We start from the raw sequence: 144179 nt of genomic DNA on the forward strand, positions 1-144179 counted from the left end.
CACAAAATGTATAGCTTTGAAGGACGGTGTTAATTTCCAATATCACCACATAATTTAACAGAGAGAACAACATTCTGCCACACAGCGTTTACCGAGCCACACGGGAGACATAAGTGTAAAGGGCTCTTTTTTAATTTTTCCAATGGTTTCTCTGTTTCTAAAGTACCTGTTGATTTCTGCATTGGATAGGTAGTAATATTGCAGCCAATTCACTGGGAGATGAAAGAATCTCTTACTAGCTCAGCCTTTATGCATAAAGATAAGGAAATGATGGTCTCTTACCTTCTGTATATTCCTTTTTCAACTGTAGTTTAAAGGGAAACTCCATCTTTGGAGATGTTTTTAAGTAACACTTCGATGCTAACATCAGCAATGGCCATCGAAGTGGCAAGGCCAAGCAGATTTTTTTTGTTATGTGTAGAAATTCTATTTTTATGTATTTTGCTGCAATATATACTGTCTACCAATAAGTATTTGGACGCCTGTGGTCCCAGCGGCACGAGCGGCAATTACAGCCTCAACCCTTTGGGGCTTTCCACAAGTCCTTGTATGATGGCTAGTGGTATTATATTTCATTTGGCTTGGAGAAGACAGATAAGTTCTTTCACCGATTTTGGTCGGCTGCTGCACCCCTTAGTTTGGTGATCCAATTCGTCCCAGAGGTGCTCAGTAGGGTTCAAGTCTGGGTTCGGGGCAGGACAGTCCAGTCGGTTAACCTGATTGACACTGTACCAAGCCATGGTAGACCTCACTACATGGCAGCTGGTGTTGTAATCCTGGAAGTAACATTGGTCCTACCCATAGAACCGCCATAATATAGGAAGCACACTGTTATTTAAAATAGTGCAGTAGGCGTCAGCATTGAGTTTACCGTGCACTGGAACCAAAGGCCCCAGTCCATACCAGGAAAAATACCCCCAGACCATAACTCCCCCTCCACAGAACTCTACTGGGTGTCCAAATACTTATTGGTAGACAGTGTATTATCCATTATTGGTGTGAAATTCACACCAGCCTGATACATATTTGACCATGATTTAAAGGAATAGTCCAGTGATCTCAAATTTTTATAAACAGTTAGATCACAACATTACCCCAAGCTGGGACCCCCCAATGATCAATTTTTTTCAGCTTTTTTGTAGTTCCACCACAGTCTATATTAATGAGTTGTCAAGTAATTGGACCAACCATCTTGGCGGCTGGGCGAGGTGTAAATGCCATGAATTTGAATCCAATCCTCACCTCCCATGCATGCAGTCTCTATATTCTTCCTTTGCCTGCTTCGGTTTTCATCCATTATCCTGCTATTATCTCACCTTCCAGTCACATATGGATATGCTAATTGGCTTGCCATGAAGTTGGCTCTAGTAGGTCTTCTTACATTCCTGTGATAGATCCACTGGGAACAAAGATCAACATTATGAAATAATAGATTCTCTGCAGAGTGCTGTATGTTTATATGGTGGTGCTATATGGGAAGAATTTATTAAGATTGGTGTTTCCTATGCGGTGATCATAAAGGCCCTGACCGGTGGGTGACTTGCCTTAATTATCAAGTAGCTCCGGCCTATTAATAAATCCAGTGCAACCAGCATGCAAGAATGGAAATCTACAGCAGTCAGAAACTGGCATATATTTCCTGAATGATTCAAACCAGCCAGTTTTCTGGCATAAATAAATTGTCAGGCCGATGGCACCCACCCTTCCCCCAACTACTTTGACAATAAGTGGTGAGCAAGATGCGAAAGAGAGATGTGGTGCAGCTTTGGTGCAAGAAATGCTCCGTATAACACCCATCTACCCCAGTCAACTGTTGTAGCTGGGTTCATAAATTCCTGTCTGACTAAGGGTTGGTTCACACTAGCGCTTGTATTCTGTCCGCAAGGAGTCCGCATGGAGACCCCCCTGGACGGAATACCAACGCTAATGCAAGCGCTGTGCAATTAAGCACACGGAGCCCATAGACTATAATGGTCTCCCTGTGCTTGCTGCGCACTACCCGCACAATTCATTTGTGTGGGCAGTGTGCGGCAAGCACATGGAGCCCATTATAGTCTATGGGCTCCATGTGCTTTGCAAGCACATCACTTGCAATTGCGATTGCATTCCGTCCGGGGGGGGGGGTCTCCATGTGGACTCCTTGTGGACGGAATACAAGCGCTAGTGTGAACCAACCCTTAGGCCCGAATTTGCAAAATGCAGCTAAAAGCAGTGCTGAAAAAAATCCAGGGAAAATGCAGTGCAGAATTTTTGCTGGATTTTCTCTGCTGTATGTCCTTCCCTATTAAATCTAAAATGTTCCCAATTCCGCAAATACAATGAACATGTTATGTTTTTCAAAAATGTTTGTGTTTTTGAAAAAGCATCTTTTCTGCAGGTCTTTTTCTGCAATGTGTGGATGAGATTAAAGGGAATCTATCATTGGCTATATCGTTTTTTAAATAAGCATATCTTTACATAGGCTTTAGAAAGGCTATGCTAGGCATACCTTTCATTCATTGATCCTCGCAACTGTTTTTAATTAACCCAGTTTTCTTGATATGCAAGTTACTCTTCAGGGAGCACCATAAGACTTATCACTGTTGACCCAAGCACTGCTGCGTCATTAGCCGCCTCCGTTTCTCACTGCTCCCTTATTTAGAGTTGATTCCTCCTTCTACACCTCTTCACTGCCTCCAGAGCAGCTAGTCACATACAGCGCATGTGTGAGATTGTAATCACACTGTAAGTGACTAGCTGCTCTGATGGAAGGTGTAGAAGGAGGGATCATCCTTAAAGAAGGGAGCGGTGAGAAACAGAAGCGGCTGATGACGTAGCAGTGCTTGGGGAACAGGGATAAGGCGTCTGGGTTAATTAAAAAACAGTTGCGAGGATCAATGAATGAAAGATATGCCTAGAATAGCCCTTCTAAAGCCCATGTAAAGATATACTTATTTAAAAAACGATACAGCCAATGATAGACTCCCTTTAACCAAAACCTCATTCACTTTGCTGGTACTGTAAAATGCTTCATTTTTTTTCAGCTTTATTTCCGCAGCTGCCAACATTGTAGAAAAGCTGCAATTTTTATTTTTGTTTTTGTTTTTTATAAGCAGAAGCTAGGAGTGTATTTAGGAGAAGAGAGAAGTAAAAGCATTCCCTTTATATTTCCCATTCATTTTAAAGGGGTATTCCCACGTCACATACTCACCAGTCTTCACTGCTGTAAAATGTTCTTTCTTCCTGGTTTCTTGCGTCATTTGGTGGGTGGGGTTTCACATGCAACCTGCTGTTTAGCTCCGCCCCCAAATTAGTGTGTAGTTCCGCCCACCGCATAGCGTGATCCTATGGGGCGACTGAAGGGCCTGTGATGTCATCAAAGGTCCTCAAACAACACTGTATTCACAATATTGAACTATGAAGTACAGGCAGGAGCAACTCCATTCTGTGTAACATACAGAGACTGCCTGTCTCTGCCATAATGAACACAATTGAATTAGCTAGCCTGATAACTGGGAGAACAGAAGACAAGTTCAGAAATGAAAGCAGCTCCTCTCCCCTATCTGATAGCAGGAAGCTAGGTCACGTGGTGTAGACACAGGAATAGCTAGAAACACAGGCTGGCTCCCTGCACTTAGCCCCTCCTCCCTCCCCCCTGAGAGCAGCAGATACATCACTTGACTTTTCAGCAGATAAGTCAGGGATGTGTCAACAATGGATTGAATAAAGTAAGATAGTGGACAAACAAAGCAGTTTTGCTGAAGCAGTGTATTTAGGAAAAGTCTTACATCCACATTAACAAGCAGTATAGATAGGATCCTTGTGATGGGACAACCCCTTTAAAGTCACTCTTGGCTATGGTTAAAAAAGGAAGAAAAATCTGGGGCAACATGGTGGCTCAGTGGTTAGCACTGCAGCCTAGCAGTGCTGGAGTCTTGGGTTCGAATACCGCCAAGGACAACATCTGCGTGGATTTCCTCCCATACTCCAAAGACATACTGCTAGGGAAAAATGTCGCTTGTGAGCCCTATACGGGGCTAAAAAAAAATGCAACGAAAAACAGCTTTTCTGCTAAGTGTGTCCTCAGCTTAAGGAACACGTAGTTGCAAACAATTATATGTACGTGGCCTTTACTCTATGAACACTTTACTATGCATTAAAGTGACTCCAACCTATTTCTATTACACCATAACCCCTTCTGGTTTGTAGATTTGCTAAATACATTGCATGGTGTGTTCGCGATTTCTATAAGCTTTTGTTCCTTATAAATGTAAAATGACATCTTAGCACTCAGAGCGATATTCTGCAAAAGATTTGGAAGCCGTGCCTTTGTTGTGATTTACCGCTCTTATATTGATCCATAATATGACCAATAAAAACACGATGTCTTTCTAAATGAATAACAATCCAGCAATAGAAATAAATCGCAGCGTAAAGCAAAGCAATTGATTTTTAATTGTAGCCTTCGTTTCATGATTTTTTTTTTTTATATTGTGGAAAATATTGCACATTTGATTTGCAAGTCATGTCGACAACGCCAGTGGTGAAGGGTTGATTGGCATCTGGTCATTATTTCTTATAAAGTGTATTTTAGTCCTAATACTATCTGACAGCTATTTTTTAAGGCTGACAGCAACAATACAGTCTAATTCCCAGTGAACTGCTCTAAATATGTGGTATTGCAATCAGTTTAACAACCCCTGGAGGCGAAAAAATCTCTCCTTTGAACAAACACTCAAGGGGAAGAAATCTAAGATTTATAAAGGCCAAAAAGTATTCAAGAAAAGGGCCAAAGTTTATAAGTGAGCCGATAATTGATGTTTCCTTTGTTGGAAGAGAAAGCTTGAAGATGCTTTAAGAATTAATCTTTAACATGTTCTAATCTCTTCTAACAAGTACTATCCAAGCAGAATAAAAGGACAAACTGCTGAGAATGTCAGGAGCTCCACGAGAAGGAAAACACAACTTTAAACCAGTATATAGTCCCTGGCATGTTACAGAACCGTATATGTTTGTTAGTTATGTGCGATCTGATTAAACGTTAGGTGATAATGAGAACTGTCAGGTGTTCTAAAACGTAAGGAAGCCGATACACGTTCAGTAGATGCTCATTTGGCCGACAGCTATTCACTCCTCCAGAAACATGCATGCTCAGTCCCCTGGTGCACTGGAGGGAGAAGATTTATGATACACAGCCTTCCACTGTTGGAAAGGAGAAAGTGAACCATTTAAAGGGAGTCTATCATTGGTGTCAGTGGTTTTGAGATAAAGACATTCCTGGATAGCCTTTAAAAAGTAGAGATCAGCGAACACTAAAGTGTCCGAGGTTCGAAATCCGATTCGAACAGCCGCACACTGTACGACTGTTCGAACGGATTTCGAATCCCATTATAGTCTATGGGGGAAATGCTCGTTTCAGGGGTAGGCAACATTCGATAAAATCATACTTACCAAGTCCATGAGTGACGGTCGGGCTGGATTCTGCTTGAAATCTTCTCCCGGCGCAGGGTCCCCGTGTCCTCTTCCGGGTGGAATTCACTCTGCCTAGGCATCCGGCCTAGGCAGAGCTGACTGCGCATGCGCATGTGGCTCTGCCTAGACCCAACGCCTGAGCAGAGCCGACTGCGCATGCGCGTGTATGCGTGTGCATGCCTGCGCATGCGCAGTCGGCTTTGCCTAGGCCGGATGCCTAGGCAGAGTGAATTCCACCCGGAAGAAGACGCGGGGACGCAGACTTTGGAAAGGTAAGAGAAGAACCAGCGTTGATTGGCAGAATGTATAGCAACAACAGGCTATCCAGGCATGTCTTTGTCTCAAAACCACTGACACCAATGATAGAATCCCATTAATGGTAAAAGTAGCAGAAGTTGGTCAGCAGTATATAGTCATGGCGGGATTATATGGGTGAGACTGTGGTGCAAAAAGGGAATGATTAAAGTGGGGGACACCTATAAAGGATGGTAATAAAGGGTAGTATGTTGTGAACAAGTCTTCGTGGTGGTCTGAACCCAGATAGATAAGGAAATGGAAGTTTTAACACTGCTGAAATGTACTTATCGATTGCGGGTAATAGTTATAAGGGGAAGTTGTGCTGGGGGACTCCAGTTCAGCTAATTACGCCAGAGCCTATGAGACGCAATTATGCCCCTACCTGTTGGGTGGGGAATTGTGAAGCCTTCATACACATACTCTACATGATCTACATGACTTTTTTGTTATGTGTTTGGAGGTCTTAGTAAACCCAGTACCAGATTAACCACTGAGCAAAACTGGAATCCAACCAACGATAACATCTACATAGATTTTATTTGTCTAGTGCAGGAATGTTTGGGTTTGTCTATTTTCCACCCATGTAATCAGAAAAGCATACTGATTTATGAAGCCGACAGTACCCATGAGATTAGCTGATGGTTGACAAGAAGGACTTTACAGTATCCAATATTGCATCTGTGATACGCCCAGTAGCTCATTCAGAAGAATTGCCAGTTCCAATCTCACTCAATACCACTGAGGAAGAAAAAGAAGAAGCATGTGGTCATGAACCATCTACCTTGCACGATCAAGATTTTCCTGCATCAATCTCCACCGAACCACACCTTATATCGCAAAGTGAACTGAACGATCTTGTTAGAGATCTTGATCTGCCCAAGAGTTAGGTTAGGTTCGAGACTTCAACAGTGGAATCAGCAGATCATGTTCGGATTTCTTTGTTCCAAGACCGTCAAAAGCTTCTTGTCCAATTCTTCTTCAAGGAGGGTGAGCTAAGTTTCTCTGAATATATGTCAAAAGTTTATGAACAATAAATTTGCACCTATATGATTGCAGAAGTCACAATTATATATTATAATCTATACAATTTACTTGACAGTAAAATGAGAATTCTTCGATATTATAGAAACTAGAGCCAATGGAAAGGTTTCCTTGTGTGGGCTTTCATTAGTGGACTGAATATACAATAAAAGATTACAATAACCCTAATATCAAAGACTGAATATTTCACATCATAATTTGAGACAAAAAATGTTTGGTTCTCCTGATCCATTGCCAATATCGTAACCTGAAGAGGGAAAAGATTGATGGGTGCTTTATGTGACTAGTGCTACTATTTTGGGGGCATTGGGGAACTGAACTATGGGGAACTATTATGATGGCCATATTGTTGCCTGGAAATAATACTAATAATAATACTGGTAGTATTTGAAAATTCTAAACAGATATGTTTATGGTGATAGGCAAATTATATGTTAAAGGCACTCATCATTAGAATCCCATATTTTACTACTAACACGTAGGACTAGCCTTAAGAAAGGCTATTCTTCTCCTACCTTTAGAAGCCTTCTCCGTGCCAACGTTCGGTAGATATTCCCGGTTCTTGTATTTATGCAAATTAATTTGAATGAATGGGATGCACCCAGTGCTGCGAGAACTCTCCAGCGCCACCTAATTTTCTTTTGGCATGCCTTTCCGCCGCATCCTCTGCAATGTCTTCTTCCAGCCTGGTGTCTTCGGGATCTAAATCCCACACATGTGCATTCGGCTCTGCCATTGGGCTTCGGGCAGAGCCTACTGCGCATGTCTTTGCAGCCATTTTCTTGTGGCTGTTTACATGAGCGTACTGCATGCATGGACTTTCTATAAAATTCACTACCCCCACCTCTGCCCCCAGATTCATGTCCCTCCATCTCTGCCCCCAGTGTCATGCCGTCCTCTCCATCTCTGCCCCCAGTTTCATGCCGTCCTCTCCTTCATCTGCCCCCAGTTTCATGTTCCACCTCAATGTGTACACACATTACACTTACCTTCTCCGCGCTCCCCCGCCGCTCTCTCCGCAGTCTTGCTAATACTGTTGTAGGCGCGATGTGACGTCATCACATCATGTCTACACAGCCAGTAGCCGGAGGACGTGGCAAAGCAAGGAGCTGAACAGTGACAGCTCCTTGCTTTAGCTGCGTATGTATTCAACTCAGATCTGCATCCTCCGGACTCAAATCTGTGTTGAAATCGGGACATACCTCCCACCAACCGGGACAGCGGGACACGTCACCGGAATCGTGAATGTCCCGCAGAAATCGGGACGATTGGGTGGTATGCCCAGTACTCCCACTCGCCGACTTCAGTACGGGTAGTACTGCACCTGTGCGAGGAGCTGGAGCTCGGCGCTGCTCACTGGACTCAATGACTGCTGTGAGCGCCAGGGGGCCGGCACACGGTGGCTGGCCAAAACCGGGCCCCCCCCCATTTTTCAATTTGGCCGGGCCCCTGACGCCAGTAGCAGTGATACTGGCCTATTGGTGGCCATGATCACGATGCTCAAGTGTAAAGATTTAAGAATGGACAAATCATGATGGGTAGATGGCTGGGTTAATGTATCTACAAAATGGCAAGTCTTCTAGATTTTCCTGGTATGCAGTGCCTACTAAAAGTTGTCCAATAAAGAGTTGTCCAATAAAGGACAACTTGACTTCAAAACTCATAGAGACAGAGAATGAAGATACACATATTTGGAATGGAAACAAAGTAACAGTGTGCAAGTAGTACTTCACACGTGACATGAAGCCATTGGTTATTTTTTACTCTAACTGTGGATATTCTACTTTGAATATTTACAATTATCAGTTTCACAGATTCGTACGGAGTGCTACAAATGGTTTAATTTGTCACCTCTTCCCAATTGAAACAACGATGGCAATGGATTAATTGCCACCTTTTTTTAATTGAAACAATTGTTCCAATGATAGTAATTGTCACCTTTTCCAATTCAAACAATTAGGTCAAGGGTTCTGCATGTGGACAGTCTTTAAATTAACACTGCATTACTACATGTATTACTTTTCACATATTTGTGTGAGACCTATTTTTTGAAGTGGGGCTTGGGGGGGGGGGGTAGCGTGCTTGCAGGTGGCATGTACTTATGTCATAATAGTGGGTTAAATAATTAAAATCTACTGAAACAGCGATTATCTAAAAGCCCCACTTAATAAAACATAAAGCTGAGCCCTTATTAGTGAATTATCTTTCATATGAATATATCCAATAACAGATTTGTTAAATAGCTAAATAATATATTAATGACTTAAATTTAATGCAAAATCATCAAGACTTTTCTGCAAATTTTCATACACAAGCAAATAGGCTACGCCTTGGGACAAATTGACTAGTCATAGTATTTCTCTAGTGGATGACGAACACCAAAGTCTTATTGGAATGTTTATGACTATAAACCAATTTACGTAAATTTTTCAAACAGGATGCTGCAGGAGATAAAGTAATGCTTTACTGAGAATGAAAAAAAACTGAGTCCTTTGGAATTACCTAGATTTCTGCATCAATCACTAATATAACATCGCTTGATCATTTTCTAAGTCACAATCATAGATAAATACCAGCGAAGAAAGCTCAATCTTTTATTATTGGGGGGAAGTTAGCTCGGTAGAAGCAGTAGTGCGGACCCAAACAGTCAAGACAGGGACACAAAATATGCAGCAAACTGGTTTAGTTAGAAAAAACTGGTAAAATAAATAAACCTTGACTTCAACAAACAAAATACGGCCTTAGCTTCAGGCAAAAACTAAATAAAAACCTGCTTGTCTGAGCAACTAACTAAACAGAACGGATAACCTAACTATACGTGTGGCTTACTACCAGCCGCACGAACAAAACAAGCTCAGTATTGTTTCACCGCACTCAAGGTAACAGGACAGAACCATACACCTTCTTTCACTCCATGGAACTGCACCACAATGCAGGATATGCAGCCTTTTCTGGCCCAGTAATCAGCCTAGGATCTACACCTGGACTGAGGCCTACTCCAGATCAGCCTTGGACCACACATATGTCATAAACCTGGGGCTGATCTATCTGGACTCCAGAACTCTGCCTGTCACCTCTTCACATTGTGTAAATCTCCACAGTATAAGAAGTAGCTTCAGGTAAAAACTAAATAAAAACCTGCTTGTCTGAGCAACTAACTAAACAGAATGGATAACCTAACTATACGTGTGGCTTACAACCAGCCCCACGAACAAAACAATCTCAGTATTGTTTCACCGGACTCAGGGTTACAGGACAGAACCACACACCTTCTTTCACTCCATGGAACTGCACCACAATGCAGCATATGCAGCCTTTTCTGGCCCAGTAATGAACCCAGGATCTACACCTGGGCTGAGGCCTACTCCAGATCAGCCCTGGACCACACATATGTCAGAAACCTGGGGCTGATATACCTGGACTCCAGAACTCTGCCTGTCACCTCTTCACATTGTGTAAATCTCCACAGTATAAGAAGAAAAAGTAAATGAGCCTTCCAGTTAATGGTTTCCTCAAGATCTAATTGGCAAAAGTGTTTCAATTCAGAAGATGAGAATTGTAGTGTGGGTTTCACAGGTGCTATGTACATTAAATAAAGGCACACTAAACCTGGTTACTGACAAATCTGTTCTCAAGAAAGATGGGCTAGAGTAAACCATTTATTGAGGCAATCAGCCAGTTGTATTATAGATCTGCATGGAGTTACAAAAGCATTGCTAAAGCCCAGGGTACAAATCCACAGATAGTCCTGGTAAGGTCACTTCAAATGCACATCTTCTTCCTTTGTGAATTGCAACAGGTGGTGCAAGATCTGGTAAGAGCATCAATTTACCCTTCCCAAACTTACTTTTTCTTACAAGTTATTGTGTGATCTCCATTAGGGCATAGTAAGTACCCCGTTGTCAACAAGTTATCAATGACTAATAAACTTTATTCTTCTTTAGTTTAGTGTTCTAACTGTTTCAGTTAGAGGTATAGCCATCATTTCACAGTTGTGACTTGGATTAGCCAGGGTATTTCATGGATTCTCATCCTCCCACAAGGTTCTGGCATTGGAGAGCAGCTACAAATAATGATCTGATGCACATAAGGGAAGTTTAGAGTAATACTAAAAACACTTAGAAGGGAAGTAGCTGACAGGTAGTGTAATATGGTGCCCGTTTCAATCACAGCAGGAACTGTCCTTTGCAGTAGATGTCTGCATTGCCAAAATAGCATGGTTTCCAAATGGGAGACCCATCTATGAAGTCTATATCCACTAACAGAGTGTATGGAAAGTTGTCTCCCTGATTCCTACTATGGCTAATAAATTGGTACCCTAAATGTTAAAAATGGTACCTAGGGCATTCAGAGGCCTAATTAAAATAAAATAGATATTTATTTATTTTAATATCTAAATTTCCAAAGCATTTTAATTATAGATGCCCTCTTAATATCGTCATAGTAAAATAATACAATGATTGGAAAATTTAAAATTTAAAAAAATTAACTTTTGAACAAGCTTTAGCAACCACGAACAGTGTAGACAATCGAATCAAATCAAAGCAATTTTGCAAATATTTGTTTATAATTTTTTGTTGTTTTATGTATTTATTTTCTAGGTGTCTCCGTGCTTGCAGACGACATGTGGTCAGATTCTGAAGATACTCCTTTTGGCAGCTCCTCCTGCAAACCTACAGACAGCAGAAGAGAGCGCAGAATCAGACTGAGGAAGGTTTGTAGTCTGTAGCCATGGAGTGATTGGAAAATTTAAGGTTTAAAATTTAAAATTTGAACAAGCTTTAACAATCTTTAGTGTTGACAATTGAATCAAACAGAAGCAATTTCGCAAATGTTTGTTTCCAATTAAACCAGGAAACAACAAACAGCCCAAACGATTTTACAGTGCTTTTTGAGAGTCAAAAAATGGAAGGAAACACTTACATGCCCTGTTGATGTTGGTGAAATAGGTGAGTGTCACCAAGGAGTTGATGGTACACGGGATGTTTTTCCCCCGTAGGAAACTTGTTCGTAATGAAAGTTCAGAGCAGATTATCCCAGAACGATGCAGACTCCGATTGTCTTTAGATAAAACTTAACTTTAATTGTATACACATACAGCTGATTAAAAATTCATTGGTGTTGGCGGGGTCGGTGGACCTTAGCCTACACGTTTCGGAGCCTTAAACTCCTTATTCATGGCATAAAAAACGCATGCGCACACCAACAATATATAGGAATAAAACAATGATTACAAGGCCCCTCCCATCTTCACACTGACGGGAACATTCATCAGTATGATGGTATACATACAGGCGTGAGATAGAAATAAACATGAAGTTTATACATTGACAAATGAAAAGATTGTGTCTGAGAGTGATTAATGTGTTCAAGGGAATGATATTCAGTGAATGTATTAACATGAGTCTATATATTGGAAAAAATATATCCTGGATGATAAACTGACTGTCATTTGGTACATGCCCTTGTCAAAAATGGCGTATAGTGGAGTCCACGCATGTCAGTTGATCATTTGCCCAAACTTGGGCATTTTATATTGCACTGCGCATGCGTACTATACGATGGTATCGTTACATTGAAACCGATATGAGGAGAGACATGATATTAGTTAGAATCGCGTTAGGACAGCGAAAAAGAATATCTGAGTGATTTATACGTGTCTTTAATATTCCGATCAGGATTGGAGTATAACTATGAATTAAATGCATCACAATAGGTGCTTGCTTTTGCTTGCCCTTAACAAAGACGGCACATTTTGTAGCATGCGCATGCGCGGTAGTTTCTTGACCACTTTGTAGGATTACATGTTGTATTGCGCATGCGGTGTTAGTAGAGAATATCGATATGGAAACACAGGAAAAGCATGTTTCCAATGTTTTGTTGTTTTATGTATGTATTTTCTAGGTGTCTCTAGGTGTCTATGGCAGCTCCTCCTGCTAACCTACAGGCATCAGAAGAGAGTGCAAAATCAGACTGAAGAAGGTTTGTAGTCTGTATACATGGAGACACATACAAATAAGAAATAACGAAGGCTATTTACATGGGGACTTCATTTCTTATTTTGTACGGAGATTGAACAAAGTGCGTAACATTAAATATTATTCATTTATAGGTCTTTTACACAAAAACGGACTTTTAGACCATTAAGACTGAAATTATTAGAACTCCTTTGCTGGCCAAAAAAACACTCTAATATGATACTTTTCAATATTAGATATGAGCCTTGAATTCTGCTGTTCACATCCTCGTTCCGCTATTGGGATGCAATTTTCCCTCATTACTGTAATTACTTAAAATGTTTGGCTTTTTAAGCATATTCCAAAACTTGTTAGTGAATCCCGTTCTAATTACTAACGCCAGAGGTACATTTTTGGAATAGCTTTACATCCACAAAATGCATTTTCTAATAGACCTGTTAGTGACTGCGCTGCAGCAGATCTCCCTCTAAATTAACAATCTCATGCAAATTAGGTAAGGGGGAACTAATATAAATTGGGTTAATTACTATAGCTCAAGTTTAGCTCAACAGCTCTTAATTCTAACTTTCAAAGGCTACACAAACCAATTTTGTGCTCTTAGAATATAATGAGCAGTCTTTACTCTGTAATCAGTTCTCCCAGTGTTTCCAGTAGCTGTCTAATACGCCGCGCCTTTGAAGTCTGGAAAGATCTAACATAATTGAAGAAATGTCGAACTGCTTGACTTGATGGAGGGGGGGGGGGGGGGGGAAATAAAAGAATGAAACATTAATCAGACGTGTGCATCTCAATTAAGCCAATTAAAATTATCACAGACGGGGCCGCATACAGCAATAGGTAGCTTTAGCTCATGAATACATTAGACACTTTCACCTGGTCTTTCCCAGTTATAAATAGACTATAAAGATCTCAAAGCTGATGCCCCGAGGGTCACATAAGATAGATTCTAAATGAGTGGATACCCTTTTTATGTTTCTTACACCAGGTTGTACAAATACATGGTGATGTAATTTAGTTCACGCCTAGTTATATACCACTAGGGGGCGCATGTTTGGTAGGAAAAAAAAAAAGATTTCTGGTTCTATAGAGGTTTGCCTTTAATCTATTGACTTTTATGAAAGGTGTCTCCGGTTCGGAGTATATTTCAAAGCTGGTATGTTTTAATTCCGTAATATATTGGTATTAAAGCCAAGGGCCGTTTTGCCTCAAGTCTGCTATAAGGTTAATATTAGAAAATGATATACTGTATTCAGTGGCGTAACTAGGAATGGCTTTGTGGCGAACTTTTGACATGGGACCCCCCCCCCCCCTCCCGACTGACGCCGAAGACCCTGACTAACCCCCCCCCCCCCCGCATTCCTGCGCGCACTATTACGCCCCATAGTGGCCCCTGCACACACTATTATGCACCATAGTGGCCCCTGCACACAGTATTATGCCCCACAGTGGTCCCTGCACACAGTATTATGCACCATAGTGGCCCCTGCACACAGTATTATGCCCCATAGTGACCCCTGCACATAGTATTATGCCCCATAGTGGCCCCTGCACACAGTATTATGCCCCATAGTGGCCCGTGCACACAGTATTATGCCCCATAGTGACCCCTGCACATAGTATTATGCCCCATAGTGGCCCCTGCACACAGTATTATGCCCCATAGTGGCCCGTGCACACAGTATTATGCCCCATAGTGTCCCCTGTACACAGTATTATGCCCCATAGTGGCCCCCGCACACAGTATTATGCCCCATAGTGTCCCCTGTACACAGTATTATGCCCCATAGTGGCCCCCGCACACAGTATTATGCCCCATAGTGGCCCCCGCACACAGTATTATGTCCCATAGTGACCCCTGCACACAGTATTATGTCCCATAGTGTCCCCTGCACACAGTATTATGCCCTATAGTGGCCCCCACACACAGTATCATGCCCCTTAGTGGCCCCTGCACACAGTATTATGCCCCATAGTGGCCCCTGCACACAGTATTATGCCCTATAGTGGCCCCCACACACAGTATTATGCCCCTTAGTTGCCCCTGCACACAGTATTATGCCCCATAGTGGCCCCTGCACACAGTATTATGCCCATAGTGGCCCCTGCACGTAGTATTATGCCCCATAGTGTCCCCTGTACACAGTATTATGCCCCATAGTGGCCCCCGCACACAGTATTATGTCCCATAGTGTCCCCTGCACACAGTATTATGTCCCATAGTGTCCCCTGCACACAGTATTATGCCCTATAGTGGCCCCCACACACAGTATCATGCCCCTTAGTGGCCCCTGCACACAGTATTATGCGCCATAGTGGCCCCTGCACACAGTATTATGTCCCATAGTGTCCCCTGCACACAGTATTATGCCCTATAGTGGCCCCCACACACAGTATTATGCCCTTTAGTTGCCCCTGCACACAGTATTATGCCCCATAGTGGCCCCTGCACACAGTATTATGCCCAACTGTGGACACCCATGAACAATTATCATACTCTGGGGTCTTTCAAGACCCCAGAGTATAACAATCAGAGACCGAGGGGGATACCAACATAAAAAACACTGTCTAAAGGCATAATGGTAAATATTGGAGGCTATATGGCGACAATACAGAGTCCTACTGGACTGTATGCACCCAAGTAAAATACTCTATCAGGTGTTAGATATATAAGATGGAATAAACTTTATATGTATTTGAATGAAAACAAGGTCATATAGACGTATAGTAAAGCCTCCATTCACTTTAAAGGATATCTCATTTTTGAACCATACAATAGAACCAGGCCTGTGTCCCAGGTCATATTATGTCCCAGACATCATTGAAGATGGCCGGCACCATCAAGGAGTGCAGCAGAGCCCGGGATAGGTGTTACCATGCACTGGGACCAAGAGTCCCATACCAGGAGAAACACCCCCAGACCATAACTCCACCTCCACAGAACTTTACTGCGTATCCAAATATTGGTAGACAGTGTAATAGGTATTTGCAGAATTGCTTTTGGTTCTAGCAGAGTGCTGTAGCAATTTTGTGTTTTTTCAATTAATAATAAGACTAATACTACTACTACTAATAATGAATTTGTCAGCATTCTTATTTCCAGTTATGGACATTTCCTTCATTATGAACCCTACCGATTGTAAAAAAACAAGCCATATCTATACTTTATCCTTGTGTCTGACATATACACGCCATGTCCTTATAATTACTAATAATTTGTAACAAGTGTTAATTGATAAACAGTTCCCTATGGTAGCTTAATTAAAGCTGTACAATTGCCGGGCGATTTACAGCTGGGATTGATCTCAATTAGTCAACAAAATCTGTGTAGTCTGTTCAAAGAGGAATAAGGAAATTTAGTCTACGGAGGCTTTGGGGATTTTGTCTTGCAGGCTGTACAGCTCACTTTTTAAACAAGTGAAATAAAATTACAAGTATCCCAGTTTTGTTTGCTCTGTACCATGCCTCCTTTAACAGTGTTTACATTAGATCCTTTCATTTGCAATTTTTTTTTCTTTATTGTCAACCTGCCGAACAATGGACTGGATTTTTTTTAATTTAATTTTTTTATTTTTTTGATTTTTACTTTTGCTTATTACGGTAAGGATGAAGAGATGTAATTTCGGGAGGCTGTGTACGTTTTTAAGATAACATTTCGAAAGTCTTAAAAGCACGAAAATGCAAAACAGTCGGTAAATGACACTTTTGATCTCGGAATGATCTGTTTAAAACCCGTCAGTAGGCATCGCTAATTATAAAACGCCACAAGAGAGATGACAGGAGCGGGGGGCTCGGAAACTAGGAGGCATGCTGATCAAGAGGACCGTCATCGACGCTAAAGAACAATTCGCCAGTCTTTTATCAATTAGACAGATAGTAAGAAGGAAAAGTAAGGATTCCCCCAATTGCCCGAGAGGAACAGAAAGTGTCATTTGTGTTAAAATGAGATCACAGACTGGATACAAACAGCTGCCAAAGCAGTCATTAAGTTGTTTGCAAATAAATAATGGATTTTTGTAGCAACTGAAAGTACTGTTATAAACAAGCGAAGGAGGCCATTTTTTCTCTAAGTATGAATTTAAGATTTGCACTGAATCTGTAAGATGTCAATGCACGGGGAACTTCATGAAAGCCCACCGTCATAGTTCTGTTGTCCCTTTGAATGCCTATCATGTCTATAGACATGATGTGATGATAGGAAGTTTAAGATTTCAACTAAGTTTAAAGGAACTTTCCATTGCTTCACGTAATATATCATTTACAAAGTTAAGGTGTATATATAGTTTCAATAGCTATTGGCTAAATACTTGTTTGGATGACAGCCATTCTACCCGCCCATCATACTCACTCTTGCTCAGTCGTGCATTGGAGTAAGTTGCTGTCATACACCTGGTGGGGGTTATCTCCCATGAGAAAAAGAGGATCAGGTGTTGAACTTTAGCACGCTCAATGCTTCTTAGTCAAGTGACCCCTCACACATAGCAGACCCAGTCAGAATGGGGGGTTAAGCCAACTTTGGGCTAATGTGTAGGGGTCTTAAAAATGTAAACAAAAGACCAATGCGTAAGTCCTGGCATAGCAGACATAGTGGCTGCCACAGGGCCCATGAACTTTGGGGACCCCCGAGTATCATAGTTTATTGGGGGTGTACCCCCCAAAAACAAAACCATTTCCCCAAAAAACCTTGCAAATTTTTGAAATGATGGGACATAATATTGTCTGGAGGGCCCACTATGGGACATAATACTGTGTGGTGGGGGCATTATGGGACGTAATACTGTGTGGCGGGGCCAATGTGGGACATTATACTGTATCAAGGCTGTTATGGAAAATTATACAGTAAAGAGGGGCCACTACGGGACATAATATTGTGTGGAGGGGCCACTATGGGACATATTACTGTGTAGTGGGGCCAATATGGGACATATTACTGTGTGGAGGGGCCACTATGGGACATAATACTGTGTGTAGGGGCCACTATGGGACATAATGCTGTGTGGAAGGGCCACTATGGGTCATAATACTGTGTGGAGGGGCAACTATGGGACATAATACTGTGTGGAGGGGCCACTATGGGAGATAATACTGTGTGCAGGGGCTACTATGGGACATAATGCTGTGTACAGGAGCCACTATGGGACATAATACTGTATGGAGGGGCCACTATGGGAGATAATACTGTGTGCAGGGGCTACTATGGGACATAATACTGTGTGCAGGGGCCACTATGGGATATTATACTGTGTGGAGAGGCCACTATGGGATATTATACTGTGTGGAGGGGCCACTATAGGACATATTACTTTGTAGTGGGGCCATTATGGGACATATTACTGTGTGGTGGGACCACTATGGGACATATTACTGTGTGGTGGGGCCACTGTGGTACTTTAAACTGTATCAAGGCTGTTATGGAGCATTATACTGTGTGGAGGGGCCACTATGGGATATATTACTGTGTAGTGGGGCCACTATGGGACATATTACTGTGTAGTGGGGCCATTATGGGACATATTACTGAGTGGTGGGACCAGTATGGGACATTTTACTGTGTGGTGGGGCCACTGTGGTACATTAAACTGTATCAAGGCTGCTATGGAGCATTATACTGTGTGGAGGGGCCACAGTGGGGCATAATACTGTATGGAGGTAACTTTGAAACATTATAGTGTATGTAAATGAGGCATAATACAGTATGGGGGCCAGAAAAGGGGGGCACAAGTCAAAAGCTTGCTATGGGGCCCTGTCTTTGCTAGTTGAGAAAGAATTCTTGGTAGAAGTATCTTTCATCATTATGTTGCTTAGTATTTTTCAGCAGTTTACATGGAAAGTATGCTCATGAGTGTCCAAAGAATTCTTGAAAAAATGTACAATGTTTTATGTACTGAAGCAAAAACTAAATTATTAAATACATACATTATTAAATGAATGTATATAATTGAGAATATGTAACCAGGAAAACAGTAGCATCCATTTGAGAATTCCAAGAGGTCTTCAGAAATGCTCTTTGTAGCCTAAAGTGAATATCCACCTTTCTGTACAGATTCATTTCTTCTTATATCAGCATTTGGAGATCTGTTTTTTCTCTTCCCACTGAACAATTCTGTTTGCCTGCCTGAAGTACTGACAGGCTCCCTATTACAAAGAGCCGTGTTTTACTCTGTCGTGTTTCAGAGAAAACATAGTTTGAAGAAGGGATAAGCATGGGGAGAATTGTTCCCTGGGTGGTTCCTATAGACTAATAGGGAGAAACCTGTCAATTAGGTCAAGCTGTGGGTAGAGAAGTCAGTGGAGGGACCATCCAACGAACACTTGTCTCTGAGCTTCACTCTTTTACAGACGTTAAAGAAAATTCATCAAGATATGTAATGCCAGACTTGATACATTTCCTTTAATGTCTATAAAAGAACTGTTTGTGTGCATCTCAATGAGTTTGATGCATCTCTAGCTCTCCATGCACCTGAAACTCAGTTTCTAACACAAATGATAATGAATTTGGTGAGCAGCGTACCCCCTGTTGCTTGCGCTAGGCCCTTCACATGCTTTATTCACTTTTGAGCAAAGTGGTAAAGCCTTGGAAAAAGTTGAAAAAGTTGTCAGAAGAGAATTGGCACGGGGAAGGCTGAATTCCCACTCCTGTCTCGTCTAAGACATCCCAATCCTACAGCGTAATACATAAGTGTAACATCATCTGTATCACTGAAATTTCCCCATTGTGGGACTATTAAAGGATTATCTTATCTTATCCTTACCCGTTCAGAGTTGGGTGCCATGCTCTGGCCACATGCTACATTGCGGCAGGAATGTCTGGCTATGATTCTTTGCTTTAGGTTATTTTTGTACTGTCTGAACACTGACCTATTTCCTCACCTCTGTAATTGATTCTCCACCACACCCATCTCTTACAGCTTTGTTTCCCTCTGCTCCTCAAATAGTTAATCTCAGCTTTACTTGTGTGATTGGCAGCTTTCCTTCCAATCAAGTCTGGGACGGGTTTTTTCTTCCTATATATTGTTTTTCCACCCTCACCGTTGTGCCTGCTATTGCCATGTGTATGTTTATGATGGCTCTATACTATTACTTTAACTTTTCTTGTGACTATTCTTTTGGATTTTGATTCTGTACTGCGCTGCTCAACTGCTTCCGATCCCTTGGCTAGCTGACCTCCCATTTGTTGTTGTTTGCCTTGACTTTGTTCTGTGTTATCACCTATATCATAAGAAGGGACTGCTGCCCAGTTGTCCTCTGTCGCCTAGAGCAGTGAGACAAGTAGGCAAGGACAAGGCACGGATTCAGCTTAGGCCTCACTGTCTTGTCATTCCCTCTCTCCCAGGGTTCACCAGCACCTACTCGGGAATTGCTCTTTTACCAATTGCCTTAAAATAAGTCTTTGTACATTGCTGGGCTGACAGTATAGTATTTTATTATACTCATGGTTTAGACAGCATGAATCTCATTGAAATTACCAGGGAGTACTTGACCTAGAAAATTTATTGTGCCCTGCTATCTTAATCATTGACTTTGCACTTACAATTAAGAGTAATTGCATAATTGTGGAGTATAAAAAAAAAAATGTCCTGCTGCCACCAGCAGAATTTAGGTACCATATATGGGTAACCTCTAATAGGAAACAGTTCAGGGGCTAATGTGATGGCTTTGAAGAATTTTTTCTACCTCAGACAATTTTGCTGTAATTACGATCAAACAGTCTATAAATATTCTATAAATGTCACCTCTCCTGACATCAGGCATCTTCTTGTAGATCTCTGTGTTGTGTCGTTCCTCTATTATTCTTACTAGAAATGTAAAATTAATTGATTACTGGATGTTATTGGTTGGAGTGGTGGTCCGGGTGCGGGGGAAGTCGGTACATTGTCTAATATTGTCCAATCAGTGCTGACAGTGGCAGACTCTGGACATACAAGAAAAGTAAAGATGTACCAGGCAGCGGTGTAACTACCGCCATAGCAGCAGAGGCAGCTGCCACAGGGCCCGGGACATTAGGGGCCCGGCGACAGCCGCTACTGCTGCTATCATTATACTCAGGGGTCTTTCCGGACCCCTGAGTATAATGATTGGCGGACCAGGAGAGGTAAGAAACATAAAAAACACTGTTACTTACCTCTCCACGATCCTGGCCAGGCCTCCTTCCTAGTTGTCTGACGTCTCTGACGTCACATGAACCCGGCCTGCGTCCTGGGTCATGTGATGTCTGACGTCATTGAAGAAGGACGGTAGCGGAGGCCAAGAGCATAGGAGCCAGGGGACAGGTAAGAAACAGTAGTTTTTTATGTTTTTATTCCCCCGGGTCTCCGATTATTATACTCTGGGGTCTGAAAAGACCCCAGAGTATAATAATTGTTTATGGGTGTCCACAGTGGGGCATAATACTATGTGCAGGGGACACTAAGGGGAATAATACTGTGTGCAGGGGCCACTATTTGGGATAATACTTTGTGCAGGAGCCACTAAGGGACATAATACTGTGTGCAGGGGCCACTATGGGGGATAATACTATGTGCAGGGGCCACTATGGGGGATAATACTGTGTGAAGGGGCCACTATGGGGCATAATAAAGCGCGCAGGAATGCGTAGGAGGGGTCAGTCGAGGGCGTCGGTGTCGGTCAGGGGGGCCCCATGTCAAAAGTTCACCACGGGGCCCCGCCATTCCTAGTTATGCCACTGGTACCAGGACTGTTAGGGTCTGTTCACACAGAGTTTTTTGGAGCGGATTTGGAGGCGGAATTTGCCTCAAAATCCAGCTCCAAAAATGGCTCCCATTGACTTCAATGAGAGCTCCTCGCTTCTTTTTTTTTGCTAGCTAGTAGACTTGCAGCCTTGTATTGGCTAATGCAGGTTGTTTTGGGAATATTGTATCTCAGGAATGGTATGTGCTAGAGAGCTGAGACCCGGTCTTCCCGGACACTTGTGTGCCACATTTGGTGAGGATTGGTCTAGTTTATGATATAGTCTAAGAAGAAAATTTTAAAGGCAGGGTGAGCAGCCTAGTTTACTCATTTTCAAGGATGGGATGAAGAGTAACCGCCCAGGATTGCAACTCCTGCCATGAAGTGAGCCCTGCATTTCTGCACAGCCCTGGCCTGCATACCCCTGTGTATGTGGAGAGATTGTAGTCCTAAGTATCTGGTCTGTCCATGCTACAATCATTATGATTGACAGAAAAAAATGATGGATGGCAAATCTATTTTCTGGCAGGTGAGATGGATGACAGGTCAATTGACCTTTAGATACACCATTTTATGTTAATATTGGTTTGATGACCAAATGGACAGCTATGTATGGACACTGTGTCTCATACCCTGACTATATGGATACTGCAAAGTACCTTTTCTCTTGCGCTGTATATATAGACACTGCACTGTATGCATGGATGCTGCGCCGTATCAATTGACCTGCTTTGTATATATGGACTCTGATCAGTCTTGCCCTTGATATAGAGGTACCATACAGTACCAGTTTTCATGTCTTGGTTGTATCGTCAATGCACAGTACCACTTCTCTTGCCCTATAGTATATGATGGGTATGTACAGTAAAAACATTTTTAGCATCTGGTGCATGATGATGATACCATATCTCTTGTTCTTCATTCAATAACATGGCTCTACCCAAATTTTCTGATGTTTCTTCTGTATGCTTGATGTCTTCTGTCTTTTTGTCATCATCTTTTTTTAAGTATTTTACTTCCATGGATGTGATTTTTGCATCTAAGTTATTCCTTATCCAACCTGCATCGAATGCAAATTGTGCAACAAAATGGCCCTTGTGCAGGGCGCTGACAGGGGACCTACTTTAGCGCTTTGCGCTTATTATATTGCGGTTTCCATAATGAAAAAAAAAATCTTTTAGCAGCTGAAAACAAATGAAGTGGACAGTGTGAAAATGATACAGCAGGCGGTTACACTTGTATCGTCTATTCATCTGTCTCGTAGCCCCTAACCTCTGGCATCATTCTGCATAAATCATAAGCGACAATAGGCATTATACAAACACCATGATAATGAAGCAAACATCTCTAATACATTGTGATCTCACAATAAACAAACCTCTTTGTCAATGATGATTTAGTAACCATTAGTAATACAGCCCAATAAGCCTGAATGACTGACCTCAAAGGGCACGCCATTATGAAAAACCTGCGCTGATGAATGTGCGGCGGATCATCAGACAAGGATAGATGTACGTGGGAGTAATGAGAGGAGTGTGTCAGTATCTCAGGCCTTACAGAGAATTCCCAGGATTTTATCACTATGAGTAGAACTGAATATAGTATATACTAAGTGTGCTATAACACATAAGTCTTTTCATTTGCACTAAAAAATGCACCATATTGCATGCAATTTGTGTGTTCAGTCAAATCGCATGATTTTTTTCTATTCTTGCAAACAAAATTGCATTTGTGTAATAGCATGTATTGTATAGCTGACATATAGAGCAGTCATGTAAATAGGAATGGCGGGGCCCCAAGGTGAACATTTGTCCCCCCTCCGCATTCCTGAATGCACTGTTATGCCCCACAGTGGCCCCTTCACACTATTATGCCCCATAGTGGACCACCCATGAACAATTATTATACTCCGGGGTCTTTTCAGACCCCATAGTATAATAATTGGAGAACCAGGGAATACAAACATAAAAAATAACTTACTTACCTCTCCTGAGCTCCGTCGCACTCCCCGCTGATGTCGGCCTTCTTCAATGATGGAAGAGACTTCACTTGAGCCAGGCTTGTGTTGTGAGGCATAATAACACAAGCTCAGCCCTCATGATGTCTGGGACATCACCAACAAAGTCCAAAACCTTCCGGAGCCCAGGAGAGGTAAGTAACAATGTTCTTTATGTTCCCTCAACTCTCCTGCACCTCTGATCATTATACTCGAGGGTCCAAAAAGAACCCCGGGTATAATGATAGTGGCCTTATTTACTGATCCTGGCTCCTGCTCACAGCCACCTCCATAGAAGAGGAAGCACAGGTCGCCATGAGCAGGAGCCACCATCGGTAAATAGGGCCCGTTACCTGCTGGGGTTACTTTAGAAGGTAATGGCCTATTAAAAAAAAGAATAATCAGTGGTAGCGGCTTCTGCCAGGCCCCCTAATATCCCAGGACCTGTGGTAGCCGCTACCGCTACTACCTCAGTAGTCATGCCCCTGAAATAGTCAGACAGAGGGCCCGCTATACTGCTAAATGCAAAAATCACCCAACGGTAGTTTGAAAATTCTTGAAATGTTTCTCACATACATTTATTTTTTTCAGTTGTAGATGCCTGCCTAGCCTTTGCATGGTGGTTTCTGTCTTGGGATCCTGTCAGTAGTGCTGCCTGACTCTTGCCTTGAACTAGGGCCCTCTTAACCAGCCATAGGTGCTCATACAGCAGCAGGCCTCAGGATGATTGTTTATTGGGGCCCCTGTAGTGTGATTTAGGGGTCCTACAGGGAAGAAGCACACTGGTTGTCTTGACTCCTCCTTAATTAGTCTATTATACCAATGCATAGCCTGGTGGAGATGTTGTACAATCAGTATCTTTACTAAGTACAGTGTACTGTGCCATTGCAGAGTGATCTAGGGGCTCACGTGGCTCATGGGCCCACCAGGGAATTTATCTTTGGGCAGGGCCAAGCCTGAATATAGGATCAGTAAAATACTTTTGCACATATAGATTATTAAAAAATTGCTTTTTCATCATGTACATCCCCAAAATTGAATTTCAATGCCAAGAAGGAAGTCTTGGAATCATGGAAATCACAGTTATGAAGAAGCTGTAGGATACATTCACATGTTTAGGCCACACAGAGTAAATCCTGACCGGACTCCTAGGAGCGACTGTGAGAGTCCTGCTTATGTCATTCACACCAGACGATTGAAAGCTCTCACAGATAAGGACGAATAGTTCTGGCAGGATTTACTCTCCTTCTCCGAGAAGTCTTCTCCGTGCAGCGTCCCCGCGGCATCTCTGAATTCAGTCTGCATGCCCGCACTACAAGAAAATGGCCGCTTACAATCAAAGCGGCCATTTTCTTGTTACGTGGGCATGCGCAGTCTGCTCTGCCCAGGCCCGATGCCTGGCAGAGTGAATTCAGAGCCGGAAGACGCCGCGGGGACACTGCACGGAGAAGACTTCTAAAGGTAGGAGAAGAACCAGCATTGATTGGCCGACTGTATAGCATTCGGCCAATCAACGCTGGTTCTGCATCTAATTTTTCCATTTGAATAGCAAGTGGTACTTGATCGAGTACAAGTATTTCGAATACCGTAGTATTTGATCGAATACCTACTCGATCGAATACTACTCGCTCATCTCTAATGTTAACCAATGCTGTCAGTAATGTTGATGTGCACCCCCATATGTTCCATTTGCCTTTTGTCGGGTGTATATGCGGTATACATGATTTTGTCCCACCATAACAAATCCAAAGTAATTGCCGCAAATTGATGGTCACAATCAGAAAACAATTTAAAAAAATTGTAAAATTGAACCAATATTTCCCCCATAGACGTACTGTATGTTGCACCTATGAATACTCTTGAACTCACACATACTAAAATTATATCTAACTAAATGTCTATTCGCTACTATCATTTAACATGTATCAAATATACAACAATATCACAACTCTTTAATTTTTAAGTAATTTTATTTTTCCAGATCGAATCCATTCTGATCACTGTATAGGTGTCACTGAAGCACATACCCTGCAGGGATTATTTATGCAGATGTACTAGTTGCTAGCTGTGAAAATGTAGCCTGTAGACTTTACACCTTCACATTAGTGTTGATGTCTAAAAATACAATGTGATCTTTCAGATGTTAATATTATAAATTAGCAGCTTTTTATGTGATAAGAGACTTATGTACAATTGAGCAGTGACTATTGCTATTGTTAACAAGGCTGCGGAGTAGGGGAGGATCATTCTCTTATTGTGACAGATGATTTTCTAACGTAAACCATTAAGTGTGCAATTGTAGAAACAGATGTTATTATTCTGGTAAACTCGCAGTCGAGTCATTAGATAAAGATTAGCTTTTTCATTAATGTAGTTGAAATGTATAAATTTCATTATACAATGGATTAACATCCATGACTTGTCGATATCACTCACATTGATCTAATTTAATTTATCTAGAATAGGTATATAGAAGCTCAGTTTTGGGATCCTACTTGTCAGTTTTGCTATTTGGTGATCCTGTCCATCTAGAAGAGGCTTCACCTCTGCAAGTGTCGAAGGAAGTCATCTGCTCGGCTAAGTCTATAACTCCCGCAGATTTCAGTGAAGAAAGCTACATGTACTTGTGGACACTTCTACTACACATGGCCACATGGTCCAATTTTCAGGGGTTTTGCCCATAGTCCTACATTCTTAGAGAAATTTTCCATCCTTATCAAAATGTGTATTAATGGGCTTTAAAAATAGAAGAGATTATTTATTTATTATGCTTACTTATATAGCCCCATCATATTCCGCAGTGCTTTACAGACATTGACAGTCACTGTCCCATATAGGGCTCACAGTCTACATTCCCTATCAGTATGTCTTTGGTGTGTGGGAGGAAACGGGAGTACCCAGAGGAAACCCACGCAAACATGGGGAGAACATACTCCTTTCAGATGTTGTCCTTGGCAGGATTTGAACCTAGGACTCCAGTGCTGCAAGGTCCATATTCTATAAATGTTGCTAGGATGTTAGGTGAAGGGACAATTCTGTATAGAAGGCTTGCTAAGCCCTGCTGAATTACCACCCGGATAGATGTGATGCTACAAAATCGAAACTAGAAGATGTCGAGCATATCTTCCACATGCAGATACAGAAAGATGAAATATACAAATAGTGCCAAAGACATATCGTAGTATTTACATGGGAAACATGAGAGTGCTCACAGGTCAGTACGGACATTATGTAGGTCAATCCCTTTATTCCAAAGGGACGCTAGTCTTTACCAACAGTGGACAGCCATACAAAAGACATATAGCTCAGAGAGTCTCATGTACCCAATCCTTCCCTCTGATAAGTTTTAAGTTGATGCACTATGTGTCACCTGTGTGTCCATCACGTGACCATGGACCATAAATCACATGACCATGGTCAGACTTTTATCCATGAGAAGTAACAGAATGAATGATAGTATAGAAAACCATGAAGAATTGATACAGAAAGTATATTGGAAAATTCTGCAACTTTTTATTATACTAACAATAGCATTTGTCTCTCAATATTGGTCTGAAGTTGCCCATCCCCTTTAATTATGAAAAGTTGTTTGACAGCAGATTTCCTAATAGAAGTGAACTGATGCTATTGCTCATGGTGATGGTGGTGGTGGGATTGTAAGAGAGCCACTATAAAAGGGATTTAAAGTGATAAATACCTTATGTCTTATTCTAGGAGTCCAGCAGTCATGGGTAGAAGCAACTCATTCATGTGTCAAGGTGAAAACGTTCTTTAATAACTCTTTTAACACATAGCGGTATTATTTATTGACACAATTCCACCCATTTTCTGTACAGAATCTTCTAAGCTCACACCAACTAAATGAGAAACATTTATATCTCCAGGGCGAGAAAAAGAGAATTCCTAAAAAGCAGACGCACCATGTGAATACATGTGTGATACGTACATAACACGCACTATGCCTGCATTATTGTTAGAATGATAAATCTTTAAGATTGTTTTTAGTGTTTGGTTTATTTTGTATATGTTGGGCAATTGGGATTTTTCCTGTGCAGTATTTTATGGTATTCCAACAAGCTCTTTCCATATTTCTCATAGACATAAATGGAGAGTTTACAATGATGAGTGGCGTAACTACCGAGGTAACGGCTGCCACAGGGCACGGGACATTAGGGGCCCGGCAACAGCTGCTACTGCTGCATTTTTTTCTTTTCGTAATAGGCAGTTACTGGCTGGAGTAACGGGCCCTATTTACTTATCGATCCTGGCAGGGGCCGGGATTGGTAAGTGACGCCAAGGACCACACAAACATCATTATTATACTCAGGGATCTTTTCAGACCCCTGAGTATAATGATCGGAGGTCCAGGGGAGGTAAGGTAACATAAAAAACTGTGTTACTTATCTCTCCGGGAAGGTTCAGGCCTACTTCCTTGACTCTCTCTGACTTCCCGGGACTTCATTGAAGATGGCTGACACCATCGAGGACTGCAGCAGAGCCGGGGATAGGTAAGTAACATTGTTTTTATGTTGGTACCCCCCTTCGGTCTCCGATTATTATACTCTGGGCTCTGAAAAGACCCAAGAGTATAATAATTGTTCATGGGTGTCCACAGTGGGGCATAATAGTGTATGTAGGGGCCACTACAGGACATAATACTGTGTGTATGGGCCACTATGGGACATAATACTGTGTGCAGGGGCCACTATGGGGCGTAATACTGTGTGCAGAGGCCACCATGGGGCATAATACTGTGTACAGGGGCCACTATGGGGCATAACAGTGTGTACAGGGGCCACTATGGGACATAATAGAGAGTGCAGGAATGTGTGTGTGGGGGGGGATTCGGTTGGGGTCTTCGCCATGGGGCCCCCCGTGGTGAACACCACTGACACTGATGGCTTCATCTCTTCAAGGAACATAAGCTGGGCACTCCCATTCTTGCCAGGAAAAGGGCCCCCAAACATTGACCCCAGAGGTGATATCCCCTAAAAGTCTATAATGGAAAACTTTCAATATCACTAAAGACAGAAAGGCAGAGACACCCATTGGTGCGATCCATTTGGTCTATATTTTAGTTTGTGTGGCATGCATAATAAAATACAGTTGGTGTAACCTCTCAATGTCTATGAAATGTTGGGCTGTTGTTCCTTTGGTATAGGTAGTTTTTTGTCCTTAAAGGAGACAATTTGCCATCAGAAGAATTTGGAGTTGTCTTCCTCCCCTCTACCAATTAGAAACATGAGGCATGCTTGGTTCAACTGATGGGGAGTTCTGTAGGAATAGTTGTCAGATTTCTAGATTTCGAAATTAAAGGTCTATGACTGCCTTTACCATATTAAACCTATGAGTGCTAGTTATCCTAAGTCTCCTGATAAAGCATACCTCCAATTGTAAAACCACTTTTCATAAGTAAATAGTACATATAAATATAATAACCTTTGTAATATATCTTATTAAAACAGGAAGACTCTTTCCTTCTTCCCTATTTAGGCCGCTCTCCTCCTCTATTATCTGTATTTAACCTGTTTATTGAATCAGATCAGCTAGATACCCAAGAGCTACCTTAATAACCAATGTATCAGAATTTAGCAACTCCTTTTAATTGTGTGTGTTTCCAGCAGCCTCCTTCTCCCCTTCCCCTCTCCATAGACTAATATGTAAAAATTAACTCAGCTTGATAATGGAGTAGGAAACATATTTTGCAATTAAGATATATTACAAAGTATCATATATTCACCAGTACTATTCATTTATTGTTTTATAATTGAAGGTAAGCTTTAAAGCGATTCTATCTTCTGAATCCCGTTTTAAGCAGTGGCTGAATGGGAGAGCCTACAGGAAACTGGCTGACAGACATGCACAGTGAGTGCAGTCGGCCATTTTCCTGTGGCCGAACAGGAAAGAAGAGGTAGAGGCGGCGAACAAAAAGGCGGCGCTGGATAGTTTTCTCACAGCACAGGGGACGCCCCCAGCATATGGACGAAAACTGGGATATTTAAGGAACGGCGGTGTGGAGAAGACATCTAAAGGCAGGGGAAGAATATCCTTTCTTTAGGCTATTCTGATGTGGGTTTAGCTAAAAACGGGATTCTAATGATAGAATCCCTTTAAGCAGCACAACACAAATGTAAAATTTGTGGAAAAAACGTTGCCCTCTCACAATCTATGTAAGCTGGATAACAGTCTCTATCAGTGGCGTAACTACCGCAGAGGCAGCTGCCACAGGGCCCGGGCCATTAGGGGGCCCAGTGACAGCCGCTACCGCTGCGTTTTTTTTTTTAATAGGCCATTACGGGCCCTATTTACTTGCCGATCCTAGCTGGGCCGAGATCGGTAAGTGACACCGCGGGCCCCACAAATACTATCATTATACTCGGGGGTCTTTGCAGACCCCTGAGTATAATGATTGGCGGACTGGGAGAGGTAAGGGAACGTAACAAACTGTTACTTACCTCTCCATGATCCTGCCAGGCCTCAGGCATTTTCTGACGTCTCTGACATCACATGAACCCGGCCTGCTTCCTGGGTCATGTGACGTCTAACGTCATAGAAGAAGGACGGCAGCGGAGGCGGACAGCATAGGAGCCGGGGGACAGGTAAGAAACAGTGATTTTTTATGTTTTTATTCCCCCGGGTCTCCGATTATTATACTCTGGGGTCTAAAAAGACCCCAGAGTATAATGATTGTTTATGGGTGTCCACTATGGGGGATAATACTGTGTGCAGGGGCCACTATGGGGTATAATGCTGTGTGCAGGGGCCACTATGGGACATAATACTGTGTGCAGGGGCCACTATGGGGGATAATACTGTGTGCAGGGGCCACTATGGGGTATAATACTTTGTGCAGGGGCCACTAAGGGACATAATACTGTGTGCAGGGGCCACTAAGGGACATAATACTGTGTGCAGGGGCCACTAAGGGACATAATACTGTGTGCAAAGGCCGCTATGGGGTATAATACTGTGTGCAGGGGCCACTATTGGGGATAATACTGTGTGCAGGGGCCACTAAGGAACATAATACTGTGTGTAGAGCCACTAAGGGACATAATACTGTGTGCAGGGCTTACTAAGGGACATAATAGAGTGCGGAGGAGGGGGTCGGTCGAGGTCTTCGGTGTCGGTTGGGGGGGGGGGGGGCATGTCAAAAGTTCGCCACGGGGCCCCACCATTCCTAGTTACGCCACTGGTCTCTAGGATATATTATAATGGCTGTCACTAGTATTTACCCAGTATAAGTTGCTTGTAAAGGAAACCCAAATAAGTCAGAAATTGCTTCTAAAAAATCAATATGGGGCTATTATTTATACAATTTTTTTTTTATCTCAAGGTGAAAAGATCTTTTAAATAACAAACACATAAAAAAACTGTATGTTTTGCAAGTTAAAAGCCAAGGAAACTAGAAATGCTCAAAACTATCTGTGACCCGGGCTATAAATCTATAAAGTGTGTTGATGTATGAATCCTGTATACATATTTATGCATCTTTTTCATAGGAATAGAAGGATGCATTGTTTTCCCGGGTCTATAAGGATATTTACATGCGATACCGCGATAATTTAAGCCTTAGTGCTATGAGCACTTTGCACTTAATAAGTAGGATAGGGAAGGATGAAGTCCAACCAGCCCAAGGAAGCCTGAAAAAGAATAACATTAACAGATTTCCCTGCTGGTATGTTTAACATGCAGGTCAAAAAATAATATGGGAATAAAATCCACTATCGCAGTTTAAATTTATTTTTATCCTTAAAGAAAATTACTTCCGAGCAAGGAATGACTTAAGAACTCCGGCACTGCCTTCATTCATTTAGAATTTGTGCTAAACAAATCCTTTCCCTCAAATCATATTTGTACAACACACAATGATTATTAAATAAATTGACATTTAAACCTATTACAGCCTAAACCCGTCTTTTATAGAGTTATTCAAAGCATTAAGTTAACATTTACCAGGGCGTTTGTTCACACATGATGGAGAGATCAAAACTAAATCCTTTATTTCATATTCAGATCTTGTTGGGTCAAGGCTGAAAAAACGGCAGACTAGAAAAATTCTCCTGGAAATCCACAATATAATAATTAAATGATGGTGTTTTTTTTTTCCTATTCGATGTTGACTTTGACATACCAAGTCTGTGATCTTTTATTTAAAACATGTACCCTTGCCCTACAGGTCAGGTCTGTGTATGATGAGGAGGGGTCTCAGTTCATATCAAAGTACCAACATCTAATTCCCTGCCATATAAAATCCAGCAAAGCCCCCTGGATTTCTTCTTGTCCTTTGTTGTTTTATGCAGGTATGCTATTATGTGTACTGTTTGCGGGGAGTTTGTATACAGTCTTGAGGGGAGTACCAGATAAGTCAAGAATACGATAGTAGCTAGGAGAAAACACAAGTCACTCGTCAGTGGCGCGATACAATGAGGCATGTCATCTAAAACCGGTCTAATAAAATATATACAAACTTATGTTTCTGGATTTCAAACCTAGTGAAGTGTCTTCATCAAGAAATGTAAAGTTGAGGTTGACTTGGTGAAACTTCCATTGGTTCTGTAGAGTATTCCAAGGATGACTTCATTGTCTGTTGTTTTTCAAGTTTCTGACAACTTTGCCCATTAATATCCCAAGAGTCAGAAAGACAACCTTGGATTCTGGGCACAATTTTGCAAATTTCCAACTACTATTCTAATTGCACTGATTCTATATGGCAAACCCAATAGTATGGGCAATATGTTGGCGTTATTGCTGTTTCATACATCATAAGCCCTTGCAGGCAGGGCCCTCTATCTCACTGTTCCAGTTGGTCACAGTTATGTACCATGTAGCAGCCCTTATTCCTCTTCTTCATATGATCACAGAACCCTTGAATATCATCTTATTATGATAGAACATGACCAAATACATACTTTCTCCCTTATGGCAGACCTACAACTCTCTGTCCGACTCAAAACCTATAGTGCTGGATTTATTTCACCAGTGACACCAGTGGCCTGAAATTCCAATCCCCAGTTATTGGTCAGAAGGTGTATTTTGTCTCACTGTATGGAAAGGACCAATGGGTTCCAGAAGGCATCTGTCTAAGTTGGGTATTGATTTACAAGAAGCTACCTTTCAACTGGTGGCACTAGAGACATGATTTACTTTTTTTTTCCCAACTATGAAAACTAATTTGCATTCCTTTCCCAAAACTTCCTAGAGGAGCCTGCATGGCTTCTAATTATCTTTATGCTGATACGATGGTCTCCTCAATCAGATGAAGTTCCACCCCAGACCCATATCAGTATCTACTCACCTAGTCAACCAATACCCTGCTCTGCTCTCGCTAGAAACAAGTCCCAACTATCTCAAGTTAAAGTATATCACAAGGATTTTTTGAAAGTCATGCCTTGACTGTTAAGGAACTAACTTCCAATAGGTTGTGCTAGAGTCACAGTTTTACATTTTCCAACTAAGAAAATACATTTGCATATCTTTTCCAAGATGCCAATAGCTTCATAGCTCTCTACTTTAATACTTAAGATTGTTTCAACCAGACTAAGTACCACTAGCCTCTCACATAGCCAACTGGTACCCTGCTCTGTAGTCACAAGGAACAGGAACCCCGAAACAGCTGTCCGCCGAAATGTGTCTTTTCCTGTTGGGAAGAGAACTTCTCATCTGGCTTATATCCCATTTCCAAGTCATGTCACATGGCATCTTTGGGCTTCTATTCCTAAAGTCCAGTGATGCCACTCATTCTTGGGACCTCATTGCTCAGGAAAACAAAACAAGGTTACAAAGCTAGATCAAATTGCCACTTTGATTCAAAATTCTTCCCACTGGCTGTATGCCATTCCATGGAGGAGGTCTACTTATACGAGTACTACCTGCTTTGTCTTGCCAGAGTTCTCTAAAAGAAGGAACTTATAAGCATAATACTTTTGTGAAGGACTGATAAACCTTAAATAGTTTTCACCTTATATTCTTGTAGACATCGATTACTATGGTTATATGTGTTGTATGGTTAAGTCCTTCCAAAATTATTATACATATAAAGGGCATCATTCATCTTATGTGTTAATAAAATATCCTGTTTTAGGATTTTATAACCTTAACCTCTCATGCCTTGGCTCCTGTGTGCCAATAATCAGCTACCATGAGTAGTATCTAGATCCCATGTAGTCAAATGGTTCTCTGTTGAACGTGATACCAATGATATAATTATAGAAGATACATAGGAATCAAACCTTGACACTTAAGAAGTCCTTGGGTGCTCTTCCACACAAGAAAATGCCAGTATTATAAAAGAGTGCCCTGTTAAATATTTTGCATAGGGATGCATAAGCATAAAGGGGTTGTCCAGTTTCAGACCAATATTGAGAGACAAATTTGATTGTTTGCATAATGTTAAGGTATACGATTTTCCAAAAATCTTTCTGCATGAATTCCTTGGAGTTTTCTGGACTTCTGCTTGTTGTCATTCATTCTGCTTACTTTCAGTAGATAAAAATCAGTCCATGGTCATGTGATATACAGGCCACGGTCATGTGATGAACACATCACATTATAGTCACAGCACAGTAATTGGATATGTGCCTGGTAATGAGCTGTGGACGTTTTTGTCATCACATGACCATGGACCGTATATAATGTGGACATTGACTGATTTTTATCCACTGATGGCCAAGCCAAACGAAGGCCACTTCAGAACAGTCCAATGTTTTCCTCTTAGCCATTCTTGGGTGTTTTTAGCTGTGTGTTTTGGGTCATTATCCTGTTGCAAGACCCATGACCTGTGACTGAGACCAAGCTTTATGACACTGGACCGCACATTTCTCTCTAGAATCCCTTGATAGTTTTATGATTTCATTGTACCCTGCACAGATTCAAGACACTCTGTACCAGATACAGCAAAGCAGCCCCAGAACATAACAGAGCCTCCTCCATGTTTCACAATAGTGACAGTGTTCTTTCCAAGATATGCTTCATTTCTCCGTCTGTGAACATAGAGCTGATGTGCCTTACCAAAAAGTTCGATTTTTGTCTCATCTGTCCATAGGATATTCTCCCAGAAGTGTTTGTCAACAATTTTTATAATTCTATTATCACTTTTGTCAGATTCAAGTTATTTCTGTGACCATTGTGGGTTTTTCTTGCATTAAACGAGGGGTACCAACAATTTTGTCCATGTGTGTATAAACATCCATCTCATGGTTATAACTTTTTGGAAGGTGTGCCTTCATGCAACTACTAAGTAAATCTACTTGTCATGGATCTGCTATACCGTGGCATATAATATATTTTGACTTCCCACCAAGTTAGATGAACGTACGATGGGATTTCAGAATGAAAGCCAATTACAATGTCTTGTTTCATCTCAAATCCCTAAATTTATGATCACCTCTAGGAACATTTATTTTGCCAACGTCAATTTTTTAAGACATCCTTCCCCAATCCAATGATATTATGTGACATGGTATGTGTTTATGGTTGATATGTTCTCGATCCCATTAGTTCTCGTATCTGACAATACTTTGTCAAAGTTGGGCCTGAAATGGCCTTCCCACAGCTGCAAAACTCCTGGTCTCCTGGGCTTGCTCTTATTGCATTCCTTGTTCATTTCTCACCGCATTGCACCTGGTTACTATATGTCCTTTTCACTTAAGGGAAAAGAGAAAAAATTGGAAGATATATGTGTTTAAATGTGGACCTTCCCTTGAGAGGTCAGAGTCATAAGAATACAACTATAAATAGCCGACCCAGAGGAAGCCATTTGAAGCCTACTTTCCTTACATGAAATTTCCATTCATGGTTTTGATAATGGCAGGGCCATTGTCCTGGACAGTGAACGGATCTAGGCCTAGACAAGGATACATAATCTGCTAGACAGCTCATCATTCTTGAAAGGGTCGGTTATTAGCATATGACGGATACATTAATTTTAGGAAGTATACACCAGGCACCAGCCAAGGACATAGAAAAATGGAGTTACCCTGACGTGATTGTTCCGTGCGTGACATCTGGCCCCGAATATGCAAAGAAGAACCTGCTCGGAGAAATCATCATCTCTGCATAAAGTTCACAGGAGGATTATATTAAACATATTGTAAGGTATATATAAAAGTCGACAAGCGTCTGATAAGGGGGGGGGGAAGAAACATTTGTTTAATTATTCACAAGACTTCTAAAGGAACAAGCCATAGGCTGAGTTTAAACTAAGTGTCACACAATAACTAACATTGACAATATTGTAGAATGGGTCCCACGCTGGTGATTTAATGAAGCGGTGCAGTTAAATGGTTTTCTGAATTGTTAAGCATCTTGCTGTCCCATTGTACAAGTTCTGCCTCTCAGCAAGACCTGTCCCCGACTTCACCCTGTCTTTCATCTAACTTCCCTTAAAGTCTACATTGAAGCTGAGATTTTTTCCACCTGTCCCTGTCTTACTGTGACTGTGAAAGATGATTGCCTTCTGGTGAAGCCCTTTTCCCCTTTCTCTACACCCAAGATCCATGTTCATTGCACATCAAACAACCGTACCATACCCTGATGGTTTAAATCTTTAAACAGAGAATAAGAGCCTAAGTACATCCAGCGAGACCCCTCACATCCCATACTCTTGTCACTGTATGTTCATGGCACAATTACCAGGAGAGGGGGGCTGTTGAGCGAATCAAGTAGTGTGTGTTGTCTCTGTGGACTGCATGCTGATGCTCTGATCAGAACTTCAGCAAAATTCTGTTTGAAATGAGAATAGACTAATTTTCATCACACTCGTTCCGCAGCTATCCCAAGTGGGTGAACATGCCAAGGGTCATCATTAAAAAAAAAAAAAATCGCTGCCTTCAAAAGAGCCCAGGTCTATTTTTTTTTTCCAGCCTCTCCATTGTTGGTACGGTTTAAGCAGGAAAAATAGGATTTACTTTTAATTGCCATAAAACATTATATTGTATAGAAGAAAAATAAAAAACGTATGATGAAAACGTAAGAATAAAAAAGTAAGGATGAAATAAAATATATAGGATTAGGATAGTCATAGTTTTTTTGTTGTCGTTGCTTAGAATCTTTGAAAGAATCAGAGATTTGATTAAAGGGATTTTTAGTAAAAAAAAAACAAAACATTCGATAGAAATTGTTTGTTTTATTGGATTTTGATCAGTATGTACAGATCAGGTTAGGATAACATTTTGGAAGGGGGAGGGTTCTAGTTTAGTTCTTTAACCCCCCCCCCCCAAAAAAAAAAATGGCTACATTTATGAGAAAATAATCATAACTTATTATATCTTCAATTCAAATTTATAAAAAGTTTTTTTCAGGGTTAGGTTACTTGTAAATAACATATATATACACACACACATATATATATATATATATATATATATATATATATACATATATATATATACTAGCTGGTACCCGCGACTTCGTCTGCGGTGATTGTAGCAGTGGGTATATACAGGTGCGGGTAAGGTTTTCGTACTGTGTATAAGGTATGGGATATGAAATGTAACTTTGTATCTTGTTGTTTCTGTAATTCAGAGAATACGTGAGACTTTTGTGTTGAAGTTACTTTGTATTAGAGCTGCTATATATACGGTGTTGTGAGAAACTTTACATAGTGACTTTGGGACAGAAGTATTTGAAGTTAACCCTTTCCCGCCGATGGTATTTTTTGATTTTCGTTTTTGACTCCCCTCCTTCTAAACCCCATAACTTTTTTATTTCTCCGCTCCCAGAGCCATATGAGGTCTTAATTTTTCCTGGGACAAATTTTTCTTCATGATGCCGCCATTAATTATTCTATATAATGTACTGGGAAGCAGGGAAAAAATTCAGAATGGGGTGGATTTGAAGAAAAAATGCATTTCTGCGACTTTCTTACGGGCTTTGGTTTTACGGCGTTCACTGTGCAACCAAAATGACATGTGTTTCGTTACGATTCCGGGGATACCAAATTTATATGGTTTTATTTACATTTTGACCCCTTAAAAAAATCCAAAACTATGTTAAAAATTTTTATTTTGAAAAGTCGCCATATTCCAACACCCGTAACTTTTTTATACGTCCGTGTACGGGGATGCATAGGGCGTCTTTTTTTGCGGGGTCGGGTGTACTTTGTAGTTCTACCATTTTTGGAAAATGTTATTGCTTTGATCACTTTTTATTCAAATTTTTATCAGAATCAAAACAGTGAAAAAACGGCAGTTTGGCACTTTTGACTATTTTTCCCGCTACGGCGTTTACCGAACAGGAAAAATATTTTTATAGCTTTGTAGAGCGGGCGATTTCGGACGCGGGGATACCTAACATGTATGTGTTTCACAGTTTTTAACTACTTTTATATGTGTTCTAGGGAAAGGGGGGTGATTTGAATTTTTAATCCTTTTTATTTGTTTTTATATTTTTTTTACTTTTTTTAAAACTTTTTTTTTTGCATTTATTAGACCGCCTAGGGGTATTGACATGGGTGGGCGGTGTCGCGGATTGTCAGAGCGGTGGGGGTCGGCAAACATGGCTGCTCCGGAGCGTTATAGAGCGCCTCCTGGAGTATCGTTAAGGGGAGGGGCAAAGTGGTAAAGTATATGTATATGTGATTGTGTGGGGTTAGGGGCGAGGCTGTAGAGGGCAATAGGAATTTTTTGGCTTGCTATGGTCCAAAGTGTGTTAGATTGCAGAGATGGTGGTGTGAGTTTGGGTTTTGTGGGGGTCCTGGCACAAACGTATGTGCGCTATTGCGACGAAAAGTAGCCTATTGCGCAATCGGGTGTATTAAGTATGTTTGTGGAAAATTTCAGCCAAATCGGTGGAGCGGGTTTTGCGTGATTGAGGAACAAACATCCGAACATCCAAACTCACAAACCCACAAACTTTCACATTTATAATATTAATAGGATATATATATATATATAATATTTTGCAGCACTTTTAATAATATTTTTGCAGAGTTTTCCTCTCTCGACTTTCTGCCCTTATTATTATTATAATATGGAGAACACTAGTATTTCCGCAGATATAATTGACATGCGTTGAGGGGTGTTTTTGAAAACCCATCTTTCCCACTGCATATTTTTTTCTGCAATGTGTGGAAGGGATTAGCCAGAATCCCATTCATTTTGCAGGTACTGTAAAACACAATGTTTTTGCAGCATGTCCGCACCATGGTTTTTACTGCAAAGTGGGCATGGGATTTGCTGGAATCACATCCACTTTGCCTTTACTATAAAATGCCACGAGGCTCCGGCCTAAAGGAGTTTTTCAGTCACTAAAATTATTTGTCAAATGCTTTAGAAAGCTTTAACGTATCAAACTAAGTAAAATTCCGGACCCGCACTGCTACCTCCAAATAGACAGGTGGGAACTAGGGTTGAGCGATCGGGATCGGAAAAGATCGGATTCAGATTCCGATCTTTTCCCGCGGAATCGAGGTCGGAGGTTATTTCCCACAATGCTTGGCTACTGGCTAATCATTGTGGGAAAAGCTAACAATGATTGGCCAATAGCCAAGCATTGTGGGAAATAACCTCCGACCTCGAACCCGTGGGAAAAGATCGGAATCGGAATCCGATCTTTTCCGATCGCTCAACCCTAGTGGGAACCCAAAAAGCAACAGCACAGCAGTGACAAGGGCACTTAAAGTGAAAATTACTTTGCATTCTAAACATTTGTTTAGTGACAGGACAACCCCTTTAACAGAAAAAAATAACTAAATAAAACACTTTTTCCTTTAATGGATAATGTGCTGATAAATCATTTTGTTAAAACTTTCAGTTTTATTTTTTATTCGTTCTTTATTAGTTTAAAAACAAAACAGAAAAGTCAAAAATTATTATTTGTTGATCACCTTTAATAAAACCCTTAAGGGCGGGTTTACATCTGCACCCGGTCTCCGCTTTAGCGAATATGGCTGCCCCGAGAAACTGGACAGTGGACGGAAACCTGGCGGTCAGTTTTCAAACCCATTCACTTGAATGATGTGACCGCCTGTGTGCGTCTTCTGCCTGTCCGTGGCGAAACTGGACACAAAGTTGGACATGCAGGACTTTGTTGTTTATTTGAGAGGCAAATATGTGGCTGTGAGATAGTTGAAAAGCAATAAAGAATTGGCTTTTCAAAAAAAACTAAAAAGAAAAGAGCCACCAAAAATTAACACTATTGATTGCAATTTGTAAGCTTTTGAGAACTCAGGTCTCTGTATGATGCAGTGAGATGTTTCACATATCTACCTGTATAGCCACCATTACTGCAATGCCTGGTGATCATGCTTTTAGCACCTTATCTAGTGTTCTAGCAGATGGACACGGCTTCGCACAGGTATATTTCATTTTTTGTTTGTGTAGTGGCCCCATAACAATTGCCCAGTTTTGCACTGGTGTATTTTGTATGTCCTTTGTGTGTGTGTGTCCAAGCATCATGTGATCATACGTATCTCAGTTTGGAGTAAAGCTGTGTGTATGTGACATTATGTAACAGTGTCATCCACAACGTCCTGCCCCTTTAAAGCTGACCTATAGCAGTGAAGAAAATGGCTGGTTTGTTATGGAAACCTCGAGTAAAGCTGTGTGCATGTGGAGGCTTAGTGCCTGCGAGCTTCAATTGACTGATAAGGGACATGTGACTGTGTGTATTGTGTATGGCAGTTGGAATATGAATGAAAGACTTGCAGGCTTGTATTGGCTAATACAGGTCATTGTTTTAGGGATACTGTATGTCAGAAATGGTATGTCCTAGAAAGCTGAGGCCCAATTTAAAACCCTCCCGGACACCAGAAGATCAGTCCAGTCATTTGGTCGTGCATAAAGAACAGACAGACAGACAGACAGAAATTCATATATATATATATATATATATATATATATATATAGATAGATAGATATGACATCAGCACTGTAAGGTATCCACCTGGCTATTATCAGGTGGAACCAGAACATCATAGAGAGTTACAAGACATGACTTGTCTGTATTTTTCCTGCACAATACATGTTGCAATGGCCATTTTATTTAATCAAAGACAAATTACCATTAGTAAGAATTTGTTAAAAACTGGACATTTTAGAATATTGGGGTTAAACCTGGCTCATAAGGAATCGGTTTGCCCATCTCTGGGCAGTATGTATTCGTGTTCTCCATGTCTGGGATTCCATATGTGGATGCTCTAACTGTAGCACAGGGTATCAAGGCACTGAATATGGGAGCAGGTTCAGCGGTAGCACTGTATATGGGGACACATTCAGCTGGAAAACTGTACATGAGCCTCTCTCTGGGTAAGGTACTGTATATAAAGCTCTATCTTACTCTAGCACTGAAAATAGGACACTCTTTGGCTGGGGCTGTACATGGGTGCATTCAGTAACTGTGTAATAGTATGATTCAAAGACTGGGTAGTAGTTTTATCAGTCATGATGTGGTGGTACAAATCACTGTATGGCAGTAATACAAAAGTTAAAGTGTTTTTTTCAGAATCACTACCAAACTGAAGAGGGGATGGGAATGGGTCAAAAACCCCCACAAAAGAATGATATTCACCTACCTCGAGTCACGTCCTAAAGCCCAAAGACACAGGTGACTCCTCACCACCAATAGTCAGCTGTTACCAATCATTGATCCTGTAAGACTCCTTCAGCGTATGGTGGTACTATTTGGTCATTATATTACCTGTAAATACAGATATACAAAAATGCTGCAAAGTAAGAAAGTTTTAAGAGTTTATTTTTTGTCAATGCAAAGTGAAATTAACAGAATAGAAATCTAAATACAATCAATATTTGGTGTGATCGCCCTTTGCATTCCATCAATTCTAAGAATACTTGCAGACAGTTCTTGAAGGGACTCGGCAAGGAGGTTGCTCCAAACATCTTGGAGAACTAAGCACAGAACCTGGATGTAGGCTTGCTCAAATCCATCTGCCTCTTCATGTAATCCCAGACAGACTGGATAACGTTGAGGCTCTGCGGGGGCGGTATCGTCACATCCTGGACTCCTCCTCCTTTGGTCACACCTAAAATTTATAGGATTTGCAGTTCTCTTTTGTTAATTCACTTTGCCTTTCATTAGTACAAAAAAAATTAACTATTAAATTTTTTATTTCTGAAAACATTCTTGCATTGCAGCATTCTTTCCACACCTTCCTAAAAGTTTTGCAGAATATTATTATATATTATTATATTATTATAATATTATTTACTAATAATATTAAGTAAATGCTCTAGAAAAATAAGAAAAAACAAAATCAAACCTTTAGACAATAAAAAAGTTCACAATGTTCCCTATTAAAATTGATGTCCTTATACGAATTTGGACAACTGCGCCGATAGGAATACGGTCCTTTGATGGGCTTGTTCTATTATTTTTTAATTATATGTAATATAAAATGCCTAAATTGTATTTGTTAAATATGGCTTGGAAAAGATCATAGAGATTATCAGCCGTAATATGCATAATTAGATGAAATATAATTGTGGGTTTCTTGCTGGTGGATTAATTGAGCTCCCCTTTTAGCGATATTACCGCTTCGGTTTTCAGTTTATGCAGATAAAGCAATATTAAGAGCTCAAATTTATGGCGGTGCTTCCAGCACATTGTTACACGTTTCTTCCATTACATTTGTGGTTAATTGCATCACCACACGCCATTAGATTTGTGTCTGATTCCAGACTGCAGTGACCTTGCTCTGCTCAGCTGCATAATGACAATGGCAGCACAATGCTTGCATGTAGTTATCAGGGTGTTAGCCGCTATAATGAATATCTCATAATCTGGCGTGTCAGATGCACTCATCTGATTCTGCACCATTTCTACAGGCTACCGGGAGACTAAGCCGTACTACTCAGGCCTCATACACTATATTAGCAATAACCTAATACCATGATAGGGAATAGATTATATTCTTCAACACAACACAGCTCATTATTTGCGGATGTGTGCGCATTTGTTGGCCAAGCACACTTCAATGGGTTATATGCCTAAAACTAAATTTTATGAACTAGCTGAAATTGGAATTTTGGTACTTGTCATTATAGTCCTGTTTTACTATATGCTAATGGTAAAACAGTTTTTAATTTATTCTGTATTGATTTTTTTCGTGTATCCAACTTCAGTGATAGAAGGTACCCTGGGTTAAAAAACTAACTGGTAAATTCAGTTTTGCACTATCATTAAAACACCGCTGTCCCCAGATAGACACTTAGGGGGCGTTCACACTTGCACTCAGTCTCCAGTTTGTGCATTCCAACAGGTTTACGACTTCAGCCCCGGTGAAACTGGACAGGAGATGGAAACCTGGCGGTCAGTTTTAAAACCCTTTCACTTGAGTGGGTTTGTAAAGGTGAACGCCAGTGTCCACCTTCTGCCTGTCCGCGGGGAAACCACCGTTTTTTTTTAACTGGACACAAAGTCCTGCATGTCTGAATTTGTGTCCAGCTAAAAAAAACGGACAGGCAGAAGGCGGACACGGGTGGTTACCTTTACAAACCCATTCAAGTGAATGGCTGAAGACGGAAACCTGGTGGAATGCACAAACCAGACACCGGGTGCAAGCGTGAACCCCCCTTACTCGAGCTAACATCCAGTGTCATACTGATTTTTTCTTGGGCCCACCAGATAAAATAATTCTTTGGGCTCACCATTCAACAACATAGCAAACAGACTATAGAACTCTTCAAATTTGGGTGTCTACCATTGACTATTAATAGGTTAAAGCCTAGGCGCACAGGAGGATCCAGGAGTTTGGTGCCAGTCTAACATTGATAACATCATATTTTCTGTATTGGTCAGGTTCAGGTTTCATTTAAACACTTGCTCTGAGATATCCACAGTCATGATGAGATGGACATTCATCATCATATCTGTGGAGCTGTCTTCTGGAGGGCATGGGGGACTGCTGAGCAAAAAAAAGATTCTGGTGCCTGAAAAATAAGACCTACCCTGAAAATAAGCCCTAGCCCTTTTTTTCAGAGAAAAAAATAATATAAGACCCTGTCTTATTTTTGGAGAAACATGGTCGTATGAGCACAGTGAACCCAAAAGTACAGTTGGAAGCCACCCGATCTATAGTTGTATCTTTATGGAGGACATATGTGAGGTCGGGAATGGGAATTCACACTCTCGACTCACTTAGTATACTGATGGTTGCCTAATGCTGATGACTCGCATGTTGTGCACTGTAATACTGTGTGATTGAATTATGTTACTGTCACTTTAATTGCCACTGTTCGTGTTCTAGCATGCTCTGGAGTAGAAGCGGTGCAATGATTACCTGTGAGTGCCTTTAGGTTGTGTTGCTGTGATTCCCAAAGTACAGCCTAGGCACACTGCAGTGTGAGGTTTCCTGACATGCCTCAATGTAAAAGGAGTTCTCCTTTACCTTTTGGGTCTCCTCTGGTGCAACGAGTGCATGTTGTCCAGGATTCAGGCTAGAACCCATCCTGAAAGCTAGCGGAGAAAACTGTAGTGAGTAGCAGGATCTGATGAGCATGCATCCCGTGTGTGTATAGAAATGTCGCAGTGTTTTTCCAGGCTTGTGACTAACACTGTCAGTGAAGACCATTACCTGTGTTGGCCGGTGAGATTTAGGCTAAGGTCTCACAGGGCGTCTCACAGGGCAAAATTACGGCCGCAAAATAACGCGGCGTTTACGATTCACGCTCCCATTGAAATAAATGGGAGCGTATACGGCCCGCAAAATCTCACACGGCGTATACGTGCCAGGTCACGCAGCACCTTAATCTGTGTGAATGGGCCCTAAGGATAAAGCCCCACGCTGCGGAAACACAGCTTTTTTTGTTGCAGATTTTGTTGCGGCTTTTTGAACCAAAGTCAAGAGAGGATTGAGCAAAAGGTAGAAGTATAAGAACTTCTTATATATTTTCCATTCCTTTTGCAGCCATTCTTGGGTTTGGCTAAAAAAACTGCAACAAAATCTTCAGAAAAAAAGCTGCATTTCTGCAACGTGGGGCCTCAGCCTAAGAGGCTCTGGCATGGTTTCTAAGGTGCAACAAGTAGTAAGTGAAAGGGAAATCTGCACGTATTGCTCTCTCCTTATAAAGTAGGGCAGTGTTGGACTGAAGCGCCTAGAGCCCACCAGTGAAACTTGTTCTAGGGTCCACCCAACAGCTTCCTGCTAATAGTCTACACCACAGCTGTTTCATGAAAATCTTGCATATGTGCTGACTATCTGGCATTACTGTGTATGTTCCCTGTATGGTCATCCCCTATAGTACTGTGCACTCCATAATAGCATCATGGCCAGTTTATGCATAGTACTATATGGTGAATGATATGCCCATGGAGCACTACACATACGTGCAAGATTATAATGAAGGAGCTGTGATTCAGAAATAGCACACAGGGCTGCCAGCAGGCATTTTGAGTGGCCCCCCATCCACAGTATAATGATCTACATGGTAGCTCCACAGTCCCCTCCACAGTATAAAATGCTCCCCCACAGTGGCCCCACATGGTATATAATGCTCCACACAGTATAATATGTTCCCCAAAGCATCTCCCAAGTATAATGGTCCACAGACGTCCCACACAATATAATATGCTCCCTAGAGGCCTTCCCCCAGTATAATGTTTTACAGTGCCCTCATACAATATAATATGCTCCCCAGAGCATTCCCCCAGTATAATGGTACACAGTGGCCCCACATAATATAATATGCTTTCGAGAGGGCCCCATCCAGTATAATGCTCCACAGTGGCCCCGCACAGTACCATATAAAGCTTTTTATATAAGCTACTGTAGTCAAACCCCTTGAAATTCGTTTTGACAAATATTTGTTAGGTTTTCCCTTTCGTTTCAGTGCTATTATTATACTCTGGGGACTCTTCAGACACCAGAGTAGCATAATCAGAGACCCAAGGGAGGTGAATTAAAATAAGCTATACTCACCTTGATTTACCTCTCCTTGGCATCCACGCATTGCTCCACTGCCTCCGCTGGCATTTTTTGCAGGTCTGCCGCTGATGTCATGTGTTCCAGACGTCACCACTGAGGCCTATGATTGGCTGTCAGTGGTCACACTGACGCTATGATGCCGGATCACCGGATGCACAGGAGAGGTGAGTAAAAATATTTGTTATTTTTATAGACCTCCCCTGGACAGGCTTCTATTGGAAAGAGGTCCTGCGGCACATTTCCATTATCGATGTGGCCGGACCTGACTCCAAGATCTGGAGTCATCAGGCTCCATATCCAAGGGGGCCATTTGAGGACGGGTCTCTGGGCAGTTGACAATCTGCACGGTGCCCACTAGGGGATTCACTGGTACCTGTGGCCAACCCCTTTAACTTATAAAGCATATAAAGCGTATTCTTAATGAGGCTATCATGTTAGTGTATATAGTGTGAAGAATAAATACTATTTGAGGCAATTATTGGGACAATGCAGGAAATAGAAGATCCACAAGTAGAGTAAGGTAGGGGGCTGACCCTAAGCACGACATGTTTCTGTATTTTAATTGTATAAGATTTCCTCTGCTTATTTATCAGCTGGATACATCTGCTATCGTGAATGTGCCAAACATTGATTGATGCATGTAACAACTTGGATAGAGTAAGAAATCTTTCAAGAATGATCCTGAACACCCCATGCATCTGGTATCTTTCATTTTTCTGGCAGCACATGTGAAAGCTAAGAGATAGAAGACAATCTGCTTTGATTTTAATCTTTTGAAGAGTCAACTGGATTATGGTACGTTAGCGTATTTTGCTTGCCAAACTAGTCAAATTTGAAAAACATGGCACCCCTGGATATATTACCTACAATTATATTTTAAGGAGCAGTAGTTTCTTCTTGTGTATTTAGTGTAGTCTGTAACTTGTTATCCAACTTAACATTTTACCTAAATTCTTCTATTCCCAATGTAGTGGCTGGTGGAATATTAAATTGCGAATTACAATTTGTCTCACAAACACTAAACCCCCATATGGCTCTACAAATAGAGAAATAAAAAAAGTTATGGGGTTTGGAAGGCGAGAAGTCAAAAATGAAAATCAAAAACTGAGAATCAAAAAAATTCTGTGGCGGGAAGAGGTTAAGTGTCTTGTGAGAAAAGGTTCTATACAAAGGTTCACTTTTTTTTGCTCCTTTAGTATGCTCTCAAAAATTAAGCAGAGATTTCTCTTGGCTGGTGAATCCGACCCCTGATGGCTTAAATGAACCCTTTTGACATTTTTTCCTGTTGAAAAAGGTTAGCATTTCACAGACAGAAATTCTGTTTTAAGGGTAATAAGGTCAAAATATTTTTAGCCAGAAAAATTTGCCAGAAGAATTATCTTCAGGTCACTTGTCATCAGACCATTGCCCTTTAGACTCTCAGGTACAGGCACCATTGTTTTAGTTAAAAAAAGTGAAATTTTCCATTTACATATCATCCGTCAATGATATGTCACAGTCACACCTGTGGCATGGTGTAAGCTCGGACGCCTATAGTTCAGTGAAATTATATTTTCTGATTGGAGATGTGCCTTGAAGGTTTTGGGCCCCCATGCAAAAGGGCCCCCACTTACCATGTGTTGCCTATAGTACTGGTGTCTTTTTAGTGTTTAGAAAGCCCTTTGGGCACTCTTAATCTCAAGGGTCTGATGTGTCTCAGCGACACTCAAAATACACTTTCCTTTAGCATTTTCATGCACAGGGTTAGGCAGGGAGGTATGGATGATTTGAAATAACAGTTGCACACTCAAAATTTATTTTTTCAATGTGTAGCTTGGATGTTGCCATTACAAAAATCAAAGAAAAGCAAAAGAAAAAAGAAATTAAAACATTGATTGCGGCCAAACGTCGAGGGCTGGCTTTAACTGCTTGACGCACCCTTTCAATGTTTTCTGGGGTCCGTACCATTCGGTCACCTCCTCGTGCAGTTCCGGGTCTCAAATAACCTGTTCGTTAAAAGTTATTCACCCACTTCATTATTGTGTCAAACTTCGGAATACGACCATGACGGCCAACGGTGAAATTATTCCGGATGTGTCTCTGTGTTTGAATGACAGAACGGCCCGTTTCGATAAAGGTGATTACATGAACACATGATGCTCTATCTACCACGTCTCCATTGCTACTGAAATAGCGGCTCCTGATGAGCAGATACCCCCACTCCTTATCCACCAAGGTTATCCCCACCTTATGTGGTGCCCGTTCAAATCATCCATACCTCCCTGTCTAACCCTGTATATTTGGACTACAATTTCTTAGAATTTGATCTATAATATCTACAAGTCCTTTCTTGTCAGTTGCCGATAAGAAAAACTCTCAAGATACCCAGACCCATAAGACAAATTTCCCGAAATAGCTAATTTTGAACTGAAGACTGCTTAGAAATTGTTTGCGATGGCCGAAAGACCAAACTTCTCAAGCAGTTCTATTTTTTTAAAATGAACTCCTGATTGTCTAATTTAATCCACCATGTTGTTGGTGGGATCATTAGTACAAAACACCCAGTTGGCATTTCATTACCCAGATTCTACAGGCTAATTCTACACCAACTCATAGTTTGTGTACATTTGATCTATTTATTCCATTGCTTGGGCATGATTTACACATTTACATCACAGTGGATGCTGATGCTCCTCGGGGGAGGAGCTTAAATGTTGCATGAATACATTTCATAAATCAATGTACACATTAGACTGTAGCCTTGACTGCTTTATTTCACTTTTAGCATAGATGCACACATCACTACATACAGTAACGTTTGATCTATGTGAAGTATTATCGTATATGTGCTTGAGAAAATCTGCAAGCATTCAGCGAATACTGATCATAAATACAATGATGAATACGACCAGATGAAATGAGATTTTTCAGGGCCATTGAATCTTTATATAAAATTCAATGTAAAATATGAAAGAGCCATGCTGGTCTTTAAAGTCACTGCAGGTTCCCCTGAAGCTTACATGAGTCTCCAACATGTTTAATGCAAAGAGAAATGGGCTTTACTGAATTCTGATATCTTTGAAACTTCCAGGCATAGGAAAGTAATTGGCAATTTCCAATGTATTGTATAAGTATAGAATAACAGGGATTATATGTTATTTAATGGAGTTTATGATTGAATTCATTATTGATCAATTTATGTCCCAGTCACTACTAGCTCTTGTGCAATAGAATTAAAATAGACAAAATCCAGTAAGAATAAAATCTTAAAGGGGTTGCCCAGGATTTTTTATGGCCTATCCTATATATGTGTTTAGTAGAGGGGCCAATAGACAGTCCCCACATGGGTCAGCTGATCAGGGTTGATTCCAATCCTTGTACTATATGGTTTATAATCAGCTCCTTTGCCTGCATAGTGGCCAGGCTCGGTTACTGGAGCTCTGCTCTTATAGACATCAGTGGAAACAGAGATGTAGTAAGGACACCTAGCCATTATACAGAGTACGTAGCTGTCGGCTTCCGCGTCTGTGCTCTGGAATCAAATGCAACACCAGACAGTTGATCTATGCCGGAGATAAGGATAGGTTCTAAAAAAAAAAAAAAAAATCCTGGACAACCCCTTTAATAATTTCCCCATTATTAATAGCGTAACTAAAGTCTTGTGGGCCCTGGTGCAATCTTTTGTCCGAGGCCCCTTTCCTCATCCCTACAGTGAGTTCTTGATAGTGACAGTTACAGTTGCTAAAGCATTTAATCAACCTTAGTGGGGCCCATAAGCACTGGCATCAGTATTGAAATTTCAGCTTCCAACTGGTCCAAAAGCCAAGGGGATTACCCTAACCACACTAAGGTTGATTAAACTCCTTAGTACCCGTAACTATCAACTTTAAAGAATTCACTGTAGAGATGAGGTAGGGGGCCCCGGAGAAAAGATTGGATTGGGGCCCACAAGACTTTATGCCACTGAGCTGTTCTCAGACATATATGGTGACCACGTACCTTCTCTGAGAAGAGATGTCGGGGAAGAGTCCACTCATATCCATACAAATAAGACAGTTGGTCATGCAGAAAACTATTGATTTAGCCAACTTTGCTCTCACCCGTAGGAACACCTTTAGGCACTACCTTCACATAATTGTGGAGCCCAGATGAGACAAAAATGGAACATTTTGGCAAGCCACATCAGCTCCATGTTCACAGATGGAAAAATGAAGCATATCTTGAAAAGAACACTGCCCTTACTGTGAAAAATGGAGGAGGCTCTGTTATGTTCTGGGGCTGCTTTGCTGCATCTGGCAGAGGGTGTCTTCAATCTGTGTGGGGTACAATGAAATCTCAAGACAATCATGGGATTCTAGAGAGAAATGTGCTGCCCAGTGTCAGAAAGCTTGGTCTCAGTCACAGGTCATGAGCCTTGCAACAAGATAATGACCCAAAACACACAGCTAAAACCCACCAAGAATGGCTAAAGAGGAAAACATTGGACTATTCTGAAGTGGCCTTCTACGAGCCCTGACCTAAATCCAATCAAGCATCTTTGGAAACATGTCGTGTGGAAAAGGCACCCTTCAAACCCGAGACAACTTGAGCAGTTTGCTCATGAGGAGTGGCCCAAAATACCTGCTGAGAGGTGCAGAAGTCTCATTGGCAGTTACAGGAATCTTTTGATTGCAGTGATTGCCTCAAAAGGTTGTGCAACCAAATATTAAGTTATAGGAACCATCATTTAATTTATTATTACTTTGGCCAGACTCAAGTTATTTTTGTGACCATTGTGGGTTTTTCTTTCATTAAATGAGGGGAACCAACAATTTTGTCCATGTGTGTCAGGTCTGACTACTAAACAGAAAACAGAGCTGGCATTGCTAAAATCAGATGATCATGAGGGTGTTGGGTGTTGAACCCTCTGATCTAATATTGATGCCCCATCCTTAGCCCAGAAACCCCCCTATAACCAACAAACCTATTTTTTTTATTCTTTGGTACTGTTAGGGAAATGCCAGACAGCAGTTTCCCAGTGCTGTAGAAGAACCCTGGAGGAAGGGGCACAAGAGACAGTGAGCCCTGGTCTGAAATCCCCCACTGTCCCTTCCTGCTTGCCGGTCCTATTCTAGGTAATAGGCGACAACTGGACAACAAAACCCTTCCTAAATATGTGAAACACAAAATGTGGATAAGACAAACAACAACAAGGGAGGTCAGCTAGCCAGGGGTCAGTAACAGTCGAGCAATGCAGTGTCAAAGTCGATATACAAAAGAGTAGTCAAAAGGGAAAGCCAGAGGTCAAGAATCAGAATACAAGAACAAACAGCAAGAGAAAAGCCAGCACGCACAAGGCAATAGCAAGCACCAACATGAATGTGAGCCAAGAATAAATAGGGAGGAAGAAACCGCCCTGGAGTTGATAGGTGGATAGTCAATTGCACGGCAAGGCTAAACTTATCCACTTAATGAACAGAGGCAAACAAGGGCAGTAGACGGATGTGGTGGAAATTCAATTACAGAACTAGAACTCTAAGCAAGGAATTAAACTGCACACACCTCCTACACCGCAGCATGCGCTGCAGAGAGTGGTGCAGTGACCCGAACAGGCAGAGACGTTACAGGTACCAAATACTTGTGATGAATTAAGTGTAATATAAATGTGGATTTTATGGGTCTTGTAAATGTTAGGGAAAAAGTCTTAAAAAAAAGAATTTCTTTCACCTCGTCCTATATGAAACGCCAAACGTACATCTTTTGGTTGCGATCCTTTGACCAATGCCTTATTTTCCAGTCTCAGTAGATGCCACTTGTGTTTTTTTAATGTCCGCCTCCCGCTGTGCCACCTACCAATCATTAAAAGTCTAGCCATAAACTACCTGTCTTCAGAAACAAAATATGCACAGAAGTCACCCAACCAGGGAGAAATGAAGACATTATTTTGCTGCTTGTTTCATGCACACCACAAAAAGAATTATTGAAAATAGTTGTCATGCATCAATCTCCTCTAGAGTAAAGTTGACAGTTCTAGTGAGTGAGAATAAAGCAAAGCAAAATATATGAAGGAACCCAGGCATGAGATAAAACACAAGACACAACAGCATTACTTTTTTTTCCCCTCCATCTTCTTGTCTTTTGAGACTTGCCGTACCAATCTGTGACACTGAAGGGTAAGAATGTGATTTCTGTCATACGTGTAATTGTCAAAGTACATGTTTGTAAAGCCAAAAAAAAACCAAACTCAAAATGTCATTAAATTGTTTTAAACCTACTTATTTTCCCTAGGCAAAAAGAAAAAAATCTTCGCCGGATCTTGAATCTGACCTTCACTGTGCTGCTCTCTCTAAAGTAGTAGCCAGCTCCTTATTCTTAAGTGCTGGTAGATTCATGAAAAATTCAGGCACCAGGTTTCCTTGAGACCAATCTGGTGACTTGTCTTTGTGCTAACCGCTTCTCTATATGCATCATTCAAAAGGTACATTCTGTTGTCAGCCCAAGAACTGCTACCTTGGTGTTAAACATGAATATTTGTAGCTTGGCAAGGGACTATATTTAAAAATATTAATATTTCACAACCTTTGAGAAGATTTCTTGCATTTAGCCAAGAGTGAAGAGGTCTGATTAATCTGGAGACTGGAAGAAAATAACCGAGGAGCGAGAATGTTTGCCGAGCTTCATTTTCATAACAGAAGGTCACATGTGAAATGGCTTTGATTGTTTCCACTCGTCATAGAGACAAAAAAAAAAAGACCAACAATTGAATAAAAATAGTGATTATGGTTTCATTATTTCACCTCGGGGGAAATGCATTCAAGTGTCTGAGCTTCTAATCTCATCAGCTCACAATGACCGAGGAACAGTATATGACACGGCTCGGAAAGATACACAAATGATATATCCTTAGACCCACGTGTATATGTCTTGTGGCAAAATTACCTTTTCTTCCCGCACTTAATTAGAATTGGAATCAGTGTCGAGCTAATAGAATATCTTATTAGTAACAAAAGCAATAGATGGTTCTTCAGTTGGAGTGGTAGAACTGCATAAATTAGAGCTCGGAGAGCTTATGGAGTCACTCACTTCTGGCAGAATGCCTTTTACTCTGTCATATTAATGAGTTGTTCTAAATTTAGTCGACTGTGACAAACTAATATTAATACAGTATTTTATGGCCCTGAGCTCTGTTAATGCATAGAAATGAAACCTTGTATCTGGGGGAGGGAAAAAGGATTACTTTGCCTGATTGTCAAGATGGGGAATAATCCACGCATGTAGATATTAAGACTGAAACATAATACACTTCTTATAGATTTGTATGATGTGAAACATTTTCCATTATTTTAAATCCTCGCTGTATTGCTTTGCTCCTGCAGTGGTTGGGTATCTTAGGAGTCTATAAAAATTGTAATTCTTAAATTCCCTTAGTGTCACGGAAATACTGTTTGTAATTATTTAATGTAAAATGCAACTTACTGCAGGAGATAAAACATGGCGCATTCGATTTGGCTGGGGATTGCCTGGATAAATGTCAAGTTTAATGTTTTCATAATATCAAGCGCTACCTGCTTTGTATCGCATGGGCAATAAAGTCAGTTAAGTCTGCGGAATGAATGCATGGGTTGCGGTATAAAAGCTATCACCTGCTAAAGTTTTTCAAACGCCAATGTGGCGCCGTGAAGGCAATAGTTAATTGGATATTTTGAATCGGGAATCCATAGGCCTTTTTTTTATTTTATTTTTTTTTGTCTTCATGACTTCTTTGTAGGAACATATTTCAAGGACATTAGTTATTCGCAAAGAAGTGCATAGCGTACCTCCGTAGCCTCGAAATAGGACAGTGACATTAAAATACACAGAGCAATTACAATTTCAAGAACGCCACAAAAGAAAGGAGTAATTTTCTTCATTTTTGATGTATTCCTTTTGTAGATGATTGGATTTCTGATTCCTGATCCTCTCAACAAACATTTCTTGATATAGTCGATGGAGTATTTTGGTCTGTGAGACGAGCATGAGCCTTTTGTGTTGTAAAAAGTGGGGGAAAAGCAACCAAGGAATATGTCATGATCATTAGGTTAGTTTTTTTTAGCTTAAATTTGAGCATTTAATATCGGGATTTTGAGCTTTGTTAGAGGTAAAACCTTTGAATCTTTGTGGTTCCTATCTTAACCTTCTCATTACATCATAAATGATAAGTTGCCCAATTTTGGAATAGAAATCTTGGTGACCTGGAACGACAAATAGCACAGATGTATTTAGCACTCATGTTCCGAGTTCCATGCATACCCTATCCAAAATGTAGTCCTGGCCACACCTCAGAAACAAACCTCTGTTCTAACCTCCAGACATCTCATGTTCTTAGTCTTCCTGCCCAGAGATGTTGATACAAATGACACCTGCAGTATCAAACTGGGGTGACTTAGGTTTATTACTGAAACTTGTTCTGTTCTCTCCCTCTATGTAAGTAGAGCTTTTACAGATCCAGGTAAATGTATATATCAGTCATCATTGTTCATAAAATACATAATATGAATTGTGAATCATCCTATAAGAGTTAGACCCAAGAGCCAAGTGCCTGGATCCAAAGTCAACTCCAAATGTGATCGTCTTCCTATGGACCTGTGGGTTAAAGAGGTTGTCAAAGCAAATCTTTATTTTTCTAGTAAGTAGAGGAGGTGAAAAAAATAAAGAAAATCATAGCAACCCATTCCCGGTGCTCCTGCTGGTCTGTCTTCTGGTGAAAGTCTCCAGTACACGTGAGCACCATGGCTAATCAGCGGACTTGGCAAAGGACACAGGACATCACTACCTGTGACGTCCTGTGTTCCTTCCTGAGGCCACTGAAGATGCTGATTGGTCTCAGCACTCAATTGACCACAGGTCAATCTGCGGCTTCAGCGAAAGGGACCCTGTCACAATAGACAGTGATTCCTAAGCTGAACCCCCTGCTTTCCCTTCCTGCTTGCCAGTCCTATCCTAAGCAATAGGCGGCAACTGGTCGACGGGCCCTTCCTATATAAGTGACAAAACAGAATGAAGACAAGACAAACAACAACAAAGGGAGGTCAGCTAACCAAGGATTCAGTAACAGTCAAGCAACACAGTACAGAATCAAAACCCAAGAGAGTAGTCAAATAGTAAGTCAAGGTCAGAGGTCAGCAATACAATAGTAGTAGAAGAGGAGCTTAGCAGGGATAAAATCACAGGACAGAGTCACAATAGCCAGCAAGGCTGTGTGGGCTAGTGGCCTGTATATAGGAAGTCAAAGACCTGCCTTAGACTTGATTGGTAGACAGTTGGTCAATCACACAGGCAAGGCTAGAATTAACCATTTAATGAACAGATGGAAACAAGGTGCAGGAGATGGGTGTGGTGGAAATTCAACCACAAAGGACAGACAATAGAGCAGTGTTTACACAGTGCAACAAAAAACATCACGCAAAAAAATCAAACTTAACTCACCTCCTGCGCCGCAGCGTGCGAGTGGAGGGTGGCACAGAGACCCAAAGAGGCAAAGACGTTACACCCGGGATGAGGAATTTCACTTCAAGGAAACAGCTGAGCATCAGGACTGGACTATGCTGGGAAGACATCGGAGCCAGGTAACTGGTGAATATGATTCTTTTCCCCAGACAACCTCTTTAATTTTTGTTTCAGAGTTTGAACCCACTGTAGGCCCCCCTTTGTTAGATCTCTCCTACCAGTCCCCTAAATTGATCAATTACTAAAGCTTAAAGAAAACTGTATTCACACTAGAGTCGCATAGTTGACCTACAGGGTGATCAAAAATAATATTAGCACAATACCAATACCAATACCTTACCAAAGAGAATTGCCCCAAATACTGGACCAGCCAGAAAGCAGAATTCATAAAATAGCTCCAATCATATCTGTACCCGCCGAGTATTTGCTGGTATGACAGTGCCCGAGTGTTTTCACAGTGGACTTGTGTAAAGTGGCTAACGATTAACCAAATTGATTGATCTTGCCATATACACATGAGGTATAGCTGACCATGGATTATATTTTTCAAGCCGGCCAATAACTACTTTAGCAGACAAAAGTCCACAATTAGATACCATAAATAATCAGTCGTGTTAGTTTTCATATTATAGCAAATATATATATATATATATATATATATATATATATATATATATATATACATACTGTATTTGTATGAGCAGATTAACAGGTACAGAGCCAAGGTGCAGTGAAAGATCCTCTGGAACTCTAGTGGGCCAGTCTGATTTTCCTTAAATATGAGCTACCTTTTAGCTCATAGTAACAAGTGTGGTGAAGGACCAACACTCAGGCCAAAAATTCTCCAACGTCAAAGAGATCCAATCATGGAACAGCTGGGTGCTGTATGGGGCCATCCATGGTTTGAATGATGGTTTAGTGTGGCTAAAACCATGGATGGTCCCAGTGCATCTCTGTGAGGAGCGCCATAGAGCCCCTTGCTTTCCTAGGATTGGATCTCTTTGACGCTAATGAATTTTTAGCCCATTGATCCTTTCCAACCTGTGTTACTGTGCTTGAAATGGCATCATCTCATGTGATGTTGCTTCTGATTACCGGAATGGGTCAGCGAACCTCCATTTACTGCTATATTTGGCTGCTGTGTGCTTCCTCTTGCATAACACCACTAAGTGACATGCATCATTTACATTAATTTTTGTAACACCAGATGATCCACCATGTCTGTACGCCCTTCTTGTTCCCTTTTGATGTTACATTGGCCTTTTAGCTCATGGGTTACTCAGGCAAGACGCACATAAGATATACATGGCTCCAAAGATAGGCTATTGTCACCTTAGCCATATAAGAGGGAAATGTTCAAGCCTTGCATACCAGAATACTGAGTGAGTAGCATGTAAACATTACTGAAAACCCCTGAAGAAGCAGGGGCGAAACGGTCCTTCGGGGCTCAGAGTGGAGGTCGCAGCTGGTGAGCAGTGATTTATGTATATGCTCCACATTTTGTCCTATGTATGTTGGCTTATGTAATACTGGCATGTGTGTGTAACTTTACATTGGTTCTGTTACCTTATATGCTCTTACTATATAGTGGTGATGTGGGTATGATCTTTGCAATGCTACAGATATATTTTTTCAATTAAGTGCCCTGATCTTGTGATATTGTGGGCAATAGGAGCCTATTTACATTTATATATACAAAATACTGGGCTTCTCTATACACACATTTATTGTGGCTGTTCTCATCCCCTACACCACTAGCAGATTATACACCTGCTGGAGCTGCTCAGTCCAGTGCGACCTCCACTCTTATTGTGTGTTTTTAAATGTTTTTATGTGTTTGTGTTTTCCTGATACCAATATTTTTTACAATTAAAAACATTTTTGTAACAATAAATTTAGATTTAAAATCAAAAGAATTTTTTGTGTTATTTATTAGAGATGAGCGAACACTAAAATGTTCGAGGTTCGAAATTCGATTCGAACAGCCGCTCACTGTTCGAGTGTTCGAATGGGTTTCGAACCCCATTATAGTCTATGGGGAACATAAACTCGTTAAGGGGGAAACCCAAATTCGTGTCTGGAGGGTCACCAAGTCCACTATGACACCCCAGGAAATGATACCAACACCCTGGAATGACACTGGGACAGCAGCGGAAGCATGTCTGGGGGCATAAAAGTCACTTTATTTCATGGAAATCCCTGTCAGTTTGCGATTTTCGCAAGCTAACTTTTCCCCATAGAAATGCATTGGCCAGTGCTGATTGGCCAGAGTACGGAACTCGACCAATCAGCGCTGGCTCTGCTGGAGGAGGCGGAGTCTAAGATAGCTCCACACCAGTCTCCATTCAGGTCCGACCTTAGACTCCACCTCCTCCGGCAGAGCCAGCGCTGATTGGCCGAAGGCTGGCCAATGCATTCCTATGCGAATGCAGACTTAGCAGTGCTGAGTCAGTTTTGCTCAACTACACATCTGATGCACACTCGGCACTGCTACATCAGATGTAGCAATCTGATGTAGCAGAGCCGAGGGTGCACTAGAACCCCTGTGCAAACTCAGTTCACGCTAATAGAATGCATTGGCCAGCGCTGATTGGCCAATGCATTCTATTAGCCCGATGAAGTAGAGCTGAATGTGTGTGCTAAGCACACACATTCAGCACTGCTTCATCAAGCCAATACAATGCATTAGCCAGTGCTGATTGGCCAGAGTACGGAATTCGGCCAATCAGCGCTGGCCAATGCATTCTATTAGCCCGATGAAGTAGAGCTGAATGTGTGTGCTAAGCACACACATTCAGCACTGCTTCATCAAGCCAATACAATGCATTAGCCAGTGCTGATTGGCCAGAGTACGGAATTCGGCCAATCAGCGCTGGCTCTGCCGGAGGAGGCGGAGTCTAAGGTCGGACCTGAATGGAGACTGGTGTGGAGCGATCTTAGACTCCGCCTCCTCCAGCAGAGCCAGCGCTGATTGGTCGAGTTCCGTACTCTGGCCAATCAGCGCTGGCCAATGCATTCTATTAGCCCGATGAAGTAGAGCTGAATGTGTGTGCTTAGCACACACATTCAGCTCTACTTCATCAGGCTAATAGAATACATTGGCCAATCAGCGCTGGCCAATGCATTCTATTAGCTTGATGAAGCAGAGTGTGCACAAGGGTTCAAGCGCACCCTCGGCTCTGATGTAGCAGAGCTGAGGGTGCACAAGGGTTCAAGTGCACCCTCGGCTCTCCTACATCAGAGCCGAGGGTGCGCTTGAACCCTTGTGCAGCCTCGGCTCTGCTACATCAGAGCCGAGGGTGCGCTTGAACCCTTGTGCACACTCTGCTTCATCAAGCTAATAGAATGCATTGGCCAGCACTGATTGGCCAGAGTACGGAATTCGGCCAATCAGCGCTGGCCAATGCATCCCTATGGGAAAAAGTTTATCTCACAAAAATCACAATTACACACCCGATAGAGCCCCAAAAAGTTATTTTTAATAACATTCCCCCCTAAATAAAGGTTATCCCTAGCTATCCCTGCCTGTACAGCTATCCCTGTCTCATAGTCACAAAGTTCACATTCTCATATGACCCGGATTTGAAATCCACTATTCGTCTAAAATGGAGGTCACCTGATTTCGGCAGCCAATGACTTTTTCCAATTTTTTTCAATGCCCCCAGTGTCGTAGTTCCTGTCCCACCTCCCCTGCGCTGTTATTGGTGCAAAAAAGGCGCCAGGGAAGGTGGGAGGGGAATCGAATTTTGGCGCACTTTACCACGTGGTGTTCGATTCGATTCGAACATGGCGAACACCCTGATATCCGATCGAACATGTGTTCGATAGAACACTGTTCGCTCATCTCTATTATTTATACATTGATACTTAGTTGGTGCTTTGAGTTTTTGCGGGTATCTTTGTTTTTTATCTAGTATTGAGATTGCTTTGGGTTTGTTATTACTGAAAACCATGCTGTTTTGGTACAGCTGATCTGTGGGGTTCCCGGATGTCAGACCCCAGCAGATCGTCAATAGTAAAAAAAAATGCATGACTCCTTTAAGAATAATACATTTTTTCAACTAGTACATTTACATGTAGTCCTTTCACTAGAATGACCGTGGTATTCTTCTTAGAATTGTTGTAAACCCAGCCGCGTACTTCAGATAACTGTTGGCTGAATGTCACATTGCGCAACTCCACCATAAACATGCAGATTTGAATTGGACGAGTAGTGCATGAGTCCTGGAATGGGAGAATTGTGAAAGCTGCTGCCAGACACCTCCTTGAGAATAAAAGGATTGGACAGCTGATTCTCAGCTCTCCTGACATCTACTGCTGTGGGAGAGTTGGATGGCTCCATACACATTAGGTGGTCTTCTGGTCCTGTTAGAATTTTTGGGTTCAGTAGATACTGTCAGGGTCTGGGGTTGCTAGGTGGGGTGGCATAGACACACAAGTCCAGTTTCTTTAGTCTAAAACAAAGGTATTATTAGGTATAAAGGTACAAAGGTATAAGAGTTTATTTTAACTCAAAAAGGTAGTGCAGCAACAAAATACAAAAATAAATCCCTGCCCAGCTAGGCTCTAACTAAACATAGAATAGGTTACTTCAACTAGAATAACAGAAATCCAAAAGCCAGTAGAATCACTCAGGACACAGCTCCAAAATATGACCTCTCTGTTTGCTCTCCAGCCAAGCTCTGCCCAAAATGTTGCTGCTGGAGCAACTTCTTAAGCTCCCTTGACGAGGAGACTCTAAACAACTGAGTTGCTGCAAGAACAAACACAAAGTGTGGACTAGAGGGGGGTGGAATGACAGGTCCCACTACCAACCTACCTGCCATTCCTAAAAAATCCAGCCCAATAAACAGAACTTTGAAATAACACTCAGCAGACTGAGTTATCTGCTGAGAACCATTCTTTCTGGAGTTACCTGAGTAGTCTGGGTGAGATGTACACCCCCTCCATGATCTGACCAGCCATCGGCTTACAATACACATTGGATTATTATCTCAGCTTAAGTTTGTGTTTGCATAAAAAGTTTTTCCAGGCATTAAAAAAGAATAGTGTAATGGCAGCACGGTGGCTCAGTGGTTAGCACTGCAGCCTTGGAGTCCAGGGTTCGAATCTGGCCTAGAGCAACATCTGCAAGGAGTTTGTATGTTCTCCTCGTGTTTGTGTGGTTTTTTTTCCATACTCCAAAAGACATACTGATAGGGGAAAAAAAGACCCCTAGGGGATCGGAAAAAAAAAATAGTATCAAAAACCACACATGTGAGCAAAGCTTTTTTGTTTTCTCATAGCCACATCTGCTTATACAAAAAATAAAATCCACACGAGACAGCTATATCTGAGAACCAACTTCTTGTCGTGATGGTAAGCGTTAATACACCTGAAAGCTGCGGTGTAGAGAAATCTATACAGACTCTACAATCTAGTCTTTAGTATGCTTAAAAAGGGGGTCTGACTGCTGGGATCCTCACGATCCTGAGCATGAAGGTGCTAGTTTAGCATTGCATCCCGTTCACAGTTTTACCCTGCACAGCGGCACTTCTGACTGGCGTCTGTGCAGCAGGTAACCGAAGAACAGCCCGATTCTCTTGAACAGAGCTTTGTTGTAAGTCCTTGCACAGCGGGTGGCCCAATAGATTTATACTTTACATTTTATGGAAAGTTTTTTTTTTATCTGTTAGCTCTTAGTATAAGGTGTGCTGATAGCATTCTCTTATGACTGTCAAATTTTCAAAAATACTGAAAAATACACTTTCAGACATCTACCGTTTTGATCATTTTCGCATATACAATCAGAGAGATGTCCTTGCTTTATTGAGAAATCCAATTTTTTTGAAGATTATACAGGGAAGGGTTATGGTTTGTGCAATGTTTTTAGGGTTTGTAGCATTCTTTATGTTACTATTTTCTTTCCACTATGTGATAGGTGTTGCTGTGTGACCTTAAAATACTACAGTAGCCCATTGTTTAAATACAACGATAGATTAGAAAGGTTATGTAGATTTACATTTAGAATATAGTATTATTTCGGTATAATTTTATGAATGGTTCTTCCATTTCAATTTTTTCTTGTAGCGGTATGGTTCACCTTCCAAACCAGTGACAATAAGGCTACATTCACATTACCAATGTTCATTTTTCACGGCCGCCATGCACCGATTTTTACTGGTCTGCTACACACATTTATTTTCTTTTATTGGACTTGCATAATACAGAGGGAGGCTACTATTTCCTAAATTACAGGTGTGGCATCTTTGTTTCTCACCATCCTTTGAACCTTTTGTAAAACAGAATAACCCCTTGTTCACATCTGCGTTTGGTAATCCGTTTGGGGAGACCGCATGGGGACCCCTCCCGAATGAACTACCAAATGCATTTGTAAGCGCTGTGCAGTGAAAGCACACGGACCCACTAGACTATAATGGGGTTCGTGTGCTTGCCACATGCTGCCCGCACGAATCTTGTGGACAGGAAAGTAGATTGTGAAGTACTTTCCTATCCGCATGTTCCCTGCGGAGATCTGGCGGCAAGCACATGGACGTCATTAGAGTCTACCGTCATGTGTTGCCTCCATGGCCTTTCTTACAGTACTCTTTTGCTGTGGCCCGCTACATGTGGCCTTAGCCTTACATAGCTAAACTGGAAACTGAAGTTTGGCTGATGTTAGACGAGAAATATATTGTAAAATTCTATTGCAGAATTGTATCATGTTCGGTATGTTTTATATGTAGTATTTCATGGTTCTTTACAGAATTAAACACTAAGATATCTTTTGTATCCTTTTTCACTTATTTTTTCCAGCTCACATAAGCTCAAATACACATAGTGCCTAAGCTGTGGCGTACCTTAAGGGTAAGATGAGACTGGGTTTTTTGGACTGGAACATGAATGCCGGTGCACTGCACCGGTCGCACGCTCCGCTCCGGATTAGGCCCAATGAATGGGCCTAGTCGGGAGGAGGGAGTGTCTTCAGGCCGAATTGCAGGGAGAAACAGCCTAAAAAATGAGCATCTCGCTTCTTTTTCTGGGTGCCGGAACATGCTGGCTCCTGGAAAAAACACCTGAATGGTTCTTATTGATTGCCTTCTTTTTGGTCAGGATTTGGAGGTGAATACGGCTTCAAAATCCTGACCAAAAAACCCTGTGTGAACTTACTCTAAAGGGGATTTCTGGCCCCAAATTAACTTTTGATATTGATGACCTATCCTCAGGGTAAGCCATCCATATCTGATCTGTGAGGGTGTGGCACGGCAGACAAATTAGTGGATCTGTGTGTGGTCTGTATTTTGTTCCCTAATATAATATAGTCCTAACTTAATAAAGACCATTACATTACATAATTTATATTTCAATACTACACAAATATTCAAAATCTAAAAAAACTAAAGAATGGAGGAGAAGATGAAAGAGATCTGATCTTTCTTTAAGTGACATTTCAGACACCTGAGCCACCATTCCTGAAAAAAGAGCATAAGTATGAGTGGCCAGTAGTCCTGGCAACTACATGACCTATATGCAAAGAACAAAGCGAGACATAATGCCCTTTTCATTTGCACTTATACTAGAACGCCTGACCAAATGTCCTTGTAGTGTCATAATAACGCCATAATGGCACTTTGCCAGACCCGAGACCAAAGAGCAGACTCACAAGGTAGAGCTCTCAAGTAGTCAGGAGACTTCTTTAGTGACTTTCTGCTAACAGAATGGCCAGTGATGTTGGTAAGGAATTAATCCACACTTGGCGTTAGTGGTTTTAGTACATAAATCCTGCGTATTGATGTACTTCTGAAGACAAGGACATGAGGGTCAACCTCCTGGGCAGTTTGGGAATATAGTCTTAGAAATAAAAACATAGTTGATGTCGTAAACCTCCTATAGGAAGAAGTATTATTTATATATGGAAAGTTGTAAGTAATATATGGGAGCATTTATCTTCTGATTACATTCCTGGGCCTAATGCAGTTTTTTTTTTAACAAGATCCCCCAGCTATCAGGCAATAGTACTGGTCTTCTTGTCTTCTCAGAGTGGTCTTTTGGGCTACTTCATTGTTAAGAACCTAGTGCAATGATAATGGACAGTTAGTCCTGGGCTCTCCAAACTGGAGCGGAATCAGGCCCTTGAGGTCTTCACCAGAGCTCCTGATGGTAGAGTTGGACTTAGTAAATTCTGGGACCCAGAAGCGCAGCTGCCCCGAGAGCGTCACATACACAGAGCAAGCAAAGTTGTAATGGAACCGGAAAACCAAAAACTACTCACCTCAGTCAGTGAAGAAACAGAAGAAGCTGGTCAGCAGGGTTGAGTGCAGTATGGATGATTGCCAGGGGATGGCGGAAGCACCACTGGGAGGTTGTACAGGCTGAGTTGGTACACAGGAGGTCACGCAGAATCCAGGGGTAGTCAGAAAGTAGTCAAACAAGCCGGGTTGGTACACAGAGGTCACAAGGTAAAAGAGGGTGAAGCAGAAAAAGTAGTTAGAAGAGCCGGGTCACTGGAGTTCATGTGGTATTTGAATCATGGGGTCAAGAAGAGGTGGTCTAAGAAGCAAGCAGGGTCATACTCGGAGGCCAAAAACAAAGGTACACAGGATGCAGGAGAAGCAGGACAAAGGTGCAGGGGTGAGCTGATCCCAGAGAAAACTGAATAACCAGTGACAGGCCGAAGGCAGAATGAGGCCTAAATAGCCTCTAACCCACTGCTAACCCACCGGACCCCGGAAATATTGTTCCGGTCCTAGGAAACTATTGCGGAGGTTCCAGCCCACCTCCTCCAGGGAATGAAAGCGCTGGACCTGGCACAGAAGACAGAGTGGGCTGGCAGCCTCCATGCAGCACAGCGGAGGCCAGGGCTGGTGTTAGGGGGAGCAAACTGTGCAATTGCCCAGGGTCCTAGCCCTTGCAGGGGGCCCTCTGTCGGTGGAAAACTTTCCCTATTAATATAGGGAAAGTATATGTCAGAAGGATGTGTAACTGCAGCATCGGCTAATATATTGCAGCCAGCGCTGGAGCTGAGGCTCTGGCTCGCAACCTAACATGCTCCAAGGGCCATAATAAGGCTGTTTCCTGAAAGAAGAATAAATTCGGATGTTTGAAGCCACAAGCAATAAGTGACTTACTCTCGAATTTCTCACGATACATTATTTTATCACATGGGTTTTTAAAGTGTTAGCAAACTTTTTTATTTTTCCATAAATCAATATGGAAGGTGAAGGTAACAAACTTTGCAATGGTGCCTGCGTCTTTAGTTATTACTCCTGTCTTTACGTCTTATCAGAGTGATCTTGGTTCATACTCCATACACAAGCATTGTCAGTTTACAACGAAGTCTATGTACAGTAGAGGAAGGTGAGAAGCACTGTGTCTTATAGTATCAGTAAAGTGAATGACAGTTTTCAATAAGGGTAAGTTTACATGGGTTTTTTTTGACCGGATTTTGACGCAGACTCTGCCTTAGAATCCGGCTCCAAAAAACGCCTCCCATTGACTTCAATGGGAGCCGTTTGCTTCTTTTTTCCGCTAGCAGTTTTATGCCGCTCGTGGAAAAAAGAAGCGAGCTCCCTTTCTCCCTGTGGATTCCGCGGTGCGACACTCCCTCCCGACTAGGCCCATTCATTTGGGCCTATTCCGGAGCAGCTAGCCATTTTTTAGACTGGATTCTGAGGAGGCCTCCACGTCAAAATCTGGTACAAAAAACGCAGTGTGAACTTACCCTAACACATGCATTTTAGAAAAACGCAGCCTGACAATTGAAGCTGCAGAAACACAATAGCTTTCCCTATAGATTTAATCAAGGAAGACAATCCCTATATATATATATATATATATATATATATATATATATATATATATATATATATAGGGGAGTGACATGGTAGGGCAGGGCAGTCTTCCCACTCAGTATGTGCCTTGTATGTGGTGCAAAGGGAAGTTTTAGCTGCTTTCAACCAAATAACCTGCCATAATGACAATGGAATAGGTTGCCCTAGAACATTGCCACAGCCCCAGCCTGCCAGTGTCCAGAGATAACTCTCAGCCTGTGCTGTGAATGAGCAGACACCGGGGATCCCTGGGGCGGCCACAGAACACCGCTGTTTCTTGCTCTCACGCTACGCCCGGCCCCACCCACATGCCCCGCCCTGCCCACAGATACACTCGCCCCGCCCACATGCCCGCCCCGGCCCCGCCAACAGCTCAACCCCTACAAAAAGTGGGTAGTAGATCTTTTAGCTTGGTCAGTTTATAAAGTAGCTCACATGCTGAAAAATTGTGAGCACCCCTGCCCTAGAATAGTTTCCCACTTTGCCATGTACTTGTAGGTAGGGCGGAGAGCACTGGGTTTTGGAGAATGCAATAGATGGCCAATATGAGGTCCTTAGTACAAGTGTCAGCTCAGTAAAGCCTAAAAGCAGTTCGGTTGGATGCCTGAGTGGAGTGAAAAGTATGTGACAGGTAGTGATGGATATGAATGTAGTGATACAACAACTGTGGAGGATGGGAATTGGACTGGTGGGGTTGGGAAAATGAGTGAAGGGTCTGTTCCATAGGGTCAACAATATCAGCTACATGGAAAACCTCTGCATTCATCTAAAATGATGTGACAATTGAGTGTAAACCCTCTGGGAGCAAGGGATTAAAGAGAATGGGTGTTATAGATGAGCAGGGTAAGGTCAAACCCCTCTCTGGAAGTGTATGGGATCCAATAAGGAATGTGGTGTAAGAGGAGAAGGAGAGCCCCATAGTGGAGAGTTAGGATGCACCACCATCTATTATATTTCCTAAGCGATGCCCAGGATTTCTGGTGATGTTCCGTTTCAGTGTTCCGGATACGAGAGGCCATCAGTACTCCTCTCTCTCCCCCCCATCCCGGTCATACTCACCAACTTTTGCAGCATTCCAGAGTTATATGTTATGCTATATGTTTTCTGTTTGTTACATGCACCCCGGGGTTCTCTTGTTTGTCTTGTCTGTGTATGCATTTATTATGAAGCACAATATGTCCACCATTTTACTGTACATACACACTTATCTTTGCACCTTTTGCTGTTTGTATGATGCATACTACCTCTTGACCAAACACAGGCCACAGAGCGGGGTTTAAGGAAAGGGTGTATAGTCTCTAGCAGCCATAGCAAAGTTAGTCCAGCGGTTAGTAGTCAAGTCCAGCGGGTAGTAGTCAAGTCCAGCGGGTAGTAGATGAGTCCAGCCATTAAAAGTCGAGTCCAGTGGTTGAAAGTTCAGAAGTATAGAAGTTCAGATCTAGTTGCACCGTTCCAGCACCAGACACCTTGCTGAATGAGACAGCAGGAGAACTGTCAAAGCCATCTTATTTCAAGGTACAACCGGAGGCTGCCCCGAGTTAGTGAGAAAGAACTTTGGGGATTCTCGAGAGACATTGGTGTCCGTGCCATTAGGAGCTACAGAGGTATCTTGCAGGAGTGTTTCATATCAGGACCCAAAGCCCCTTACAGTCCCCTATCTGCTGAGCTAGGGAGTGGTACAAGAGGAGGAGAGGAGAACAGTACATCAAGTACTGCAGTGTCTATCTTACCATGACCAAACTCTTAAAGGGGTTGTCCCATCACAAGGATCCTATCTATACTGCTTGTTAAGATAATCCTTTAATAGTCCCACCTTGGGGAAATTTCAGCGTGTTACAGCAGCATAGTAATACAGATACAGGATAATACAGAGTAATATGTTACAGACGTAGACACAGATAAGCTGAGAAGAGAAGATATACTAGGAGTCCATGGCAGCTAAGGAAAAACAGAAGAGAAAGAGGAAGACCTCATGGTCATCCTCATAATCATTAGTTCTCTGTGCGGAGAGCTCTTCGTTTGGTCTGATGTAGATTATACAGCCTGGTCGCGGTTGGAAGGAAAGGACCTGCGATAGCGCTCCTTCTCACACTTGGGGTGAAGCAGACGGTCGCTTACAGTGCTGCCAAGTCCCATCAGGGTCCCATACATGGGGTGGGATTTGTTCTCCCGCATGGAGGTCACCACAGACAGTATCCTTCTGTCACCCACCACCTGTACTGGGTCCAAGGGGCTCCCCAGGACAGAGCTGGCCCTCCTGATCAGCCTGTCAAGTCTATTTCTGTCCCTGGTTGATATACTGCTTCCCCAGAAGGCCACACCGAAAAAGATGGCTGAGGCAACCACAGAGTTGAAGAAGGCCCTAAGAAGTGTCCCCTGGACTCCGAAGGCCCTCAGCCTCCTGAGCAGGTAGAGTCTGCTGTGGCCCTTTCTGTGCAGCGCCTCCAGGTGATCAGCCCAGTCTAGTTTATTATTGAGGAGCACGCCCAGGTACTTATAGGTCCTGACTATCTCAATACATGTTCCTTGGATCTCCACCGGGGTCGGAGCACCTCTCCGTTTACTAAAGTCCACCACCATCTCCTTGGTCTTCCCAGCATTAATCCTGAGCTGGTTCTGCTGGCACCATTTCAACAAAATCCCGGTTTAAGTCTCTGTATTCCCTATCATCGCCATCAGTGATAAGGCCGACTATAGCAGAGTCATCGGAGTACTTCTGTAAGTAACAGCTGGATGAGTTGTGCCTGAAGTCAGCAGTGTACAGTGTGAAGAGGAATGGGGCAAGAACTGTACCTTGAGGTGCCCCCGTACTACAGATCACAGTGTCAGACACACAGTCCTGGGCTCTCACATACTGAGGGCGGTTTGTCAGGTAGTCTAGGATCCAGTTGGACAGGTGATGGTCCACACCTGGATGTAAGGCTGTATTCACACAGAGTATACGCCGCGTTAACGCCGGGCAACGCCACCGCTAAATAGCGCGGCGTTAACGCGGCGTATACGCGGCGTTAACGCGGCGCTACGCGGCGTTAACGCGGCGCTATGTGCAAAAAACACACAAAAAACGCCTGGCGTTACTCTGTGTGAATACAGCCTAAGACTTTTCCTAAATACATTGCTTCAGCAAAACAGCTTTGTTTGTCCACTATCTTACTTTATTCAATTCATTGTGGACACAGCCCTTGACTTATCTGCTCAAAAGTCAAGTGATGTATCTGCCTGCTCTCAGGGGGGAGGGAGGAGGGGATAAGTGCACACGAGCCTGTGTTTCTAGCTATTCCTGTGTCTATACCACGTGACCTCCCTGCTCTCAAATAGAGGAGAGGAGCTGCTTTCATTTCTGAACTCGTCTTCTGTTCTCCCAGTTATCAGGCTAGCTAATTCAATTGTGTTCATTATGGCAGAGACAGGCAGTCTCTGTATGTAACACAGAATGGAGTTGCTCCTGCCTGTACTTCATAGTCCAATATTGTGCATATAGTGTTGTTTGAGGACCTTTGATGACATCACAGGCCCTTCAGCCACCCCATAGGATCATGCTATGTGGTGGGCGGAGCTACATGCTAATTTAGGGCAGAGCTAAATGGCAGGTTGAATGTGAAACCCCGCCCACCAAATGATGCAAGAAACCAGGAAGAAAGAAGATTTTACAGCAGTGAAGATTGGTGAGTATGCGACGTGGGAATACCCCTTTATGTTTTAGACATTGTGTGTGGAATTGTATGCTGAGTGTCATCTTGCAAAGCTGCTGGAGAATCTGTTGGTGTTGTTCAATAAAAGTTATTTTGGTTTACATCACCAACAGGGCACCTCCTGGACAACATCTACATGGCTCAGTATAGAGAGGTCCCCTCTCCTACAAGAAGTGAGCCGGGGAAAGACAAGAACTGTAGGTATCCCCGTTTAATACACAGACTCGTGGAGAATTCGGAGGTCTATCAGGCGGCGCCTGTCATCGTATTCCGCACTCTCTGATCCCCCTCCGCCAGGTTGCTGCACATTCACTTCCTCTTCTTGTACTGCCCATCACTTCCTTCACAAGGGAGCCAGCGCCTGCGCAATAGAATGCCGGCAAAAGCAAAAAGAAGCAGCGTTCTATTGTGCATGTGTGGCTTCTGCCACCAGTTCAGGATCCTAGGTGAAGAAGCAGAGGAGAGGACAGATGACATGAAAGATTTTCAGGATGAGAAGACAGGTAAGTATGATGGGTTGGGAGACTCATTTAGGGAGCTAGGTAGGTAGATAGGCCTTGTAGTCAGCGGGCTAGCTAGGGCAACGGGGGGGGGGGGGGTGAGGGAGGAAGTGAGAGAGTTATCTGAGTGAACTACAATGCATCATGGTAGTTGTAGGCTAAGACAGCAGGAAGTTACGGATATTATGTCTGTATGGCCCTTGTATCTTGTTCTCCATAAATATGCAATGTTTTGGGATCTTTCTTTGCATAACAATGTAGATCGCTGTGCCATACAGGGGTTGTTGAAATCTGAGTAACAACCCCTGTGGGTTATGGTAACGCTTATGTTTGGTAGCTATCTCCAGCCTCTATTACCTGTGTAGTGAACCAACATGATTCAAAAACAGATAAATAGAATATTCAAAGACTTCGCCTAAGAAGACACATTTACAAGTAAATTTTTGATTTTAGATGGAAATGCCCTTTAACAATCACAAATTTGTGGACAGAATAACGATTGTACCGATGATATGTGACCAGAATAACCCAAGTCAAATAAATACAGTGCGATAGCGAAGATTTAAATTACACAAATGAATGTGCAATGTTTGATCTCAAAGTTCTGCACAGAAGAAAATTGCTCTGTAGGCTCCAACTGTGTTTCTTATTATCAGTCTGAATGTTTGGAAATAGCTTTGCATTGTATTTGTGCCGCAATAACGAAATGTACCATAATATTAATATTCGCGACTGTAACAATTACAGGCAATTTATGAAACTTCTACACTTACTTATCATATTTGCAGAAGAATTGCGATGATGTTCCGCATGAAGATGTAGACCCATATCTCACATACTACATGAATATGCAAAGCAAAAAGATATTATAGAATTATTTAAATTAGATGCCATGCTGATAATGAGATTTGATGCCCTTTTTACAGATTTTACATTAATCTCTATAGGTGAATATGGATTTGTATTAAAACTTTATATATCTTACAGAATGAACAACGAGAATTAAAGAACCCTGTGGAGAATTTTTTTTTCTTGATAAAGACTTTATATTTTTGTATAGTCTTTAACAGAGCAAATGAATGTTTATCATGCCTATATATTTTTATATAAAAGTGACCAAATGGAGAAGCTTTGTCTATTTGTCTTTGTCGGGATCGGAAAAGATTGGATCCCAATCGGCGATCAAGGAAAGTTCACGATCGTGATCGGGTTCCGATCCCGATCGCTCAACTTACCTGCACTTACCTGCCACTCTCCGTTCTTCTTGCTCCTCTTTTTTCTCCTTCACATGCTTTCAGAGAGCCCTGCATGCCCCCGCCTCCCTAGACTAGTGTTAGAGATGCTGGGAGAAGGCGGGGCTTGTGGCTTAGGAGAGTGTGGGCGGATACTGGGAGGGGAGACATGAGTGATGCACTCACGTCTCCCTGCCCATACTCTCCTAAGCCACAACAAGCCCCGCCTATTCCCATCATCTCTAACACTAGCCTAAGGAGGTGGGGGTGCACATGGCGCTCTGAAAGCATGTCAATGAGAGAGGAACGGACCGGCAAGAACAGGGAGCAGCGGCAGCGGATCTGTGCAGGTAAGCGGACACCAAGGGGGCTAAATAGCCGGGGGATTTTTTTAAAATCACTACACTGTGTAGAGTCGCTCATCTCTAATTATTACATTTCTTGATGCTTTTCAAAACCGTCTGCATAACACCTCCGGTGAACAACATGCGTTCCAGTTTTTTGGTACAATTTGTTATTGCCTTGATAAATCTGATGGCTGTATTTACTAGAATGTAGACAATCCTTATTCTCAGTGACTCTATCTTTATTTTTTGTTACAATATTTACTAAAATGTTGCAAGGCTAATAATAACATATAAATAATATAATACTTGTACATTTAGTTCTTCTATCACAATTGTGCTCAAGTTTAAAACAACAGGATTTTACCTATCTAAACTGATAGATGTGTCACACAACACAAATGACCAGAATGGGAAGGATCACTTAAAGAGGATCTGTCACCAATCCTGACAAGTCTGTTATAGGAAATAAAAATTATGTTTCCAATAATATAAGAATTCTGGATCATCTTTTATTATTACTCTATGTTGTATTATTTCTCTGTTCTCTCTCTATTATAAAAATGAATTCTTGTCTGTTTGTCTGTTCTCTATGCGCGATCAAACAACTGGACCGATCTTCACCAAATTTGGTACAGAGATACTTCAGGTATCCGGGAAGGTTTAAGATGAGACTGCAACTCGCTCGGACATACCGTTGCTGAGATACAGCATTCCCAACACAATGCCCCCCCCTTAGCCAATACAAACCTGCAATTCTTTCACTCATATTCCAACTGCAATACACATGGTCACTCCACATGCACAATCCAACACTGATATCCAAACTGAGATACATGCATCAGAGGATTAGATACACAGATCAGCACACAGTATCACACGCAAGAGGATTAGGTACATGTGTCTGCACACAGTCCCACACACCAGAGGACTAAATACGTGCTTCTACACACAGTTCCACACACTGAAGGATTAGACACGTGCGTCTGCACAAAGTTCCACATGCCGAAGGACATGCGTCTGTACACAGTACCACACGCCGGGGGATTGGATACATGCATCTGCACACAGTTTTACACACCAGAGGATTAGATACGCACATCTATATACAGTACCACATCCCATAGGATTAGATACGCATGTCTGCACACAGTTCCACACGTCAGAAGATTAGATACACGCGACTGCACACAGTTGTACATGCCATAGGATTAGATACACATGTCTGCACACAGTACCACATGCCAGAGGATTAGATACGCGGCTCTCCACACAATACCACATGCCGGAGGATTAGATATGCACCACTGCACACAGTACCACACACCAGAGGATTAGATACGTGCGTCTGCACACAGTTTCACTTGCTGGAGGATTAGATACACCTTCACACAATACCATACGGGGGAGGATTAGATACGCACATCTTGACACAGTACCACACGCCGGAGGATTAGATACATGCATCTGCACACACTATAACACTTTGGAGGATTAGATACATGCCTCTGCACACAGTACCACATGCCAGAGGATTAGATACGGGCCTCTCCACACAATACCACATGCCGGAGGATTAGATATGCACCACTGCACACAGTACCACACACCAGAGGATTAGATACGTGCGTCTGCATACAGTTTCACTTGCTGGAGGATTAGATACACACCTTCACACAATACCATACAGGGGAGGATTAGATACGCGCATCTTCACACAGTACCACACGCCGGAGGATTAGATATGTGCATCTGCACACAGTACCACACCAACAAGGATTAGATACTTGCATATACACACAATACTACACGCCGGAGGATTAGATACGTGTATCTTCACACAGTACCACACACCGGAGGATTAGATACGCACGTCTTCAGACAGTTCCACACACCAGAAGATTAGATATTTGCATTTACACGCAATACCACACAGGGGGGATTAGATACGTGCCTCTGCGCACACTACCACAAGCCATAGGATTAGATACATGCCTCAGCACACAGTACCATACGCTGGAGGATTAGATAGACGGCTCTGCACAGAGTACCACACATTAGAGTTTTACTCCAGGTTTCCATAGCAACCCAGCCATTTTTCTTCACTGCTGTATGTCAGATTTAAAGAAGCAGGGAAGTGTGGATGACACTTTTACACAAGGTCACATTCACACAGCTTTACTCCAGGTATCCATGACAACTGATCACAGGTTTTTCACTGATATCCAAAATGAGATACACATAATCACATGACGCTTATGGACATACACAAACAACATACAAAATACACCAGTGCAAAATTGGACAATTCTTATGGGACCACCACACAAACAAAAAATGTAGTTCCAAATATAAATGTATGAATGAATAGACAATAAGGTGTTAACTCTTGAGGCTTGCCATGTGCTTGCCGTGAGATCTCCGCAGGGAACATGCGGACAGGGAAGTACTTCACAATCTACTTTTCTGTCTGGGGCAACACAGTGGCTCAATGGTTAGCAGCCTTGCAGCGCTGGGGTCCTGGGTTTGAATCCTGCCAGGAACAACATCTGCAAGGAGTTTGTATGTTCTCCCCGTGTTTGCGTGGATTTCCTCCCATTCTACAAAAGACATACTTAAATGAAGAAAAAAATGTACATTGTGATCCCTATATGGGGCTCACAATCCACATAAAAAAAAAAATACTTTCCTGTCCACATGACTTCTGCGGCAATGCACCCACATGCAGCCCATTATAGTCTATAGAGTCCTCTGTACTTTCACTGCTGCCAATCTATTCAGAGGTCCCCATACGGACTTCCTGAATTTATTACCAAATGCAGATGTGAACCAAGACCCCATGCAGTGGAAAAAAAAATACTGTAGAAAAAAAACACATCGTATTTAATTGAATTTTGCTGCATGTTTCTCTTCGGATTTTCTACCATAATTAAACCTATAGGGGAAAAACAGGAATAATTGCCATGCTTTGTTTTTCAAAAACGTGGGCATCTTTGAGAACACAGCATTTCCAAAGCAGTCTTGTTTTTGCAAGGTATACATGGGACTGGTCAGAATCTCATTCACTTTGCAGGTACTGTAAACTGCATTATATTTTGGAACAGCATTTCTGCAGCGGCATAAACAGAGCTTGGGGCTTTAGCATAACAGTAATGCTAGCCCTAGTAACAATTTTCAGTGGATCTTCATAAAATATTTCTTGGTATAGCCCATTATTCTTATTATTTAATTTAACATAAAAAAAATCCCGTCCCAACTCCAACTATGGCAATCAGAATAATTCTCTGGATCAACATCCCAAAATCTTGTTTCCAGAACTTGAGATATTTTTGCTGTCAAGAAAGTATATGGTACGTCACACGTCAAAGAGTGAATATTGCTCGTAGTTGAAAGACACATATACATTGACTTTAGAGATGTAACTATATGATATTAGGTAATTTATCATATGCTAGATATATTCAATTCTTTGTAGGGACACCGATATACCTAATTCATGATGAATTAATGGATAGTGACCTATCCTATCTTATCCTGACTTATAACATTCTGCTTAAGCATTCTCGCTTTCCCATTGTTCATAATGTTGTGAGCAAACTGATTGTTCATTGTGTTGAAGGTCACAGGGACCCGCGCTATCACATAAGGTCAGGCTGTCCCTTCATAAGCCGGGTTAACAATGAAAAGTTATCTATTGTGACCAAATGGGACCAAGTTACGTTTTAAGAAAATATAATTTTACAGATTTTACAAAATGTTATATATTTTTGTGATTGTCTTATGATTTTAGTATAATTCATAGGCATTTTAGCAAAATGACATGACTACAGTATATTCTATTTGCTTGATGTTTTAAGACTTCTCAGTAGTTTTAAGCCATTAGATGAACGATTACCAACCGGGGTGCCAAGACAATCTGTGGAGAAATGGCCGCACGTCCCCTTTTAATTCTTAAGGATGGCAATGTGGTTGAAAATTATGGTGCAGCAGGAGGACTTTAGCTTCCTGCTCTATTACTCTGGTATCGGCTAGTGATGTCTGCTGAAGACCTGCTGCTGCATCGATGGGCACATAAGGAAGCAGGAAGATCTCAGAGCTCCAGGGGACAGAGGATGGGCAAGTGGTGTTTTTTATTTGTATAGCACAACTACAGCGTAGGACCACTTGGGGAGTATTATTAGTTGTCAGGGGACCACTAGAGGACATTATTACTTTTTTGGGGTCTACTGGGGGACATTATTAGTTGTCTAGGGGCCAATTGGGGACATTATTACTTGTCAGAGGTCACTGGGGGGTTACTTGTTTTGTGGGCTATTGGCAACATTATTACTTGCAAGGAGGCAACTGGAACATTATTATGTGTCGGGGCCACTGGAGGACATTGTTACCGAGGGACATTATTAGATGCCTTGGGGCCTCTGGGGGAAGTTACGTGCCTCGAGGCCACTGGGGGACATTATTACTTGACAGGGGGGCCACTTGGGGATATTATTAGTTCTCAAGGAGCCACTGGTTGGATAATATTAGTTGTCTGGAAGATACTGGAGGACATTATTAGTTGTCTAGGGGCCACTGGATGATATTATCACTTGTCTGGGGGCCAATGTGGGAAGTTACTTGCCTGGGTGCACTCTAGGACATTATTAGTTGTCAGTGGGCAACTGGGGGACATTATTACTTGTCTGGGGATACTGGGGGACTTTATTAGTTGTCATGGGGCCACTAGGAAAATTATTACTTGTCTTGAGGCCATTGGGGGATATTATTACTTGTCAGAAGTCACTGGGGGGACATTGTTAGTTGTCAGGTGGCTACTGAGAAACATTTTCTTATTTGGGGGCCACTGGCAGAAGTTATTATTCGGCGGTCCACTGGAGGACATTATTAGTTGTTTGGGGGCTACTGGGAGGCATTTACTTCTCTGGGGGACACTGGGGAAAATTTACTTATCTTGAGGCCGCTACCACTTATCTGAGGGTCACTGGAGGATATTATTTCTTACTTGAGGGCTACTGGAGAAAATTATTACTTGTCTGGGGGCTACTGGGGACATTATTACTTGTTTGAGGGTAACAGGGGACATTATTACTTGCCTGGGGGCTACTAGAGAAAATTACTACTTGCCTAGGATCCACTGAGGAGTATTATTAGGCATTTGGGGGCCACTAGGGATGATTATTATATATCTGAGGACCACTAGGGAGTATGTACTGCGTGTTGGGTCACTGGGGAGCATGATACTATGTGGGGCCAATAAGGGAGCATTGGTGATGGTAAAAGGTACATTTTTGCTTGAATTGGGTGAAAAGCATAGGATCGTGTAGCTTTGAGGGTGCGGTTGTAAAGCAGTTACAATTGCATCAAAACTGCAATGGAAAAATGCAAGCTACTAAAATATAATGTAATTTACAACACCATAATACAAAAAATACACAATGTAAGAATTTTTGTCTTTTTGGTCACTTCACCTTACCCAAAAAACTAATCAAGAGTGATAAAAAGATAAAAATAAAAAGGTAAAAAAATATATGTATTAGAAAATGGCACCTATAAAGGCTAACTCAGCAAAAAATAGCCCCCAGACAGTTCCATTAGTGATAAAATTCCAATTTTTTTAGGAATCAGACTAAAAAAAATTTTCTCCCCAAAATGGCTTTTTAGTTAGTAAAACATAACAAAATCTGTAAAAATATTGTTTTGCTGTAGTTATAATAATCTCCTCAATAAGTTACCATGTCATTCATAATAAGCTTCATAGCTTAAGTTTTGTTGTCAGTTTTTTCACGCAGTAAAAGCTAAATGATACATTTTACACTATGTGATCAAAAGTATCCAGACACCCCCAAAAGCATACGGTTTTCATATTAGGTGCATTGTGCTGGCACCTACTGCCAGGTACTCCATATCAGCGACCTCAGTAGACATTAGACATCGTGAGAGAGCAGAATGGGGCGCTCCGCCGAACTCACAGACTTCGGACGTGGTCAGGTCATTGGGTGTCACACATCACACAGGTCAATGCCATTACGCTTGGTGTAAAGAGTGTAAACATCGGATGATTGAACAGTGGAAAAACGTTGTGTGGAGTGACGAATCACAGTACACAATGTGGCGATCTGATGGCAGGGTGTGGGTATGGCGAATGCCCGGTGAACGTCATCTGCCAGCGTGTGTAGTGCCAACAATAAAATTCGGAGGCGGTGGTGTTATGGTGTGGTGGTGTTTTTCATGGAGGGGGCTTGCACCCCTTGTTGTTTTGCGTGGCACTATCACAGCACAGGCCTACATTGATGTTTTAAACACCTTCTTGCTTCCCACTGTTGAAGAGCAATTCGGGGATGGCGATTGCATCTTACAACATGATCGAGCACCTGTTCATACTGCACGGCCTGTGGCGGAGTGGTTACACCACAATAACATCTCTGTAATGGACTGGCCTGCACACAGTACTGACTTGAATCCTATAGAACACCTTTGGGATGTTTTGGAACGCCGACTTCGTGCCAGGCCTCACCGACCTACAGCGATACCTCTCCTCAGTGCAGCACTCCGTGAAGAATGGGCCGCCATTCCCCAAGAAACCTTCCAGCACCTGATTGAACGTATGCCTGCGAGAGTGGAAGCGTCATCAAGGCTAAGGGTGGGCCAACACCATATTGTATCCAGCATTACCGATGGAGGGCGCCACCAACTTGTAAGTCATTTTCAGCCAGGCGTCCGGATACTTTTGATCACATAGTGTATGTTCCCCAAAGCAGTGTTGACTAAAAATAGAAATTGTCACACAAAAACTAAGCTGCCATATGGCTACGTTAATGGGTGAAATATGATACAGATCTTGAAATGCTGAGATGGAAACTTGAGGAGTCACTGGAGTCTTAATGCCCAACCTTGGCAGAGTTCTTAATACGGAGGCCCTACATTGCCAACGTTTTTCTGATGATGCACCTTGGAGGCTACGCCATCTACGAATACTAAATACTGGATTTGTTACACGACTTTTTATAATGTGGCGAAGCTGATTTTTTTTATTAGAATTTTTTAGAATATGATATTTTGTCAAATATTTTGACATAATATATTACAAAAAGTCTAGACAGTCTAAAGATGTGGCAAATTTTTAATGCAACATCAGTCACTATAATAAATCTGGCGCAATTTAAAAATGTCTAGTCTAACGTTACATTGTCTACTAGACAGTATTAGTAAATCTGCTCCTAATGTGCAATAGGGAGGTCTGAACAAAGCCTCTAGTACATATGTGAACAGAGTCTTAATAGATCACTTGTTAAGGTATTGTAAATCAGATGCATATTTGCATACATATAAAGCAGGCTTTCAATATCTTATGTAAATTGTTTTCATCTGTGGAATGAGAGATAATTGGTGTCACTTCCTAAATATACTAACACGCTACTGGCATGTTAAATAGCACAATGCATTGGTTTGTTTGCACTGACATACAATAGATCTATAGACTAAGTAATCTGATGGATCCATCTCAAATCAGTTCAATTCATCAGAATTTATCATATACTAGCTTCATCAAGCGACTTCGTCTGCGGGTTGTTGGCATTGATGATCTGCCTATATTCAGAAAATTGCTGCCGTCAATGGTTTGCCTGATCCAGCATTTTGGCAGCTCGCAAACTGTCCTGCTGCTGACCTTGTTCCTGTGATTGTTCCGGCATCTCAGCAGCTCGATGGGATGCCATATAATGAACATGCTGTTGGTGTTGATGATCCGCCTGCTGTGTTGTTTTGACAGCTGTCAAGCTGGCCTGCCGCTGAACTCATTCCTCACACCATGCCTGTGATTGATTCCAGTATCTCAGCAACTTGCTGGTGTGTTGTAGGCATTGATGATCGTCATGCTGCGGCATTTTGGCAGCTCTCAAGCTGGCCTGCCACTGAATTTGTTCCTTGCACTGTGCCTGTGATTGTTCCCGCATCTCAGCAGCTCGCTGGGATGGTATGTAATGAGCATGTTGTTGGCGTTGATGATCCTCCTCAGCTGTGCTTAAGGAGAACTCTGTTGACTTCTGGCTCCTTCATAGGTGTCGTTTGCGACAAATTAGATTTTCTTTTTCCAGGCATGTTGAAAATTGGCAAACTGCCAATTTGGATTAAAGGTGTTTGTCCATGTGACTTTGTCTGCACTGCAGCAGATCAGATAATATGCAAATGTGTGTACACACTGAGGGTTAGTGTGTGTTTACACAGAGAGATAACAGCCCTGGCTTTCTCAGAAGGTGAGATAAGAGCAGTGTAATATAGTATGTGAACAAAAATTCATTACAGTCGTGAAGCCATGTCATTTACCGGGATAAAAAGTAGCCTATATTTTAATCAAGGTTACAATCTATCTGTGTGCTGAATTTCATTCAAATCCGTTTAGCCGTTTTTGCGTGATTGAGGAACAAACATCCAAACATTCAAACTTTCACATTTACAATGGATCAACTTAAAACTGTTTTACCTGTTAAAAACCTTACATATACACAGGGTCAAGTAAATGGGTACATATGTAAGTACTGCTTAACCCCGACCCATTACTGGGCTTATCGGGGTATCATATAAAGTAAAAGTAAGAATGAATTAAAACATGAAAACAAATGAGGCAGTTTTTTTTTACTTAATGGCTAGTTTTCATGTATACAAGACATAAAAAGTTGCAATGTTTTTGCACAAATCAGTATTTTCCACAAAAAAATTTGACTTGAAATTTGACTCCCCCGTTTGGGGAGTCCGCTTGGGGACCCCCCGAACGGAATACTGAACACATTAAAAAGCGATTAGCTAATAGACCACACAGACCCCATAGACTGTAATGGGGTTCATGTGTTTTCCGTGCCATGTCTGCACCATTCTATAGTATCCTGGTTCTATATTATTTTTCACTAGCATAGTCCATCATTCTATAGTATCCTGGTTCTGTATTATTTATCTCCAGCATAGTCCACCATTCTATAGTATCCTGGTTCTTTATAATTTATCACTATCACAGTCCACCATTCTATAGTATCCTGGTTCTGTATTATTTATCACTAGTATAGTCCACCATTCTATAGTATCCTGGTTCTGTATTACTTATCACTAGCACAGTCCACCATTCTATAGTATCCTGGTTCTTTATTATTTATCACTAGCACAGTCCACCATTCTATAGTATCCTGGTTATTTATTATTTATCACTAGTATAGTCCACCATTCTATAGTATCCTGGTTATTTATTATTTATCACTAGTATAGTCCACCATTCTATAGTATCCTGGTTCTGTATTACTTATCATTAGCATAGTCCACCATTCTATAGTATCCTGGTTATTTATTATTTATCACTAGTATAGTCCACCATTCTATAGTATCCTGGTTCTGTATTACTTATCACTAGCACAGTCCACCATTCTATAGTATCCTGGTTCTTTATTATTTATCACTAGCACAGTCCACCATTCTATAGTATCCTGGTTCTTTATTATTTATCTCCAGCATAGTCCACCATTCTATAGTATCCTGGTTCTGTATTACTTATCACTAGCACAGTCCACCATTCTATAGTATCCTGGTTCTGTATTACTTATCACTAGCACAGTCCACCATTCTATAGTACCCTGGTTCTGTATTATTTATCACTAGCATAGTCCACCATTCTATAGTATCCTGGTTCTGTATTACTTATCACTAGCATAGTCCACCATTCTATAGTATCCTGGTTCTTTATTATTTATCACTAGCATAGTCCACCATTCTATAGTATCCTGGTTCTTTATTATTTATCACTAGTATAGTCCACCATTCTATAGTACCCTGGTTCTGTATTATTTATCACTAGTATAGTCCACCATTCTATAGTATCCTGGTTCTGTATTACTTATCACTAGCATAGTCCACCATTCTATAGTATCCTGGTTCTGTATTATTTATCACTAGCATAGTTCACCATTCTATAGTATCCTGGTTCTTTATTATTTATCTCCAGCATAGTCCACCATTCTATAGTATCCTGATTCTTTATTATTTATCACTTGCATAGTCCACCATTCTATAGTATCCTGGTTCTGTATTATTTATCACTAGCATAGTCCACCATTCTATAGTATCCTGGTTCTTTATTATTTATCTCCAGCATAGTCCACCATTCTATAGTATCCTGGTTCTTTATTATTTATCACTAGCACAGTCCACCATTCTATAGTATCCTGGTTCTGTATTACTTATCACTAGCATAGTCCACCATTCTATAGTATCCTGGTTCTGTATTACTTATCACTAGCATAGTCCACCATTCTATAGTATCCTGGTTCTGTATTATTTATCACTAGCATAGTCCACCATTCTATAGTATCCTGGTTCTTTATTATTTATCTCCAGCATAGTCCACCATTCTATAGTATCCTGGTTCTTTATTATTTATCACTAGCACAGTCCACCATTCTATAGTATCCTGGTTATTTATTATTTATCACTAGTATAGTCCACCATTCTATAGTGTCCTGGTTCTGTATTACTTATCACTAGCATAGTCCACCATTCTATAGTATCCTGGTTCTGTATTACTTATCACTAGCATAGTCCACCATTCTATAGTATCCTGGTTTTGTATTATTTATCACTAGCATAGTCCACCATTCTATAGTATCCTGGTTCTTTATTATTTATCTCCAGCATAGTCCACCATTCTATAGTATCCTGATTCTTTATTATTTATCACTTGCATAGTCCACCGTTCTATAGTATCCTGGTTCTATATTATTTATCACTAGCATAGTCCACCATTCTATAGTATCCTGGTTCTATATTATTTATCACTAGCATAGTCCACCATTCTATAGTATCCTGGTTCTTTATTATTTATCTCCAGCATAGTCCACCATTCTATAGTATCCTGGTTCTGTATTATTTATCACTAGTATAGTCCACCATTCTATAGTATCTTGGTTCTATATTATTTATCACTAGCATAGTCCACCATTCTATAGTATCCTGGTTCTTTATTATTTATCACTAGTATAGTCCACCATTCTATAGTATCTTGGTTCTATATTATTTATCACTAGCATAGTCCACCATTCTATAGTATCCTGGTTCTTTATTATTTATCTCCAGCACAGTCCACCATTCTATAATATCCTGGTTCTGTATTATTTATCACTAGCATAGTCCACCATTCTATAGTATCCTGGTTCTTTATTATTTATCTCCAGCATAGTCCACCATTCTATAGTATCCTGGTTCTTTATTATTTATCACTAGCACAGTCCACCATTCTATAGTATCCTGGTTCTGTATTACTTATCACTAGCATAGTCCACCATTCTATAGTATACTGGTTCTGTATTACTTATCACTAGCATAGTCCACCATTCTATAGTATCCTGGTTCTTTATTATTTATCTCCAGCATAGTCCACCATTCTATAGTATCCTGGTTCTTTATTATTTATCACTAGCACAGTCCACCATTCTATAGTATCCTGGTTATTTATTATTTATCACTAGTATAGTCCACCATTCTATAGTATCCTGGTTCTGTATTACTTATCACTAGCATAGTCCACCATTCTATAGTATCCTGGTTCTGTATTACTTATCACTAGCATAGTCCACCATTCTATAGTATCCTGGTTCTGTATTATTTATCACTAGCATAGTCCACCATTCTATAGTATCCTGGTTCTTTATTATTTATCTCCAGCATAGTCCACCATTCTATAGTATCCTGATTCTTTATTATTTATCACTTGCATAGTCCACCGTTCTATAGTATCCTGGTTCTATATTATTTATCACTAGCATAGTCCACCATTCTATAGTATCCTGGTTCTATATTATTTATCACTAGCATAGTCCACCATTCTATAGTATCCTGGTTCTTTATTATTTATCTCCAGCATAGTCCACCATTCTATAGTATCCTGGTTCTGTATTATTTATCACTAGTATAGTCCACCATTCTATAGTATCTTGGTTCTATATTATTTATCACTAGCATAGTCCACCATTCTATAGTATCCTGGTTCTTTATTATTTATCACTAGTATAGTCCACCATTCTATAGTATCTTGGTTCTATATTATTTATCACTAGCATAGTCCACCATTCTATAGTATCCTGGTTCTGTATTATTTATCACTAGCATAGTCCACCATTCTATAGTATCCTGGTTCTTTATTATTTATCTCCAGCATAGTCCACCATTCTATAGTATCCTGGTTCTTTATTATTTATCACTAGCACAGTCCACCATTCTATAGTATCCTGGTTCTGTATTATTTATCACTAGCATAGTCCACCATTCTATAGTATCCTGGTTCTTTATTATTTATCACTAGCATAGTCCACCATTCTATAGTATCTTGTTCTGTATTATTTATCACTAGCATAGTCCACCATTCTATAGTATCCTGATTCTTTATTATTTATCACTTGCATAGTCCACCATTCTATAGTATCCTGGTTCTGTATTATTTATCACTAGTATAGTCCACCATTTTATAGTATCCTGGTTCTTTATTCATTATCACTACCATAGTCCACCATTCTATAGTATTCTGGTTCATTAAATAATAATTGTGTTTAACCACAATCTCAAAGATGTAACATATAAATGTCTCATTATAAACCCACCACAATTGCACAATTAAATAATATTCAGGACGGCTAGTCGATCCATTTCTTGGACCTCTTGTCCTCGATTATGCAGATTGGCATGTGAATATTAAATCTCTGACTTCACTAGAGGGCAGCATTTGATCAGATGTCTCTCCGTGTAATATATTTTAGACGCAACATAAAACAAATTGCACATCCCTTTACAACAAATTTAGCCGCCTTGAAGGACTAGATTTTCTAAAGCTAATTTCAACATATCTATTAGTCGGGCTGACCACACAATTTGCTCTCACAAGTCATTTCTAATACTTTAAATGACGGAGCTTACTAATAAATAAGATTTGTTTAAAATAGATAAAAATTTCCCGGGTTTTTATAAATCCGTCTGTGTTCCTGAGCCGCAGCTTTTTAAATGCACCGGTATTAATATTTTAAGGTCTTTTATTATTGTAACAGAATAAAACATGAATAGGTTCTCTGGTCTATTAGCCCCTCTCTTCTCCTTTCTTCTACTTAGCAGTCATTTATGACAGGACCTAATGAGAGATGAAATAAGGCTGCCATTTGCAGCATACGTTTGTATTTTTTTCGGGATAATAAGCACCAGCGAAATACCCAGGAATAAAATATATACATTTTATGTATTCATCATTAAAATAATAATCCTGCTTTGTTGTAGCACAGATGTTAAAAAACGCAGAGGGACATGGTGTACAACAAATGTAATAACATGCCTTTTATTTTCATTTTTAATATGAAAACCGAATATAAAAAAACTCTCAAAATAAATACAGTGATTTTCCATTTTTATAAATATTTTTTATCTCGTTCCCCATATTTCTAAAATTCTAATTAATTTTTTTGTTACATTTAAAGTTTCATTAAATAGAAATAAAATATTATATTTAAAGTTTCACTAAATTGAAATAAAATATTATATTTCAAATTTCATTAAATAGAAATGAAATATTTTTTTAAATTATTTTTCTAATAAATTTTATATTTTTTTGGATAATTATTATATCTAAAAATTAATATATTTTTTAATTTTTCCAACATTTTTATTTTTGTTCTTTTGTATGGTTGGTATAAATCCGCAGTACAGAGGGATAAATCACTTCTTTAATGGCAATATTCATGTAATAAAGGTAAAGGTAACGTGACCGTCTTCGTAGGCTATAGAAGAGCTAGACATATAGAGATTAGTAGTGTGAAGATTTACATGCAAAATCCCTATCCCTTGAGAAATCCACATAATTAAATAAGGGGAAAAAATTAATTTTGTCATGACTGCTAAATGGATTTAGACAAAAACAGATATGCATACCTGACAGTAATGACTTAATGCATAACAGACGGTAATAATATAGCTGTGGATGTCTGTATAAGATGTGTATTGCCGGCTGGATGTGCAAGGAATAATGTAAGGTGCGTACATGAGTAGTTTTGGAATCACCGAGAAATGGGGTCAGGTCAAAGGTTTAGGACTGCCTTCTCACTTGTAAATGTTGACCCCTGTGTCAATGTTAACAATACAAAAGAAACATAAAAGCGTTGGGGTGGAATATTGGTATTTTTAATAATACACTTGTCAGACAGGCTTACGGGTAGTTGTGTAAGCAGTCACAGAACTTGTGCTACAATATAACACTCTATGCTTAGACAATGCAATGTAAGCCAGAACCCAATATCCATCAGCCACTATAATATAACTCATTCTTTTATAATCCTGAGTTGTTCTATCTTATGCTCTGCAAGACCCAATAAGTAGTGCACTTTAGACTTGGCATTGACCAGTGCTCTTTGGGCATACAATGCACTGATGTTCTGCAATGTTTTTGATTGGTCATGTCGGATACTTTGTGTAGTTCTCTTACGCCATCTTTATCATTATCAGGTTATGTTACAATATATAAAATACATTTTATTAATCAAATATCATTATAACTAAAGACATAGAACATAAAATAGTCCAGTTATCTCTACTGCATGCCCTTCTTATCTCCCTGCGATGCTTGATATTCCTTATTCTCTTTTTGTATTTTGTTCTCATTCTTCATATATACTTCAGCTTTCTTTTTCTTCTCCCTCTTCTGCTTCTTTTCCCATCTCCTCTCCATATCTTCCATCTGTATCTTCTTTTCCATCTCCTTGTTCATCATCTATTTCTTCATCTCCTTGTCCACTTTTGTTTCCTCCTTGTCTACCTTCTTCTTCTTCTTCTTCTTCTTCTTCTTCTTCTTGTCTTCTTGTCCATTTTTGTTTCCTCCTTGTCTACCTTCTTCTTCTCCTTGTCCACTTTTGTTTCCTCCTTGTCTACCTTCTTCTTCTCCTTGTCCACATTTGTTTCCTCCTTGTCTACCTTCTTCTTCTTGTCCACTTTTGTTTCCTCCTTGTCTACCTTCTTCTTCTCCTTGTCCACTTTTGTTTTCTCCTTGTCTACCTTCTTCTTCTCCTTGACCACTTTTCTTTCCTCCTTGTCTACCTTCATTTTCTCCTTGTCCACTTTTCTTTCCTCCTTGTCTACTTTCTTCTTGTCCACTTTTCTTTCCTCCTTGTCTACCTTCTTCTTGTCCACATTTGTTTCCTCGTCTACCTTCTTCTCCTTGTCCACATTTATTTCCTCCTTGTCTACCTTCATTTTCTCCTTGTCCACTTTTCTTTCTTCCTTGTCTACCTTCTTCTTCTCCTTGTCCACTTTTCTTTCCTCCTTGTCTACCTTCTTCTCCTTGTCCACATTTGTTTCCTCCTTGTCTACCTTCTTCTTCTTGTCCTTCTGCATCTTCTTCACCGATGGTGGCTATTAGGTCTATGGTTTGTACCCAAGATCCCATCAAATTATCTTTGCTTGGCTTGCTCCTTGTTCACACATTTCTAGAACAATTTCAGATATAACCCAATAACTGGTCGGTACAGGGTGCATTGTATAACCTAGACAAATAAACTCAGTTTATATTTTTTGATTCTTTCCTAATCCTGGTCACTTAACACTTTTTGTTTCACCACTGACCAATTTTACTGTGAATGTCCTCCATATTGTAGTGATATAATAAATATACACTATATCTCCACGGCTCTACATGAATTTATAACTTAACTATTTATAACTTTATTGTTCTGCATCTATAATGCATTCGATTAACCCTTTGAGCTTAACTGGAACCTCAGGTATCTATGATATCACAAAAAGTGACAAGCTAATACATCTGCAAGAGATCCCTGTAATATGTTGACTGTGTCAGAAAAATTAAGGTAAGAATTTATAAAAGCTAGAAAAACAGGTATAAAATGGTATATAAGATATATGCACCGTTATTGTGCAAAACAAATCACCATACTAAGCTATCTAAAGAAGTTGATATTCTGTTATATATCTACACAATTGAGCAGTCAATATCGGAGTAATCATAGCCAGTCCTCTATAATATACTGTGCCTATACCTTACAATGTTACAATACACTAATATAACAATACAAATATAGTAAATGAAGTCATATTTTATTAAAAATGTAAAATGTGGAAATTGGGCTCATAGCGATTAAAATCAGGTTGCGTCAAGATTCAAATCCGTATTCTATGTTCTCCTATTTTCCTTTCTCTAACGGGGAAAAAGTCTTGAGGAGTTACATGTGGGCAGGAGAGAGCACATTTACTTATATGAGGCATATTCTGTCACTTTGCCGATGGGAACGCCAACTCTTAATCCGACCCTGCTTGTAGCCCCGTAATTTTAAACTGCGGTAAAATCTCACCTCTCCACCGTAGCTGTGATTTTATAGGTATCAATGTGAACATGCACGTAAGGTGTCACAACAACAGATTGCATGATTTTCTGTATCTTTATTGTGTTACATGAGGCTGATCTCACTGCTCTGACAGCATTTTGTAACTTTAGTGATACTTAAAAAAAAATAAAACCATAGTCATTGTTCCTAAACTTCAAGTCTAAGATAAAGGAAGAAGTGATCGAACTGATAGGTTTGGCACATGGTGTGAACATAGAGAAATATTTTTATTGCATAATAAGAAGCCATTCTGAATAAACCTAACACATAGGATTTTAATCGCAAAATACATGGCCATATTTGCATTTGTGCATATTCTAGAAGTTTGGTCAACCTTATTGGTCTGTCATTTGTCAGACATATTTTTAACTATTACTGTTTTCTAAATTTCACACATTCACACTTTTTTTTTGTCTTAAATTTTCATCGTCTTATGATTTTGTCTGTCCATTTGCCATGCGGTGTATTTGGTTCCTATAAAACGTAATGGTGACAGTCACACATACGCAACCTCTTCTGCAATCACAGCGCTGGGGCGACATTCCAAACAAGGAATTGGGAGATTCTCATATTTGGAGAAAGGTGCAAACTCCAGAGGTGGATCCCACAACAATCAGAAGTATCTGGAATGTCCCATGGATGATGGGAATAACCCTTTAACAGACAATCTGTAAAAGAAAGGATCTGCCATGTCGGAATTTTTGACTAATTTTCAGTTCTTAGCTATAGATTTAGGTTACAAGTAGAGATGAGCGAGTAGTTAAATGTTCGAGATTCGATATTCGTTTCGAGCAGCCCCTCAATATTCGACTACTCAAATATTGAATCCTATTATAGTCTATGGGGGAAAAATGCTCGTTTCAGGGGTAGGCAACATTCGATCAAATTGAACTTACCAAGTCCACGAGTGAGGGTCGGGCTGGATTCTCCAAGAAGTCTTCTCAGTGTCCCCGCGGCGTCTTCCGGCTCTGAATTCACTGTGCCAGGCATCGGGCCTGGGCAGAGCCAACTGCGCATGCCCGCACTACAAGAAAATGGCTGCTTACAGTCAAAGCGGCCATTTTCTTGTAGCATGGGCATGCGCAGTCAGCTCTGCCCAGGCCCAATGCCTGGCAGAGTGAATGAAGAGCCGGAAGACGCCGCGGGGACGCTGCACGGAGAAGATTTTTAAAGGTAGGAGAAGAACCAGCATTGATTGGCCGACTGTATAGCATTCGGCCAATCAACGCTGGTTCTGCATCGAATTTTCCCATTCGAATAGCGAGTGGTACTCGATCGAGTACGAGTATTTCGAATACCGTAGTATTCGATCGAATACCTACTCGATCGAATACTACTCGCTCATCTCTAGTTACAAGTTAACTATTTGCATACAAATGGTCACCAGAATCCAGAATATCAACCCAGCCACACAGGTAGATTGGGGTAGGGTCACCTGAAACATATAGTATTTTCCACTTGTGAATCGGTGCCTTTGTTGCAAATGAGTTATTTGATACTGATAAAAAGGCAATAGCTCAACAACTAGAGCACCAATGTGCGGTATAATATGCTTGGTTCTGGTGATAAACTCCCATTAAAGAAGGCATGTCAATATGGACACTTACTACGGACCCTTATCCTATCTCTTTTAATTTCTGTTAGTGATTTTTGTACGACTTATTGTAATACTATTGGACAAATGTACTATTGGGTACAATGGGTTAAAGTGACCTCAAATTACAAAATTATAACAGACTTTCATAGACAATTGTAACTTGAAACCACAATCTATACCCAATGTCATAGACCCCGACAATCGGCACGTGAAAGTACCAAACTGCATGGGAATTTCACGGGAAAACTCATGTTACTGAAGGTTATAGACTTACTTTATCTCTATAGGTTTTCTGCTATTACTATTTAATCTTTTCTTTGGGGGCTTCAGAGCCAATTACTAATTTCCTATAGAGTTATAAAGGCAGATAAACCAATAAATATGCACCAGAATTCTGGAGTAATTTGCACCAAAAACCTGTTGTACATGCTTTATACCTAATTTTCCTCAAATGAATAGGAGCCATGGAAGCATGACCGCAAAATAGGACAGGAATAGGGCCTGCTCTATATTTTGCGGCCTGGACTGTCGGCCCACACACAGGACCGTGTAATTCATGGTTATGTATACGGCCCATAGAAATGAATGGGTAAGTGTTCTATTTGGTAAAACCATGGATAACCACTGATCTAGGCCATGGTGGTCTGCAAGAGGCCTTAGGCTGCTTCTAACAGTTTCTGTGCCTTGTGCGCGGGGGCGGGGCTTGGTGAAATGAGGGTGTGGTTTGATACGCAAAACTGTGAGCCGTAAACTGAAGCAAAATTCTTAAAAATGGGACAAAGTTATAAAGATTGGCGTTATTAATGCCAATCTTCATAACCTTGAGTCAGGAGAGGGTGCACGTGGAGGGAAATGTACACCAGCTTATAGCAAGTGTACATTTCCGGCAATAATTATGGCAGATTTCTGGTGTAAATGATGATAAATCTAGAGGGGCTGATGGCCCCTTTTCCTACGCACCCTCACCATACCCCCAAATGGAAACCTATATGCATAAAAAAGCAATTATCTGTGAAACCCATAGACCTCACAGGTGAAAAAGTACTAAATCTTGCAATTTTTACTCTGGCCACCAAGCCTAACAACAGACACTACACTCACTAATTCTGTAGGGGTTTTCTTTGTAGCAAGTAAATCACAAACAAGGCAGACAGGATTACGAAAGAACATAACACCTGTATAGATAACACCAGTGACCCATCAGTGCATCCTTCATGGACAAGAGATGATGTCACGGTTACTCTTCTCCTTGCAAAGTGAATGCCTTAAAACTCTCCCATAAACCTCAATGAGTCAGCTGCAGACTATCGCTGCCTGTGACCTGATTATACTGTATGGTATATATCACCAAGTGCTGTTAACGGAGCGGGGGAGAGGTTCATGGTTCACATGCAGAAAATACAGTAGAATAAAAAAAATCTACAATCGGGAAATAAAAAACAGATTCCAAAAAATGGGATATATTTCCCTGTATGGTTTTAGTAACTAAATTAAAACCTGGCAATCCTATTAAGGGCCCATTAGTTAATAAGACATCTGATGCATGGATCTCTAATTACTCTAGTTACCTCTAGTTATCTCTAATTACCCCAGGCGCCGTCACCCTGAATGTACAGACTATATATAGAGCTCGGCATATATATATATATATATATATATATATATATATATATATATATATAGGTAATTAGCAGGAAGAAAGTGATAGCTTCTGAGCAAACTATGTAAGAACATTTTTGAAACTTCTTCAGATTCTCTGCTGCCCATGATCATTAACCAGCCCTGCATACGTGAACATTTACGAATTGGTCTATAGCTGAATCTACCGCTCCACTGAAATGTCTTCCTTAGAAGGAAGTGGAGAAATCTAGAACTTCTTTACATTTATACTTAAGCTAATGTTTAAGAACTATTCTTTGCAAAGGCCCCACGTAGCAAAATTACGGGCGCAAAATTACACGCGTTATACGATCGTAACCCACATTGAAATCAATGGGATCTTTTTTGCGTGCGCAAAATCTGACACGTGTATACGTACCAGATTGCGTGCCAGTTTACTCCGTGTGAACTGGCCCTAAAAGGGTTTTCTCACCTTAGGATTTCTACTATATTTCTGTCTCCTCTCCTTGGTTATAAGCTCATTCTTTCATTCATTGAGCTCCTGCTTGTTCTAAACAGCACAGTTATCTCTGGATGTACATACATAGATAGTAATAGCATGTCACTATATACCATCACTCTATCATCTGTTGAGTCCGATCACCCCCACTGATCTTGAGAATGAATGGGCTAATGCAAAGTCAAGAGACCAAGGTACCTTAGTGAACGATAAAACAATGAATGCAGCGTCTTTCCATTGCTGTGTACCCTTTAGTCTTAGGACTATGGGATTCTCAGAGGTCAGACCACATGGATCATAATATGATGGTATATACTATTAATATTCCACCCCATTAAAACATACCTCTAACGTTTTGGGAATGTGTGATGAATATAAGAATCTTTGAGTGTTCATGTGTATTCAGCTCTTGGCCAAGCAAGCTTTGGGCCGGCATGTATTTAGTGAGATCTCTCTTTCTCAGTTAGACCAGGAGTCTTATATAAAATATGCAAATCTATTCTCCAGGATGTAATTAGGAGAACAGTGCACTCTGTACGCCACCCTATAGAGGGCAGCATCCTTAACATCATGCATGACTGCGTTAAAAAGTCTATTATCATGATGCGGATTTAATTGCCAAATTAGTATTTCTATTCCAAAAGGAACAGGTTCCCAGATATGGACAGCGCTGTTTCGGCCTTTTGGACCTCCTCAGCATAGCGCAGGGATACTGATTTGGCAGAGTAAGAGACTAGAGGGCGGCATACAGAGTGTGGCATGCAGAGGGCGGCATACAGAGGCACTGTTCTCCTAATTACATCCTGGAGAATAAATTTGCATATTTTTTACCCAGCATCCCTAGCGGAGCAGGAATGACTTGTAAGTCTCCATACTGCCTATGTAGGCACACACTCTCCCTAATGTGTATGATTATCCCCTGACCCAGGAGTCCTATAGACATTAGATTACTAGAAGATCCTGGAACAATCATCATTATCGAAGGTCTGTCACTAACGTTTAAGGGCGCCTTCACACAAATGATTCCCATCCGGAAAACAGTCCATGTGCAGGCCTGAACTTGGCTGTACAAATGGAACTGTCTGCATCATAGTGAGTTAGGGTATGTTCACATATAGTTTTTTGCAGGCAGATTTTGACGTGGAATCCACCTCAAAATCCGCCTGCAAAAATGGCTCCCATTGGCTTCAATGGGAGCCGCTCACTTTTTTTTCTTGCTAACTAGTAGCGGAAATAAGAAGCGACATGCCCTATCTTGCCGCAGACTCTGAGACTCTTGTTTAGGCCCATTCATTCATGCCTAATCAGGAGCCGGATGCCACGACGGAATGCTGATGCTGAATCAGCTAGCCGCGTGGAAAGTTCGCAAGACAGAAAAGGTTTCCGCCACTTTTTCCACCATGTGAACATACCCTTATGATGCCAGGTACTCCTGAGGGGCAGAAGCTCTACTATACCAAAGTCACAGCTTTGTTATTGAGTTCAATTCCTACAGTGGAGTTCCGTCCAGTAAATACACATGGACCATGTTCCCATATGGATTTCCAATAATCCTATGTCCTAGGGCAGCTATATCGTTATTTTGCATGCTATTTTCTTTCCAAACATATTGCATGAAATTGAGAACCCTAGTTAACTATATATTATTGTGTACCCATTCAGGCGGGTATTGGGCCATTGCCATCCTTGTATCTTGTTTATGAAATTAACGGCTCAATTTCTATTCCTCCTGACTATATTTAAGATATTTTTTATTTTCTAAAAACGGCTCCAATGATATATTTGACTTGCATGACTCCTAGCATATCCTCTTTCTTCATTCCTTTTCTTTATATTGCTACTTCATACCTGTCACTTATAGCATAAGCTAGGATTTTAATGGAGATATGCTCTTCTTTCTGGAGGGAGCTTGCCTCGCAATCATATCAGGCACATCATTCTAAAAACGACTTAACCCCAGGAGCTGAACTCGTCCTCCGGTAGGCAGCTCAATTAATAAAACAGAACTATCACAATCTTCCAAGGCCTTTCCAACCTTTTAAGTGTAATTAGTGATTCTGACTAAATGCAAAATTGTCTGACAATGAGACCTTCAGTCTTTAATTAAGACAGTTACCTGCTTGTTGAATACTTTTATTGTGGCGTCTCATCAATAATGCAGGGAAATTGTTAGCGATTTCAATGTTAATGCTTGAAATTCAGAAGACCAATATTTCCAGAAAGTAAAAGCTTGTTACTGCGAAAACTTGCTTAGTCTTATCCGAAAAATGTTCTGAAGTGCGTATTTGTGGGTTGAGGTGCAAGAAAATGAAGCTAATATGGCCTCCTTTTCCAAGTGATGGTCAACTTGTACACACATAATATATAGAGATGAGCGAATATACTCGATCAAATACCTCCGACGCATATCTCCCGGCGCCAGGGAAGGTGGGAAGGGCTGTAAAAATTCGAGCCCCCGGAAGTGTTCATGCACCGGAGGTATTTGAACGAGTATATTCGCTCATATCTAGTAATATATTTTAATATACAATATCCATATATACCATGTCTATAGTGTTCCACTTTTACCCCCAAGGGATTATTCACACGTTATTTTCTTGGTTGTTTTTTGTCTCAATTTTATTTACAAAAGTTTGGAGTTTTGCCTTGATTCGGGAGATGTGTGAAAAAAAAACTTTAGTGTAGTAGTTGTGTTGTCATTTTATGATATTGTGTACTATTGCTATGGGATAATGTCTAATATCCAGCCGGATCATTAAGAAATCCAGATTATAATTAAGTTACCCCCTCCAAAAAACAAAGCAAAATGAGGTACCGACTATGTACAATATATAGGCAGGTGTGGAAAAAAACTTGAAAGACATAGAAGTGTTAATAGTTTATTTTTATCAAATAGTAAAATGAATAGAATGTACAAAAGAGAAATTTAAATGGAATTAATATCTGTGCTTAAAGGGGTTGTCCCATCTCACGGATCCTATCTATACTGTTAGATTATGTGGATTTAAGACTTTTCCTAAATACATTGCTTCATCAAAACTGCTTTGTTTGGCTGCTATCTTAATGTATTCACTTTATTGTTTACACTGAATTTCCATAACCATGAGCCTGGTGATGAGCTTATCTCCTCGATGGACAAGTGACGTAGCTCTCTGCTCTCAGGGAGGGAAGGGCAGCTGAGTGCTCGGAGAAGCTTGTATTTCTGAGCTGTGTATCTCTCTGCACCACACAAGTGACATAGCTCCCTGCTCTCAGATAGGGGAGAAGGGAGCTGAGTGGGGGAGCAGCTTGTATTTCTGAGCCATTTATTTTCTGATCTTCCAGTTATCAGTCAGTTTAATTGAATTTGACTGATAAGGGCTGAGATAGGGAGTCCGTTACCTCTGTATGTAAACACAGACCTAAAACAGAGTTTATTGGAATCAAATCCAGCTCTGCTACATCAGCTTCATATTGTGCATCTTTCAGTGATGCTGTGGTAATTTATGTGCAACCATCCCTCATTACTGACTGCAAACATACTGCTATGAAGAGAGATAGCAGAGCTTTGCCTGGGAGACAGCAAGTGAAACCCCGCCCACCAATGTACCGAGAAAACCAGGAAATGAAGAGAGCACACAGCATGCAGGTTGGTGAACAAGCCAGTCTTCCTGATGTTTGCAACAACCTCCCTGCCGAGTTTCTTCTTGAACTGCGTGCCAGTGTACCTAGAAGAAATGATGGAAGACGCAATGTTGAAAATAAATTGATACTGATAAAATTCAACTTTTATTGACTATTTTTTAAAAACCTCACACCTAAAATATTTAAGATATACGAGTCACTTCACACTATATACTCTTTTTCTAGAGTCTGGAAAAATGTGTATGGTGAGGACACTAACAATACATAGACACCGACACACCAAGTGCCACACTTGGAACAACATATTCTCCATCCATCCAACCTGTCTTTCAGGGAAGTCCTTGGATATTTCAGCAAGACAATGCTAAACTTCTACTGTATCCATCAAAATAGCAAGACTGTAGAAGAATATTTTCATCAAACTTATCGAAATTGAACATCCTCTAGCTTCTTATAAATATACCCATGTGGATATTTTATGGTACCACTGGCCTTTTTTGTGGCCTCTGGATATGTTCACTAGTACTTTTATGATCTGGCCATTTATTTGATTGAACCATACAAATGTGTGACATCCAGGTTATGAGGCCAGTGGTTATAAGTTTTAAGGATGGAGCTAAGGAAAGATATGTAAATTATGTAACAGATTGTAATTAAAATATGAAATGATGGTAAGCTTGGATTAGTTATCCTAACTCATAGTGACAGTAGGTATAACTTTTAGAGTAAAATATAGTTTAGTACATGTCATACACAGATTTGTCATGCCTTGGAAGCTAGTATTTTGGTGTCAAAGGCATGAAAAGTTGCAATTTTTGTTGAATGTATACTCTTTCCAATTTGTGTCCCAATCACCACTTTTTTGGCATATCTTGCATCACTCACAAATGGATTAAGACTGGTAGACAAAGCGCAAGTCTTATTAATTTGCCTCCATTGACTGCCAAAGTATGCACCTAATTCATGAGGGGAACAATGTAAGCGCCAGTATAAGATTACATGAATAAACAAAATCATAGAGTTCCAGTGTGTATATAGTGAATGAAGTCAACAAGAGTACACCTTACATCACTGAGCATGTGCCATTCTGATGATCTTCCAGAACATGCAGAAGGCAGCTATGAGGGCAGAACATGGCCTGGATGATATCAATCAAGTCTGGAGTCCATAAATGTTATTGTTTGTGTAATAAAAAGTTGTTCAATTTTCTAATATACTTTCTGTATCAAGTCCTCACAGTTTTCTAGATCTCTGCTTGCTGTTATTCAGTTTGTTTACTTCGATTGGATAAAAATCAGTCCATGGTCATGTGATGTACAGTCCATGGTCATGTGATGTACAGTCCATGGTCATGTGATATACAGTCCATGGTCATGTGACATACAGTCCATGGTCATGTGATATACAGTCCATGGTCATGTGATGAACACACAGGTGCACAGTTCTTTATAGTCACAGCATAGTAATTAGACAGTTGCCTGTAATGAACTGTGCACCTGTGTGTCCATCACATGACTGAGGACTGATTTTCATCCAATGGAAGTAAGCAAAATAATAGAAACAGAGACCTAGAAAACTGAGGAATTGATTCAGAAAATATATTGGAAAATTGTATACCTTTATATAACACGAACAATAACTTTTGGCTCTGAATATTTGTCTGAAACTGATCAATTCCTTTAAAGGGGTTGTCCAGGTAAAAATGGAAAACCCTTTTAACTCTTAAATCAGCTGGGGACAGTGAAAAACTTTTTATAAAATGCATACTCACCTGTTCCCTGATGCTCTAGTGTCCTCCTGGTGTGTCCTGGTTCTTCTTCTCTGGTGGCTTCTCCTGGGTTCCTTCCTGGGTCCCGCTGAAGCTGATAAAGCTGTGGATCTCTTCTTGAGGCCTCCTCAGATGGCCTCAAGAAGAGATCTGTGATGTCACAGGTAGTGACATCACATGCCCTGTGTTGACTGGCCTCAGCGGTCACGTAACCGCTGAGGCCAATCAGTGGCTTCAGCAGAATTCCGGAAGAGACCCGTTAGGCAGAAGGACTGAAATGCAGTTGACCTGAACCTAACAGTATTTTTCCCCTGTGATTTGATGCTTCCACTGCCGAGATTTTTCTATTCTTGTTAATATGTAAATGAGTTGTTTGGAGCAACAAGGGCATTGCCACTTACCTCTTTGGAGCAATAGCAACACCCTTGTTGGTTCAAAATATTCATTTACATCTTGACAACATAGCAATATCTTGGCAATGGAAGCAGTGATTCATAAGGGGAAAATACAGTGTGATTCAGTTGACCCTAACCTATCTATCTGTATGGTTGGGTTGAAATGTTGGGTTCTGGTGGCATATTCCCTTTAAAAATTTGAGACCCTAGGAACAGTTTTCTTGGTACACATAATTGCCACCGAATACAGCAATATGTTCTTATATTACCAATTCCATAATCCCATTGTCATTATCCCCATTTACATACCCATACCATCTTCATTACAATTGAATGCAGCAAGCATTACCGCCGGCGGTGTAATCTGAAACCTCCTTATCGGACAATCTCCGCAGCACTAACTACACTTTGGATATACATGTCTCTCCACATCTATATATTATCATGCATGGCGATGTAGCAGTCAAATAATCAAACCATGAATCCCATTATATTCACAATTCCAGGAGAAGATCTCTAAGTAATTAGATGCAATGAAAATTGAGGAAAAGATAAAGACAGCCTGTTGAACTTTGGGGATATTGACCTTTTTTTTTTTTTTTTCTTAACTCATCCTGAATGCAGCGTACTTTGCAATAAAGGTTTAATGTAACTTAGCAGATCTGAGTTGCTTCGGGAAGGCTTTAATGCTTGGCAGGTCTGTACATTTTATTTATGAAATCAAAGCTACAACCTAGAGTTTTACTCACTTGAAGACATAAAAGAGATTCAGAAGTCAACCAAATCATCTTGTAATTAATGTTACCATGCACGCCCAAGACATTAGAATGTTAACAGTGTTAGAATCGTGTGCTTTGGAATACAGAGTGAGGGCTTTATTAGAGGGAAATTCACTGCAGATGTCATACACCCTAATTGAAGACATCAGGGTGCCTGCTGCTTTTTTCTATCGGTGGTTGAGTTTTTTTTTTCCTGTTTTTTAATTTATGCATTTTCCTTACTGCTAGAATCTGCTCTCATTATTAGTCTATCTTGTCAGTCATTTGCATTTCAAGTGCTGGGACTGTGGGGTACCAGCTAGCAGCCTTAGAAGAATACTTCAAGGGGTTACACTATCAAATAGCAGCACAGTATCACAGCGAATTTGACATCTGGGTTATCCTATTCCCAGATGCTCTGCAGTGTCATTAGCGGGATTAATCTTAGCTTTAATTTCATAATGATTTTTATTCTAATGTATGTGAATGAACACAAAGTCTCTTGACTCATTATCACCAATTTACCCAAGATATGTAATCAGGCTCTTATATTCACCAACATTTATTTTTGCTAATACATCTAAAATTGTAGATTAAGCAAATATAGTTAGTTCCAGCTGAGTGCACGCCTGGTGAGGTGGCTCCGCACCATTTAGGTTTTAATTAAGCCCCATTAATGCTTATTGTCATTTAAATATGTATTGACCAAAATATTTTCACAGGGAACAGCAATGTCATCTTTCACTTTGGCTCCTGCTGTACTGGAATTAGGACTATTGCAATAAACATAAGGTTTTGTTAAAGTAACATTTTTATTCGCGCTGAAAAGGTGGAAAATTAGAAAAAAATTTTTTTTCTCAATTAGTCGCTTCCACTTTGCCGTTTCCAACTGTGTTCAGCACCTGCATAAATTCACAGCTAATAGTCGAAATATTAACATTTGCTTTACATTTGTAAAATATCTTTTGCCTGTTTCTCTGCATAAATTAGATGGACGTGGAAATATACGGTAAGATCAAGGAAGGATGAGATCATTAAAATGGGTGCACAGGTACGTGGCAAAGGTAAAGCATGTGGCATAGGAACCATGGAGGCAAAGTGGATGATTACCAGATACCTCTGCACGTCTTGCCCATTAAATCTCAGCATTGTAATTTGGAGGAATTGACTTTCTTTTTTATTCTGATATATTCTGTTATTTTTGGGGCAAGTCCATTTCTGGACAAAAAGTTGAGGTTTTAGGTCCTTTAAAAAGGGGGACATGATGGGTGAAGCCTAGAACATTACTATAATTTATAGTGTATTTATAGCTTGAGTCTATGCCAGCTCTGGCACATGGAGAACCAGAGATAAAGCCAAGGCTACATTCAGATATCTAAGGTGCAAAATGGCCATGAAAACGTCCATTTTTCATGGCCGCCTTCCACCAAAAGGGCACCTATAAGGGCACAATGTATAGAGGGATCCATGAAAACGGCCATAAATAGGGCATGACCTAGTTATTACTAGAGATGAGCAAACAGTAAAATGTTCGAGGTTGGATATTCGTTTCGAGTAGCCCCTCAATATTCGACTACTCGAATCAAATATCAAATCCTATTATAGTCTATGGGGGGAAAATGCTCGTTTCAGAGGTAGGCAACATTCGATCAAATTATACTTACCAAGTCCACAAGTGAGGGTCAGGCTGGATCCTCCGAGAAGTCTTCTCCTTGCAGTGTCCCCGTGGCATCTTCCGGCTCTGAATTCACTCTGCCAGGCATCGGGCCTGGGCAGAGCTGACTGCACATGCCCGTACTACAAGCGGACATGCGCAGTCGGCTCTGCCCAGGCCCGATGCCTGGCAGAGTGAATTCAGAGCCGGAAGACGCTGCGGGGAAGCTGCACGGAGAAGACTTCTAAAGGTAGGAGAAGAACCAGCATTGACTGGCTGACTGTATAGCATTCGGCCAATCAATGCTGGTTCTGCATCGAACTTTTACATTCGAATAGCAGGTGGTACTCGATCGAGTACGAGTATTTCGAATACCATAGTATTCGATCGAATACCTGCTCGATCGAGTACTACTCGATCATCTCTAGTTATTACATGACCTAAGTGTGTTATAATGGACTGTCAAAATAACGGTCATGTAAATACCCCCATTTACCAATATTAAAGGTAACGCTGCTGTGTGACGTCCTTTAAAAAAGCGGACATCATACAGCCATTAATCATTGTCGTGTGAATATAGCCTGACAGTGCACATAACGGTGACATTTTAATGTCTGTTTTTGATCGCCATTTTATATCCATTTTGCATCTGTTCCGTTTTTTTAAATTTCTGATGGCCGAGTTCAATCTGTACATGACTCTGCATATTATCTGATCTTTATGTGTTGTGAGACTTCTCTGGCCCATTGAGCAAGAGGGAGGGGAGAGAGGAGAAATACAGGAAGTGAGATGAAGAGAATTACAGGCAGAGCTGAAACAGTGAGAAGGGGAAAAACCCTTTAATTTGCGAAATTTGATAGTGAACGTCCTTTGCAGCTTTCTATGTATTGGAATGCATAAAAGTGCATTAGTCAAAACTTTTACATCAATTAATGCTCAAAAATAACAATAAATATGTATTATTAAAATGATTCTACCACAATATACTGTAGGTTAAATCAAATACAAATTTGATCTATAGGTTTCCATTGCCTTTATGAGTCAGTTTAAACTAGTCATGTACGCCTACCATATACACAGGTGGACAAAATTCTTGTCACTCGTCTAATGAAAGAAAAACTCACAATGGTCACAGAAATAACTTGAAAAGTAATAATAAACAAACTACATGTTGGCAAGCTACAAAGCTTCTGGGAGAATGTCCTATGAACAGTTGAGACAAAAATTGAACTTTTTGGTAAGGCACATCAGCTCTATGTTCACAGATGGAAAAATGAAGCATATCTTGAAAATAACACTGTCCTACTGTGAAACATGGAGGAGGCTCTGTTATGTTATGGGGCTGCTTTGCTGCATCTGACACAAGGTGTCTTGAATCTGTGCAGGGTACAATGAAATCTCAAGACTATTAGGGATTCTAGAGAGAAATGTGCTGCCCAGTGTCAGAAAGCTTGGTCTCAGTCGCAGGTCCTGGGTCTAGCAACAGGATAATGACCCAAAACACACAGCTAAAAACACCCAAGAATGGCTAAGAGGAAAACATTGGACTATTCCGAATTGGCCTTCTATGAGCCCTGACCTAAATCCTATTGAGCATCTTTGGAAGCAGCTGAAATATGCCATCTGGATAAGACACCCTTCAAAACCGAGACAACTGGAGCAGTTTGCTCAGTTTGCTCAGGGGAGATCCAGAGGAAACCAACACAAGCATGGGGAGAAATTAGAAATATCATGGGGACGTTTCCCTGGGTTGGAATTGATTCTTGGATCTCAGCACCGCAAGGCAATCTTTGTAACCAATGAGCTACTGTAAGAAGATGAGAAGTCAACACAAAGTTGATTCTCTAAGGTATAGTTTACAGGTATACAGGTTTATTAAATCCTGTAAATTATAGATTCACTTTAAGTGCAATATTTTGCATGCTCAGGAACCACCAGTCTAGCGGTTTTGGCTTAAAACCACAAGTGCTATCAATGTGAAATTTTTGGCTGATGTAGCTGTTCTAGCGGCTTCAAAGCATATAAATACACCGTAGCTTAGTTTTGATAGCAGGCCAGGAGATTCGGAATCTCTGTGATGCCATAGTGAACATTTCTAAACCATTACCCACACACACTGGATTTCAGATTAATATTTTACCATGTTCCAACATTTCCAGCATGTGAAATGAGTAACTCTGGGCTATCTGCCATGGAATTCAGGAGTTTTTAATTTTTACACTGTCTGAATCATGACTGTTTGCTGTATTTTGCTAGTCTGAGTAATATTTTGTAACCGAGCGAGCCGAGGTGCCCCCAGCCCGAGCCGGTGCCATGCACAATGTCCATGCCGTTTTTATTGTGTTGTGTAAAAGTTGTCGGTGCCAGCTGCTCAGCCGGCTCAGTACGAAGTAGTTTATTATTGATGGATAAAATGTTCAAACATTTAAGGAAATGAAAGTCAGCCTTGCATTCTTAATTAATTAATTAATGGGACTATAAATGCCAACATGCTTATTTCCTAGCACCTGCAAGCCAACGCAGGTTCCGCGCCTTTCTCGGAATATTAATTTTTTTTAACATCTTGCTAATTCTCGGGAAGCCTCTCCTGCAAACATATTAGTAAAGAGTAAATATTGAATTTAAGACAAAACTACCAGCTTCATCGTTCACTGTACACAGAGTAGGATTTGAAGCGGGATTTAGATTTCCATGGCTTCTAATTAAGTAGCGATAATCAGGCTTTCTGCTTAGGGTCACTTCCTGGGAGTGATTTCAGTTATTAAAATGCATGTTTGTGTTTGTTCTGCTTTATGCGCTCGAACGGATCTCTTTTAATATAGCGGTAAATATGCAAATGGCTGTTTCATTTTAGTGTGCAATTTATGGCAATCTTCTCTCATTTTCCGAAAGGGCAAGAGTGAGACCTTGTCATTCATTTTTTTTAGTTAAGCTAAACTAATTATGAGGCTCTTTCTCATGGAACACTAAAAAGTGTGCGGCAAGCGACATAACAGGGAATGTGACAGATTTGGCTTGAATGTGAGAGCCTTGCATTTAGCTTCTCCCGTACACGAGGATGGCCTTCAGCGTTATTTGAATGTCAGCGCCGGTTGATAGATAATTTAAAAATTACATCAGTTAGATCTACATCTGAGGAAGTGACTGCTGGAAACCTTTTCAAATGGCTTTATCAAAAAATAAACAGCGCTGATATATACCACATGTCTAATTCATTTGTCAGAAGGATCATTTTTTAGGAAAAGTAATATTTAAAGGAGCATTCCCGCTCTTTAGAAATTATCCTAGATGAATGCGCTATGCGTATGATCATAGTTTTTATGTACAGCGCCATACACACATTCATAGGTTTACGGATCTGTGTCCGGGCCTTAGAATGGAGACACAAAATATGGATTATATCCTCTACTTGTCCGTCTTCAAATGTATTGGCCAGTGTATATCACGTTTGACATGTGTCTTCCTTTCCACTTTACCGATACAGATCAGTAGAACGGAACGGATGACGCATATCAAATATGTCGTGGGCATAGAGCGTTATAGTGTTTGGACCCATTCCAAACCAACACAATTCTAAAGTATTCAAATATAATAAAATATAGAATTATCCGCCTTTATTTTATATAGCTACTCCCCAAATGGCAAAAGGTTTTTCTATATTCCATAACTTTATGATCAGAGGGTTCCGATCACTTTGAGCCCCGCCGATCCTGAGCTTGAGCTTTGGTGCTCTCATCAACACAGGTTCCTTCCTTCATCTTTCCTTGCACAGTGGGCTTCCTTGTCTACCAGTTGTTGAGTAGAACTATGACATAGTCCTATTAAAAGAAATACATTTCAAAGGACTGCAGCAAACTACCAGTCAAGAAGTGATGGTGTAACAGTGTCAAGTGCAGGCCCAGCGTTGTGCCTCCCATTACATTGGCTTACCCAGCTGGATGCTACACTCATGCTTCTAGAAGTTATGGCCAAAAAAGTACACCAATACTGGCAAATCATGGTTTCACCCGGCACTTTCCATGAGGTAGTTTTTAGATACAAAGGAAAAAGTTGTATATATAAATCAGGCCCACAGAGCACCCAGGGTGTTCCCCAGGGCCTCCAGGCACCCTACTCGTCATACCTATGAAAACGCCCCTCCATTGCTTGTGCTCGGTGTGCCTTCCTCCTCCAGACATCCTGTAACAGCCTGTGTTCTCCTTTCTCGACTCCAGCTGTTGAAATGCATTCGCAGCACCGTTCCGTTATAGAACTGAGCATACAGCCCAGTATAAATAAGTAATATATACTCCTTGTACCCAAAAAATGCTTCGTCTGATCTAGTGGAGGCAGTTTAAGTCCAGAGATGCTTGGCAAAGTTTGTCTCTGGTCAATCATCACATAACAGTGAACTGTCTAGTTAATCGGGCATTACATTCTTAGATATTTATGACATATGTACAAGTTATACTTATATGTCTGACAGACCAAGGTCTCACCAGGAAACCTACACCCATCTCTAGAACAGGGGCTCTCTGACATCCATCTCGCTGGGTGAGGAGGTCACTGGATCCTGCATTAAGACAGAGAATTGGTGGAGATGCGGCTCTGCCTTTCAAATCTATGGGAGTCACAGAAACAGTCAAAGGCACTTGTATGGCTAATTCCAGGAGAAGTGAATAGAAAAATCCTGAAGATAAGCTGATTAGAAGGGCCAGCTCTGTCCTGGGGAGCCCTCTGGACCCAGTACAGGTGGTGGGTGACAGAAGGATATTGTCCGTGGTGAGCTCCATGCTGGAGAACAACTCCCATCCCATGGATGAGATTGTGATAGCATTGGACAGTACTGTCAGTGACCGACTGCTTCACCCCACGTGTGAGAAGGAGCGCTACCAGAGATCCTTCCTCCCAACCGCGGTCAGGTTGTATAATCAACATCAAACTAAGCGGAAATCACTCTGCACAGAGAACTAAATGATCCTGAAGTCTTTCTTCTCTTCCTAGTTGCTCTGACTCCTAGTATCTTTTCTATCTGCTATTCTGAGCTTGTATGTGTTTTTTCTTGTAATATATTACTGTATTATCCATGCTGTTGTAACACACTGAATTTCCCCATGGTGGGACTATTAAAGGATTATCTTATCTTACCTTACCTTAGCTAATTCTTGTGTAATTGGAGATATGGTTTAAAGAGACAGACTCAAACTTAGCTACAAATGAGGCTGTCTTCTGTTGCAGCTTTTGGACCCAGTTCTGTCTACCAACACTGAGACCCTCTCTCAGGAATACTAGTTGCTTGTAAAAGTAATTACATAAAGGTCTATGCTAATAGGTGATGAAGATGATAGCCTATAAAAACTAAACATCGAGCCAATATCTACCCACACTTATATGAGTATCCCTCACCTGATCAGCGGGGAACCTTGGAAGCATCAGAATAGGAGTGGCAGAGGACTGGTGAAGTCACAATATAACTTTTTAAGAAGAAAAACATGAGAAAGAGGAAGATATGTAAAATATTAAACCAAGGATAATTTAGCAGAATGAATTAAGTGTTGCACTATTTGGTGACCTTAACTTTCATTAGCAACAAATATCTAATTAAAGGCAATCTCTCACCAGGAAACTTTATATCAAATTATTCACAGTGCACTGCAGGGGACATTATGCAGAGCACCTTCATCTCTTTAGAGAGTCCCATAGATATATTATTTCCTTATAAAGTTTTTAGACGTATGCAAATTAGACTCAATTACATTGAAGTGCGCCAGAGCCTTAGGTTTTCATTTACCTGCTTGTCTAATATCTGTAGGTTAGAAAACGACTTCAATATCAGACTACAAACTACTGTCTCTGTAGTCTGTTACTATGGCAATTCATTCCGCTTACATCCAGTGGATAGAAATCGGTCCGAAAACTGGTCAACCCCTTTAATGTTAAAGCTATGTACATCTAAATGATGCTATTTAACGTTTCCATGAGAAATTCCCTAACATGATGTTTTCTATGTGACAATGTAAATACTTTACCCGATTCCGTTCCCATGTATGAATGTTCAGGACTGGAGAAGTGATGGGATGACCATGACACATGACTTATGTATTGCTGACAAAATTATCAAATCATCTCAGTGAAAACTGTGTTCTCTGGATGTGGGATCGCTCCTTAGGATGATCACTCAGAAAAGCTTAGAACGTATTGGTATTTATCACAATAATTGAGATGTCAAAAGGCGGGATTGTATACCCTGTGTATGTCAATGTTTATGTCATGGGCAGAATGGAGATAATGATCACATGGTTGTCCAAAGTCTTTGCACAGTCTTTATTTTTCAGATTTGCTGGTGCCTTTTATGGGTCTGAAGACTCTGACATTAAAGAGTATTTCACATAAAGTATGATAAATATTGATTCAAAAAATGGAAAAGTCTGTACAATGTCATCTTATATGATTGATATGTCTAGGAAATCGGAATCTATTAAAAGAAATGATCATGCTGAGTAACTAATGACAGCCATTGCGGTACTTTGTGGTTATCACTCACCTATCTATATGTCCTCAATACTATGCACATCTGCACTGATATGAAGAATGACGCCCCCATTTCACATAAACCTACTGATATGCTTGTAGCACGGTTTGTTTATTCACGAGGCTAGTAATAAACAGAGTAGAGATTAGTAAAACATCCAGAATTCATTTACATTGAGGTTGTTCCAAACTAGAAGTTGTGGGGAAGATAGCTCAGTAGAAGCAGTGGTGCGGACTCAGACAGTCAAGGCAGGGACACAAAATGCAGAAAACTGGTTTATTTATAACATCCCCCCCCTCCCCCCCGCGCAGGAACATAAATAAACCTTGACTTCAGGCACAAAATGAGCAAAACAAAATACAGCCTTAACTTCAGGCAAAAACAAAATAAAAAGAAACCTGCTCGTCTGAGCAACTAACAAACAGAACTGATAACCTAACTATACGTGTGGCTTATTTCCAGCCACATGAACAAAACAAGCACAATATTGTCTCACCGGACTCAGGGTTACAGGACAGAACCACACACCTCCTTTCACTTCATGGAACTGTACACAATACAGGATCTGAAGCCTTTTCTGGCCCAGAAATGAGCCCAGGCTACTCCAGATCCGTCCTGGACCACACATAGGTCAGAAACCTGGGACTGATATATCTGGACTCCAGCACTCTGCTTGTCACCTTCTCACACTATGTAAATTGTCACTTCACACAATGGGACTGAGGACCCTGCTCGCAAGAGCTTACAATCTATGAGGTAGAGGGGGTGACACAAGAGGTAACATGGATGGCATTGCTTATACAATGGTCAGACAATTTTGTAATAGATCTGTATGAGTCGTGTCCTTTAACGTGCAGATTGTGCCTGGACATATAAAGTTAGCCTGAAACGGCATCATATCATGTGGGGTAATGTGGGAGCGGGAACAGAGGAGGGTTCAATTTACGCATTCTAATTATGGTACAGAAGGGTTCACATTAGGAATTGTGATGGGCCTGTCTGATAAGATGTGTCTTTAGTTTGCGCTTGAAACAGTAGAAATTGGGAGTTAATCTGATTTTCCAGGATAGAGCATTCCAGAGAAGTGGTGCAGCTCGGGAGAAGTCTTGTATAATAAAGGAAAAAAAAAAAGGGATCAAACTAGGAATTGTGCTTAATTGGAAAAATATGAATATACCATTCTTAGAACAAAATTAGGAAATGCTATGTTAATATTGCTTTGACATTGAGTCTGGTACCAAGCTTACATCGGATGCCATATTTATTTATAGGTTTGTGTGTGTTTGCCTTAGACAACAGATAATCTATATACATGCCTGAGGTTTCTTCCCAGGTAAATACTATGAGCTATAGGTTTCTTCCAGATAAATTCTATACGCTATAGGTTTCTCCCAGATAAGTGCTGTCATGCGGAGGACATATAAAAACAATCCTTGACTGCAATCTATGGGGGGCTTCTGGAATAGCTCTTTAAATTTCCGCACCGGAGACAAGGGATTTTAAGATTTGTTACTTGTCGTCACTATATTTGTTCCCAAATAGTTATTGACGGGGACTGTCTGGCGCTTAGACGACACAAGGCTCTCGAGTTTTAAATTTTATAAATTTATGATAACCTGAAGGTCACAAAAGTATAAAAAAAACGGAATGATAAACCACTGGAATATTGAAATGTAACTCTATCTGATCATATCCATCCCTTGTATTTCCGAACCTTTAATAGTGGATTAAGTAGGTTCCAGGGTTACGCGGATAGGAGTCAGAGCAGAAATCAGAAATCTTAAATTAGCAGGTTAAATTTATATTTATAGACCGGAGACACACTGGGATTCGGGAATCTCAGGTGATATCTGTTACTTTGATGTAAGGTTGTGGCATGTGTCAGACTCAATGCTAATAAGGATTGCCAGTGTCTAAATATTTAGAAAACAGCGAGTCATTAATGGCTCCTCATTTACATCTTTATGTGTGTTAATTCAGCATCTAACAGACAACTTAGTGCTGTAATGTTGCGGTCTGTGCTTGCATGCTGTTTTCATTACTCTTATTGATTTATTGGAAAGTACAACAGTTTCTTTGAAATGTTCAAAGCAGATTCGCTTGCCTTGGGGATATATGGAAATACTCTAATTCTCCATATATATGCATATGCGACTGTAGACGTCCAGGATGGCATTGTCTCCGCTATTCTATCTTTTTAAAATGACAAGGAAATATAAGGCGCAGGATAGATCCATCACTAAACAAACGAAAGATGAAAACCTTTCTCAATCTACATTTTTTTTCTGAGAAGCAGTTGGAACACGTCCCTGTAAACAACAATTTTGAACTATGCATATATCCACACAGACAAATGGTTGACAGGAGGTGTTGTTAGGAATAGAATGGCATACACATCATTAGCTGGGTTATGAGACAAGATGCCTGGCAATTTTTTATTCCTCTTCTCTTTGTGCCGGGTTTGTGCTAACTCTGGGAATGATCTGTCAATTTGTAAACTTTAAATAAATATTTAAATAGTGACAATTAAACAGGGCTGTCTGGGGTACTGAGGCGTTACATGTCATTCACTAAACATGGTGTTCCGAGCTCTGCAATGTATATGTGTGGCATAAGGCAGACTTATATTATCTATTGTTCCATCGCTAAAATATAGGGTGCGATTCAGAAGGCACGGCAATTTAACACTTAACAAAAATAATCTACCGTATATACTCGAGTATAAGCCGACCCAAATATAAGCCAAGGCCCCTAATTTTACCACTAAAAACTGGGAAAACTTATTGACTCGAGTATAAGCCGTGGGGGGGGGGGGGGGATGCAGCAGCTGCTGGAAAATGTCAAAAATTAAAATGGTTTTTGGGTGCAGTAGATGCTGGGGAAGGGGAGGGGGTGTTTTGATTGTCTGTCTGCCCCTTCCCTGAGCTTGAGGACTGTTGTTTTTTTTCCCCCACTTGGAATTCAGCTGGCTGAATATAGGGTATCTGCAGTGCTCCTATTAACTCCTTCCTGATGGAACAGGAGCAGGTACACTATATTCAGGAGACCGGGCAATGTCTGACACAGGGATACCTAATGTGTTTGTGTTTCACAATCATTTTCTACTTTTATATGTATTCGAGGGAAAGGAGGGATTTACAACTTTTATTTTTTTTATTTTTTTATTATATTTTTTAAGTCTTTTTTTTCCACTATTCTATGGGAGATTCTATACATTACTATTGCGGCTGGTCATAGACCCTTCTCCCCCCCCCCCAAAAAAAAATAAAATATTTTTTTTTTGCTTGACTCGAGTATAAGCCGAGGGAGGCTTTTTCAGCACAAACACTGTGCTTAAAAATTCTGCTTATACTCGAGTATATACAGTAATTGTCGGATTACTGGAAAAATGGTGGCGGAAGAACCAGGGCAATGCCCAACTTGTTCATTAGCTTGTTCTAAATATTATTTAGTTTATTTCTTTTTAATATGTTTTTGCTTTTTTAAAATAATTTACTATATACCCAGGTCCTTTCTATACTTTTTTTAGGACCTCGAAATTTTCTCCTGATATTGGGGAATGTTGAATTTGAACCCTTTCCTTTTGTTCTAAAAGAAGAACAAGCCATCAAAAAGGGTCTACTCCCATTTGCCATCTTCTTACTTGTTTTTTTTACATGTACATTTTTCCCTATCAGTATGTCTTTTGAATATGGGAGGAAATTCACACAAACATGGGGAGAATAGGGTTGAGCGATTACGATCGGAAAAGATCAAATTCCGATTGGCGATTGAGTAAATTTCACAATCCTGATCTTTACCAGTGGGATCGAGGTCAGAAGTTATCTCAAGATCGGCTCAACCCCAAAAGTGACTTTTCCCATAGAGAAGCATTGACTAGGGTTGAGCGATAGGGATCAGAAAAGATCGGATTCCGATCGCCGATCAAGCAAATTTCATGATTGGGATCGGCTGGAAAATGATCGGAAATCAGATTTTAAAATCGATCCTGAAATCTCAAGATTGGCTCGACCCTAGAGGAGAACATACATACTCCTTTCATATGTTGTCCTTGGCAGAATTTGAGCCCAGGACTCCAGTGATGCAAGACTGCAGTATTAACCACCGAGGCACCGTATTGTCCCCAATTTTGATACTTGTTTGAGCATCTAGATACAAGAAGGGGATGAGGATGGAATAGTTGTCGACCAAACAAGCTCAATGAAGGACTTTGGGTGCAATAACTGGCCTAAATTAGTAGGACTAGCTGGCTATCTGATGTGTATGTAGGATTCCCAACTTTCCACTGACATGGACTGAGACGCGGAAAGCTTTGTTTCCAGCTCTAGCATCAGACTTTGCCTCTCTTTCTTTTTTAATCTCAATCCAGTTCATTCCTTCCCTTCTCCATAGACTTCTAGCATTTCTCTCTGATAAGATATATCACAACGTTTCTTACCGTTGCCCATATTACTCAATTATGCGAGGTTGAAACAACATTATTTATTTAAGGTGTATTTATAGGAATAAATCTTGTTGATTTATTTTTAAATCAGTTCATATCCCTTCAAAATTTAGACTTTCTCTCCACATCTGTTCTCCTCCTAGCGATACCAAATCACCGTTTTGCATTTGTTAGCATAAGAGTAAAACGATTATTAATTATTTATTCCGGTGAGGAAGAGGATGGCTTCTCAGTGACAGCAGGCAAGTAGTCAGCAGCTGTCACTAATAATGTGCTGCGGCAGGACTGACAGCCTTTGTACACAACCATAGATTTATCTTACTAAGGTCTTATAGGTATTGTGGTCAATACAGGAACATGGGAAACATAACTCATCGTATTAGAGGCATTCATGTTTGTTAGTATTATTAATAATAATAGTCATATTTGGAGAGTTCTGTTCATGAATGTTGATAATGTATGTAATCTATAATAAATGGGAATTCAAGTGTTAGAAGTTATGTTGATGTTGAGTGGACTCTATTGACTTCTATGAGTTATCTAGCCCTGCTCTGTGACCAGAGAGGAGTAGATAAGCTATAAAATCTATTGTGAGTCTTATCTACATGTATAATTAGTGATAAGTAAGGTGAATGCTGCAAAGAAAGGATGCTACAGAAAACAGGGAGTCTCAGCATATTATTTGGCTTAGTGGTCAGAATTTCAGGACTTAATATATATATATATATATATATATATATATATATATATATATATATATATATATATTAACATGGAGATTTTTTTAACACGAAAGCATTTTCTTTATCTGCTACGGGATCATGGCCAGAATACATAACACTATATAATGGAAATGTCACTAGAACATAGCTGACTTTTTGTATTCTCATACAACCCCTTATATTATTTAGAGCACTATTCCATAGTATTTGCTGGTCTCCATCCTGAACCATTTTTTTTCCAACTAGAAATAGGAAAAAAATAAACTCGTGCAAATAGAATTATTGGTATTCTTAAAAATGTTAAATAATAGACTGACGTAAAATATTGCAATAGATAAACTAAAGTGTCCCAAAGCACCAAAAACAGCAAACAAATGGAACCACACAAAACTAGATAACGCTAGGTTCACACCTGCGTTTGGGGTCTCCGTTCTATGGTTTCCGTCTTCTGCATGCCAGAAGACGGAAACCATAGACCGGGTCCGGCCGTGCGCGTCGGTGAGCGTTTTAGGCTCTCCGCCGCGAAACCGGATTTTTTTATCCAGACACAGAGTACTGCATGTCCGACTCTGTGTCCGGATTATAAAACCCGGTTTTGCGGCGGAGAGCCTAAAACGCTCACCGCCGCGCACGGCCGGACATCTCTCTCACCCATTCAAATGAATGGGTGAGAGAGACTCCTGCAGGTTTCCGTATCCTGCCTGTGTTTTAGGCAGGAAACGGAAACCTAAGTACGGAGTGCCGGGCGCAGATGTGAACGAGCCCTTAGGCAGTACCTAGAGACTTCCAAGCAATGGCCTATTAGACACATTAGATCCAAGTATAGAAAGCCTGTAATAATAATAATAATAATAATAATAATAATAATAATAATCCTACTAATATTATAAATGTCAAAGTTTGTGTGTTTGGATGTTTGTGGGTTTGTGTGTTTGGATGTTTGTTCCACTATCACAGCCAAATGCCTGTACGGATTTGGCTGAGATTTCGCACATACCTAGATATTTTGCTGGAAGGAACGATAAGCCACCTCCCGAGGCACGTACTGCAGATGAAGAGCAGGAGGGAGAACAGCATGACACTGGGGCACATGAAGGGGCAGGAGAACGGCTTGACACTGGGCCAGATGAGGTGGGGGGACTGCATGACACTGGGGCAGATGAAAGAGGGAACGGCATGACACTGGGGCAGATGAAGGGGAGGAGAACAGTATGACACTGGGGCAGATGAAGGGGGGGCGGCATGACACAGGAGCAGATGAGGGGGGCGAGAACGGCATGAAACTGTGGTCAGAAGTGGGGGGGCATGAAGCTGGGGGAAGAGATGGGGGGACATGAAACTTGGAGCAGAGATAGGGGGACATGAAACTGGGGGCAGAGATGGAGGACATGAAATTGTGCTCAGAGATGGGGGAACATGAAACTGTTGGTAGAGATGGGGGACATGAAACTGCCGGCAGAGATGGGGGGACATGAAACTGTGCTCAGAGATGGGGGAACATGAAACTGTTGGTAGAGATGGGGGGACATGAAACTGGAGGCAGAGATGGGGGGGGAAGAAACTGGAGACAGAGATGGGGGGACATGAGACTGGAGGAAGAGATGGAGGACAAGAAACTGGGGCAGATGAAGGGGTTGTATAAACTGGAGGAGAGATGGAGGGGGAATATAAGTTACAGGTGACCATAGCACCATAGCATAAAAAAAAGCACGAGAATGGGCGGAATCAACATAAAAGTGGGCGGCGTTAAGTTTCCCGCGGCGCATATTTTGTCCCTCTTTCAGCTCTTTGAAAGTTGGGATGTATAGGTAGGTACAGAGTCTGCTCTGCCCAGTGAGGGCCAATGGGAGGTGGGGGCGCGCAGGGGTTCGCACGTGTGCGCACCGCCAATCAGAAGCGACAGTGATTGCGTGCATATAAGCGGTTCAGCGAAGACACGGGCAGATGCTAGTAATAATAATAATAATAATAATAATAATATTTCCTACTATTCAGCATTTGTTCTCCTAATTTTATTGCAACTAAATTAATTAAAGTGTATCAAACCTTTTAACAAACGTTGCATAAATTAATATTGGATAGAGTGACACTATTTCTATCCATTACACGACTTGTATTTTTTTTAGCAGTTTTCTCCTCCACAGGCTCCTGTCACAGAGCAGGTAGGTGTAGACTAGCTGCAGTATTGTCTCCCATACACTGCACACAGAAAGTAGAGGAGAATCTGCACCATCTCTTTCAGACTCTCTCTCTCACTCACATTTAAAAGTATCAACATGATCATATATGGCATTAAAGAGAAAATACTCCCCTGTATTTGTGAGAATAAATTACTTAAAGGGGTTGTCCGAGATAACTGGAAATCCCTACACTAACCTTCCACCCTCCTACTTTCTAAATAACATTATTAATCAAAAATGTATATTTACCCCCATCCCATGTGACCGCCCCAGGGACATTTTCTGATTATCCGGTGACGATCCATTTACTCATTTCCGGAAATGGATCATCACTACTACTCCACCCCCCACATCCAACCCATTATACTTACCATCCATGGTTTCTTCCAATGCACAGTTATGTATATTACATATGGAGTACCTATATAATGATCTGACCCATCTATTGAGCACCGGTTGGGGTACTGAACATATGTGGTTAAATATTCCTATTTTCCTCCCTTTTAATAATTGATAATTTTATGTTTTTGTAATTTGTAGTATTGTGTGTTTTTTATGTAGTTTATGTACTGAATTTTGAACACTGTTTTACTCAAACAATACTTCTAGCCTCTCTTAGCCCCTTCCTGCCAGCTTTTGATTTTTGTTTTTGACTCCCCATCTTCTGTTCATAGAACCATCTCTTTTTGTAGGACAAATTGTACTATGTAATGGGGCCATGTAATATTATGTATAATTTACTGGGAATCTGGAAAAAAAAATTCAGATTGAAGTGGAATTAGAGAAAAACTGCATTTGCATGACTTTCTAACAGGCTTCATTTTTATGCCCTTCACTAGGGTTGAGTGATCGGGATCGGAAAAGATCGGATTCCGATCGGTGATCGAGCAAATTTTACGATCGCGATCAGAATTCCGATCCCGATCTTTTTAGGTGGGATTGAGGTAGGAGGTTGTAGCGCACAATGCTTTGCTACTGGCAAGCATTGTGGGAAAAGCTAACAATGTTAGCTAGGTCCCATAGGAATGAATGGATGCAGCTGGCACACAGTCTGTGCCGGTGTCCGGCCGCTTAACCCCCTGCGCGCCGGCTGCGTCCATTCATTCTAATGGGAGACTAACTAACATCTCTAGTAGCTAACAATTACCTACACAGAAGCGCTGCTGTTGGTCCGGTCCCCGCTGTTCTCGGTCCTCTTCTCACCTCGCTGCCCTCGCCTTCCAGGTTAGTATTATAGACCTAGGAAGAAGGCGGGGCTTGTGGCTTAGGAGAGAGTGGGTGGGTACTGGGAGGGGAGACGTCACGCCACTCTCCTAAGCCACAAGCCCCGCCTTCTTCCTAGGTCTGTAACACTAACCTGGGACGTGGGGGCAGCGAGGCGAGAAGAGGACCAAGAACAGTGGGGACCGGACCAGCGATCTGTGCAGGTAAGTGTACAGCAGGGGGGACTAAGTAGCCAGAGGATTTTTTAAAATCACTACACAGCGTGGATTCTAACAATTAAAACATTCAATTTTTAGACTCCATGCTGTGTAGTGTATAGGATCATTTTTAAAATACCATCTCCGATTATTTAAAAAAATCCCATTGACTTGCATTGGGATCGGAATTGGGATTGAGATCAGGTTCGAATGGAAAATGATTGGAAATCGGATTTTAAAAACGATCCTGAAATCTCAAGATCGGCTCAACCCTACCCTTCACTTCACAGACAGAATGACATCTGTATTATTTGAGTTGGTTTGATGGTGATACCATATTTATATAGTTTTAAAAATATATATTTTAACCTTTTAAAACAAAAATTCTAAACTTTGCAAAAACAACAACAAATCTTGGATTCGCCATAATCTGATACCCATAACTTTCTATATCTCTATGTACAGGAATGCATAAGATATATAAGATATATACTATTTTGGGGAATGTTTGATGTTTTGATTGCTCTTTATCAAAATTTTTAGGCAATGAAATAGCAAATATATGGCAGTTCACCTTTTTTTGATCTTTTTTCCTCCTACAGAATTCATTATATGGGTGAAAAATATTTTTAGACGTTTGCAGACCAGACCTTTTTCAATGACCTGTCCATGTAATGAGTGGACATACGGAAAGTTGTCTTTTATCTCCACTCTCTCCCTGGGACGGCCTCATTTCAATAAACGGGTTACTAAAACCAGAATTTAACTACCAAAACCCTTTGGGTATGTTCAATCAGAAGAAATGGAAAAGGAATTTGAGGCAGAATTTAACCTCAAATTCCTCTTCCATTTCCACTTATCCAACTTATCCCAGTGGGAAGCTGTAGTAGAACTTTGGCATTCCACAATGACTGAAAGTAGAGTGTTACATGGATTCCATTGCTCAGCCACGGAATCCACAGCAAGATTGAGTTGGTTGCTTATTTTTCTGAATCCTACTTCGATCTCTGCCTCCTATTGAAAACAACGGGAGGCAGAATCACGGTGGAGTTTGCTTTAATTTGGCCTCTGATTGTTTTTAATAGGAGGCTGAGTGAGGGTGGAATTTGCCTCAAAATCAGTGCAAAATTCTGCTGTGTGAATATACTCCTAGATTCAGCAGTGTAACTAAAGTCTCGTGGGCCCGGTGCAATCTTTTCTCTGGGGCTCCCTAACTTATCCCTACAGCGAATTCTTGATAGTGATGGTTACGGTGCTAAGGAGTTTAACCGACCTTAGTGTGGTTAGGGCAATTTGTGGGTCTCCTTGGCTTATGGGCCAGATGGAATCTGCAATCTCTATACTGATGCCAGTGCTTATGGGACCCCTATGGCTCCTGGGCCCTGGTGCGACCTCACCCTCTTCTTCTGCCTAGATTCCTTCTGCGCCTTGTAAATTCATAATGGCAACCCTTTCTTTGTACCTTATTATTAGCATAGCTCATTCCAAATTTTGTAACTTCTACAAGCTCATTTCCTTTATCTCAACTCCCGTAAGACAAAGCGACTCTCCTATCCTGCATCACAACAAATAAACCATAGTATTCAATTACAGAATCCCGGACCTCATTGCCATAAATCAACACTCTTATTTTCTTATGAACTGTATTACCTTACATCTTCTTTGTTATTGCACTGATGCGTAGCTCAATTAACACCGTCTCTATTGTCTCGATGATTAATAATGCAACATTGTTTTAATGTAGAATCCAATAAAATGCAGGGATCTCTCCCATTGTTGTGTCCTTTTTCCATATGCTGAATATTAATAGCACTTCAAAATGAGTGTTGAATAAAAATATTATTAGTGTAACAAGCCTCCCTCGTAAGGTGAAGAGGTACGCGCATGGCTAGCATTCAAGGGAAGATTGGCATACATTCATCTCTAATGCACTTAATCAAGATCTACAAGCAAAGCGTGCGTGGTTATGGAGATACTTAATCTTTTATCATTACATACATTTTAATAGCATGTTTGGTAATCAGTAGCTTGGAAGAACCTATTATAAGTGAATAAATGAAAGCTGGAAGCAAAAGGGGAGCCCCTTTCTGTTCTTTTATACATTGTTACAATTCTAAAGAACTCATCAACAGTAGAGAAACTAGCGCGCAGTCTTCCTTGGCTCATATATATGTATATTATCTTCACCTACTGTGGCATATCAACTGCCATGCTTGTTATCTGGCTCTAGCCTCCCATTAACAGAATCCCTGGTGGAAAGCCGTTTCTCTACATTATATTGTAATGCTCTTGTTAATGATAAATTGATGAAGAGCTGCTTTTTTAGATTAGGTGAGTGGTCCTTTGATAATGGGGTTGGACTCAAGCCAGGGGTTTTATTCAACTTTGCCTGGAGGGTGAGAACTAACTAAAATATTCTTTTCTTGCGTTCACTTAGAAAGTGAGACTTAAAGAATTTGCGCTTCACCTTTTTAGACGAGAAAATTAAAAGTCTTCTCTGCAAAGTCTTCTATTTTCTTCCCACTTGTCTTTTTTTTAGGCAGCTTGTAATTAATTTAAATGGGATCCTATTTACATTATACTTTAATTAAATTGATTGTTTTCGGTACTCACGTTGACAGATAAAACGGTGTTAAATGCCAGTTTGTTCTCGTTGGGCAGAGTGCAGAGTTATTTATGCACTGACATTTTTATTTTCCAATGGCTTCGAACCTAAAGAACTAGGGTGCATCCGAACAATCTTAGAAGGATGTTACTGCTGTAGTTGCGGGATAGCTCGTCTTTTCATTCAATGCTACAGCAAAGTGGATACAACGTAGCTTTTACTAAATATAATAACAAAAGGTACCTATTAGAGATGAGCGAGTAGTATTCGATCGAGTAGGTATTCGATCGAATACGACGGTATTCGAAATACTCGTACTCGATCGAGTACCACTCGCTATTCGAATGGAAAAATTCGATGCAGAACCAGTGTTGATTGGCCGAATGCTATACAGTCAGCCAATCAACGCTGGTTCTTCTCCTAACTTTAGAAGTCTTCTCCGTACAGTGTCCCCACGGCGCCTACTGGCCCTGAATTCACTCTGCCAGGCATCAGGCCTGAGCAGAGCCAACTGCGCATGCCCGCGCTACAAGAAAATGGCCGCTTTGACTGTAAGCGGCCATTTTCTTGTAGTGCGGACATGCACAGTCGGCTCTACCCAGGCCCGATGCCTGGCAGAGTGAATTCAGAGCCAGAAGACGCCGCGGGGACGCTGCAAGGAGAAGACTTCTCAGAGAATCCAGCCCAACCCTCACTCGTGGACTTGGTAAGTTCAATTTGATCAAATTTTGCCTACCCCTGAAACGAGCATTTTTCCCCCATAGAGTATAATAAGGATTTGATATTCGATTCGAGTAGTCGAATATTGAGGGGCTACTCAAAACGAATATCGAATATCGAATATTTCACTGTTCACTCATCTCTAGTACCTATATAAATCACATATAAATCTATCCAACAGTCACCAGAAAGCCAGGTGCCTAAATGCACAAAACAAGTCCAGTACATACAATAGGCACTTATGGTGATCAAATATGACATACACTGGGTACATATATAAAGCAAATATATCATCTGTATTAAAATACAAGCTTAATAGCATATAGGTCATACTATGAATAGTAAAAATTGGTTTGATCTCACCATCACAGGATACCCAGGGTCATCTTCGTGGCATACAGCAGTGGGACCACTAGTCATCCATCACATCATAGGGAATATTGGCCATATACTAGCCCTCACATCCAATACTGACATGTCTATTTGTCCCCCAAGACTCCGGGTGGAGTTTATATAGTTGTGTTATATTGGCCTATTTGCAATACATTGTTGATCCAATGAAGGGGTCTGTTTGTGTACACCCCAAATTGCTTCTACTACCATTGTCTTGTCTGCAGAGGGGTGTTTTTTTCAAGACGGCTTTCAAAGCTTGGTTGATTATCCATTCTACAAAGAGAGGCATTTCCTTTTGGGGTAGACACATTGGTGTTACCAGCTAATAAAAGGGGAGTAGGTTTGTATTCTTTGCTAGGCATCCCAAAAGCTTCCTTGTTGAGTGTGAGCTTAAAGGGATTCTATTATTAAAATTGTATTTTTTTCTGCCTACCCATTTGGTAGACATTCCAGTTTTCATTGGTATGCAAATGAGTTCTCTTGCAGCACTGGGGACAGGCCCCAACCGCTCATACAGCACTGGGGGTTGCCCCCAATGCTTCAGGAAAACTCTCCAGCGTCGCCTCCATCTTTGTCTGAAACGGCCTCTCTTCGCGTCTTCTTCCGGCACTGGGTTCAACTTGCACATGCCCGCCGGCCACAAGAAAATGGCCACTTACAATTACTGTGTAAGCGGCCATTTTCTTGTGGCCGGCAAGCATGCGCAGTTGGCTTTGCCCAAGGCCCGAGGCCTAGAAGTTTGTACCCAGCGCCGGAAGAAGACGTGAAAAGAGGTCGTTCCAGACGAAGATGGAGGCGGCGCTGGAGAGTTCTCTTGCAGCATTGGGGACACCCCTAGTGCTGTTTGATAGCATATGCTGTAGATAGTGACATGTAAAATTACAAAATAAAATCGTCAAGTGTTCTTAAAAATTATGTTTAAAGGGGTTATCTAACATTGGTGGATTATCCTTAGGATAGGCCATCAATATTAGATCTGCACAGGTCTGATCACCATTACTGAGACAGTGTATACATTCTATAGCGGAAAGCGTAGGTACCACAGCACTACTCCATTAAAGTCTATGGGGTATTCACTGCTACAATTTGTACGCAGCACGACTCTCCAACACTGCCAAGGTACCAGTGATCTGTCGGACTTCCCGCAGGTCTAATATTGATACCTATCTTAAGGATAGGCCATCAATCTTAGAATCCGGATAACCCTTTCAACATAAAAACCTGGTTTAAAGAAATCGGCCATTTTTGGTGACACATTCCCTATAGGCCTTGGATATAAAATAGCTTTCTATCTCAGTATTCTTTAAGAGTAACTGTCTTTCAATGCCACAACTTTCCCATAAGCTTTGATAGCTTTTAAATTTTAAGTTTCAGTTCAGTCAGCAAAAGCAATATTTTTAAGAAAGTATAAGGTACATCTTTGACAAACATCTATAAGAAAGCAGTGATAACTGTCAGACCATATCATATTTAGACATGAACATGAATTTGATGGTTTAACTTTCTTGTCATATATATATATATATATATATATATATATATATATATATCTTGTCTCCTAGTACTAAGAATATTCATCTGTATGTATGTATACATGTACGTACTGTATGTATAGTTATGTACCTAGTAGGTGCAGTGATATAGGTACATATGCATACCGTATGCTTATAAATACAAACTACAGTATATTTCTTTACAGATATGTTTGTAACATATATGAGTAGAATTTTGGTGTTTTGTTTATCCAAATCTGTTTGCCATTCCAAAGAAATAAGCGCCATTAGTGTATATGCAAATTAACTAAACTAAGTTGTTTCAGTCGTTACTTTATTACACCCTACTTAAAGGGTCTAAAGGGTTTGATGGGGTTCCCTTTATGTATGTTTGAAGGTTCCGCACAGGAAGTGCTCCCTGATTTCTTATTACAGATCTGTATCTGTCTGCTGTATTCATGTAGTGTTACTCATTGATATAAAAAATAAAGTTTTTAAAAAGTTTTTTTATTTGGCAAAAGTAGTACAACATTAAAACATATTAATATTGTATCATTTCTATCATACCAACCTGTAGAACAAAGTAAACTATCACTTATACGGCACATGAATTGTGACATTGCAGTATTTTTTCCATTGTTTGCCCAGAAGAAAGAGTAAACATTTTTCAAAAGATTATATGTACCCATTAAAAATACAGCTCACCCCCCATAAAAACACAAGCCTTCATATGGCTATGTTGCGAAAAAAAAATTGTAAAAATAAAGGCTTTCGGAAGGCTGGGATGAAAATAGACAAAAAGTTATTTTTGATATAGTTTTAGTGAAACTTTTCATTTATTCAGTTAAATATATGGTTATTTTGCAGCTCAAGAGTTCATTGGTGATTGTTAGTCACAGCTCTTTGCTCATTTATACAGAGGAAGCTGATGAATACAGAGTAGGACCGCCTACTTGCCTCTTAAGAACAGTATGAGCAAATTAGTAACAAAGTAGCCTGAGGTTGGATGAATAATGCAAAAGAATGGACAGCACTCCAAAAATGTGAATAAAATGGGTGAAGATTTATTCCATTGCAATGTTTCAGTCCTAAAACTATAGGACTTTTCTAAAGCCTTGAGAAAGGTCCTGTAGTCTGAGGACATTGCAATGGAATAAATCTTCACCCATTTGATTCACATTTTTGGAGTGCTGTCCATTACTTACCTTGGATCATATGCCGGATCTTTAAGATTTGCACCCATCAGCCGAGTCAGGTTATTTTTTGGTGCTGCTCTGTACTTGCAAATTGAGGTTGGATGAAGATACAGGTCCCTAAAGCTCAACCTTTAACCCTCCCTATATGCACTCCCTTTGAACCATGTCAGATTGGTCTTGTGAATATTCATGAGGTTTGGATGACAATTTTGTTCAGACTAAACATATTTGAACTGTATCTGCTATTACTGTAATATATAAATATACAGTAATTAGTAGAGACCCAGGCGAGGTGAGTATGCATACCAAACGGTGTTACTCATCTTCCCTTGGCTCATGCACTGGTCCCCATCCTCTTTGGGCCTCTTCCAGCTTCCTCAATGATGTCAGGTCCCACTGAAGCCCAACCTTAGCATGTGGGTCATGCTGGCATCATGGCACATAGGCGCAAGTGTCTTGATGCTGTGAGACCTACGTGATCACTGACTTCCAATCATGAGCTCCTCTTCCAGTCTCCTTTCATTCAGGAGACCAGAAAAAGTCCAAAGAGGAGGAGGACCCGCGCCAGAGTCCTGAGGTGGTAACAGTGTTTGTTATGTTAACTTATCTCCCCGTGACCACCGCTAAGTATACTCTTATAGGTCTAAAGAGAGTTTTTGGGTGGAGAACTAGAAATATTTATAGCAAGATCTGGTTCAGTCATCCCTATGTATGTGCTTTTTGATTTTTATTATCATAGGGATCACTCTGGAACGTTATACAGAATCGGGCCACTGTCAGACATTATACTTTGTGGAGGGACTACAGTGGGACAGTGGGTTCTATAGGACATTATAAGGCATGAAGGGCCAGTATGAGACAATATTCTGTCACAGGGATTATTGGTTGGAATAGGGAGGCCCACACTTTCTGAACAGCCTGGGGCCCATGGTATCCTTAATCCACCCCATTTCATGGTACCTTGTAATGGGATTGTGGTGGAATGGATGGCTCTAAGAATGAGTAGAAGTGGCTTCAGGTGGCGGAGAGACATGGAGCATGAGAGGTGGTGAGAATCCGGGCATTGGATCTGAAGGTGCCTTAAGTAGGACTTGGGGGTTCATTTGGCTTTTTAGAAAAAAGTGTGGGAGCGTCAGATAACCAAAACTATTGGACTATTGGACTCATTGGACTCAGATTAAAATGATCTGTTTATACCCATTGATCCTATTCACTTCAAGAGTATATTCAACAGCAATAAAAACGAATGGCTGGAACAATTTGTGTATGTGTTTTTTATAATGAAGACAATCGATTGATTTTTCAAGGAGATTTTAATACTTTAGTTTATACGTTCATGACTGTATGCCACTGTCGCTGTTTTGCAATCTTGTCTCCATCCAGGACAATGATTTTTCACTCGCTTCATACAGACCGTCCTAATATCTTTTACTGTGATGTATTTTTATGAAACCCTATGAAGAATGTAAGAGCTTCGGAAAAAGATAGACACGATGTATTGCATAGGCAAGAATCGGATTTTATTTTATGTAAATAACTAGGCTACAATAGTTGTCCTTACCTACCACTACAACTGCACATCAAAGCGAATATGGATTGCTTAAAATGAAATGCAGGAGGATTAGTTAAAAGAAAAGTAATATTAAGGGACAAAGTCTGAAAACTTATATTTCAGACAGACCTTAAAATATAAAAATGTATCTTAAGATGAAATATGACAGATATATAGCTACTGAGTTAGAATGGAATATTGGAAGACTTGATTTAATAATATCAATTTTGTCCTAGCTGTTACTTACTAGATAGACAAGTTTTATTTTTCTGTTGAGATCTTCATGTTTTTTTCTTATTTCACCATGAGTAAAGGAGTTGTCGGGGATAAATAGTAAACCGGCGGGATGGGGGGAGTAGATGGTGTAACCAAATGCATTTGCAAGCTCTGTGCAGTAAAAGCACATGGACCCCATAGACTATAATGGGGTCCATGTGCTTGCTCTGCGATCTCCACACTGAACATGTGGAGAAAGAAGTACTTCACAATCTATTTTCCTCCCCGTACGTTCAGTGCAGGGATCTTGCGGCAAGCACACGGACCTCATTATAATCTATGGGGTCTGTGTGTTTTTACTGCACAGTGCTTGCAAATGCGTTTGCATCCTCATGCAGACTCCCCGAATGGATTACCAAACGCAGATGTGAACAAGGGGTAAGATAGACATGTAATACATGAAACTTTATGATAGACAATGATGAACACTACCAAAATCTTTTTTTAAGCCAGGGCCCCAAGTAGTGGAGCCTTAGCTTTAGGTTAACTTTATGTTAATTAAAATGGAAATTTTATTACAATATTTCCAAATTGTAATCTTAAAAGGAATGTGTAGTTAGAAAATAAACCTACTGTATAAATAACATCTTTATCTTAAAGATATGTTTTAAGATAATCCATTTTTTAATGTTTTTTTTATGTTTTTAATTTTTCATGTTAGTTTAGTGCATGTGCTGTGACTTGGGAAGAGAAATATTCTACAGAAAACAATAGGACTCTAATGACTTTAACAAGTATTTATATGTATTCAGTAGGTAAAGGAAATAAGGTGACGGGATTGAAAAACTCTAAAAAATAAAATAAATAAAAAATAGCACCAAGCTGTGCATAGCGTAATACTGTCTCAATTACACAACCATAAATGGGAGGAAATAAGTGGAGAGCCTCTCAGCTTTAGGGGTTTTGTGAAAAACACAATAGCCATGCAAACATGTCACCCTTGATTTAGGGTTAAAAGACCTGGAAGGAGCCGATGGCAAAAACGGTGTCAGTTGGGCGACATCAGTAGCAATAGAAAGACTTTTTGCTTTTTTTTTTTTCTCTCTGTTTTTTTTTCTCTCTGTTGCTACTGACGTTGCCCGTGACGCCATTTTTGTCATCAGCTGCATCCAGGATCACTGTCCCAATCTCATGGATGGTCAAGAAGATCTAGATTCAAGGCACAGAACTCCCCATATAATGGCCAAAAAACAATCCTTTATTGAACCATAAACCAAAAACACACTCGAAAAAGGATGATATCAAAAGATCAGGGATGTTGAAATCTGAAGCGTAGTTGGGGGACATCCCATACACATAAGATGGTTGACTGGTCATGACTAAATCAGTGAGTTTGACTGATGTTAATCTAATATGTATGACCATCTTTAGGGTCTCCATCCATTTCAAGGCCATGGGTCTCCATCCATTGCAAGGCCACGAGTCTCCATTCATTTCAAGTTCACGGTTCTCCATCCATTTCAAGGCCGTGGGTCTTCATCCATTTCAAGGCCATGGGTTTTCATCCATTTCAAAGCCACCGGTCTCCATCCATTTCAAGGCCGTGGGTTTCCATCCATTTCAAGGCTGTGGGTCTCCATCCATTTCCCGGCCATGGGTCTCTATCTATTTCAAGGCCGTGGGTCTCCATAAAATTCAAAGCCATAGGTTTCCATCCATTTCGAGGCCATGGGTCTCCATCCATTTCCAGGTCATGGGTCTCCATCCATTTCCAGGTCATGGGTTTCCATCCATTTCCAGGTCATGGGTCTCCATCCATTTCCAGACCATGGGTCTCCATCCATTTCAATGGAGTTCCTGGCCATAAATAAAATATGAGAAGGTGTGCATATTTAAAATGAAGAGGTATAAGGTTTGCCTTAAGAAAGATGACCCTATTAGTTATGGATGAACGCAGGCACTTCCTTGCCACTACACACTACACAAATCTGGCATCAAAAATAGTGTACGCAAATGTGCCGACACCTGATCCACCCGCGAAATACATTAGCATACAAAGTAGTCCATTTCCCTCCACGTACGCCCAGGCCTCTTGAAACGCGCCAGGTATAGAAGCCTCAATGTTTTGATTTACAGTTGCACTGATGTGTGAAATTTTGCCTCAATTACATTAAATTGCTGTAAAGCGTCGTTGGGTTTCTTGGCAGATACAGAAGTAGCGTGAAAGACTTTTTCTTAACTGAACCTTGATTCGACTACTGAAGGAGCACTGACTGAGCGCTTGTTGCATTGTATATTTTCTTTTAAGTGCAGAAAGAATATGTCAAGTCTTAACTCCAAATATATTCATACATTTGAATATATAAATGATACTGTTACTTACCTTTAGTATGTTTTTCCACTGACAGGTATGCTCGGAAAACATCTCTCGGTAAAAATGAAATGTTGATATAAATATCTGAGAGAAAATACTAATCAGAGAATACATTGAGCAGACTTACTGATCTTGTATACCTGGAAACTGATTTTCAAACAGACTCTGTCAGTTCAGGCTTGGCATTTCTTGTCAAACAAAAGCACGCCTAAAGACACATTTCAAAAGCAGACAATACAGTACTTGCTAACCTGCAGAAAATCGAAAAGGATCAGGGAGACGGAGAACAAACAGAATAGGTAAGCATTAAGAAATGGAACACAGTTCTAAAGACGTGTTTCTGAGAGCCAAATATGTTTAAAGAAGCAGACATTAATAATTAAAGATGAGTAAGTAAAATTCAGTATACTTCTTTTTGCTCGTATTGTCTTAAGATTTGTAATGTAGAAATAGAATAATTGATTCGATATCAGCAAGGAACGAGAAAAAAAAAAATACAAAAAAAATTACTGTCAGGAGAGGCGACTTGGCCCGGAATCTGAACTTTTGTTAACGGCGATGCATACTTTTCCTCGGTATTTGCCCATTGCAGTCACATGAAAATTTGGGTCAGGTAGCCCTTATGTGAATTGACAGCAGCTATCTCACAAAAAGATGTTTGCTTATAATGTGACCTTTCCTATCTGCTGTGTCACATTTACGCCACTCATGTTGCTTATATTGTGTCATATTGTACGGTGATTTGATGCTACATAACGCAACATGACAAGAGCCACAGTCGCATTTCATTCACTCAATTCTCTCTGCAGTATGTTTTTCTCTGGAAAGTTATGTTGCTGTTGTCTTTCTAGTTTTTTTTTAATATCCTTTTAAGATGGAGAAAATGGTTTCCAAAGGCTCCCGAAATGCATTTTTCATGACTGGCGGCACAAAAGTTTGGTCACTTCAATCACTTAGGAGCATTTATTGGCCCTAATTTCCAGACTACTAAGGTTATTTCTTGCCCGTGGCAGACGTCTTTGGAGATATTTCTGTACAGGTAGAATATTTGAACAAGTTTTCAGGATAGAAATAATAACCAATTCAGACTGAAAACAACTCTAATCCCTTCGATTTCAGAAACCCTACAGCGAAAAAGGGTTATTTACCAAGGCAAATGCTGGTTTAAAGCAAATTACTTTAGATGTCAACAACTCATAGCAGAATATAGGATAGAATACCCAGCTGAATAAGAAAATTGGAAAAGAATATGATTTCCAGACAAGACAGAAACCGAGAATTCAATGTTGTTTGCACCATTGTTTACATGCCAATTTTTCAAATGTTATGCCCAAAGACCCCATGCACATGGAGGAATCGGGGCAGGATAATGTGGTCCTTGCGTTGGTTGGATTTCTAGTCTGAGCCCAGTCAGGACTCCTTATGTCATAGTGATCTATGATGCTGGGAGTCCTTCCATATCAGTAGTTTTGCTCCATACTGTATGTATTACAGATAGTAGAGCCACAGGCAGTCACTCCTAATATTGTAGATCACTATGATGCAAGGAATTCTGAATGGGTTTGGGTCTAAAAAATCTAGATGTTTTATTAGAGATGAGCGAGTAGTGTTCGATCGAGTAGGTGTTCGATCGAATACTACGGTATTCGAAATACTCGTACTCGATCGAACACTACTAGCTGTTCGAAGTTTAATGCTCGATGCAGAACCAGCGTTGATTGGCAGAATGCTATACATTCTGCCAATCAACGCTGGTTCTTCTCTTACCTTTCCGAAGTCTTCTCCGCGCTGCGTCCCCGCGTCTTCTTCCGGGTGGAATTCACTCTGCCTAGGCATCCGGCCTAGGCAGAGCCGACTGCACATGCACGGGCATGCACGTGCATACACGCGCATGCGCAGTCGGCTCTGCTCAGGCATCGGGCCTGGGCAGAGCCGCACGCGCATGCGCAGTCAGCTCTGCCTAGGCTGGATGCCTAGGCAGAGTGAATTCCACCTGGAAGAGGACGCGGGGACCCTGCACTGGGAGAAGACTTCAAGCAGAATCCAGCCCGACCGTCACTCGTGGAATTGGTAAGTATGATTTTATCGAATGTTGCCTACCCCTGAAACGAGCATTTCCCCCCATAGACTATAATGGGGTTCGAAATCCGTTCGAACAGTCGAACAGTGTGAGCTGTTTGAATCGGATTTCGAACCTCGGACACTTTAGTGTTTGCTCATATCTATGTTTTATGGATTGACTTTTTCCTGTGCGCCAACACAATTTTTGGGGTTTCACTCTCTGTCTTCTCAATGTCCCCAGAACCAGTGGCTTCAACTCTGCAATGAAAACCCATCACATTTTCACAACAAAATGTGCATGCTGAACTCTAAGGCCTGGTTCACATCTGCGTTCGGTATTCTCCAAGTGGACTTGATTCATGCGGACACCAAACAGAAACCACATGGCCTCCATTATAGTCTATGGGATCCATGTGGTTTCTTAGCTAACCACTTTATAATGCATATAGGTTTCCGTTCAGGGGGGTACCCAAAGTGGACTCCCCAAACGGAATACCAAACGCAGATGTGAACCGGGCCTTACACACTACACCTCTTTACAGAACACAAAACAGGAGTTGGCCAAAATGTGCCTATATTAGTGCAAATAGTGCCTAGAATATAGAACCTGCATAAAATGATTTACATAGAGCAAATACCTGCACATGCAAGTGACACTGGACAGGGACATAATGCCAGACATGTTGTTATGTGGTACACTGTGCATTTAGTAATCGGGATAGTACACAGTCCATATAGTACTACCCATTGCCCAGATAAATATTGCACCTATAACCTAGAGTAAGCAATTAATGAATAAGTATTGCAGCAGTAGCAAGAATTAGAGATGAGCGAGTAGTTAAATACTCGATATTCGATATTCGTTTCGAGTAGCCCCTCAAATTCGACTACTTGAATCGAATATCGAATCCTATTATACTCTATGGGGAAAAATGCTCATTTCAGGGGTAGGCAACATTCGATCAAATTGAACTTACCAAGTCCATGAGTGAGAGTCGGGCTGGATTCTCCGAGAAGTCTTCTCCATGCAGAAGTCCCTGCGGCATCTTCTGGCTCTTATTTCACTCTGCTAGGCATCAGGCGTGGGCAGAGCCGACTGCGCATGCCCGCACTACAAGAAAATGGCTGCTTACAGTCAAAGCAGCCATTTTCTTGTAGCGCGGGCATGCGCAGTCGGCTCTGTCCAAGCCCGATGCCTGGCAGAGTGAATTCAGAGCCGGAAGACGCCGCGGGGATGCTGCTCGGAGAAGACTTCTAAAGGTACGAGAACCAGCGTTGATTGGCCGACTGTATAGCATTCGGCCAATGAACGCTGGTTCTGCATCAAATTTTTCCATTCGAATAGCGAGTGGTACTCGATCGAGTACGAGTATTTAGAATACCGTAGTATTCGATCAAATACTTACTCGATCAAATACTACTCGCTCATCTCTAGTAAGAATACAATTTTTCAAATAGAAGTGAATGGACCACATAGGGCCCAGATAAAGTACCCAGAAAACCCTACTTTTTGCATTTACAACTTTACCCAGTTGAAACCTGCAGAAAACAATTTGCTTTACTTCTATGATTTTTTTGTCCAATTATTTAATAATAAGATTTCTTAATTTCCACTAAGCCAACGATTATCTTTGAAACTCTGCTAGATTTGTTACCCAGGAGGGGTGCATTGTGGGGGTAGTTTTGGCGCATCTTGGTTTTAGGCCAGTAAATTCTAAAATTACAAATTTTTTTGATTTGCTAGACGTGTGGGTGTGGATTCTCAGAAAAAGGAGGTGTCACTTCAATGTGCCAAAATTGTGGTAAAATTCTGTCTCAAAGTAAGTCAACAAAAAGGTAATATAAACTTTATACAGTCTACAGATATGAATAGGTCATCAATATATGATTAGTAGGGAGTGAGCTGCTGCTATACCATGCGACTGCTGAATATGATGTCATCGGCACAGAGAAGAGGCTGCAGTGTTCCTGTTATTACAGCTGATCAGTGCAGGTCCCGGATATTGTATGGCCACCAATCCCATATTGATGACCTATCCTTAGGTTAAGTCATCAGTATATATGTCTTTGAAAAACCTTTTTAACAATAAATACTCTAACGCCACATTTTTGAATTCCATTACAGTTTTAGGTAGTACCTTCATCAGGATACAATATCATGTTGGTAATAGAGCCCTCCTTCCTCTGGTTGGGTCCGCCTTAGCACCCTCACATCTTACATGTGATTAACTTGTCTCTCCCTGACGAGACCTGAGCAGAGTCTATGTATACTGCACTTTCTGATAGTTATGAAAGAAAAGGAATTGACATATATTATATCAATATCACACTTAACTATCAATATATTGAGGGCGGCAGATGTAGTTCCCAATATTGAATAGAGTACGACATATTACAGTCCTTAAATGTTTGCAGTCACCATAAACATATAGAACGATATAATGTCATCATTAAGATGCAATCACACTACTATAGGAGATCTGTAGGTGAAAATAAGGAAGTATAAGCACGTTGTATTTTTTCAATATGGATCTCAGAAGATGGTGTTATTATTAAACTAGATTGCCACCTTCCACCTGCAGCCATGGTGATCCGATACATGTCACTGACAACAAATGTGATGAACTTGTTTGCAGGGATTTGTTGACTCATGCTTGGAAGCATCTGAGAGATTTGCCAAATGACAGGAAGACGCTTATATTCACAAGGTGTGATCGCCTAAGTGTTTGCCTGTGTCTAATTAGCTCGTCTTTGCTGGTTGGTACCTCCACAGCCAGAAGCAGATTGACTCTGCAGGGTCTAAACTGAAAGCTGTGATTGGTGTTATTAACATTTGTTTATTTAACCCACTTTTACATCCAAAACCATTTTCTTATAGAAAATCTAAGTCTGTTTTCCCTTCCTGACTGATGTACTCATTAATTGCTTTTATTCTGTATTAAGGACGGAACCTTTGTAAATCCTTAATGACCAGTGCGCCTGCAAGGCTTTGTCAAGGTGTTGACAATATATTAGAGTAAGATAGTGACGGGATAAGGGATTTATGTACATGTGGATATGATGCCGGGCATAAGCTCATAGTATATGATATGTAATAAAACATAGTTTATATTTACCATAGTACAGATAGGGAACGTAGCAGCTAGATGGAACTTATAGCTGAATCGGTCAATAACAATTTTCACCCAAATGTTGGAAAGTTCTGCCGTTGGAGTAAGTGGTTTGTCTAAGAACAGAAATGTGTCACACAGACCATAGGTTTTATTAAAAGGTTTCATTAAAGGGCTTTTCTGGCAGGATAAATAATGATTTTTATCAAGGATTGGATAAAATAAGCAATACGCGGCATCTTCCGGATGTTCATTCACTCTGCTAGGCATCGGGCCTGGGCAGAACCGACTGCGCATGCCCGCACTAGAAGCGAACATGCGCAGTCGGCTCTGCCCAGGCCCGATGCCTGGCAGAGTGAATGAAGAGCCGGAAGACGCCACGGGGACGCTGCACGGAGAAGACTTCTAAAGGTAGGAGAAGAACCAGCATTGATTGGCCGACTGTATAGCATTAGGCCAATCAATGCTGGTTCTGCATCGAACTTTTACATTCGAACTTTTACGAGTATTTCGAATACCGTAGTATTCGATCAAATACCTACTCGATCGAGTACTACTCGCTCATCTCTATTCATCTCATCTAATTCCCACCACTGCTCTTCCAACACTTCCCAGATACCTGCTTGGCTCTACCTTCCATTCCTTTCCATCTTGACACACAAAAAATGTCTGGAGGTGCCTGGTCAGTAAATCAGTAAGTAAGGCAAGTACCACAGTCTGAGAGGACATTCCCAGACATGACCATGCACTCCTGAACTTATATTCTATTATTTGCTTCATGCCTGCTTTCACCTATGTACCCTGTTTTATGGTCCTTGATTCACCATTTGCTCTGTCCCTTGTATTTATAGCTATATCTGGTTCTGTCTATGACCCATTCCACACATTCCAGCTCTTGTGGTACTACTTGGTTTTGATCCCCAAAATAGGGATTTCACTCTATTGTCTGTCACCTTCCAAATATTAAATACCATTCAGGGGCTAGGGGAAATTGTAGCCGGGAAGATGAATAAACACAAGACATGTTGCTTGTGAGATATCTTCTAAAAGACCTCCCAGCAATCCATTTATATCATAGTAACATCTCTGATACTTACATATTTCATTCAATGTGAATGGTGCCTTTACGGTGTCACTTCCAATCAGAAACACCAATAGTATATAATGCATGCAAAGGACAAAGGATAATCTGTGTACAAACATTTGTCTCAGACCATGACCAATTTAATATTTGGAATATAACAGCAGTTACCAAACCAAGTAAAATTATGTTTAACCCTTCACTATTCACTTAACAAATTACTATTTCACAACTACTAGTAATGGTCATGAATTCTAAATATTGTCAGGACTTATTGAAGGAATGTTCTATTAATTTGTAAATCTCTTCTTTGCAGTTCTTCTTTGAGCTTGTTTATATTATTTCTTACTGGCAGACTCTCACTATTGGTTCTTTTACCTAAATTGTGCCACCAGTGGTGACACAGTGTCCCTACTGTCAATACTTCTCCCACATTGGCATGTAGCCAGTTTTATCTACTATCACAACCAAAGACTTCACAGTCATTACTGTCATTGAAAATTTCATTAACCACCATTTAAGGAGGAAAGCCATCTCCTCCATTGACACTTGTTTTGAACCAATATCGTTCAGCCTACTACTTTTTTGGGCTTTATCACTAATATCAGTGACTATTCAGACAGCCATGACCTGGGGAACTATTTGGTTAAGACTAAGGTCCTTGTGAAGATTCTTGGTAAAAATCAAAATATATGATGACTTAGATTCTGTACCCTCAGTATTTGTAGTCAACATCAGATCAGTTCCATTGGAAGGTTCCACTTTCCAAGGATGCCGACCTATCACCTTGGACCATTACAAAAATGGAATATTCAGAAGTGACTGAAGTCTATTAACCCATTCCATTCATATTACAAGAATTCCAAAATGTATGGCTGCCAAAATGACTGTATACACTATTATATTCATTTATTGCTTTCTATATGTCCAGTGATCTTCAATAGGATATTTAATATCCTCCATGATCACTCCTTTTACTTAATCCATAAATAAGTCATACAAGAAGATCGATCAGCAAGGTCCTAATATTAGGACTGCAAAGCTTATAGACTGTTATCTGTGCACAAAAAACAAGTTTAAGAAGTTTGGTACAGAAAAGAAAATTGCCCAACAACCGAAGGCAAACTAGTAAGAACTGTACTGTCACTTTACATGTATCAGATGCTAATCATAGCGATTAAACATAGACATTTGGCATCTGAGATAAATAAGTCAAGAGTGCATGTCCCCCAATGGATTTTACATTTTTGAGAGTGCTGATCTTAAATATGGATATGTGACTTTTTTAAAAACACGTGTTAGACATAGAGAAATTATTACTTACATACAGTAATAAAAATATAACTGTTTGTGATACCTTATTTATTTCACCTGCTTATGTAGTGCCAACAAATTCCACAGCACATACAGTATATTGTCATCACTTATTGTCATAATCTAAATTCCCTATCGCTTTGTCTTTGGAGTGTGAGAGGAAACCCATGCAAACACAGGGAGAACATACAATCTTCATGCAAGTGTTGTGCTTGACCAGTTTTGAACCCAGGACTCCAATTCGCCAAGGAAACAATGCTAACCAATGATCTGCCCTTGGAATAGATATATTGATTAGAGATGAGCGAACAGTGTTCTATCGAACACATGTTCGATCGGATATCAGGGTGTTCGCCATGTTCGAATCGAATCGAACACCGCGTGGTAAAGTGCGCCAAAATTCGATTCCCCTCCCACCTTCCCTGGCGCCTTTTTTGCACCAATAACAGCGCAGGGGAGGTGGGACAGGAACTACGACACCGGGGGCATTGAAAAAAATTGGAAAAAGTCATTGGCTGCCGAAATCAGGTGACCTCCATTTTAGACGAATAGTGGATTTCAAATCCGGGTCATATGAGAATGTGAACTTTGTGACTATGAGACAGGGATAGCTGTACAGGCAGGGATAGCTAGGGATAACCTTTATTTAGGGGGGAATGTTATTAAAAATAACTTTTTGGGGCTCTATCGTGTGTGTAATTGTGATTTTTGTGAGATAAACTTTTTCCCATAGGGATGCATTGGCCAGCGCTGATTGGCCAGAGTACGGAACTCGACCAATCAGCGCTGGCTCTGCTGGAGGAGGCGGAGTCTAAGAGCGCTCCACACCAGTCTCCATTCAGGTCCGACCTTAGACTCCGCCTCCTCCATCAGAGCCAGCGCTGATTGGCCGAATTCCGTACTCTGGCCAATCAGCACTGGCTAATGCATTGTATTGGCGTGATGAAGCAGTGCTGAATGTGTGTGCTTAGCACACACATTCAGCTCTACTTCATCGGGCTAATAGAATGCATTGGCCAATCAGCGCTGGCCAATGCATTCTATTAGCTTGATGAAGCAGAGTGTGCACAAGGGTTCAAGCGCACCCTCGGCTCTGATGTAGCAGAGCCGAGGGTGCGCTTGAACCCTTGTGCAGCCTCGGCTCTGCTACATCAGAGCCGAGGGTGCGCTTGAACCCTTGTGCACACTCTGCTTCATCAAGCTAATAGAATGCATTGGCCAGCGCTGATTGGCCAATGCATTCTATTAGCCCGATGAAGTAGAGCTGAATGTGTGTGCTAAGCACACACATTCAGCTCTACTTCATCGGGCTAATAGAATGCATTGGCCAGCGCTGATTGGCCAGAGTACGGAACTCGACCAATCAGCGCTGGCTCTGCTGGAGGAGGCGGAGTCTAAGATCGCTCCACACCAGTCTCCATTCAGGTCCGACCTTAGACTCCGCCTCCTCCAGCAGAGCCAGCGCTGATTGGCCGAATTCCGTACTCTGGCCAATCAGCACTGGCTAATGCATTGTATTGTCGTGATGAAGCAGTGCTGAATGTGTGTGCTTAGCACACACATTCAGCTGTACTTCATCGGGCTAATAGAATGCATTGGCCAATCAGCGCTGGCCAATGCATTCTATTAGCGTGAACTGAGTTTGCACAGGGGTTCTAGTGCACCCTCGGCTCTGCTACATCAGATTGCTACATCTGATGTAGCAGTGCCGAGTGTGCATCAGATGTGTAGTTGAGCAAAACTGACTCAGCACTGCTAAGTCTCTGCATTCGTATAGGAATGCATTGGCCAGCCTTCGGCCAATCAGCGCTGGCTCTGCCGGAGGAGGCGGAGTCTAAGGTCGGACCTGAATGGAGACTGGTGTGGAGCGATCTTAGACTCCGCCTCCTCCAGCAGAGCCAGCGCTGATTGGTCGAGTTCCGTACTCTGGCCAATCAGCGCTGGCCAATGCATTTCTATGGGGAAAAGTTAGCTTGCGAAAATCGCAAACTGACAGGGATTTCCATGAAATAAAGTGACTTTTATGCCCCCAGACATGCTTCCCCTGCTGTCCCAGTGTCATTCCAGGGTGTTGGTATCATTTCCTGGGGTGTCATAGTGGACTTGGTGACCCTCCAGACACGAATTTGGGTTTCCCCCTTAACGAGTTTATGTTCCCCATAGACTATAATGGGGTTCGAAACCCATTCGAACACTCGAACAGTGAGCGGCTGTTCGAATCGAATTTCGAACCTCGAACATTTTAGTGTTCGCTCATCTCTAATATTGATATGTAGAGAGAGATGAGAAGAAATTTATATTGGTCAAAGAAAATCCTGGCAATACACATTAGATAATGGTTGACTGAATGCTTGTTCTGCTGACAGTTATCTATCCTGGACCAGCCCATACAGAACATGCATATCTTATACTTTGACAGAAATGTAAGGAAGTAGTCAATTTCTTCTAATACTAGTCAACTCTTTTAAAGGGCACTTCAGGTCCATGCAATGATGGAATATGTGCAGGGTCTGGTTGGGCAGTCTGTTCTATGATTGTATAAGCCTCCATACAAGATGGCCTATTATCTTTTCTATGGCTAATAATTAAATTATGGCTGAAACACATTTTACATTTGTCTCTCAGCCAGGGGGTTTGTACAATAAGGAGCAGTCTGCCCCCTCCCTCATCCATTGCTGATAAAGCTCTGCAATTTTGACAGGAGTAACCATACAATTGCAAAGAAATACCTGAGAAAAGCTCAAGTGGCCAGGGGATACAGGAACAATGGACTGTAAATACAGGACAAATACTTGCAATCAATCAGATAAAACACAAGAAGAAAACCATTCTATGAGCACAGTCAGTTAAACATATTCCATCTGTAATCACACAAGCATCCAGAAGTAGACACTAGTACCTAGAAGACTTTTCTTACATTGTTAGATGTGATATTTGCAGGACTTTAGTCTTCTGCACACAGAAACAGTTTGCAGACATGTCTGTTCAGACTATAAGGAGAATTTCCCCTTCTTCCTCCATTCACGGTGTGAAGAGAGAAAAGGGCCTTCCTCTACACTCACTGAGATAAGCAAGACAGAATGAACTGTATCTAGGGATGGACTTCCTTAGTAACAAAAGAATGAACAGCAAATTAGATACCTAATGGCAGGAACTTTACAGAGGTTTGTCAGGCAGAAAGCTGACACATTTTTAACTAAAAGGAGAAACTTGCTTTTGACCCACTCAGGCAGGAATATTTACACTTGAGAAAGGGCTATCAGTCCGAAACGCGTTGTTTATTACTCAATAAAGAAGTGTTACAGTTATCTCCAGGTGAGAGCTGTTTTTGGCCTATTCCTTAAAGAGGCCGGTCCATTTGTTTTTACATTTTAAAGTTCATTACATTTTGGTACAGATCAAAAGTTAGGGACTAGAGATGAGCGAACATTAAAATGTTCGAGGTTCGATATTCGTTTCGAGTAGCCCCTCAATATTCGACTACTCAAATCGAATATCGAACCCTATTATAGTCTATGGGGGGAAAATGCTCGTTTCAGGGGTAGGCAACGTTCGATCAAATTACACTTACCAAGTCCACGAGTGAGGGTCGGGCTGGATCCTCCAAGCAGTCTTCTCCTTGCAGCATCCCAACGGTGTCTTCCGGCTCTTCATTCACTCTGCCAGGCATCGGGCCTGTGCAGAGCCGACTGCGCATGCCCGCACTACAATCGGACATGCACAGTCGGCTCTGCCCAGGCCCGATGCCTGGCAGAGTGAATGAAGAGCCGGAAGACGCCGCGGGGAAGCTGCACGGAGAAGACTTCTAAAGGTAGGAGAAGAGCCAGCATTGATTGGCCGACTGTATAGCATTCAGCCAATCAATGCTGGTTCTGCATCAAACTTTTCCATTCGAACAGTGAGTGGTACTCGATCGAGTATGAGTATTTTGAATACCATAGTATTCGATCGAATACCTACTCGATCGAATACTACTCACTCATCTCTATTAGGGACCTTTTAAGCAATAAACGCTTATTAACAAAAAATGTATAATTTTGTTATGGGTTTAGAGCAGGGCTAGGGAACCTTCGGCTCTCCAGCTGCTGTGAAACTACAACTCCCAACATGCTCCATTCACTTCCATGGGAGTTCCAAGAACAGCAGAGCAAGTATGCATGCTGGGAGTTGTAGTTTTGCAACATCGGAAGAGCCGTATGTCTCTCTACCCCTGGTTTAGAGGATACTATTTTTCCCTGTAAAAACTTCCAATTGGCATGGGAAGCCTTATAGGCCAAGCAATGCACTGTGGGAAAAGAGGTGGCTTTTGTCCCAGTGAATGACAACTAATTTGCATCGTTTTGTTTCATGAACATTTCCACCGCCTAACGATTATGTATTTATTGTACTACGCCTATAATATTTCTGCTAATTTATGGTCACAGATTTCCGTGAAGATTCCCGCACTCAATTTACACTACTATTTTATTTCTACATTGCGATGAAAATAAATGGAAATCTTTTATTCTATTTTTACCTTTGTCAATCTTCTTTCTCCTTACACCTTTTAATTTTAATATCTATAAAATAATAAATTAAATATCCGCTTATTTACAATTTTGGCACCTACTCAATTGGTGTCTCATGGACAGTGTAGTAGTATAATGCGTCATTTAGAATCCCGGGAACTTTAAGAGAATGCTATTTCAGTCCTGAAAATTGTACAGCATTGACATGTTGTCAGAATGTCATCTCTTTCTGCTAGAACTTGACTTGTTTTTTTTTTTCATCCCACCGGTTGGCACACGGTGCTTCTTTCTAGACCGCTAGGATGAAATTATACATAAAGCATTAATTAGAAGTACAAAAAAATTCAACCTTTATTCAAGGTTCTCCACGGGATACGGAATAAAGACGCACTCGTAACCAAGGAGAGGTCAACATTTTAATTGTTAAACTTTAACAATTAATTTGGTGCCTTTTGAGATGGAAAAAAAAGAGCAAAAGCCCCAGGTATAAAATCGTTGTTAAAAGGCTAAGTATTTTTACAGTGAGTGACAGTCGATGTCTTCTAGTACTGACTTTTCCCAGAGCTCTGTAAATGTCACTGTTCCCTAAGCTTTTAAGGCCACTTTTTCTCCAAGTCCAAATTAATAAAATGAAGTCTGTTCACTCAGTACATTTGGCTCTCTGGCACAGCGGGTAACCTATAAAAAAATGTTTCAAAATATTGTGCTAATACTAGGTGCCTACAGACAGCTCGAAATTGAGATGAGGGAAGATTATTGTCCTAACCACCTTGTTATAGTCTAATATGCCTTTTAAATTGAGTTTCATTGTGTGACATTATGACGGAATACAGACTACTTTTTTTTTTAAGGCGAGTTCTCATTGTCTTGGTTAATATGCCGCAAAATGTTAATGTGAACATCCTGTTCTCTCTTTTTTTTATTTTAGAGCTCATAACACTTCCTTAAAAACAGATCTCGATAATATTATGAACGTTCGACAGCTAAGAAGCGTATTTATGGTGCCTTATACTTTTATGAAATGGATTGGGCTCCTACTGATATTTTATTACATATGAGTTTTTTGAGTTTTTTTCTTTGCAATGTGTTAGGTTTGGAAATCTATATGGTAGATTCTAGTCACGATAACATCATGGCTTCGGGATTTATTGGAACTCACAGAGCAGGTTTTTTACAAAAAAAAATAGTTACTTTTTTAATCGTAAATGAGGTTGGATGAAGACATCAGTCCATCAAGTCCAACCTATAACCCTACAGTGTTGATCCAGAGGAAGGCAAAAAACCCATGAGGCTTATGCCAATTGCCCCATTTCAGGGGGAAAAATTTCTTCCTGATTCCAATCTGGCAGTCCCTGTCTTTATAATCTAGAGTCCGTAACCTGTAATATTGTTCTCTTCAAGAAAGGCATCCAGGCCCTCTTTGAACTTGCTCAATGAATCCACCATCACCACTTCCCGGGGCAGAGAGTTCCAGAGCCTCGTTGTTCTTACTGTGAAGAATCCACTTCTTTGTTTCTGGTGAAACCTTCTCTCCTCCAGACATAATGGATGTCCTCTTGTCACTGGCCTAGGAGTAAAAAGATCCTTAGAAAGTTCTTTGTATTGTCCCTTCATGCATTTGTACATTGTTATTAGATCTCCCCGTAGACGTCTTTTCTCTAAATTGAATAACCCCAAGTTTGTTAATCTATCGTTGTACTCCAATCCACCCATTCCCCTAATCATTTTGGTTGCCCGTCTTTGCACTTTTTCAAGTTCAATTATGTCTTTCTTGCATATTGAGGCCCAATGGATACTGAATTGGTGTCCTGGTATTTTTTTTTATAACAAGAATGGTACAGCAGACATCAAAAATATCAGAAACTGTGGTAGAAAGTTGATAATACTAGTGTGAACTGGGACAGAGTCTTAGCAAATTTTATTTTCATAGCGAATCTCATCCCCACATTGCGGTAAAATACGCACAGCGAACATGTTGCTATTTCCAAAACATTCAGTGTTTTTTCTATAGGTAGGATTTAAGCAGAAAGTCCGCAGAGGAAAGCTCTTTGAACTTTCTGTGCAAATGGCTGCGGGAAGATCCGCGATGTGTTGCCGCTACGGTGTTTGCCACAATGCTTTTTTTTGCTGCAGGACAACATGTGGGACCTTAACCTCAACCATCGAACTGCAGATGTCAAGTAAGGGTTTGGAATAGAGATGAACAAGTACTGTTCAGATCAGCCGATCCGAACAGCACGCTCACATAGAAATGAATGGACGTAGCCGGTACGCGGGGGGTTAAGCGGCCGGCTGACGTCAAATTGGAAGTACCAGGTGCATCCATTCATTTCTATGGAGCGTGCTGTTCGGATCGGCTGATCCAAACAGTACTCGCTCATCTCTAGTTTGGAAGTCCCATGACAAAAAAAATCTAATTTCACCTTATCTGTGAATGCAATACTGTGTAAGCGGCCATTTTATTGTGGCCGACGGGCCTGTGCAGTCGGCTTTGGAGGCGGCGCTGGAGAGTTCTCTCACAATATTGGGGATGACCCCAGTGCTGTTTGAGCGCTAGTGCCCACCCCCAGTGCTGCGAGAGAGCTCATTTGCATACCCACGAAAACCTGATTATATACCGAACGGCGGTGAAGAGAAGACATCTAAAGGTAGGAGAAGAATAGCCTTTCTTAAGGCTATTCCTACGTCGTAGGCAGAAAAAAAAATCAGTTTTAATGATAGGATCCCTTTAAGAATTTTGCACACACATCTAGTTATACCATTTTTACAGCAAGTTAGATTAAACATCATGGATTTAATCCCAGTTATAACATTATTAGTTTTTTAATTAGAACATTAAAGGTGTTCAAAAGCTAAACAATAAAGTGCAGAAAATTAGTTTACTAAACAGTATAAAGAAATACAAAATTCTTGAAACATCCTTTTCACTTAATACCATACAGTATGTCATTTTTAGACTACATGTATTGTACTTGATGGTACAACGCAGAATAATTGCGAGCAACTAAGGTAAAATTTTACCTGGGGTCAAAAGTAATATCAGGTGTATTTCCTGTATATTTGAAATAATATATAATTTATAGATAAATGTAACTGAATGCCAAGTTATAACTATAAATGAATTATGACCCTTTTAGTGAATTGCTGGAGGTCATAGGAGTATATCGAGAATCTACCTTTTGGTGATGGTTCATGGCCGAGCAGTTCATTTGTTTAGAGAGTACTTGATCTTTCCCATTCCATATCATATATCATCTATCAGTACAAATGTATCCAACAAGAAAAAAGCAAGGTGTTGTTCAATTTTCTTATCTAACAGACACATCTGTTTTCCTGTATCTTGGGTGTTCTTTGTCTGCCATTGATTGCAACTGAGAATGATGCTTTGTCCGAAACATGCAACACCTGCAGTGGTGTAAATACCAGGGTAGCAGCTGCCACAGGGTCTTGGACATAAGGTGGCCCGGAGGGCCCTTGATGTTTTTATTTTTAATAGACCATTACCTGCTGGAGTAACCCCAGTAGATAACTGGCCCTATTTACTTACCGATCCCTGCTCCTGGGGGAGGGCGGGTGGTTGTTCATGTCAAATGTTTGCCTTCCTAGTTACGCCAGTGAACACCCGAGTATATCTACTGAGAGGGTGGACTCTTCCTGACAGCTTGCTAATGCTGTGATCAACCAATGAGATGCCTTCCTACTTCTATTCCCACTCCCCTCTCATGAACAAAGAAAGTTAGAAGCAAAAGTTGCAGCTGCATCCCCCCCTTTCCCCCCAAGTCTGCTCTTTACTTTACTCTAGTAGACCAAGAGTGTACAACCTTGTTGGTCTGAGGTTATTTACCACTTCTTAGGGTTACAATAAAACCTATGCCGCAGTATTCTGATTTGGATTTATATGTAATATCACCAGTACTTGCCATAAGTATCAAATTGGTGAGGGATCGATCTCTGTGATCCATTTATCAAAGAATGGGGTCACCTTCTCCCCTATTTGAAACTCTGTAAAGTAGTTCATTAGGCTAAGCTAGGCTATGTATATTGTAGTTTAGGGGAATTACAGAAACAGCACTCATTTTGCACCCCTCCAAACTACACTATAGTACAGAGAGAGTTGCAACATCATCACAACATATTTTCCTCTTTGGAGTGATTGGACTCATTTTATATATAAAAATATATAATAAGGTCGGGATTGATAAGAAAGTCGGGGTTTAACAGTGTGTAATTTATTTTATAATAAATTATTTATTCATTAAATTTTCTAAGTTAATAATTATAATGAAAATATGTAACGAGGTCTATAGTGGTTGCTCAAAGGAAAGCAGTATACGTGGAAACATTGTGTCCAACTCATTCCAAGACATAATTCTCATTGTGAAGCATCAAATTAAAGTTGTTGCCCACTCCGCATTGAATGAAAGCTCTCGCGTTTACTTATCCAGGCCCGATGGGATTGCTTTTTCAAAGGCAACAGAGTGATTTACTGAGTTTTCTTTCCATCATGGCATGTGTTTATTGATTTTCAAGAACAAGTGGACATCAAGGATGCCATTTAGAATTGCTGTATGTATCAGAACTTGGATAAGGGACTTTGTGTAGCGTTTCTAGAAGACTAATTAGTCTCCGTGACCAAGTCGCCAATATGTGAGTACGTAAAGGATGAATGTATTAACGTACAATATAGACTTTGTGGTAATGCAAAATTCCCGGTCATGACATTTATCCAATATTTATAGTTTACGAGAAATTCTTTACGAGAAACTTTAAGAGTTGGGCATTCATTCTAGCCTATTATAAAAGGAACTTTCCTATAAACTTAGAGCATTGAAGGCATAGACCGATGTTCAATATGGGTTTTCGAAAAGTAAATTTCCAGTTTTTACATTTGTGATGTTAAAAAACAGCCATGATGAAATAATTATGAAAACATTTCCAAGCCAACATATCCTCCCCCCTTCCTTTTTTTGAGATTTTCTACTTGCTGATCTCATGGGATGCATTCAAGATAAAATCTACTATGGTTGTAAAGTATCAAAGGGTTTTTGTGGTTTGAGAAAACCACACGTATTGATTTTTTGTATAATCTGAACTTTACAGTGACTTAACTACTGAGCAACAACTGCAACCATGGTGGGCAGGGGGCTACTTTCTATTCTACCCTGATAGATATGATTTGAATTTACAAAATACTGCTTGCTGATGCAATATCACCTGTCAATCGAGAACGCATCGGCTCTTGGAAACATATTCGCTTTCATCTATTGCTAAAAACTAGGGGCACGGACATAAACACAGTTATTTCGATTATTTACTGTATATGTCATGTATACAATTTCCTCATTGCGTATTCATTATAGTGACTTGCATTATAATTTTCAATGATATTACTGTATCTACATTTTCTCCTTATAATATTATCCTTGTCCATCTAAACACCCCACTGTCCATTGTTTTAACATATTTCTATGTATTATTTGTTGTCAGTGTGTACTCCTGACCCTCTGTACAGACACTGAATTGAATATCCACCTTATGGGGTTTCATAGGCTACTGAAAAAGTACATTGGCAGATATCATGTGAAGTTCCCATTATATTTTATCCTTGGAGATCTCTTTAGATTCTCATCAGGTGTTAAGATCCGCCATGTTTCTAAACAAAAGTATGTTGTCTTATCTCTCAAGTTTGTAAGTTATTGTCCTTCTTGTGTCAACTTACAATGAAATGAATCCCTATATAGATGTAGAAACAAAAATACCGAGCTGTATATGGTGAAATAACGTCAGGGGAGTTAGTAAGTGCAATACAGAGAGCCTCTCACCTTGTGTGGTTGTGAGGGACCACAACCACCAAATACAGCCGCAGGACCCGTGCCACCTTGGATGTCAATGGAATGCCAAAGGACCAAAGTTAAGGATCACAACTAGAGATGAGCGAGTACTTAAATACTCGATATTAGTTTTGAGTAGCCCCTCAATATTCGACTACTTGAATCGAATATCGAATCCTATTATACTCTATGGGGGAAAAAATGCTCGTTTCAGGGGTAGGCAACATTCAATCAAATTGAACTTACCAAGTCCACGAGTGAGGGTCGGGCTGGATTCTCTGAGAAGTCTTCCGGCTCTGAATTCACTCTGCCAGGCATCGGGCCTGGGCAGAGCCAACTGCGCATACCCGCACTACAAGAAGACGCCGCGGGGACACTGCGCGGAGAAGACTTCTAAAGGTAGGAAAAGAACCAGCATTGATTGACTGACTGTGTAGCATTCGGCCAATCAACGCTGGTTCTGTATCGATATTTTTCCATTCGAATAGCAAGTAGTATTCGATCGAGTACGAGTATTTCGAATACCATAGTATTCGATCGAATACCTACTCGATTGAATACTACTCGATTGAATACTACTCGCTCATCTCTAATAACAACGCTTCACCAGAGGATACATGCAAACATTCTTTATTGAAGTCCAACAAACACAACGCGTTTTAGGCTTCCAACTGCCCTTTCTCAAGTGTAATGAACTCTTCACTGTCAGGCTGGGTGTAGAAGAGGTGTATGATCTCAATGTATCAAAATTGACAAAAATTGTCAATGTTGCTCATAGAAATAAAAATCATAATCAATTAATAAATGAGAATATGTTTTCAATGAATGAACTTTACTCCATTACAAATGTGTTGTCGTATAGGGTTGTGTTTATACCACCAAAAGCCTGATCTAAAAATAATGTGTGAACATATACGATTAAAGTTTTTATGCATATGTCTGAACCACTAATTTTTCAAAATGGGTTTTGCAGGACTTGAAATTCTTAGGGTAGGTTATCAATATGTGTTCATTAGGGATATAATGCCTGGAACCATAATAGACCAGCTGTTCAAAGTGAGTAAGCGCTGCTTCTTCTTCACAGGACATGTGACGTGACCTTCATTTGCCACGCGGTTTGTTGGAAGATCAGTCCCTTTAAAGAGGACCTTTCATATCCTCAGACGCTCAGACATTGAGGAGCCCAGTCTAAAGTTTGTCATGGAGCCTTTAAGGCTATGAGTAAGGAGCTAGTATAAGGGCTCCGAAATGCGTCAGCCGGATGCTGCGTTTTTCCTTCCTATGCCGGCCATGCTGAGCGCTTTTTAAAATTTGTAATGGATGTTTTCCTACTCTGAAATGAAGAAATAAAGGCTAAGTTTTATTTAAACTTGAAAAATGTGTGCTGGATGGTGACTTCAAGAAGGTATATTATCACCCTGGGCTGAAAGGCAAACAACCTCCGTGCATACTATTCATGCCTTTATGCAAAGTTTCACAAGAAATCAGCAAGAACAGTGTACACCCTCTTTTTCGACAAATTTTTTGGACACGAAGGTGAGCTGACATATCATTCGTTTATCCATGGAGCCTTTAAGGACTTTGGTTATGCCACTCTTTATGCACTATGTCATTACTGACTAGTGTATACTACAATATACATTTTCGTTTTTTAATGCAGTTTGTGAGTCCCATGCAAACACAGGGAGAACAAACAAACTCCTTGAAAATGTTGTCCTTGGCAGGATACGAACCCAGGACTCCAGTGCTAACCACCATTTGCCCCTACAATATATGTTTTCTT

The sequence above is a fragment of the Leptodactylus fuscus genome, chromosome 9, assembly GCF_031893055.1.
Source record: "Leptodactylus fuscus isolate aLepFus1 chromosome 9, aLepFus1.hap2, whole genome shotgun sequence".
Classification (NCBI taxonomy): Eukaryota; Metazoa; Chordata; class Amphibia; order Anura; family Leptodactylidae; genus Leptodactylus; species Leptodactylus fuscus.